This window comes from Capra hircus, chromosome 15, assembly GCF_001704415.2.
Source record: "Capra hircus breed San Clemente chromosome 15, ASM170441v1, whole genome shotgun sequence".
NCBI classification, from domain to species: domain Eukaryota; kingdom Metazoa; phylum Chordata; class Mammalia; order Artiodactyla; family Bovidae; genus Capra; species Capra hircus.
The window spans coordinates 75,570,250-75,714,428 of NC_030822.1; the positions used below are offsets into that span (position 1 = coordinate 75,570,250).

The window sequence follows — 144,179 nt, forward strand, 5'->3', positions numbered from 1 at the left end:
CTAAGTCAGGTAAAAATTTGCAAAGATAGATAATCCTCCTAGTGTACACAGTTAGCCTTTCTTTGCCAAGATTACATATTGTGTCCTCTTGGCATGGTCCTGAAGAGGGCTTACGTGCTTTGTGTTTTAAGTAAAAGCTCGATTTGTTGTGGCAGTTTTAATCAGAACACATTCCAGTTTGAATCATTGCATCCAACGTTGCAAAAACTCTGTTTTAAATAGCTTCAACTGGAAAAGTTTATTATTTTGAACTCTAAAAATGAGCAAATTGATTCACAAAGGCATAGGCATTTGAACGGTGGTGAGTGATTTTCATTTGGTTTATACATTCTGCTTCCAATATGGGAGGTTTTTCCACACAAAAAGAAAAAAAAAACCGCTGAAATATACTCAGAATTCACATGTGTTTTTACAATGAACTCCAAAAAAAAAGTTCAGCCTTTTTTCAAATTTTTTTACTTGCAAAACTTCTGAACTGATGGCTCAAAAATCCATTCGATTTTCCATACCTCCTGAAACAGTTTCAATATGATGATCTCTTTTGGCATGTCTTCCCAGGAGATTACTAAATTAAATCTGCACTACTTTCCTGGCCGCCGATGCTTTGATGGTCTATTTCCAGAATCTGGCAACAAGGCTGGCACCATTAAAAGTCTTTGAAATGCAGACCTTATAAGTAGGGAAATTGCAAGGAAGACGACTTGCAGACGGAATGGCAGAAGCATCAGGGAGGGAGAGATGGAATGCAGAGAAAGGAAATTTCCACTCCCAAAGCTTTTAAAAGAGATGGTGATTGGGAACAGTGATGCTCCAGAAAGACAGAACTTCAATCACACAACAGCACTCGGCAGTTAAACAACAAATTCTACCCTGAATTACCCCCCGAGGAAATCATTTCAGAATCCCCACGGTGGCTTTGCCAATATCTGTGGATTTTTGCATCTCACTGTCTTTCATCACTCTTAGTACCCCCACGAAAACAGCCTCATAAAAGCGAGGTGGAACGGAGTCAGGTTCCGAGGCACAAGTCAGCACGTCCTCCTGAGAGGACTTGTGTCCCCGAGGAGGCAAGCTTCCTGGCCGCCGCCTGCGGGCAACTCGGGAGTTGGGGGGCGGGAGGCGGGGCACAGGGGAGGGGTCCGCGCCTCCTATTGGCTGCCTCCAGGGCACCGCCCCCAAACCCTGGTCGCCGTCGCGAAGGACGCGGCGTCGGTTGCTTGTCAACATGGCGGCGGCGTCGCCACCACTGCCGTTTCCAGGCAAGGTCGCCGCTGCGGCAGCTGCCGTCGACACCACAGCCGAGAGCGCCGCTGTGCGGGAACCGGAGCTGCGGCGGCCAACTTTCCCGCCTCAGCGACGCGAGGCTTGAGAGACGGAGTACTGGGAGGGCCGAAGGAGGCAGCGGGAGCTGCCATGAGGGAGGCTCTGGGGGCTAGCCGGGAGGCGGCGCTGAGGTGAAGGATGCTGACCAGGAGGCCTGGAGCCCGGAGCGCGGTCCCAGGACTGGGCGCTGAATCCTCGGACACCCACGTCAAAGCCCCCCTCAGCCCTCGCTTGAGCGGCGGGCGTCACCGACCTGGCGCCTACCTGTATCCTTCCAGCCGTGGTTGCCTGGGTGGCGGTGTTGGAACTGGGGAGCCCCATCTTTTTTCTGTTCTGTTCCCATTATCACAGATGCTAGATGAGAGAAACCGGCCAGTCATCTTAATGCGGGTATTTGCTTCGGCAACTGTCGCTGCTCCCCTTAAACCTGAAATACCATCTTCTATTCTAGGACCACTTTCCCGGCCACCTTGTTATCTCCCCCGTTTTCAACTTTGCAGTAAAAAAAAAAAAAAATTTTTTTTAATGAGTTTTGAAATGGGTAAACGTGTTCTCTGGGGATTGTTTTCGTGTAGAGTTAGGCCATTATGTTCTTTACTTCATATTATCCATCTCCTGATAATTCATGCTGCTTGGGGAAAAGAATGCCGCCAGTAAATAAAATGTTTTGGTCTCCTGAAATAGTCCGTCTTAACAGTTAACCTAACACTTCATTTATTTTACAGAGCTGCTAAAGCCTAACATATTTGGTTAATTTGTTTTGTTTTCCATCTCTGCCCAGTCTGTTGTCAGAGAGACAACAGACAGAAAATGAGAAGCAAAGGACCTGGAGCCTTCGCACAGGTTTATCACTGACTTGTCCCTACCTAAGAATTGGTCTAGCCCACCTTTGACATTATTATTGGTTGCATTGTAGAAAATTGAAAGTGTTAAACAGTTCTGTTTTCCGAATATGTAAACCATGTTTATTCCTTCAGAGAGTGTTATGATAATTACAGTGTAACCTTTGTATTCTCAGAGGACTTGGTTGGTAGTGATGATGCTGTGTAATCATCTTCATTCTTGTCAGAGAGTCTCTGCTTTTCAAATTAATCCCCACTTTCTTATTGTCTCCCGGTTCTGGGAGTTGCACTTTTAAAAGCAAGTCAACAAGCAATTTTCATTTAGTGCCTCCTTTTTTGGCTAGGTGCTTGGGATACAACTCTAGTGAGGAAGACAGGTACATACAAAGCTTAAATAATGGTAAATATTCCTCTTCTGATCATGCTTCCTCAAGCTTTTATCCCATCTTTTCTTGCTTTAGTTGACTTTTCAGAATGCTAACCTGCAATGACAGCTTCTAATTCTTTTCATCTATTCATTATTAACTCCATTCACTTTGGCTTTTGGCCTTGCTGCTCCTCAAAACTATCCTGATTCAAGGTGTAATCTGAAATCAACGGGATTGTTTTCAGTATGGATTTGATTCTGCCCCATTGACATTGTGTTTGCTTGAACCCTGAACTCCTATTACACTGAACCTGGTTTACCTGTAAATCAGAAAATAGGGAAGCACTGTAAGTGGCTCATTGACAACGTGTATCTTTCCATCATTTTTATTAGTGAAATGATCATAGACTTAATATTTTTAAATTTTTAAGGTGTGAATGTTGATACAACAAAGGAAATAGTTGTAAAATAAATTTGGCGGTACCTCAAATGAACAAAACCAAATAGATATAATTCCAGAATTATAATGTTGGTTTCCTATAAAGAAATGTATTACTAAAAATTTACTTAAGCACTAAATAGTTAAAATTAAGAAAGTTGTAAATAATCATTTCAATTGATACCCTGAGCCTTTGGTAAAATCCAATAACTTTTGCTAGTGTATGTGTGTGTATGCATCTATATGTATTATATATAATATACATTTTTTCCTAGTTTATACATATATGAAAGTGAAAGTGAAGTTGCTCAGTGGTGTCTGACTCTTTGCGACCCCGGGGGCTGTAGCCTACCAGGCTTCTCAGTCCATGGGATTTTCCAGGCAAGAGTACTGGAGTGGGTTGCCATTTCCTTCTCCAGGGGATCTTCCCAACCCCGGGATCGAACCTGGATCTATATAGTTGCTAGTAAATCAAGAATATCATTGTTACTAGTTGGAGAAACACTTAAGCACTTGTGTCATATTGTATGTTTTCAGTGTCTGTAATGTTTCATATTGGATACCTGGTACAGAGTAGGTGTGCAAATTTATTAATAACTAAATTTTAAAAAAATGAACTGTAGACTTAAAATAAGAAGTGGCTTGGTAAAATTTCTACATGTGACTTCTGAATATGAATTCAGTACTCAGAGGCTGTATTTCTCTACTCGAATTGGAATTTCCTAACTCTAAAAGCTATGGAAGAACAAAACTTCATGAAGTTTATCTAATTAAAATTAGATGAAGTTCTATAACTTCAACTTCTTAAAACAATTCAAAAGAAAATAGAATAAAATTTATTTTCAAAAAAAGGAGGGAAGTTCTCTCATGTCCCCTTCACAGTATGCCTCCTTTTTTCTCACAAGTATCTCCAGTCTTTTCCCCTTCCATTTTATCGTAGCATCCACCTTGCCTCTCTTTATTCCCTACCCAGTTTAAACCTGTTTTTAATTATCTACACATATTCTCTCAACAACATCCTTGGTTTTTTGTACTCCTGTTCTTCTTTCTCAACCATCCAATAACTATTACCACCCTATATTTCTGCTCCTTCACTCAATAGTGAAAAATCTATCAGAGAAAAGTCACAAGATTGCTGTGGTTTGATTGTTCTCAGCTTCACCAGAACAAGAACGAAATTCTGTCTTGTTCCTTTTAAATTAATTTCTGTGCCAGATCTTGATCACCTCCCCTCATTCTTAATAGCCTCTTTTACTATTTTATAAGAGAATGGGTGCATAAACTCCCTCAGGTCCCTCCCAACAAACAACACAAACCATCCTACTCCCATCACCAACCTCGGTCCCCTACCCTATCTTTTTTTCCAGGCTCACTGATGGGATATCACTTTTACTGTAGAAGGTTAATCCATTCACTTATGCCCTGTTTTCATCACCTCTCTTCTCAGTAACCCTGGATTGTAAATTATCCTAACTCTCTATTACAATTTACTTCCAACTCTTCCCTAATAGCCTTCTTTCCCTAAAGCCTATAAACACCCTCTAGTCTTGACTATCCTTAAAACTAAAAATCACATCTTTTGATCATAAGAACTCTTATAACTGTTTTAGTATCTCCTGTCTCATTATTCAAACCACTAAAAAAGAGTAGTCTAAATTCACTGTCTCTACCTTGAGTTACACTTTATACTTCATTCCAAAATATACTTGAACTGATTAAAAAAAAAAAAAAAAGGCATGGACTGTAGTCTGTCTGGCTTCTCAGTCCATGGAATTCTCCAGGCAGGAATACTGGAGTGGGTTGCCATGCCCTTCTCCAGGGAATCTTCCCTACCCAGGGATTGAACCCAGGTCTCCTGCATTGCAGGAACATTCTTTACCATCTGAGCTACCGGGTGGTTCATAAAAAATAAATACAAAATTGTAAAGAAAAACTGACAGAAAATAAATTTTCACATTTTTCATAACTTGAAGATATAGTTACTTTACCTTTTGAAAAGCAAGAACCAATTTCAAATGAAAAATATTTCAAAGATAACTTGTTAATTTAAAACTTTAAGGGGAAATTATATAATTAAATAAAATGAATTATCTGGAGGAAATACTTGTAATTATGATAGAAGGTTAATATTTACACTATTCTATCTGTATTGAATTTACTGAAATTGATTTTTTAAATGAAGTTCTCAATAGATGAATGACCAGTGACTCTGAACTAACAATTCACCAAAGAGGAAAATAAAAAAATAGTATCAAATAAGACAAAGACAATTATTCTGTTTTGCTAATGCATACATACTAAAACCTGACTTCCCACATGGTCTTACTTTTTTTAAAAGTACTGCCTTATACTCTTGAGGTTTTAACTCATATACATATATTTCTAATGACATGTTAATTTATATAACCCTTTTGGAAATCAATTTGTCTGTGAGACACTGAAAGCTATGAAGATATGTATGCCTTTTGTCTTAGTTTATCTGCTGAGAATTTTCTCCAAGGAAATCATTCAGCAAGCTTTCATTACGCCATTACCATATTCTAAGTGCCATGCCAGGCATATTATATTTTATAGAAATGTAGAGGAGATACACATGATGTACCCATGAGAGTGTCATATCATCCAGCGAGGGTTAGAAAAAGCTTCATAGGGTAGGAACTGTTTGAGGTGTCCCTGAAAGGATGGATAGAGTTATCCAGCATGTACCAAAATATAATGGCATACTACATCATGGCTTGTTCTGTTAATAAGTATCTTAGTGTGATAGTGTGACCGGGCTAAGAGTCATGTAGGGAAGTGTTGAAAAATGAAGATGAAAAAACAGACCAAATTATAGGATGCCTTATATTCTAATGTTATCATGAAAGTAACAGAGAGATTTTGGAGAACAGCAAAGAATGAGAGACCTAGTGAGATTTGTGTTTAGCTGGTTTTGTGGACGTTCAAATGTAGGAATGACCAGTTTAGGAGTAATATGATGAGTTAAAAGACTACTGAAGTGGTCTGGGCAAGGGATTTAGAGCATCAGAGTCAAGGCTATTGAAGAAGGTACAGAGAAGAAAAAGAATCAGGATAGCTCTAATAATTTAACAAGAGTATTGGTTATATGATTCATAGTTATTAGTGGTGGTACAATATTTGAAACAACCTAAATGAGCTACAATTAGAAAAAGACTATATTGGGAGAGGATGAGGTGGGGTATATTAGGCTATGCTTATAAGTTACAATCAGTATGTATTACTTAGCCAGTACTACAACCTATAATTTTCTCGGTTTCGTTGTTGGTTGTTTTTGTTTTTTTTTTTTTTTAATATAAGTATATAACCTTTCTTTGAACAAGTATTTAACTATGGTTCTTATGGAAGTATCTTACCTTTACGGTACAGCTTGTATGAAAAATAAAAGTTTAACCAGCCATCTAATATTTTTTAAATTTGAATACCATACTTTGAAGAGATGCAAAGGCAAAGCATTTTTTATAACTCAGCAGGCAATATTATATATATTTATGTAGAGCGGAGAAGGCAACGGCAACCCACTCCAGTACTCTTGCCTGGAAAATCCCATGGATGGAGGAGCCTGGTAGGCTGCAGTCCATGGGGTCACGAAGTCAGACACGACTGAGCAACTTCACTTTCACTTTTCAGTTTCATCCATTGGAGAAGGAAATGGCAGCCCACTCCAGTGTTCTTGCCTGGAGAATCCCAGGAACGGGGGACCCTGGTGGGTTGCCGTCTATGGGGTCGCACAGAGTCAGGCACGACTGAAGCAGCTTAGCAGCAGCATATATGTAGAGAGAGATTTGATTAAATCTAACAATATATAGTTGTCAGAACATTATTACAAACTTTACATTTGTGATTTTCTTTATGTTATTGTGGTGAGACTGCAAGCATGTTAAAACCTTGAACGCAATTGTTAACACGTGCATCATATTCCTTCATATTTCTCGCCTGAACTGAAGCAACTTCTCCCTTTCCTCCCACCCAACAGTGTTGATCTTGGGTACCCTGAAAGGATGTTGGCTTTCCTGCACTGAGATGTTGTGACTTAGCAGTTAGCCATCTTGTTGAAGTCTGACTCTTTCTGGTAAATTACTCTGTTGGAAGAAGCTAAATCTTTAGCTTTTTCCATGCTAACAAAGAACCAGATTCCTTCCTTTTTTTTGGATCAAGTTTATGAATCCTTCAAAAGAAACATTAAGTAAAATTATCATGTATGCAAGTGCATGTATTTGTTTATGGTGAGGTACAAAATTTTATAATTAATTATGGCCAATGGCATAAAAATAGATAAATAGCAACATAGTTGAAAGCGCCCATTCACAAAGTTTCAAATGACTAAAACAGTCAAATAAATGTGATTGGTTTGAAGTATATAGTATTGGATAGGTTTTTTTTACTATGTTGCTGAAATACTGTAGGATCCTAAAATTAAGACATTTTGAATTAACAAATTAGGTACTGCTTAACTTATTATTTAATATGTTGTTTTACCACTAACATTTATATCTTATAAAAATTTTGATTAAATAGACCTCTTAAAGAGAATTTCAAATCTTTATTTGGGGGGAGAGGTGATTTAAACATAGTTTATTCTAAAAAGACAACTAGGCATGCTCACAATATATAACTTCAATACAATCTTATATACATCTACATCTAATGATGAGGTTCTGGAAATGGTAATTCAATGACCACTTCTTAAAACTTCAGAATCATTAAAAGCAGAAAAATACTATGATAAACTTGATAAAGGCATTCAGTAATGCCAGTTGAAATGTAGCTGAGTAAATGCAGACATCAGTTAACCACAGCAATTCAACTTATTTAAAGAAATAAATTTCAAATGAATGGATGATTTAGATAACTAAAATACTCTTTATCTGGCAAACTTCTTGTAAACACTGCTATGTATGGTTTTCCTGATTTTTTTTTTATAACCTATGAGTAAATCAGCAAATTTTCCCAGTTATATTGCTAGCTGATTTTTAATATTTTGATAACTTTCATAATGTGAATTAAAATATCGACCAAAACATTTAACTCATCTGCTTTATATTAGTGAAATATAACCTCCTTTCATTTTTCTACATACATTCCTAAGATGTGTGTGTGTGTGTTTAGTCACTTCAGTTGCGTCTGACTCTGTGCAACCCTATGGACTGCAACCTGCCAGGCTCTGTCCATGGGATTCTCCAGGCAAGAAAGTTGGAAGTGGACTGCCATTTCCTTCTCCAGGGGATCTTCCTGACCCAGAGATCAAACCCAGGTCTCTTAATATCTACCTGTATTAGCAGGCAGATTCTTTACCATCAGCACCACATGGGAAGCCCAACATTCCTAAGATAGCAACTTGTTAATAAGTACCCAAATATCTGTATAATAGAAGAAAAGACAGACATTCTCCTTATCTGGGCTCATGATGTATAAAAGTAATTAATTTTTCCTCAAAGAAAATGAGACGTATCTTCAGTTCTGTTATCAAGTCAAGAAAAAATAAAAACATCTGCCAGTTATACACTGACACTAATGTGTACACATACTGATTATTCCACAAAAAATCATTACATCATTAGTATGAGGCTGTAATTATATTTATCAGATAGCACTGACATTCATCCACTAAAGACGTAAACCACTGTCCTTAACTTTATGCTGTCATTAGAGATATGAAAATTCATTTTGAGAAAAATTTAGAGGAAGAGCGCCAAATATTACTGCAGCAACAAAAAATATGTCGAAATCGAGCACGTAAATATTTTGTGGAGTCAAACCGGAGAAAAAAGTGAGTAATTGTATTTTATTCAAAAGTATAGAAACTCAGTCTTTATAAATTAATAATTTCTCTACTTTGTAGCATTTTACGACAAATTTTATGACAGTGATTTCTGTATAAAATTGATCAAAATGTTTGTGACTTTTTAATTTTATTGTTTTTCTGCCATAGCACAGAATGATGTATCATCTAGTTTAGTAAATGTAACTGAGGCAGTCTTTTCTTGTCATAGAATTTATTAGTGTCATATCTACTTCTTAAAATGACTATAAAATATATTCTTCATTTTCTGTGTCATTTTATGATAAAAAGTGTGGAAAGGAAATGGCACCCCTCTCCAGTGTTCTTGCCTGGAGAATCCCAGGGATGGAGGAGCCTGGTGGGCTGCCTTCTGTGGGGTCACACAGAGTTGGACACAACTGAAGTGACTTAGCAGCAGCAGCAGCATGATAAAAAGTGACCAATTAGCATTTACTCTCTAATAGAATATATTTTATTTTAATTATTATTCACTTATATATAATTTTTATGTATGTACTTCCCTCATTCATCCAGTCAGAAAAATAGGGGAAATATGAATAATGGTGGAAATATTATAAAAAGAATTTTATAAATGATTGCCACTTTAAAAAAAGAGCTTTCTAGTATAAACTGGAAACTAAATAAAGTAAAAACACAAATGCAAACGATTCTATCTCTGCTTGACATTTCTCAAAATTCATTTGAATTACTGGTTTTTTTTTTAAATGCAGAATAGTTATGCCATTTTTATTGTTGTTTCTTTCTACCTTGTTTATATTTCTACATTAGCTGAATAGCAGAGAATCCCTAGAGTTTATTAACTACATCATTGGGCATATGTTGCAAATCTCATTTGGGGAATACAAAATTGTTTACCTGTAATTTTTTTTCTGGCACTGTATTTCTCTTTAGCTCTATACCGCCTGGTGTAGTTGATAATATTTAATGAAGCTTCATTTTGTTTCCATTTTTTATTTGTGTGTTTCTGTTTTTCTCCTACCTTTCAGCTCCTGAAGCTTATAAAAGGCACTGATAGGTGTTCAGTAAAGATGAATAATCTTATGTTGAAAGGGTCATTGGCTTTGGAGTCAGAGATCTAGGTTAAAATCCTAGCTCTATCAGTTAGAGCAAGTTATTTAAGCTCTTTGAGCTTTAGTTTCTCATTTATGGTTGGAATTAATACTATATGTTTCAAGGAACTGTTATGTAGAGAAAAAAAGTTTAATAATAGAAATAGTTGAGAACACATATACAAAATATTTGTCATGTAGTGCTTCAACATTAAAGCTTATTTTATTGATTAACAAATTAATATTTGTCAATTGTACATTTTTAAATAGTCTTGCTGTATGAAATGGCAGGCTTTATATGTGGAATTTGATTCATAAAATTCCAACCTATCTTGTCTCATCAAATACCATAAGAATTCTGATGTAGAAAATATAGAAGAAAATTTTGGGTTTAAAATTCTAAGAGGCAGTACATTTTCCAATATAATTTCATTATGTTTTCCTTTTCTGTTGCCCTACAGATGGCTAAAGAAAACCTGTTTTTATGTAAAGCTACATAATAGTGTTTCTTTTAAACACTAATTATTTATTTCTATATTCACCTTTTATAAAGGGAATGAAATTCTAAATACACTTCTGAACTTCAGAATATATCTATCATTGTGACTTTTTTGCCCCTGCCATTATCTATCCCTTTATGCTTTACATCATCTGAGTTTATGGTGTCTATTCATGTTATGGTCATAGAGTTTAGAAAAACTATTTTTCCTACAGGTAGAGATAGTCTCCTAACACTTAGGTTTTTTCCTACAAAATGAGATAAATTTGTACTTCTACATTGTCATTACTATTTCCCCAGTAGTACTCAAAAGATCTTCATAGCACCAAGTGCTCTTTTTTACTTATATTAATTGCCTAAAATCACACACACTTTATTTTCTTGTTACCATTTTTTGCATTTCTGTTGCCAGTATTTTTCTTGTATGTGTTTATCGCATTCTTAATTTTTCCATTCTGTCACTCAGTATTCATACAGTGAAGTCCCTTTTGTTTCTCTCCAAGACCTTCCTCCACCAGTAGTTACTGCTGCAATAGATATACCCATAGACCTAATCACAATAGGCATCCTGAGACTTCCCTTAGTTGCTTTTAGCAATTACAGACACAGTTGCTTGTCTTCCATAGCATCCCATTTTTTTTTTAATAATATTAGTTTGTGGGAACACAACCACAGATAACTTTCTAGTTAGGCTGCTTTGTGGACCAAGTAATTATAATATATATACATACTTAAAGAATATTAACTTATTTCCTACGTTGTTTTTAATTTTCAACTTAGAACTATCTTTTGATAAATTAGTAAAGAGGCATTTATTCATCAACAGCATAGCTAATTGAGTACCAATTATTAAATATTAGGAGAAAAAATAATTTTGGTTAATCTGCTTCATCATTATAAGTTAGAAATGTCAATAATCAGATCCAGTGTGGCTTCATGAGGAAACTAAATAGAAATGAATTTTAAGAAGTAAAAAACTCAAAAGAAATATTCAATTAGTTTTAAAACAATATAATGTAAGCATGTAGGCTTAAAAGTTTAGATGATCAGACAAAACTCCTATGTAACTATATAACCAACTGGCATAATAAGAAAGAAAAGGATTGAATGGGGAAAACTGCCCAAATAAAGCAAAGAGGAAACACTAGCAAGTGGTGAGGGTCAGGCACTTTGGAAGAATCTTTAAAACCTGTAATAAAGAAGATTCCTTAAATATCCTATAGGCAGAAAAAAAATTACCTAGAGAATCACAGGATGAATTATTTGGTGAACATGAAGTATGAGGTAGCTGCATTATCTATTTGTGAGAATGGTGGAGTATGGAGTTCCCCATGAAGCAGGAAAACCGTACCTTAGAATAAATAAGGACTTATACTTTAAGCAATTTAAGTCATATTAATCAAACCTACATATATAGATGTATGGAATAAGCTAAAAAATATAAACAGATTCAAACAAATTCAGTTATCAGTAGATTTAAATATCCCTGGATATATTATTCATGCATGCGTGCTCAGTGGCTTCAGTCATGTCCGACTCGTTGGTACCCTATGGACTGTAGCCCACAGGCTCCTCTGTCCGTGGGATTCTCCAGGCAAGAGTACTGGAGAGGGCTGCTATGGCCTCCTCCAGAGGATCTTCCCAACCCAGGGATCAGACCCACTTCTGCACTGCAGGCAGGTTCTTTACCACCAAGCCACCAGTGAAGCCCATATTATCCATAATATATTCATAATATATTAAAGAGAAATGAAAGGAATTCAGGACATTTTCAGCTACTGAAAATGTTATAAAGGATAACATTTATTCATTTAACTAACATTTGAAAGTGTAGTAAAAGTGTTAGTCTCTCAGTCTGAATCATGTCCTACTCTTTGCAACCCCATGGACCATAGCCCACCAGGATCCTCAGTGCCTGGAATTCTCCAGGCAAGAATACTGGAGTGGGTTGCCATTTCCTTCTCCAGGGCATCTTCCCAACCCAGAGATCAAACATGGGTCTCCCACAGTGAAGGCAGAGTCTTTACCATCTGAGCCACCTTTCATATACCAGAGGATAAAAAATAAAATGCATGATTCTTGCTCTCTATTTACTAATAATGAAGTAGTAAAAAAAAAAAAAAAAAAGGATGGTAGTGCTGTACAGTAAATACTACAATTGAGTCACCAACAAGGTGCTGTGGAAGTACATCTCACATAGTACATGACAAAGAATTCCTGGAAGAGTAAATTCATATTAGATAACCAGGAGTTAGCTCACTTGAGTGGCAAAGGAGAACAATATGTGACAAAACTTAAATGTTATGAAATAAAATACATTAAAAAAAAGTTTTATGTGATTTAGGCACTGGAAAATGTGGAAGGGTATCAGGAAAGGAAGCTATAGAGCTGACAGGAGACATTACTAAAATAACTTTTGTGCCAGTCTAAAGAAATTAAACCCTATCCTGAGATGCTGTTGAAAGAGTAAAAGAGAGATGGATGATCATGTTCATATTTTATCTCATTATTACGAAGGGTAGAGAATGAATTGAAAGTGTAGGCTGGAGGCAAAGAAGAGGGGTAGAAAACTGTTATGGGGATCTAAGCAAGAGAAGGTATGAAGCTGGCCTATGAAGGCAGAGTCGGAATTGAGTAGTAGGGTCAATAGGAGTCAAGGGTCAGTTATGGGTGGCGCATGAAGAGCATTGTGAGAAGTGGAATACTCATCAATTATGCAAACCTTATTTTGACATTTTTAATGCAAATCTAAATTACAATGCATATTTCTGTCATCTTTTACACAGATTATGATAAATGTGTTTGATCTTTTGTTCATGCCTTAGAATCATTATTATGGGCATCAAATATTTTACTCTGTTATGTTACTGTGTTGCCCTTGAGCTATTTATTTTAATTTAGTTTACAGTACTAGCCTCTACTGGTTAGCTTGGTAAATTCTTTGTTAAAGATTTTTTACCTTACTGCATAGCTGTAATTTCTTTTTTAAAGTTAAATTTAACTTTGTTGTTGTTACTGTTTAGTCGCTAAGTCATTTCTGACTCTTTGCGACCCCATAGACTGTAGCCCACCAGGCTCCCCTATCCTTGGGATTTCCCAGGCAAGAATACTGGAGTGGGTTGCCAGTCCCTTCTCCAGGGGATCTTCTGCACCCAGGGATCAAGCCCAGGTCTCCTGCATTGTCAGGCAGATTCTTTACCACTGAGCCTCCATTTTGAGGTAATTGTAGATTCTTGCAATTGTAAAAAATAATACAGAAAGATCCCATGCATGCATGCTGACTTGCTTCAGTCATTTCTGACTTTTTGCAGCCCTTTGGACTGTAGCCTGCCAGGCTCTTCTTGTCCATAGGATTCTCCAGGCAAGAATACTGGAGTGGGTTGCCATACCCTCCCCCAGGGGGTCTTCCCAACCCAGAGATTAACCTGCGTCTCCTGCAGCTCCTGCCTTGCAGGTGTATTCTTTACCGGTGAGCCACTGGGGAAGCCCAAGATCACATAATACTCTCTATTCAGTTTCCCCCAGTGGTAACATCTAGAAAAACTGTAGTGCAACCTCACAACCAGGATAATGACATATATATAGTCAAGACACAGAACAATTCTGTTATTTCACATTGCCCTTTTATACCCACACCCACTTCCCTCCCACACCCATTCCCTGGAAATCACTAATCTGTTCTCATTTCTATAATTTTTTCATTTCTAGAGTATTATATAAATACTATCATATATATGTATCAGTTCAGTTCAGTCTCTCAGTCGTGTCTGACTCTTTGCGACCCCATGAATCGCAGCACACCAGGCCTCCCTGTCCATCACCATCTCCCGGAGTTCACTCAGACACACGTCCATCGAGTCTGTGATGCCATCCAGCCATCTCATCCTCTGTCATCCCCTTCTCCTCCTGCCCCCAATCCCTCCCAGCATCAGAGTCTTTTCCAATGAGTCAACTCTTCGCATGAGGTGGCCAAAGTACTGGAGCTTCAGCTTTAGCATCATTCCTTCCAAAGAAATCCCAGGGCTGAGCTCCTTCAGAATGGACTGGTTGGATCTCCTTGCAGTCCAAGGGACTCTCAAGAGTCTTCTCCAACACCACAGTTCAAATCATCGATTCTTCGGCACTCAGCCTTCTTCACGGTCCAACTCTCACATCCATACTTGACCACTGGAAAAACCATAGCCTTGACTAGATGGACCTTAGTCAGCAAAGTAATGTCTCTGTTTTTGAATATGCTATCTAGGTTGGTCATAACTTTTCTTCCAAGGAGTAAGTGTCTTTTAATTTCATGGCTGCAGTCACCATCCACAGTGATATTGGAGCCCAAAAAAATGAAGTCTGATACTGTTTCTACTGTTTCCCCCTCTATTTCCTATGAAGTGATGGGACCGGATGCCATGATCTTTGTTTTCTGAATGTTGAGCTTTAAGTCAACTTTTTTGCTCTCCTCTTTCACTTTCATCAAGAGACTTTTTAGCTCCTCTTCACTTTCTGCCATAAGGCTGGGTCATCTGCATATCATGTATAGTGTATATATTATATATATATATATATGGTGATTTATGTTTGATTCAGGATTGCCTGTTTTCACTCAACCCATTTCTCTGGGATTCATCCAGGTTGCTGGATGAATAGCTTATTCCTTTTTGTTACTGAGTATTATTATATTGTATTATTACCATTCACCCATTAAGGATATTTGGATAGTTCCCAGTTTGGAGTTACTATGAATAAAGCTGCTATAAATATTCATGTATAGGTTTTTGTGTAAGCATTGAGGGCAGGAGGAGAAGGGGATGACAGAGAATGAGATGGTTGGATGGCATCACCGAATCAATGGACATGAGTTTGAGTAAACTCTGGGAGTTGGTGATGGACAGGGAGGCCTGGAGTGCTTCGGTCCATGGGGTCACAAAGAGTTGGACACAACTGAGTGACTGAACTGAACTGAACATCTTTATTTCTCTGGGATAAATGAAAGAGTACAATTGCTGGATCATATTTTGGTTTAGCCTTTTAAAAAACCGCTAAATTGGTCTTCAGAGTGACTATCCACCAGCAGTGTAAGAGTGATCCGGTTTTCCACATCCTCATTAGCATTGATGTTGTAACTATTTTGTATTTTAGCCATTCTTAAAGGTGTAGTGTGGAGAAGGAAATGGCAACCCACTCCAGTATACTTGCCTGGGAAATCCCATGGACAGAAGGAGCCTAGTGGGCTACAGTTCCATTGGGTTGCAAAGAACTGGGTACAACTTAGCAACTAAACAGCAACAACAACAAAGGTGTAATAATATCTTGGTGTGGTTTTAACTGATATTTTCTTAATGCCTATTGATGCAGAATATCTTTAATGTGCTTTTTTGCCATCTGCCTATCTATGAAATTTCTCATAATGTCTTTTATCCATTTTCAATTTTTTTGAAGTATAGTTAATTTACAATGTTATGTTAGTTTCATGTGCACAGCCAAGTGATTCAGTTATACGTATATACACGTTCTTGGATTCTTTTCCATTATAGGTTATTACAGAATATCGAGTACAGTCCCCTGTACTATACAGTAGGTCCTTGTTGTTTGTTCTTTATCTAGTCTATATATAGTAATCAGTATATTTTAATCCTAAACCCCTAATTTATCTTCCTGCCCCTCCCACTATCCCCTTTTGTAACCATAAGTTTGTTTTCTATGTCTGAGTCTATTTCTGTTTTGTAAATATATTCATTTGTATCATTTTTTAGAGTCCACATATAAGTGGTATCATATATTTGTCTTTCTCTAACTTCACTTAATATGGTAATCTCTAGGTCCATAAGCAAGTGGTTTTATTTCTTTCTATGGGCAAGTAATATTCCTTTGTATATGTATACTACTAATTTATCCATTCATCTGTTAGTGGACATTTTGGTTGCTTCTGTCAGGTTGGTTTATTTCTCTCCCTGTTTTTGTCTCATCCATAACAAAGATTTGGAATGATGGACTAATTACAGCTAAAGCAGGCAAGATATCTTGACTGTTGTCTCATAATAACAAGGATTCAAAACAACAGACTAGTTACAGATCAACCACAGCTCAAGCAGACAGAACTTTTATTAAACCAGAGAGTGGATAGTACACTCTGGAGACATGGGAGCAGCTGTGGCAACGTTCCTCTTGGTTTCCACTTTTATACTTCCCATCTCCTCCTCTTGGTTCTGCCCTGTGTACCCAACACCAATCAGGAAAGGGAATGCAAATTGCTGTATGCTCAAGGTCAATTAGGGAAGGGGGCGTGTCTGGGCACATGCAAAAGTAGCATTTTTACATATTCATCTAGGTGGGGGTGGGCTGGGAGCTTTAATTAATAGTTGCAGGTTACATAACAGGCTCTATTGCTCCTGCTTTCCCATATTTCAGTCTGTTGTAATCATATGTATGTATAGAATATTTATGAACCTTTAATGGGCTCCTGGCTGCCTAAGGATACTTGAGGACACAGCTGTGTACAAGAGAGAATGTGCCAGAGTTGGAGAAGCCCTGTGGTGAGTCTGTATCCACTGTGTGCCTAGGGCACATGGGCAAGAATTGGAAAAGTCTCTGTGGCTATTTTTGTAGCATATCTGTGAGCTCTCTTGGGAGTGTCTGAGGTTTAGAGATCAGCTTGCATCCCTTTCCCTTAAGCCACCCCTCATTGCTCATGCCTAACTTCCTACCTAACAGTTCCATATCTTGACTATTGTAAATAGTGCTGCTGTGAACATAGGGGTGCATGTATCTTTTCAAATCAGAGTTTTCTCCAGATATATGCCCAGAAGTGGGATTACAGAATCATATGTTTACTATTTTTAGCTTTTTAAGGAACCTCCATGCTGTTCTCCACAGTGGGTGCACCAATTTAAATTTCCATCAACAATTTAGAAGAGTTCCTTTTTCTCCAGACCCTCTCCAGCATTTATTATTTGTAGGCTTTTTAATAATGGCCATTCTGACTGATATGAGATGATACCTAACTGTAGTTGTGATTTTCTAATAATTAGTGATATTGAGCATCTTTTCATGTGTCTATTGGCCATCTCTACTTTTTCTGCCCATTTTTTTGATTGGGTTGTTTGTTTTTCTGATATTGAAGCTGTGTGAGCTGTTTTTATATTTTAGAAACTAATTCCTTGTCAGTAGGATCATTTGCAAATATTTTATCCCAGACTATAAATTGTCTTTTCATTTTGTTTATATGCAAAAGCTGTGCAAAAGCTTTTAAGTTTAATTAGGTCCTATTTGTTTATTTTTGTTTTTATTTCCATTAGTCCAAGAGATGGCTCCAAAAATATTGCTATGATTTGTGTCAGAGTGTTCTGCCTCTATTTTCCTCTAGGAATTTTACAGTATCTAGCCCTACATTTAGATATTTAATCTGTTTTGAGATTATTTTTACATGGTATTAGAGAATATTATAATTTCTTTGTTTTACAGGTAGCCATCTAATTTTCCCAGAATCACTTCTTGAAAAGACTGTCTTTTCTCCACGTATAGCCTTGCCTCCTTTGTCTTCAGTTCAGTTCAGTCACTCAGTCGTGTCCAACTCTTTGCAACCCCTTGGACTGCAGCACACCAGGCCTCCCTGTCCATCGCCAACTCCCAGAGTTTACTCAAACTCATGTCCTTTGAGTCAGTGATGTCATCCAGCCATCTCATCCTCTGTTGTCCCCTTCTCCTCCTTCCTTCAATCTTTCCTAACATCAGAGTCTTTCCCTTTGTCTTAGATTGACTTTTCATCCATTTTCTAATTAGATTATTTGCTTTTTTACTGTCGAGTTTTGAGAACCCTCTATATATTCTAGGTACAAATCCTATGTCAAATGTGTGGTTTGCAAATATTTTATTCTGCACTGGAGTTTATATTTTCACTTTTTTAATAATAGAGGCTTTCCTAGAGCAAGTTTCTCATTTTTATGAAGTCCACTTTATCACTTTTTCTTCTTATAGCTTGTGTTTTTGGAGAAGCCTTTGCTTGGTTCTAGATCCTGAATATTTTCTCCTAAAAGTTTATAGGCTTACAAACTGTAAAAAGTTTGTATTTTTACAGTCTAGGTGTGTAATCTATTTTAAGTTAATTTTTTTATAGTGTATGAGACATAGGTCATGGTTTTTTGGTTTTGTTTTGTTTAACCTATGGATATCCAATTAGTCCAGCATTCTTTGTTCAAAAACTATCTTTCCTCTATAAATTTTTTGCACCCTTGTCAGAAATCATTTGTGCACATTTGTGTGGGTCTATTTCTTGGTTCTCTAAATGGCAGTCCACTCCAACACTCTTGCCTGGAAAATCCCATGGACGGAGGAGCCTGATAGGCTACAGTCCATGGGGTCCAAAGAATCGGACACTGAGCGACTTCACTTTCACTTTCACTTTCATCCCTCCACCAAGGCTATTACACAGTTTTGATTACTGTGGCTATAAGTACTCAAATCACTTCCTTCCATTTTACTCCTTTTTTTTTTCAAAATTCTTTTATTCTAATTATTTTGCCTTTACATATAAAATTAAAATAATCATTTTGTATCTGTAAAGAAATGTCACTAGGATTTTTATAGGAATTGCTTTATACTTGTATATCTAAAGGATGTGGGAAGAATTGACATACTATGTTTCTATGTTGAATCTCCTAATAAATCCACTGAGTATTTTTCTTTCAATAGTATTTTTTAGTTCTAAAATTTCCATTTGATTTTTCTTTATATCTTCTGTTTAGTTTTGGAAACTTTGTGTTTTCATTTGCAAACCTGTCAACTTGATATTGGCCTATGGACTATCTTTTTTCATTTAGTTTGTGATCTTCCTGGTTCTTAGACTGACAAGTGATTTTTCTACTGGAAATCAGACATTTTCATATCTTGTTATGAGACTCTGAAACTTACTTACTTCAGCCTCAGCTGGCTTTCTCTGGCACTATGCCAGCAGAGGAAGGGAGTAGGAGAGGGAGACACTGCTTCATTGCTGACAGTTGGAGGTGGAAATCTAGGTTTACCCCTCTGTTGGCACGGTTGGGAAAGAGACTTCTTATCACTTCTGGGCAGTTGGAGTTACAGCTCCTCACGTGGTCCCCATTGGCACCACATTGGGAGTGCCCTCATTACTGTTAGTGAAAGTTGGTAAAAGTTTCGTCTTTCCACAGGCCTCCTGAAAAGAATCCACCCAGGGGAAGTAGGGGATAGCTCATCATTGCAAGGCAGGTGATAGTGCAGACTCTCCACTAAATTACTGCTAATACTGGGACTGGGGAGGACCTCATTACCACTAGATGGGGGTGAAAGCCTAGCAGTCTACTGAGCTGCTCTGACAGCATTCAACAGCATTCTGGCTACATTCTGACGAGGATGGAAATGAAATCTAGGCTCCCTACTCAGTCTTGGCTTAGATGGGAAAAGGACCACAGTTCTTTTTTTCTGTGATGTTTAGATGAAGTAGTAAGATTATTGTCAAAAAGTTTTCTGTCTTGCTACACTGGCCTTTTCCTCCTCGTGGAGCTAGAGATAGCAGACTTTTTTTTTTTTTTTTGGTGGTGGTGGTGAAGTGAGAGATGGTGCTTTTTTGTCCTGTTTACATTTCCATGTTGCCTATTTCTCCCACTCCAGGTATGGGACATATGAAGCCAAAAGAAAACTCAGGGAGCTTACGACCATGTTTTCCCTTGGATCCTGAGGTCCCTAGCCAGTTTGCCTCCTTTTCTCCATCTTTCAGACTCTTCTAAATTTTTTTTTAATGTAATGTCCAAGATTCTTATTTGTTCTTAGTGAAAGACATAGCAGAAAGTCTGTTTACCTCCTCTTCTCAGAAGCAAAATTTCTTTTTGATGTTAGTATTTCTTCTTCTGGACTTCCCTGTTGGCTCAGTGGTAAAGAATATCTCTGCTAATAGAGGAGCCACAGAAGTGGGTTCAATCCCTGGGTTGGGAAGATCCCCTGGAGGAGGCAATGGCAACCCACTCCAATATTCTTGCCTGGAGAGGATCCTGACGGGCTACATCCATGGGGTCAAAAAGAGTCAGACACTGAGCACAGACATACACACACACATTTCTCCCTCTAGACGCTTGTTCACCTTTCTTCTTTCATTTCTAATGCAGTATTACCTAAGTAAACAAAGGGTTTTATCGGAACTGAGTGTAATAAGAATGTATGTGAATAAGGACTTGAGACTCTTATGACTGAAATTTATGTGCTTTAATTGATATTGATATGTTTATTTTAGCCAATACCTCAGCCTTTAGAGAAATGAGGTGCTATTATATTTTCCCTTTGTAGTATGTACATTACTAATTATATTTGTTAAGTCTGAATATGAATCTTTGTTGTTTGGGTATTTTCCCCTCCAATAAGGGTAATTTTTCATTTTTTATTGTTTTCTTTTCCAGTCAAATGACAGACAATAAGTTGGAAATATGATATTCAACATAGATTTGGGGCATTCCAAATAAGTTTCACTCTTTTCAAGTATAAGATGTGTTTCTTTGCCATGCAGTGAAAATTGACAGTATATTCTTGAGCTGTTTTATTTCTAAATTCAATATATTCTTGAGTTGTTTTATAGGATATTGGCATTATTGTTTGTTTAAAATGTTATACTTTATTCTTAAAAACTATTTTTCTAATTGCATTAATTTAAAATATAATATTTTATTCTATTTTTAAATATCTTTAATTATCTCAAAATATAGTTGAGTTTTAAACTAATATGTGATCATATCTCTAGAAAGTTATATCTACCTAAATCTGAATTATGGTTCCAAATAGAAAAAAACATATCACAGAAGGCCAGCTCTCCAGTTCTGCCTGTGTTGTTCTGATCCAAGTTACTCTTAGTCACTATTGTTTGGGTTCTGCTGTTAAAGAAAGTAATTGTCATGGTGGTTATTTATATACTTCTTAAGGAAGTATATAAAGAAAAAAATTATACTCCATAATTGTAGATTCCCAAACTGTTTGTTTGTGGAAACCAAACAGTTTAGCAAATAGCCATCATTTTCTGAAGTGTATCGCTTTGAGCCAAGGTGGTCTACATCTTTCAGAATTGTACATTTTAAATAGACTTCAAAAGTTGCTAAGGCACATTATTCATAGTACCCAATCTAAAAGACTATTAACAGATGAATGAATAAAGAAAAAGTGGAATATAAATACCATGGATCCATGTCTTGGCTATTGTAAACAGCAATGAATATTGGGGTGCATGCATCCTTTCAGACCATGTTTTTTTCTGTATATATGCCCAGGAATGGGATTGCAGGGTCATGTGTTAGCTCTATTTTTAGTTTTTTTTTAAGGAATTTGTTCTCCATAGTAACTATACCAACTTACATTCCCACCCCCAGTGTAGAAAGGTTCCTGTCTCTCCACATCCTCTCCAGCATTTATTGTTTTTGGGTTTAGGGGGTTCTTTTGTGATGATAGTCATTCTGACTTGGTGTAAGATGGTATCTCATTGCAATATAGATTTGTATTTCTCTGATCATTAGCAATGTTGAGCATCTTTTCACATGCCTTTTGGCCATCTGTATGCCTTCTTTGGGGAGAAGGCAATGGCACCCCACTCCAGTACTCTTGCCTGGAAAATCCTATGGACGGAGGAGCCTGCTAGGCTGCAGTTCATGGGGTCGCTAAGAGTCGGACACGACTGAGTGACTTCACCTTCACCTTTCACTTTCATGCACTGGAGAAGGAATGGCAACCTACTCCAGTGTTCTTGCCTGGAGAATCCCAGGGACGGGGGACCCTGGTGGGCTGCCATCTATGGGGTCGCACAACATGACTAAAGTGACTTAGCAAAAGCATCCCTTCTTTGGAGGAATGTCTGTTTAGGTCTTCTGCCCATTTTTTTGATTGGGTTGTTTGTTTTGATGATGTTAAACCTCATGAGCTATTTGTAGAATTTGGAGACTAATCCTTTGTCTGTCACATCACTTGCAAATATTTTCTCCTAATCTCTCTTTCCCAGCATCAGGGTCTTTTCCAATGAGTCAGTTCTTCATATCAGGTGGCCAAAGTATTGGAGTTTAAGCTTCAGCTTCAGTCCTACCAATGAATATTCAGGACTGATTTCCTTAGGATGGACTGGTTGGATCTCCTTGCAATTCAAGGGACTCTCAAGGGTCTTCTCCAATACCACAGTTGAAAAGCATCAATCCTTCGACACTCAGCTTTCTTTATAGTCCAACTCTCACATCCATACATGACTACTGGAAAAAACCATAGCTTTGACTAGATGGACCTTTGTTGGCAAAGTAATGTCTCTGGTTTTTAATATGCTGTCTAGGTTGGTCATAACTTTTCTTCCAAGGAGCAAGCGTCTTTTAATTCATGGCTGCCGTTACCATCTGCAGTGATTTTGGAGCCCAAAAAAATAAAGCCTGTCACTGTTTCCACTGTTTCCCCATCTATTTGGCATGAAGTAATGGGACTAGATGCCATGATCTTAGTTTTCTGAATGTTGAGTTTTAAGCCAACTTTTTCACTCTACTCTTTCACTTTCATTAAGAGGCTCTTTAGTTCTTCTTCACTTTCTGCCGTAAGCATGGTGTCATCTGCATATCTGAGGTTATTGATATTTTTCCTGGCAATCTTGATTCCAGCTTGTACTTCATCCAGCCCAGCATTTCTCATAATGTACTCTGCATAAAAGTTAAATAAGCAAAAAAAAAAAAAAAAAGTTAAATAAGCAGGGTGACAATATACAGCTTTGATGTTCTACTTTCCCAATTTGAAACCAGTCTGTTCTTCCATGTCCCATTCTAACTGTTGCTTCTTGACCTGCATACAGATTTATCAAGAGGCAGGTCAAGTGGTCTGGTATTCCCATCTCTTTCAGAATTTTCCACAGTTTGTTGTGATCCACACAGTCAAAGGCTTTGGCATAGTCAATAAAGCAGATGTTTTTCTGGAACTCTCTTGCTTTTTCAATGATCCAGCAATGTTGTCAATTTGATCTCTAGTTCCTCTGCCTTTTCTAAATCCAACTTGAACATCTGGAAGTTCGTGGTTCACATATTGTTGAAGCCTGGCTTACAGAATTTTGAGCATTACTTTGCTAGTGTGTGAGATGAGTAATGCTAGCATTACTTTGTGCGGTAATTTGAGCATTCTTTGGCATTGCCTTTTTTGGGGATGAGAATGAAAACTGACCTTTTCCAGTCCTGTGGCCACTGCTGAGTTTTCCAAATTTGCTAGCATGTTGAGTGCAGCACTTTCACAGCATCATCTTTCAGGATTTGAAAGCGCTCAACTGGAATTCCATCACCTCCACTTACTTTGTTCATAGTGATGCTTCCTAAGGCCCACTTGACTTTGCATTCCAGGGTGTCTGGAATAATCACCATTGTGATTATCTTGGTCATGAAGATCTTTTCTGTATAGTTCCTCTGTGTATTCTTGCCACCTCATCTTAATATCTTCTGCTTCTGTTAGTCCGTACCAGTTCTGTCCTTAATTGTGCCCATCTTTGCATGAAATGTTCCCTTGGTGTCTGTGATTTTCTTGAAGAGATCTCTGTAGTCTTTCCCATTCTGTTGTTTCCTCTATTTCTTTGTAATGATCACTGAGGAAGGTTTTCTTATCTCTCCTTGCTATTCTTTGGAACTCTGCATTCAAATGGTATATATTTATAGACTTAGAGAATAAACTTATGGTTGCCAGGGGGAAGGATGGGAGGAAGGAATTGTTAGGGAGTTTGGGACATGTACACACTACTATATTTTAAATGGATAGCCAACAAGGTCCTACTGTATAGCACAAAGAACTCTGCTCAATGTCATGTGGCAGACTGGATGGAAGGGGAATTTGGGGGAGAATGAATACACGTATATGTATGGCTGAATCACATTGCCGTCCACTTGAAAATATCACAACACTGTTAATCAGCTATACTCAAATACAAAATAAAAAATTTTAAAGTAAAAAATAAGTAAATAAATAAACACCATGGAATGCTACTCAACCTTCAAAAAAGAAGGAAATCCTATCATTTCTGACAACATGAATGAACCTATAGGGCATTATACTAAGTGAAATAAGCTAGACACAGAAAGACAAATATTGCATGATCTTTCACTTACACTTATATGTAGACTCTAAAAACAAAGTTGAACTCATGGTAACAAAGTGGAATTATGGTTTCCAGAGGCTGGTGGAGAGGATGGGGGAATAAAAGGAGAGAGATTGATCAAAGAGTACAAACTTTCAGGTATAAGGTGAATAAGTTTGCAAACCAAATGTACAGCCTGGTGACTATAGTTAATAAAAATGTATTATAAAAATAATAATGTATTATATGCCAGAAATTTGCTAAGAGAATGGAGCCCAAGTTATCACACAAAGTAATCAGAGGTGATGGGTGTGTTAATTAGTTTGATTGTTGTATTCATTTCAGTGTGTACATGTATATCAAAACATCATGTTGTAAATCTTTAATACATACAATTTTTATTTATCCTAAAAAGTTATTTTTACATTGCCAAAGAAGACCATATTTCTTCTATGAAAAAGTGTAATTCCATGGTAAATGGGAGGCAGCGACATACCCTTCCAGTGCTGAATTCTGCAATGGCAGAGAAGCTGTCTCTCATTTTTATCCCCAGATCCTTTTATTCCCACAGTCCTTACCACAGTGCCTGACATATATTAACATAAAATAAAATCAGTAACTACTCATTAAGTGAATAAGGAAGGAACTACATTAATCATCACTTTTTTAATAAGCAAAGTTTTTTAGTAAGACTTTGTTTTATTGAGCCTGTTATTAAGTTTGGGAGTGGAAACGTCTGCTTTTTGATCACATTCCATCCCTTGTTAAATTTGATTTGGTCTATCACAGCCCATATTTCCTATGATACAAAAAAGTGCTGTGTGAAATTATTTTTTACTATCTTTATGCATTTTATCCCAGAGAACAGGGCCACTGTGGAGCATTATAAAATTATAGTGATAGTAGTTTGCTATCAAAATGAACTTCTGATTATAGCATGGAAAATAATCACCTCTTAGCTTTGGAAATCTATCATTCCTCATTGCCAAATTGTTGAACTGGTGTTACTTTCTCAATATTTTCTCAATCTGAAAAACTGCTAATTTTTTTCTTTTTCTCAGCTCAGAACCTTTGCATGCTGTTTCTTCAGCCTAAAGCATATCCTTACCCCTCATTCTTTTCATGACTGGCCTCCTTATTCTGAAAATTGTAGCTTAAATATCATGTCTCCAGAGAAATGTTCCCTGTTTATTTAAAGTGAGTTTCCTTGGTTCCCTATCGTGGACTAAAGTTTGTTTACTTCAGAGCACTACGACAATTAGGAACTCTTTGTTTACTTGAGTAGATTGCCTCAGTAGATTATAAATAACTACACAGACCATATCTGTTTTACTTATCCCCAGCAGATAAATTATTAAGTTAAAATAATAAATAACTGCTTTTAAATGTGCGCTGATCTATTGATGTTAACATGTGGTCAGATATTTGTTCAACAATTATTTATTGAACATCCACCAAGTGCAAGGCTTTGGTATTCTAGAAATACCAAAACTCCAGGAATTCTAGAAATTAAGTTTTCAGTCCCTGTACTTAGAGAACTGAATATGATGGGGGAGAGACAGTTCCTATGTGATTAATTCTTTGATTCAACAATGAATATTCCAAGCAGGATGCTGTGTGCTGACCCAACTGTCCTTCTTAAGATACTGAGAGCCTAACAAGTAATACAGAAAACTGAAGAGATGATTACAGGTTAGTGGACAAATACTATAAGAAAATCAAGCTTAGTGTTCTTTGGGAAGCCAGTTTTGTTACAAGTGATGTCAGAGACAGAAATGCTTTAGAAAATGAGAGAAAAATTACCCCAAAAAGGCTGTTACATAGTATATCGTATAATGATTAAAAACCAGCCAAAACCAGACTGCCTAGTTTAGACTACCAGTTCTTCCACTTAGTGATTAATGTGACCTTAGAAAAAAGTACTTAACCTTTCAAAGACTGAGTTTTTTCATGTATAAAATACTTAACTCAGAGAACTGTTGTGAGATGAAACAAGATAATGCGCATAAAATACCTATCATCTACAATGCCTGACTGTAGTAGCACCTGGAGTACATGATGATGATGATGATGATGTCATTTTCACAGGCTGCCTTATGTGTAGTAATGAACTTTTCTTTCCCAGCAGTCTTCACCCAAACTTCCTTTTAAATCAGTCCCTAGAATCCTGATTGTATCCCCTGTCCAGAATACAAAGATCAGCTATATAAACTCTTACCCATATGCAGAGTGCCTTTCACACTGCAAAGAACACGGTAAACGTGGAAAATGTTCATCCCCTTCAAAGCAAAATGAAGGCTTAAAACAGGTAAAGGTGTGATTGTATTACAAACTGTTCCTAGAACCTCAAATTTAGATTAATATGGATAAAAGTAAATTTTTAGGTGTGTAAAAAGTTCTCTGCTTAACAGCTTCTGTTTTCCTCAATGATAAAGTATGTGAGAGGAAAATAGAAGATGATATTGTAGAAAGTAAAGGAAACTAGAAGATATTTGATTGGAGAAGGCAATGGCACCCCACTCCAGTACTCTTGCCTGGAAAATCCCATGGACAGAGGAACCTGGTAGGCTGCAGTCCTTGAGGTCGCGAAAAAGCAGACACGACTGAGTGACTTCACTTTCACTTTTCACTTTCATGCATTGGAGAAGGAATTGGCAACCCACTCCAATGTCCTTGCCTGGAGAATCCCAGGGATGGCGGAGCCTGGTGAGTTGCCATCTGTGGGGTCTCACAGAGTCGAACACGACTGAAGCGACTTAGCAGCAGCAAAGGATGGAGTAGGAGAAGTCATTGTTGCCCCTCATTATCACTCCTAACCTGTCTGTTTTCTTTAAAATCCTCCAGCTCTTTTGAAGCATATCCAGTCAAACTATGTTGCTCACCACTCTGATTGTGGTTATCTATAGATCCTCTATGTCATCCCTTGAAAATTTTAACACCTGGCTCTTTTTGTCTCCCTACCACTGTTCTAGTGATTGTTCTTTGTAATTTCAATATTTGCCTAAACCACCCATCCAACCTGATGGCTTGTTATTTTATTGAACTTCACCCTGTCATTGACCTCAGCTGTTACCAATTGCTCCTCTACCTCCTAAACCTAAATTTCAAGTATTTCAATCTCTATACCTCCTATCTTTCCATAACACTTCCTCCTAGTACTCTGGATTCAGCAATTCTAAGACCCCACCCCAGTCCACTTGTCTTAGCACCATTTTTTTGTTCATTGTGTGCTCAGTCATGTCCGACTCTTGGCGACACCATAGACTATAACCCACAGGCTCCTCTGTCCATGGAATTTCCCAGGCAAGAAACCTGGAGTGGGTTTCCTGTTTCTTCTCCAGGGGATCTTCCCCACCCAGGGATTGAACCCACGTCTTTGTGTTGCTTCAGCCATGTACAACTCGTGACCCCAAGGACTGTAGCCCGCCAGGCTCTTGTGTCCATGGGATTCTCCAGGCAAGAATACTGGAATGGGTTGTCTTGCCCTCCTCTAGGGGATCTCCCCAACCCAAGGATGGAACCATGTCTCTCATATTTCCTGAACTGGCAGGCGGGTTCTTTACCAGTAGCACTACCTGGGAAGCAGACAGTGTCTTTACCACTGAGCCACATGAGAAGCCCCTGTTCATTCCATCCCTTATATCCTTGCTTTTATTCAAACTGAATAAAGTGATCTATCATTATCATTCCCTTGCATGTATTAATACCTCCAAATCCCTTGTTAATTTCTACCCTTATAACAACCATTGTTCTGATTTCTATAATCAGAATTCATTTTGCCTGTTTTTGTACTTTTGTTTCTGGCTTCTTTTTCTTAATGTTGAAAGTCATCCTCATCATTATATATATGTGTATATATCAGTAGGTCATTCTTTTTTATTGTTGAGTGGCATTACATTGTAAATATATCATTATTTGTTTATCCATTTTCCCTTTGATGGACATGAAGTTGTTCTAATTTAGGACTATTAATAAAGCTACTGGCTGTGATAATTCAAGCTGAAGTGGTAAAGAAATTTTTTTGTGGATGTGTGTTTCATTTCTCCCAAGTAAATACCTAAAAGTAGAATTGCTGGGTCTTAGGGTATATGTGTGTTTATTGGTGTATGAAGCTGTCAAACAATTTTCCAAAAGGGCTAACCATTTTACATACCCAGTAACAATGTACATGAGCTCCAGTAGCTTTTTAACTTCCATTCAACCTTTTCACCTTTAGCCATATAATAGACTACAAATGGTTTTATTTTGCAGTTCCCTGATTAGTCATTCCTATATAGTTTTTGTGAAGTCCCTGGGAAGGGGACTTCATTTTTTAATTGGATTTTCATCTTCTTGTCATTGTAAGATTTTTTTATGTATTCTGGATACAGTTTCTTTGTCAGAGATATGTAAGTATTTTCTTCCAATTGGTGGCTTGCCTTTTTATTTACTTAATGAAATCTTTCAAAAAGCAGTTGTAAGTTTTAATAAAGAATAGTTTATCAATTTTTTGTTCTATGGATAGTTCTTTCTGTGTCCTCTGTAAGACATTTTTGTCTACTACAGGGTTATGAACATAGCCTTCTTGTTTTATCCTAAAACATTTATAGTTTTAGCTTTTTAGTTTAGGTTTATCATTCATCTCAATTTGTGTATGGTGTGATATGAAGGTTGAGGTAGGTTTTTCCTGTAAGTGTATCTGGTTGCTCTGGCACCATTTGTTGGAATTGTTTCCTTTTTTCATTTAGTGGCCCTGGCCTCTTTTTTCAAAAATCAATGAACCATGTGTGGGAAGGTCTGCTTCTGTATTGCACATTCTGTTCTATCCTGCTGTATGCTGCTGCTGCTAAGTCGCTTCAGTCGTGTCTGACTCTGTGCGACCCCATAGACGGCAGCCCACCAGCCTCCCCCATCCCTGGGATTCTCCAGGCAAGAACACTGGAATGGGTTGCCACTTCCTTCTCCAGTGCATGAAAGTGATATGTGAAAGGGAAGTCGCTCAGTTGTGTCTGACTCTTGGCGACCCCCTGGACTGCAGCCCACCAGGCTCCTCCGTCCATGGGATTTTCCAGGCAAGAGTACTGGAGTGGGGTGCCATTACCTTCTCCGACTGGTCTATATATTCCATACCAATACCACACTGCCTTGATTATTGTAGCATTATAGGAGGAGAATTTTTCACATTTTGTTTTTCTTCTATAGCAGTTTTGCTAACATTTCTTTTAAGAAGTTAGTCCATTTTCTCTAAGTTGTTCAATTTACTAGCATAAAGTTGTTCATAATATTTTCCTATTTTTTAAATGCCTGGGGTATTTGTAGTGATCTTTCATTCATGATATTGATCATTTTTGTTTGCTTTTTTTTTATCACTTTTGATATGAGTTTATCAATTTTATTTAAAGTTTCATAAGCAAATTTAGTCCATGTGGTCTCTATTTTTTGTTTAGTATTTCATTGGTTTCTTTTCTGATTTTTGTTTATTCCCTTCTTTAGAATAAATTAGTTCTACTTCTAACACCTCAAAATAGAAATTAAATTATTGATTTTAAACCATTCTGTTTTTCTAATAGGCTTTTAAAGCTATTTCCCTCTTAACAATCTTATAACTACATTTAACAGGTTTGATATGCTGTATTTACATTTTCAGGTAGTTTAAAAAGTTCTCTTTACTTTTGATTTCTTCTTTGACCTGCGGCTTATCTAGGAGTATATTGCAGTGGTGGTTTTTAATTTCCAGTTATTTGGAGCTTTCTTAGATATCATAATTGATTTCTAATTTTTTGGTCAGAGAACGTGTTCTGTAGGATTTAAATTTTATGAGATTCATTGGCATATATGTTATGGCCCTACCTAAGATTTCTTATGGTGTACTTGAAAAGAATGTATATGTTGTATCTAAAACAGTTGTTGGTTATTAACAGTTCTATAAATAACAAGGTCAAAGTAGTTGATAGTGTTCTTCAAATCTTCTGTATTCTTACTGATATTATTTATCTGATTGTTCTATCAGTTATTAAGAGTGAGATGTTACAGTATGCAACTATGATTGTGGATTTATCAGTTCCTCTCTTTAGTTCTGTTTGTGTGATGTATCTTGATGATCTGTTATTTAAGTGCATACATATTATTTTGTTATGTTTTCTTGATAAACTGACCCTTCTCTCAGTATGAAATGTTGTTTTTCATCTTGTAATACTCCTGTCTTAAGGCCTGCTTCATCTGGTATTAATATATATTTTATATATATATATATGTTTTTTTTTTTTCCTGCTTTTTGGTCCTTTGGCTTTCATCCTATCTGTATTTGTAGTGGTCCTCTTGGGTTTTGCTTTAAGTGTTTCAGTTATAAACTGTGAATAACTATGAAAGGTCTAAGATTTTTAACCAGCTTGCAGGCTAATGATTTAGCTTACACAATTTCATATATGTTGTGGTAGGCTAAAAGAAAAACATAACCCCCCTAATTCGAAGATAGACTTTCCATAGGAAAAGCAATAGCCAAAGAATATCTTGTGTCAGTTCCCAACCTCCAGGCCCCTAAGGGCAATGTAGTGGAGGCCGCAGCAGTTATATATGCAGTAAAGTTCATTACAGAGTAGGAAGCACAGAATTGGGCAACTCTAATCTTATACATTGCTGCTGCCCATCCTCCTCTCCAGAGAGGGAGACATCTTATCTTTACTCTGGAATGTAAACAAGTAGAGATCTCTATCTTTACTATCCCAGATTGTCTCCAGGAAGAAAGACCTTTCTAAGCTTTACTATCCTGGAATGTCTCCTTATACAAACATTTTTAACTAGGCTGTAAATGCCTTCAAAGAGGACCTGAACTGTGTAGAAACATGAAATATTCATAGAGAATTATCTCCCAAAACCAAGACTCTGCTTTTTAAATGGAGTGTTTAGTTTATTTACATTTAATAATTATTGAAATGGTTTGATTTAGGTCTATAATTTAACTTTGTTTTCTATTAATTCTTTATTTTTTTCTATTGTTTGTGTTTTCCTCCTTCCTGTCTTCTTTGACTTAGTTAAAAAGAAAGTTTTTTTTTCAGTTTTCCTATTTTCAGTGGCTCCTCTTGGAATTGCAATATTTATTAACTGTTTCTGGTTAATATTAGATCATTTCACATAAAATATAAGGATCTTTCAACATTTTAATTATGTTTAACCACCTCCCTAGCATCCTTTGTGCTATTTTGTCATTTCTTTTATACCTATACATGTTATAAACCCATAATACAATATTGTATTTTTTGTATTAAACCTCCAGTTGTCTTTTTAACAGTTGAGGAAGAGAGAATTAATATACTCTTTTCCATTTACCTGCATATTTATTGTTTTCAGTGTTCTTCATTCCTTTGCGTAGATCCCTGTTTCCATCTGGTGTAATTTCCCTTTAGCCTGAAGAACTTCCTTTGGCATTTCTTATAGTACAGGACATCTGGCAATACTCTCAGCTTTTGTTTATCTGAAGATAACTTGATTTTACTTTCAGTTTAAAAGACAGTTGCACTGAATCCACAGTTGTGAGTTAACAGCTATTTTCTTTAGCTCTATAAAAAGGCCACTGTCTTGTCTTGTGACCTCCTTGTTTCTCATGGAGAAGCTAGCTGTCATTCTCATGAAATGTTAGCTGTCTTTCCTACTTTATTCTGGTATATGTAGTATACCTTTTATTCTGTAACTACTTTTAATATTTTATGTTTGGTTTTCATTAGTTTGACTTAAATTACCTAGGTCTGTGGTTTGGTATTTATCTTTATAGGAGTTCACTGAGCTGCTCTTATCTGTAATTTAATGTTCTTCACCATATTTGGAAATTATCAGGCCATAGTTCTTCAGACATTTTCTGCCTTATTCTCTTTCCCTTCTATTTCTGGGACTCCAATTTCCATATATTGTACTGCTGCTGCTATTGCTAAGTGGATTCAGTCGTGTCCGACTCTGTGCGACCCCATAGACGGCAGCCCACCAGGCTCCACCGTCCCTGGGATTCTCCAGGCAAGAACACTGGAGTGGGTTGCCATTTCCTTCTACAGACACATAATAATGACCACTTACGATTTGGTGACCCACAGGTAACTATGGTTGTTACTCATTCTTTTGCCCTCTCATCTGTGCTGTTGTTCAGACTTCAGTTCAGTTCATTCACTCAGTCATGTCCGACTCTTTCCGACTTCATGAATCACAGCACGCCAGGCCTCCCTGTCCATCAACAACTCCCGGAGTTCACTCAGATTCACGTTCATCGAGTTAGTGATGCCATCCAGCCATCTCATCCTCTGTCATCCCCTTCTCCTACTGCCCCCAATCCCTCCCGGCATCAGAGTCTTTTCCAATGAGTCAACTCTTTGCATGAGGTGGCCAGAGTACCAGAGTTTCAGCTTCAGCATCATAACTTCCAAAGAAATCCCAGGGCTGATCTCCTTCAGAATGCACTTGTTGGATCTCTTTGCAGTCCAAGGGACTCTCAAGAGTCTTCTCCAACACCACAGTTCAAAAGCATCAATTCTTCAGCGCTCAGCCTTCTTCACAGACCAACTCTCACATCCATACATGACCACTGGAAAAACCATAGCCTTGACTAGATGGACCTTTGTTGGCAAAGTAATGTCTCTGTTTTTCAATATGCTGTCTAGGTTGGTCATAATTTTTTTTCCAAGGAGCAAGTGTCTTTTAATTTCATGGCTGCAGTCACCATCTGCAGTGATTTTGGAGCCCAAAAAAATAAACTGACACTGTTTCCACTGTTTCCCCATCTATTTTCCATGAAGTGATGGGACCAGATGCCATGATCTTCATTTTCTCAATGTTGAGCTTTAGGCCAACTTTTTCACTCTCCTCTTTCACTTTCATCAAGAGGCTTTTTAGTTCCTCTTCACTTTCTGCCATAAGAGTGGTGTCATCTGCATATCTGAGGTTATTGATATTTCTCCCGGCAATCTTGATTCCAGTTTGTGCTTCTTCCAGCCCAGCGTTTCTCATGATGTACTCTGCATATAAGTTAAATAAGAAGGGTGACAATATACAGCCTTGACATACTCCTTTTCCTATTTGGAACCAGTCTGTTGTTCCATATCCAGTTCTAACTGTTGCTTCCTGACCTGAATACAGATTTCTCAAGAGGCAGATCAGGTGGTCTGATATTCCCATCTCTTTCAGAATTTTCCACAGTTTATTGTAATCCACACAATCAAAGGCTTCGGCATAGTCAAAAGCAGAAATAGATGTTTTTCTGGAATTCTCTTGCTTTTTCCATCATCCAGCAGATGTTGGCAATTTGATCTCTAGTTCCTCTGCCTTTTCTAAAACCAGCTTGAACATCAGGGAGTTCACTGTTCATGTATTGCTGAAGCCTGGCTTGGAGGATTTTGAGCATTACTTTACTAGCATGTGAGATGAGTGCAATTGTGTGGTAGTTTGAGCATTCTTTGGCATTGCCTTTCTTTGGGATTGGAATGAAAACTGACATTTTCCAGTCCTGTGGCCACTGCTGAGTTTTCCAAATTTGTTGGCATATTCAGTGCAACACTTGCACAGCATTATCTTTCAGGATTTGAAACAGCTCAACTGGAATGCCGTCACCTCCACTAGCTTTGTTCGTAGTGATGCTTTCTAAGGTCCACTTGACTTCACATTCCAGCATGTCTGGCTCTAGATGAGTGATCACACCATTGTGATTATCCATGTCGTGATGATCTTTTTTGTACAGTTCTTCTGTGTATTCTTGCCACCTCTTCTTAATATCTTCTGCTTCTGTTAGGTCCATACCATTTCTGTCCTTTATCGAGCCCATCTTTGCATGAAATGTTCCCTTGGTATCTCTGATTTTCTTGAAGAGATCTCTAGTCTTTCCCATTCTGTTCTTTTTCTCTATTTCTTTGCATCAATCACTGAGGAAGGCTTTCTTATCTCTCCTTGCTATTCTTTGGAACTCTGCATTCAGATGCTTATATCTTTCCTTTTCTCCTTTGCTTTTCTCTTCTCTTCTTTTCACAGCTATTTGTAAGCCCTCCTCGGACAGCCATTTTGCTTTTTTGCATTTCTTTTCCATGGAGATGGTCTTGATCCCTGTCTCCTGTACAATGTCACGAACCTCATTCTATAGTTCATCAGACACTCTGTCTATCAGATCTAGGCCCTTAAATCTATTTCTCACTTCCACTGTATAATCATAAGGGATTTGATTGAGGTCATACCTGAATGGTCTAGCGGTTTTCCCTGCTTTCTTCAATTTAAGTCTGAATTTGGCAATAAGGAGTTCATGATCTGAGCCACAGTCAGCTCCTGGTCTTGTTTTTGTTGACTGTATAGAGCTTCTCCATCTTTGGCTGAAAAGAATATAATCAATCTGATTTTGGTGTTGACCATCTGGTGATGTCCATGTGTAGAGTCTTCTCTTGTGTTGTTGGAAGAGGGTGTTTGCTATGACCAGTGCATTTTCTTGGCAAAACTCTATTAGTCTTTGCCCTGCTTCATTCCGCATTCCAAGGCCAAATTTGCCTGGTACTCCAGGTGTTTTGTATTCCAGTCCCCTATAATGAAAAGGACATCTTTTTTGGGTGTTAGTTCTAAAAGGTCGTGTAGATCGTCATAGAAACGTTCAACTTCAGCTTCTTCAACGTTTCTGGTTGGGGCATAGACATGGACTGGAATGGGTGAATTTAACTCAGATTGTTCAGACTAAATGATACCTACTTAGTCCTCAAGTTTACTGACTCTTGTGCTATCAGTAATCTGCTACTGTTGCAGGAAGGCGGACCCCTTCCAGGGCCCAAAACTGGGCTCTTGTCTAACACTCGGAAATGAATTGTCTGAGAAGACACATGTGCTGACAAAGCAAGAGATTTTATTGGGAAAGGGCATCCGGGTGGATAGCAGTAGGGTAAGGGAATCCAGGAGACCTGCTCTGGCTCGAGTCTCAGGTTTTATGGTGATGGGATTAGTTTCTGGGTGTTGTTTGGCCAATCATTCTAATTCAGAGTCTTTCCTGGTGGCATACGCATTGCTCAGCCAAGATGAATGCTAGCGAGAGGGATCCTGGGAAGTGGATGGACACGTGGTGTCTCCTTTAGACCTTTCCCGAACTCTTCCGGTTGGTGGTGGCTTATTAGTTCCATATTCCTTATCAGGATCTCCTGTCATAAAACAACTCATGCAAATGGTTACTATGGTGCCTGGCCAGGGTGGGCGGTTTCAATCAGTGTGCTTCCCCTAACACTACTAAGCCTACTAGTGGAAATTTTTCTTTCAGATATTGTACTTTTCAGCCCCCAAATTTCCACTTTTTTCTTTTTTATAATAACTTTCATTTCTCTCCTCAGTATGTTTTTATATCCCTTTACGTATTCAAGCTATAAAAAGTTCTCATGCATTTGCTAATCTGTATCTCCTAATACAAGGGCTTCCTTGGTGACTCAGTAATAAAGAATCCTCTTGCCTATGCAGGAGACATAGGTTCAATCCCTGGGTCAGGAAGATCCCCAGAAAAGGAAATGGCAGCCCAGTCTAGTATTCTTGCTTTGGAAATCCCATGGACAGAGGAGCCTGGGTGGGAGTCAGACATAACTTAGTGACTAAACAGTAACAATCTGCTAATATAAAGCCAATGTAAACATCAATTATATTTTCACTCTCTTACAAGGGTAATAATGGATCAGTTCAGTTCAGTCGCTCAGTCATGTCTGACTCTTTGTGACCCCATGGACTACAGCACACCAGGCTTCCCTGTTCATCACCAACTCCCAGAGCTTGCTCAAACTCATGTGCATCAAGTTGGTGATGCCATCCTACAATCTCGTCCTCCGTCATCCTCTTCTCCTCCTGCCTTCAATCTTTCCCAGCATCAGGGTCTTCTCAAATGGGTTCTTCCCATCAGGTGGCCAGAGTATTGGCATTTCAGCTTCAGCATCTGTCCTTCCAAGGAATATTCAGGACTGATTTCCTTTCGGAAGGACAGGTTTGATCTTTTTGCAGTCCAAGGGCCTCTCAAGAGTCTTCTCCAACACCAAAGTTCATAAGCATCAACTCTTCAGCACTCAGCTTTCTTTATGGTCCAACTCTCACATCCATAGCTTTGACTAGACAGACCTCTGTTGGTAAAGTAATGTCTCTGCTTTTTAATGTGCTATCTAGATTGGTCATAGCTTTTCTTCCAAGGAGCAAGTGTCTTAATTTCATGGCTGCAGTCACCATCTGCAGTGATTTTGAAGCCCAAGAAAATAAAGTCTGTCACTGTTTCCACTGTTTCCCCATTTATTTGCCATGAAATAATATATAACAAATTTGCAATTATTATTCCTTGCTTACTAGAATCTTTTCAGAATCTTCTGTCTTTTCAGTAATAGTAAAGTGGTTATAATTCATTTTTCCTGTTTTAAGATTCTAAACAACAAATAACTTGTTTCCCTATTTTTGTATCTGCTGTGCCAAGTAAATGTTTAGTGTCTTACCTGATGACTCAGATATAAGCTATTGATGAACCACTTTACATATTTGAATTACAGAAAAAAAAATTTTTTTATTTGACAAATTCCCTTAAGCATCTGGACAGCCATGGATTTCTCAAGCCACCTCTCAAATATATAGTTTTGTCTAGAATAAGCTTCACATTGGCCAGATTAAAGGACAGATAGTGCATTCGCCCACCCAAATTTTTGTGACAATCAAAACTCCTTCACAAATTTGTAAGTACCCAAGGAAGGGGAAATATCCCAGGGTTGAGAACCACTGTATTAGAATAATTAAAGGAAATTCTGTTTTAAAACAAAAGTTTTATAAAAATTAAATGACAGCTATGTATTTTCCTATGGATTAGGAGAAAATTATTTAAGAAGTTGTATTAATCCTTTTATAGGCCTTCTTAGTTTCTAACCTAGCTTCCTTATTATTAAGTCTTTGTCTGCTGTGAAAACTCTTCCTTCTTCAAAAACCAAACCACCTACCAGAAAAGTTTATTAAAATAGCTGCTAGTCTGATATGTCCATTGAGCACTTAAGATGTAACTAGTCCAAATTTAAATATAAAGCAACACTTAGTACAAAAAAGGATATAAAATATTTCAATAATTTTACATTGATGCATGTGTTGAAATGAAAATATTTGAGACATACTGATTTAAATAAATACTGAAATTCTCCTCGTTTTCAATGTGGCTACTAGAAAATGTAAAACTATATATACAGCTTACATTTTATTTCTCATGGACAGTGCTGATAAATTATATCTCAGTGTGGAGATGCTTAAGTGTTCATCTGGTTGCACAGTTGCACAAAGGACCTTATAGCTATACTTGCTTTGTACATTACATAAGGTTGAGAAAACATCCTTCATATCAAATACCTGAGGGGATTCTTATTTTTTATTGTGATAAAATATGTATAACATAGAATTTACTAGTTTAAGCATTTTTAAGTGTATAGTGAAAATGAAAGTCACTCAGTCATGTCTGACTCTTTGCGACCCCATGGACTGTACAGTCCATAAGATTCTCCAGGCCAGAATCTTGGAATGGGTAGCCTTTCCCTTCTCCAGGGGATCTTTCCAACCCAGGTCTCCTGCATTGAAGGTGGTTCTTTACCAGCTGAGCCACAAGGGAAGCCCTTTAAGTGTATAGTTGTGACATTAGGTACATTCACAGTGCTGTGTAACCACCACCATCATCCATCTCCAGACCTTTTTCACCTTCTTAACTGAAACTCTGTGCCTATTAAATACTAACTTCTCATATCCTCACTCCCTCCAGCCCCTGGCCACCAGTATTGCACTTTCTGCCTCTATGAATTTGACTACTACTAGGTACCTCATATGTATGCATGCATGCTAAGTCGTTTCAGTTGTGTCTGACTCTGCAACCCCATGGACTGTAGCCCACTAGGCTCCTCTGTCCGTGAGATTCTCTAGGCAAGAATACTCAAGTGGGTTACCATGCCCTCCTTCAAGGGATCTTCCTAACCCAGGAATCAAACCCACATCTCTTACATCTGCCTGCATTAGGCAGGCAGGTTCTTTAGCACTAGCACCACCTGGGAAGCCCAGGTACTTCATATAAGCGAAATTATATAAGATTTCTCCTTTTGTGATTGACTTATTTAACTTAGCAGAATATCTTCAAGGTTCATCCGTGTTATAGTATGTGTCAGAATTTCCTTATTTTTAATACTGTATCATATTCCATTGTACGTGAATGTTACATTTTGATTATCCATTCATCTGTCAGTGGATGCTTGAGTTACTTCCACCTTTTGCCTACTGTGAATAATGCAACTATGAACATAAGTATACAAACATGTATTTGAGTCCCTGATTTTACTTCTTTGGTATATTCCCAGAAGTGTAATCATATGGTAATTAAATGTAATTTTATGAGGGCTCACTATACCATTTTCTACAGCAGTTGCTTGTTTTACAATCCCACCAGCAATGCATAAAAGTTTCAATTTCTCCATATCCTTGTTAACAGTTGTAATTTTCTGGGTCTTTTTATAAATATAATAGTCATTCAGATAGTTCCAGCCAATGGAGATCTTTGGAAGGCTGGTTAATAGTGACCTATGGCATTAAAAAATTTAAAGAGTTCTTGCCAACCACCTCCCAACCCCATGTACTCCCAAGAGATACTTGACAGTTTGAGTCATACCAGTGCTCCTTTTTTCATTACCTAGGAGATATTATTGACACACTCAATCACACACATTTTTATGAACAAAATTAATTTTTTATATTAGTTCTTTGAATATAAAATCAAGTGCCTAGGGACAGTCAGAAATAAATGAAATAGGAAAGATAAGAAAAATAGGGAATGGGAGGCTTCCAGTTCAAGGTGGTAGAATAGAAGGACATTCATTCATTTCCTCCTGCAAGAACACCAAACTCACAACTAGCTCTTGAATAACCTTTGACAGGAGGACACTGGAACCAACCAAAAAAAAAAGAGATGTCCCACATCCAGAGACAAAGAAGTGACAGCAAGATGGTAGAAGGGGCACAAACACGATAAAATCAAATTCCATGTCTGTTGTGTGGGTGACCCACATTCTAGAGAATAATACCAAAGAAGTTCTGTCACTGTTGTGAAGGTTTGGAGCCTCATGTCAGGCTTCCCAGCCTCGGGATTCAGCAAAGGGACTGGGAATCCACAAGGAATCTAAAGACCAGTGGGATTTGATTATAGAACTTCCACACAACTGGGGAAAACAGCGACTCCACTCTTGGAGGGCAAAACAAAACCTTGCATGCATCAAGACCCACCAAGACTGCTTCCCCCCTCTGTGGGGAAATAAGAAGTGACCCCAAAGGAGACTGACCAGTCCTACCTGCTAGTGCTAGAGAGTCTTCTGTGGAGGCATGTATCTGCAGTGGCTCACCATGGAGACAGGAGTAATGGTAGCAGCAGCAGCAGTCCTGGAAGATGCTTCACAGTGTAAGTCCTCTTGGAGGTTGCCAGTAACCCTACCGTAGAGCCGATAGACCCCAGGACTGGGTCACCTCAGGCCAAACAACTAACCCCACCCATCAGCAAATAATTGGATTAAAGTTTTACTGAACATGGGCCTGTCCACCAGAGCAAGACCCAGTTTTTCTGCACCCCATGTCTCTCCCATTAGATGCTTACACAAGCTTCTTAGTCTTATCCACCAGGGGGCAGACAGAAGAAGCAAGAAGAACCACAATCCCATAGCAGCTAGAACAAAAGCCACATTACAGAAAGTTAATCAGAATGAAAAAGCAGAGGGTTATGTCCCAGATGAAGAGACAAGATAAAATCCCAGAAAAACAACCAAATGAAGTGGAGATAGGCAACTTTCCAGAAAAAGATTTCAGAATAATGATAGTGAAGATGATCCAGGATCTTGGGAAAACAATGGAGAAGATGCAAGAAATGTTTACCAAAGACCTAGAAAAACTAAAGAACAAACAGAGATACACTAGAAGAAATCAACAGATTTCCTCCAGTGACCTGGAGGACAGAATGGTGGAAATCACTACAGCACAACTGAATATAGAAAAAAGAATTTGAAAAAAGTGAAGATAGCCTAAGAGACCTCTGGGACAACATGAAACACAACATGAATAGGGGTTCCTATTTAAACAGCATTCACATTATAGGGGGTCCTAGAAGGAGAAGAGAGAGAGAAAAGACCTGAGAAAATATTTGAAGAGATAATAACTTAAAGCTTACCTGACATGGAAAGAGTCAGTCAGGTTCAGGAAGTGCGGAGTCCCAGGTAAGATAAACCCAAGGAGGAACACACCAAGACATATAGTAATCAAAATGATGAAAATCAAAGATAAAGATAAAACATTAAAAGAAACAAGGGAAAGATGATAAAGGTTATCAACTGGTTGCTCAACAGAAAATCTACAAGCCAGAAGGGAATGGCATGATGTATTTAAACCAATGCAACGGAAGAACCTACAACCAAGAATATGCTACCCAGCAAGACTTTGATTTAGATTTGAGAGAAATCAAAAACTTTGCAGAAATCAAAAGCAAAAGTTAATAGAATTCAGCACCACCAAACCAGTTTTACAACAAATGCTAAAGGAACTTCTCTAGGCCAGAGACACAAAAGCAGGAAAAGACCTATATGAAATAAACCTGACAACTAAGAAAATAGTAATAAGATCGATCATACCTATCAATAATTACCTTAAATGTAATTGGATTAAATCCACCAACCAAAAGACATAAACTGGATGGGCAAATGAAAACATGTGCATGTATGAACTTTCACTTACCACATCAGTCTACTTAACCCACCAAATTATATATAACTATTTATATTGTTAAGTTAATCATGTTTCCATTATGGCTTTCCATTCTAGTTATCTTTTTTGTCTGGCTATTGATTGTGAAAACTGATAAACATCTTTTACTATTGTGATTATGTAACTGTTATTCACCTAATACCATTGGATCATGATTGGTCAATAGAAAGTAATAATTCTATATCACTAAAACTACCATTTAATACAAAAACTTGGAATTACTTTTTAAAATCCAGATGTATATCAGAATTCTCTTGGAAGTTTTTGAAAAATAAAAATGTCCAGGTATTGCTTTTTTTCTCCAAAGCTCCAGTTGTGCTTCTAATGAGAACGCATGTTTAAAAACAACTGGACTATATGATGACCTTTTACTTTTATCTAGTTTGTTTCACTTTTTCTGTTTCATATTTAGTGCTCCCATTTCATTTAGTTTATGTTTTCTAATTTCTCCATCTCTTTTTTTGTTGTTATTGTTCTTTCTCAAGCCTTTATCGAGGGTAGTAGAAAAGCTTTTATATATATATATATATAGTATATGATATATATGTTTTTAGAAAATTTATGAATTTTTGCTGAGCTAAAAGATTTATGGCATTTTGATTCCACTTGTTTGATTTAGTATGGATAGAATACTAGATTTCTAATTTATATTCCCTCAAAACTTTGAATATAGTTCCCGTGTATTTTGGCATCTAGTATTACTGTAAATAGTCTAGAAAAGTTATTATCTTAGTAATTAAAAAAAAAATTGAATGAGGCTCGAAACTTCTAATCCAGTTCTGAGGATATAAAGAATACTATGTTGTTAACAACAACAGCAAAAGAAAAAAAAAAAAAAAGAAACTAACATGTGATACAGTATTATTAACTAAAGTACAGATTGTGTTCAGATTTCACAAAATTTTATGGTAGTGTCCATTATTTGTTTTCATACCTTATTCAAGACTCCACATTGTATTTAGTTGCAATGAGCAGCTTCAGCTGCATGCAACAAATTCTAGTAAATTCTCTTTTCATTTTTATTCTATTACAAATATTTTCTAATTTTCCTTGTTATGGCTTCTTAGATACACCCATCATTTAAAAGTGGACATTTAATTTCCAAATCCATGGGATTTTTAAAAAATGTCTGATATTAATTTTTCATTTTGATACTAATTTCTCATTTAAATATGTCTTCTATGCAATCACCCTCTGTTTTTTTTTTTCAGTCCTCTAACTTTATTGAGGTTTTCAGTAGCTAAGTCAAAGATCTCTCTTGGTAAATGTCACATTGCACTTGAAAATATATTTGTTATTTTCAAATATAATTACTAATATAATTCTATAATGATAAGGGAAAAAACTCCATATGATTTCAATACCTTTAGACCATGAAATTTTTGCACCTTGTTTAATGTCTCTTTATATGTTCCAGTGTCTCCTAGTTTATAGTTTATGAGAACTTGAATGGAATTTGTACAAAAATTGTATAAATCTTAATTATACTGAATTGATTCATCGTGCTTTGCAAATCTACTGTATCCTTCTGCTTCTCTGTATAGTCATTCTAGTAATTTTTAAGAGTTTGATATTGAAACTCCAACTAAAAATCTTAATTTATCTACTTAAAAATACAGTTGTAATATATAGAGGAATTATATGTAACCTTGTTCTGTACTTCCTAACTCTCCTGTAAATCTATTATACCTCCATAGTTTAAAAAATTAAAAAATTATTTAAAAATAAAGAAAAATAGAGGATAGTAAGAATTATGGGAAGATGTTTCTAACCATAAGTGAATAAAAAGAGTCCAAGGTTGTCAAGTCTTTCTTGTTTTCAAAAGAAGTTGAGAATCACAATTTTTATGTAAATTGTCTGAATTTTTAGCACAACCCAGACTTAACATGACTGACAATTTTAAACTTTTGGCTAAAAGAGAAATATACATTATCTTCCTGGCTACTACATAATTTGCAAGGCTTATTCTTTTACCAATCAGTTATTTTCTTCACAGTACAGAAAATAATGTAGCTTTTTAGAAGAGACTTTTTCCACAGCAGGGTTTGGAAACTGAAAATGGGAAGTGTATGCAGGCCTGTCCCATGTTAGAAAGAGGTTCATTGCATGCCTTCTTTAGTTGCAAAAGGCCCAGGTAAGATTCTGAAATTACTACTTGCAAAGATATTTAAACTGTTAACAAATGGACTTTTTTTACTTAAAAGTTGTTTTTCCTAAGTAATTAAACATTTTTTTAATTTTCAATGTTTATACTACATAATTCTGTTGTCTACATTGTTTTAAATATAGAGCATTTGAAGAAAAACGAAAAGAACAAGAAGAAAGAGAACATCAAATCAGAGAACAGATACTTCAACAACGAAAACAGAAGGTTGAAGAAGTTACTGAAAAATTCCAGCGTGCCCATATTCCTTTTTCACAGCGGAAGAGAACAGGTGCCTTAATTTCTAGAGCAATATAAAGATAAAAACGAAAGTTGTAATCACATTCAACTTGAGTAGACAATAAAATAAATTAAGAAAAAAAAGTGGAAATTCAGCCTATATGTTTTGAATAATAGGACTTTTGCCAAATGGAAAATTGCAATTTGATATAGGTTTAATTTGAAGAATTAATATTTTGTTGGATCTGTTGGGAAATTTGAAAAACATACAAGTTTGATTATACTTCATACTGGCTTCCAATGTGTTGTCTTTTTAAAACTGATTTAGTAAATAGCTTAACATCAAAAGACAATTTAACATTTAGATTTAATAAGTTAATATCAGATTCATTTTGGCATTTTATCTACATTTTTGTTCAAATTCACATTTGAGAGACCAGCAAAATAAAGAGATGCATAAAGAGGGTGCTGCTGCTGCTGCTAAGTCACTTCAGTCGTGTCCGACTCTGTGTGACCCCGTAGATGGCAGCCCATCAGGCTCCCTCATCCCTGGGATTCTCCAGGCAAGAACACTGGAGTGGGTTGCCATTTCCTTCTCCAATGCATGAAAGTGAAAGGTGAAAAAGTGAAGTCGCTCAGTCGTATCCAACTCTTAGCGACCCCATGGACTGCAGCCTACCAGGCTCCTCCGTCCATGGGATTTTCCAGGCAAGATTACTGGAGTGGAGTGCCATTCCCTTCATAATCCAACAATCAAAGACTGGAGTCAATTAAAAATTTTTAAATGATTATATTTGATTCTTCAGTACCACATCTACATTTTTATGCCTTAAATAGTAACACAGAATTAGCAACAAAATGTCAAAGCTTCAGAAAGAAAAGGGACAAGCAGAACCTTTGAGTATTTAGCAAACACATGTTGTACTGCTATATTGTACACCAGTCTAGGATAAGTTAAGATGCCAAGATACAGAAAAATCGAATTGTACTCTGCTGTTAAAGACTTCACAGTTTATTTTGGAGATGAGAGTAATGTAAACAAGTAATATCAATAAATCTAACTTTTGTGGTAGTATAATGTGTAAAGTACTATGAAGCACAAAGAACACTGGACATATATAGGAACTTGCAGGATATCATCCCTGAAAAAATGACTTAATTTGAATCTTAAACAATAAGCATTTTGCCAAGCAAAGAGGCAATTTTTAAAATCCCAGACATAAGGAACAACTTTTGCAAGTAAATTATGAATTGCAAATCCAAAGTGTATCCAAAGCATAGGATGGGGAAAAAAGGAAAAGAAAAATGGATACAAGACTAGAAAAATGAATTGGGACAATTCTGTAAGAAATTTGAATGCCGTGCTAGGAATTCCATCTTTATCCAGTATGCTGTCCACTTCAAGTGTTTTAACTGGAAAGTGAGCCATTACTATGTCAATAAGAGAGCTTACTGAAAGTAAGAGCAACTAGTAATACTGCTAAAATTAATATAGCTTAAACATGATAGAGGTTTTTCTCTTGTATAATGTGAAATACTCAGGTAGGCAGTCAGGAGCTGGTCTGAAGATCATGCAGTGCCACAGGGAACCCGGACTCCTCTCTCACAGGAGAGTTCAGCTACCCTTAGTATATGATTTATAGCTTCACCTTCATTGGTCACATGGTAACAGCTATAGCTCCAGCATCATGTCACTATTGTCAGCGTTGTAGACGGGAAGGAAGAAATATATAAAGGAGAGAAGGGTGTACCTCTGAACTCCTGTTAAATTGTTTTCCTAAAAGCCCCCATCTATCTGCTTCTATTAATATCTAATTGGCAACTCCATCTGCAAGACGGACTGGAAAATATAGGGGTTTTTAATTGAAGTATTGATTTACTTTTTTTCAATATTCTAGAACTTTATTTTCAACAGTAAATAATTTCTTTAAACACATACATAACACACACAGAATATGAAAATTAAACTTAATATTCAGAGTAGCAAAATCCTTGTTTACCATTTTAGTATCTTTATTGTGGCTATATTGCCACCCCTAACAATATAGAGTGTGCTACCCAGGAATAAGGGCTTCCCAGGTAGCACAGTGGTAAAGAATCTGTCTGCCAATGCAGGAGTAGTTATCAGGAAAACAGGATGGGAAATAAAAGCAAATAAAGAAAATTGTATAAGAGGCAAAAGAAAAGGTAGTTTTTCTTAAGAAAGAGGATGTACTTAGCTGTGATAAATGCCTCAGAATACTCACCCCTCCTGGGTATCCTTCTCCCAGAAAGAGTGCTAATTACCCAAGGGCCTAGGTACGCAGAGTTAGAAGTGTTAGTAAAAACAAATGGCATGTACATTCACTCAATGGAATATTATGCAGCTATTGAAAGAAGAGGAAACAGTTTACAGACTGATATGAAATGATGTCCAACAGACGTAGATTTACCATGCAGTCAATAAGGTTCAAGTTTCAGGAGCTCTCTCTGTCATGGTCCCTACATATAATTTTGTATTATTTCTCTTAATTGGGCCCTCAAATTTTATAAGCCTTATCCTTTCATAAAACCCAGATCTATCCCTGATTTCCAGGATTTGTTGTTCAGTCATTGTGTCCAACTCTTTGCAACCCCATGGACTGCCATGCTTCCTGTCCTCCACTATCTCCCTGAGTTTGCTCAAACTCATGTCTGTTGAGTCAGTGATGCCATCCAACCATCTCATCCTCTGTTTCCCCCTTCTTCTGTTGCCCTCAATCTTTCCAAGCATCAGGGTCTTTTCCAATGAGTCGGCTCTTCACATCAGGTGGCCACACTATTGGGGCTTCAGCATCAGTCCTTCCAATGAATATTCAGGGTTTATTTCCTTTAGGATTGACTGGTTTGATCTCCTTGCAGTCTAAGGGACTTTCAAGAGTCTTCTCCAGCACCACAGTTCAAAAGCATCAATTCTTTAGCACTCAGCCTTCTTTATGGTCCAGCTCTCTTATCTATATGTGACCATTGGAAAACCATGGTTTTGACTAGATAGACCTTTATTGGCAAAATATGTCTCTGCTTTTTAATATAATTTTCAGGATATATTTATTATTAAGTATAAAAATAAGGTTCAGATGAGTATACTTAGTATTCTGACTTCTTTGTAAGAAAAGGAAGAAATTAGAATGTATGTTAAGAGAGGAGATTAAGATGGTGGCATAGGAGGATATGGAACTCACCTCCCCCAACAAACACATAAAAAAAGATATCTACATATGGAAAAATTCTTGCTGAAAACTAACTGGAAACTGACAGAAAGACTTCTGAAAAAAAAGGCTGAAAAAAAAAGATCCTCATAGAATAAGATAAGAAAGAAAGAGAAGCAGTCAGTTGGGGACCTGTGTCCAGAGGGATACCCAAAGGAAAAGGGAGATTACACAGGCAAAAATCCTCTCGGGGGAGTGAACGGTTGAAGCTACAAATTAGACCCCCCGTCCTGGTATCCAGCACAAGGGAGATGAGCCCCTCGGCTGATTGGAGGGTTGGTGGGACTAACAGGAGGACTGCAAGAAGCCTGGACTCCACCTGGGAGGAATGCGCACACACTTCTTCTCAAAAGAGGGCAGAGAAGGCAGATTGAAACTGTGCAGTTGACTGGCTGGTCTCCTGAAACTGCTCTAGGGTATGCCCCAGCTTGAGCTCCACACTGGAGTGAGGCTTGCCCCAGCCAAGAAAGAACTCAGCCAGGAGACACAGAGGTAGCTCAGAACCAAAGTGGCATCCTTTGGGTGAGGACAGCCATTATGGGCGCTTGCACAGGCAGCACATCAGAAGCAGCCTAAACTCTCTGCGGCCAAACTGTTGCAACCTGCACCTGGTCACATACTAGGAGCTCATACTGGCCCCTCTTGCTCCAGCACTGCTCACCTCAGGGGTCAGAGTGCTGATGTTGGGAGAGAGAAAAGCTCACACCTGAGCTAGCTCAGACCTGCTCCTCAGGGCTTCTATTTCAGGAACTCGGGACCCAACCCTGGACCTGATAGGGTGGTGGTAGTCCCTGACAACAGAGGAAGCCCGAGCTCACTCTTGGCTCTGGCCCTAGCCTCTCCTCCCCAGCCCCAATCCTTCCAAAGTGGTATGGAAGCATGCCCTGTGTAATATGGAGGCACAGCTTGAGAAAAGATGTGACCTGTCTTCATGTCAAATCCAGCTCTCCCACCAAAATCATTGGACACACAGGCTGTATAGTGTTGCTCCTACAAAAGAACACCCCTTCAAGACAGCAATTGGTAACTGTTTCACCTATTTCATAGAGATGGAGACTGTTAAGCAAATTGAGAAAACAGAGAAATGGATCTCAATGGAAAGAGCAAGAGAAAAAAAAAAAAAAGAAACAGAAATAGTTTACCAGAGGATTCAAAGCAATAGTGATAAGAATACTAACTGAATTAAGGAAAATATATATAATGGAATATTCAGTTCAGTTCAATCACTCAGTCCTGTCCGAATTCTTTGTGACCCCATGGACTGCAGCACGCCAGGCCTCCCTGTCCATCACCAAATCCCAGAGCTTACTCAAACTCTGTCCATTGAGTCGGTGATGCCATCCAATAATCTCATTTTCTGTTGTCCCCTTCTCCCACCTTCAATCTTTCCCAGGATCAGGGTCTTTTCAAATTAGTCATTTCTTTGCATCAGGTAGCCAAAGTATTGGAGTTTAAGCTTCAACATCAGTCCTTCCAATGAACACTAGGATGGACTGGTTGGATCTCCTTGCTGTCCAAGGGACTCTCAAGAGTCTTCCCCAACACCACCATTCAAAGCATCAATTCTTTGGTGCTTAGCCTTCTTTGTGGTCCATCTCTCACATCCATACATGAATACCGGAAAAACCATAGTTTGACTAGATGGACCTTTTGTTGGCAAAGTAATGTCTCTGCTTTTTAATATGCTGTCTAGGTTGGTCATAACTTTTCTTCCACGGACCAAACGTCTTTTAATTTCATGGCTGCAGTCACCATCTGCAGTGATTTTGGAGTAAAAAAAAATAATAATAAAGTCTCTCACTGTTTCTATTGTTTCCCCATCTATTTGCCATGAAGTGATGGGACCAAATGCCACGATCTTAGTTTTCTGAATGTTGAGCTTTAAGCCAACTTTTTCACTCTCCTCTTTCACTTTCATCAAGAGGCGTTTTAGTTCCTCTTCACTTTCTGCCATAAGGGTGGTGTCATCTGCATATCTGAGATTATTGATATTTCTCTCTACAATCTTGATTCCAGCTTGTGTTTCATCCAGCCCATTGTTTCTCATAATGTTCTCTGCATATAAAATAAATAAGCAGGGTGACAATATACAGCCTTGATGTACTCCTTTCCTGATTTGGAACCAGTCTGTTGTTCCATGTCCAGTTCTAACCATTGCTTCTTGACCTGCATACAGATTTCTCAAGAGGCAGATCAGGTGTTCTGATATTCCGATCTCTTGAAAAATTTTCCACAGTTTGTTCTTATCCACACAGTCAAAGGCTTTGCCATAGTCAGTAAATCAGAAGTAGATGTTTTTCTGGAACTCTCTTGCTTTTTCGATGATCCAACAGATGTTGCCAATTTGATGTCTGGTTCTTCTGCCTTTTCTAGATCCAGCTTGAACATCTGGAAGTTCATGGTTCATATACTGTTAAAGCCTTGCTTGGAGAATTTTGAGCATTACTTTAGTAGCGTATGAGGTGAATGCAATTGTGCAGTAGTTTGAGCATTCTTTGGCATTGTCGATCTTTGGGATTGGAATGAAAACACCTTTTCCAGTCCTGTGGCCACTGCTGAATTTTCCAAATTTGCTGGGATATTGATTGCAGCACTTTCATAGTGTCATCTTTAGGATTTGAAATAGCTCAACTCGAATTCCATCACCTCCACTAGTTTTGTTCATGGTGATGCTTCCTAAGGCCCACTTGACTTTGCATTCCAGTATGTCTCGCTCTAGGTGAGTCATTACACCACCATGATTATCTGGGTTGTGAAGATCTTTTTTGTACAGTTCTTCTGTGTATTTTTGCCACCTCTTCTTAATATCTTCTGCTTCTGTTAGGTCCATACCATTTCTGTCCTTTATTGAGGTCATCTTTTCATGAAATGTTCCCTTGGTATCTCTAATTTTCTTGAAGAGATCTCTAGTCTTTCCCATTCTATTGTTTTCCTCTATTTCTTTGCCCTGATCACTGAGGAAGGCTTTCTTATCTCTCCTTGCTATTCTTTGGAACTCTGCATTCAAATGCAATATTCAAATGGGTATATCTTCCCTTTTCTCCTTTGCCTTTCACGTTTCTTCTTTTCTTAGCTATTTGTAAGGCCTCCTCAGACAACCATTTTGCCTTTTTACATTTCTTTTTCTTGGGGATGGTCTTGATCCCCTGCCTCCTATACAATGTCATGAACCTCTGTCCATAGTTCTTCAGGAACTCTGTTTATCAGATCTAATCTCTGGAATCTATTTGTCACTTCCACTGTATAATTGTGTTTGCTATGACCAGTGCGTTCTTTTGGCAAAACTGTGTTAGCCTTTGCCCTGCTTCATTGTGTACTCTGAGGCCAGATTTGCCTGTTACTCCAGGTATTTCTTGACTTCCTACTTTTGCATTCCAGTCCCCTGTAATAAAAAGGACATCTTTTTGGATGTTAGTTCTAGAAGGTCTTGTAGGTCTTCATAGACCTATTCAACTTCAGCTTCTTCACCATTACTGTTGAGGGCATAGACTTGGATTACTGTAATATTGAATGGTTTGCCTTTGAAATGAACAGAGATCATTCTGTCATTTTTGAGACCGCATTCAAGTACTGTATTTCGGACTCTTTTGTTGCCTATGATGGCTACTTCGTTTCTTCTAAGGAATTCTTGCCCAGTAGTAGATATAATGGTCATCTGCATTAAATTCACCCATTGCAGTCCATTTTAGTTTGCTGATTCCTAAAATGTCAGTGTTCAGTATTCCAATTTGCCTTGATTCATGGACCTAACATTCCAGGTTCCTATGCAATATTGCTCTTTACAGCATCGGAATTTTACTTCCATCACCAGTCACATCCACAACTGTGTGTTGTTTTTGCTTTGGCTCCGTCTCTTCATTCTTTCTGTAGTTATTTCTCCACTGATCTCCAGTAGCATGTTCGGCACCCTCCAACCTGGGAAGTTCATCTTTCAGTGTCCTATCTTTTTGCCTTTTCATACCGTTCATGGGATATTAAACAGTAATGGAATATTACTCAGCCATAGAAAGAATGAAATTCCACCATTTGCAGCAATGTGAATGGACTTAGTGTTATGCTTATTAAAATGTCATAGACAAACTTACATTTAAAAATAAATATGTTATCACTGATATGAAAATCTTAAAAAAATAAATGAATGTATATTTTTAAAAAACAAACAGGACTTCCCTGGTGGTGCAGCATTTAGCAATCTGTCTGTCAGTGCAGGGGACGTGGGTTCAGTCTCTAGTCCAGGAAAATTCCACATGCCCCAGAGCAAGTAGGCCCACATGCCATGACTACTGAGCCCGCACTCTGGAGCCTGTGCTCTGCAACAGGAGAAGCCACTGCCGTAAGCCTGCACACTGCAGCCAGGAGTAGCTTCCACTCAGCACTGCTAGAGAAAGCCTGCACAAAGCAACGAAGATCCAGCAGCAGCCCAAATAAATGAATAAAATTAAAACAAAAACAACCTTAGAGATATAGAGAACAAACTAGTGATTACCAGTGGAGAGAGTGAAAAAGGAGGGACACATCGGGGTATGGGTTAAAAGACACAAGCTACTATTAATATGAATAAAGAAGTTAAGCAACAGGGATATATTATACTAACAGGGAAACATAACCATTATTTTTAACAACTTTAAATATAATCTATAAAAATAGAGAATATCTGATTGTATACCTGAAACTAAGATAGTATTGTGAATTAACTATACTTCAACTTTTAAAAATAGAATATATATTTATGTATGTTTATATCTGCATAAACAGTGAAAGAATATACAAATACCAGTTAGAGCAAAACTTCCAAATTTGTATTATATTTTTTGATTTCTAAATATGAATATGTTACCTGTACAAAATATTAAATTAAAATTTTAAGAAAGTTTACTGTCATGAATGAAGAACAACAAAGTTGTGATAAACAATTGTTTACTTGTCTATTCATTTAGTTTATTCTCAAATATTAGAGTTACACCAAAGTTCACCCAATATGCATGATAGCTAATGCTTCCCCTTACTATAAAAAAGGGATGGATTGGGGTTTTTAATGAGGTCAGAAAATTGTCGGAGTCAGAGAATTGTTGGAGTTAGACTGTCAGGGCAAAAGAACTAGAAGGAGGAGCCTGATAATTTAAATGGAATAATAAAGCCCTGCTACTGCTAAGTCACTTCAGTCGTGTTCGACTCTGTGCGACCCCATAGACTGTAGCCTACCAGGCTCCCCCGTCCCTGGGATTCTCCAGGCAAGAACACTGGAGTCGGTTGCCATTTTCTTCTCCAATGCATGAAAGTGAAAGTGAAAGGGAAGTCGCTCATGTCTGACTCTTAGTGACCCCATGGACTGCAGCCTACCAGGCTCCTCCATCCATGGGATTTTCCAGGCAAGAGTACTGGAGTGCGGTGCCATAAAGCCCTAATACACAATAAATATTCAAAAAATGTAGACTTGAGTATTCCTCAGTGAGTATGAGGTACTGAGTAGGAGATCATTAGATAATAGCAACAATAAACAGCAATGTAAATGACCCAAGTTAGTTTTAAAGTAGTTGTTAAATTCTCTTTGACAGTTAGTGGTGAGTGTTAATTAAAGCAAATCTCAAGCTATAATCTAGTTCAACTCAACATTTTTTTTAACAAATCACGCACAAAACAATTGGTGTAACTTGTTCACTAAGTTCAATAAAGTCCCAGCTCTATGTTATGTGCTCTGACTACACTTTATGTGAAAGATCCATTTAGACTTACACAGTCATATTCTAGAGACAAAATTATATGCCTTCTGGCACTGCACAATCAGAAATGTTCCTATTTAACAGCTGGAGCCAAGACTAATTAGAAGTCAAACCTCAATGCTATCTGTAAAGGTAAAGGGTATAGACTCCCTAGATTCTTATTCTCTGTTCATGCAAGGGTAGGGAGTGATTAAAATACTTTAGGGAAGTCCATCTGTCTTGAATATCTTTAATTTCAACAAGGAAAGTTCATTTTTAATATTCATCAGGCTATGCAGCTAGCCATTAATTTTACCAATAAACAATCATTTGGAACAGTGATTATGCTCATTAGAAAATCAAAATCTAAAGCTTGATAGTTTTTGCCTCAAGAGGATTGGTCCTTCATGGTTAGAATATCCAGCAAACCATCTCATAACTGACATTTTTCACTCGTATTTTATGCAATCACCCCCTGACTCTAGAGTTCAAGTTTGAACTAACCCATTCATAATAATATACTGATTTTGCTTAAAAATTTTAAGGTGAATAACAAGCATCAATCATGATGATATGGGTTTTTGAAGGAGAAAGGAGGAAAAAGCAATTTGGTAGCATCATTGGAGAGCTAGAAAGTCAGCTATCCTATTTCCAGGCCTTCAGTTATTTGTAGTTACTTGTATCTTCCCCTAAGAGGGCTGCAGGAAAGCAATATCCTTTAAATAGAAGGTACGTTTCAACTTGAACAAGAAGGTGTGTACCAAAGTGCACAGTGGCAATTCTTGGGAAAGTGGATACTTATGGGAGCTAGGGTTGGATTAGAGGTTGTGCAGAATGATATGTGAATGAGTATTCATTTAATGTGTGACCCTGAACAAGTTGCTTAGCTATGTTTCGGTTTCCTCAGTTGCAAATGGAGATTGGGGCTTTTCTGGTGGCTCAAACAATAAAGAATCTGCCTGAAGTGCAGGAGATCCAAGTTCGATCTCTGAGTTGGGCAGAACTCCTAGAGAAGAGTGTGTCAACCCACTCCAGTATTCTTGCCTGGAGAATCCCATGGACAGAGGAGCGTGGCATGCTTCAGTCCATGGGGTTCCGAAGAGCTGGACACAACTTAGTGATTAACGCTTTCTTTCTTTCAAAGGCCTTAGTGAGAATAAAGTAGTTAATACTTATACAGTGCTCAAAAATAATGTCTTTCACAGTAAATACTCAGTAAATGTTAACTGCTATTTTTATATTTTCCCCTTTTCTTAATAAGGATGTTTGTAAATTCTGTCATAAATTTATGGATTTATGAGGCTAGAAGATCAAAGAACCTGGACATTTCTCAGATTTCATTTTTCCAAATAAGTATTCTTAAAATTGGTGATGAGAATTTTGATATAACTATTTCTTATTGGGAAGTGGATGTTTAAACTTAAAATATCCTGTTCAAAATAAATTTGTCACACAAGTTTTAAGATAGTGTTTTATCATTGACCAATTAAATTATGTATAAAGAGATTGTTGAAGTGATTCTGTACTATATGATTTTATTATTTCCTTAGTTCTTCAAAGACCAGTTCTTCCATTAGAAGATGCCCTCAAACAAATTCAGGAATCCAACCTAAAATCAGAAGTAAACCTTCCCTCTTCCCACAGACCAATAATAAACTGGAGGTAAGTAACTTATGATTATCATGTATAGTTACTAATATACAGTAATTAAATACCTCTCTAGTTGCTAAGTTTACAGGCCTTTTCATCAGTTACTCCTCACCTCTATTTTATAGTATACTATTTTATTTTCACACACTGGATTGAAGTAGAGTGTAATATGAATTTCTTCAAGAGTAAGTAAAAATTTTAGTTTCTTGTCTTTAGTTTTAGTGTTGCCTATGTTGAGTAATTTTCTATGGGAGCTATTATAAAAACCATTTAAAAATAGTGATACTGGTTTTACTGAGGAAAAAAAGCTGAATAACAGTGATATAAATTTAGATAAAAAGAGTAACTTTATGGTAGGAATGGGATTTTCCTCACTGAAAATCTTTCCTAGATGGAGATCTTTAAAAAAGCTACTGCAATGCCTCCTGGTTCCTCTCTAGGTTAGTTTAAATGAATCATCTTGATTCAGTAGGATGGACCAACCAACTAGGGAGTACCCTCTGACATCCTGTATTTTCCATTTATTTACTATAAATGTTTCTTGAACCTACTATGTATACAGCAGTAGATCAGCCATTGTGAAAAGGATATGGAGAAATATGATATTCAAAAATATAATCCCAAGACTATAATCTAGGAGAAAGTGAAATAATGCTTTAAAAATTATAGAACAGTACCAAATGGGTAGTAATAATAATAATAATATTTAATGTTTACATATATAAAGATATATATACATAATTCATGTGCAAAGTATGTTAATATTTTAACTGTTTATAATGTATGTACTAAAGTATTTCCATTTTTAGAATACCTGTGGCAAACTGTTCCCTTAATCAGATATAAGAACGATTAAATTCATCCTCTCAAGTCTTTATTATAGTTCAAGAAAGACCTCATGGAATAGAAGAATCTTCAGCAAAGCTTTGAAGAAGATAGGAGTTAATCATGAAACAAGTGGGCAGATGGTATTCCAGACGGAGGGATGAGAGTGTGGAAAGGCCAAGAGTAGTAGAAGGAATGATGTGTTCCAGGAATAAGAGTATGGCTGAATAACAGGGTGCAGAATAGCAATAGCTTCACTAGATATGAGATTGGAAAAGTAAATACACCTGTATGCTAGGGAATATAAGCTTTATCCTGAGAGTTTTAAGAGGAGTCAGTGAAGGATTTAAGCAGATAGGTAATAAGATCAATTTTTCCTGTTTAGACTTCCCTGGTGGCTCAGACGGTAAAGCGTCTGCCTACAATGCAGGAGACCCAGGTTCAATCCCTGGGTCAGGAAGATCCCCTGGAGAAGGCAATGACAACCCACTCCAGTACTCTTGCCTGGAAAATCCCGTGGACAGAGGAGCCTGGTAGGCTACAGTCCACGGGGTTGCAAAGAGTCGGACACGACTGAGTGACTTCCCTTTCCCTTTTCTTTCCTGTTTAATATATCATTCTAATCTATTGCGAACAAGTGTGGATAACTGATTGAAAGAGGACAAAACAGACTATTTCAGTATCTGTAACTGAAAATACATAGGTCTGGAGCTTAAGAGAAAGATCTAGACTTAAGATATTAGAAGCCAAGACAATGGATGAAGTCAGCAGTGGAGATTATGTTCTGTGACAGCAGAACTAGGATAAAGCACTACAGAAGAGCAATATGTAAGGAAGTGAAAAAAGAGAAGCCTGCAGATAGGAACAGAATAGTTGGTAGAGACTATATATAGGGAGAAGATGGAGCTAAGCAGGTATAGACTTTCATGGGGAATGAAACCTTATGGAAATCAAATGGCTTCTAGGTAATCATTAATATAAAAAGTTTTACCAGTTGAGATACTGGCAGAAAACATGTAGCGTTTAAAAGGGGTAACTGAAAAGAGGTTAGTAAAGAGACTGTGATGCCAACAAAGGAGGATGAAGCAACCCCAAAACTGACAGCAAACTTAGTATTATCACAACAAACCTAAACTGAAAAGAGCTGTAACTGTACGAGAGGGCTACTAGGCAGAGGAGCATTGCCACTGCTAAACCAAGCCAAGCAGAGAGGAAGCCTGAGGAGTGGTTATCAAAAACCGCTTTGTTCTGTCACATTCCCATATCTTGCTAGTACATTTCATTGGTCAAAACAGCCATAAATCAAAAGGCAGGGTATCATTCAGTCTCTGCCTAGCAGAGATAAGTGTGGAAAATGAACCTGGAGTGGCAAAGAGAAAATATCCAGCTTAGAGGGACTATGTCCCATATATTTCAAAACAGAGAAGTCACTTTGGCAGTTTTTGTCAAAGAAATTTCATTGGAGGGATGGAGACAGAAAAGAGATTGCTGCATTGGAAGGAAACTACAGTGTGAGAAAGAAAAAATACCAACTGTAGCTTGGCTGTGAAAGGAAAAGAGTGCTAGAACAGTAGCCAAAGGGGATGTAGGGCCAAAATATGGCTTTTTCCCTTATGATAGAAGAAATATTATCCTGTTAAATATGGTTGTTAAACTAATGAGTAACAGAAATGCACTAAAAATGTGAAGTCTTAAGTCCTATTATGTGCTGTACATTGATTAGCAATAGTTATAATATGAATGAAATATGGTCCTCTGCCCAATAAGTGTTTGCAGTTACATTATAATACTGTGTAATGGTAATTATACTGTAAGACTCAAACAATACTGTATAATGTGGGCAGTTACAGAAATATTAGCAAAGTGATAAAGGGCTTTCCTGGTGGCTCAGTCAGTAAAGACTCCACCTTCAATGCAGGAGGCCCGAGTTTGATTGTTGGGTCAGAAAGATCCCCAGGAGAATGGAATGGCAACCCACTCTAATATTCTTTCCTGGAGGATCCCATGGACAGAGGAGCTTTGCAAGCTACAGTCCATGGGGTCACAAAGAGTTGGATACAACTGAGTGACTAAGCATACACACACAAGTGATAAAGTACAAAATTAAAAGTTGGAGAGGAGACTTAAAGGATGAGTACATATTGTCTACTAAAGAAGCACGGATTGATTTCTGGCATGTTTAGGCCTACAGTGTTGTAAAAGGCAAAGACACCTGAGGACATAGAATTTGTTCAGAGTAACAAGACTATTATATGTTGCTGGTAGGACGAGAGATTATCTAGAAATGTAGATTGAGGTCAGATGTGAATGCTTGTATTTCTAGCTAGGAAGTTTTTATTTCATCCTATAACTAGTAGAGAGCCAATGGTGGTTTTAAACAGATCGACATAGTCTTCTTTATATGGAAAGATAATTGGTATGAATGTTGGAGAATGAAAAGAATGGAAAGAAACTGGAAACAAGGAGACTAGAAAAATTTAATGGGCTAATCCAAGTGGCAGATCATTACTACCTAAACTAAAATAGTACTGTTTTGTATAGTGAGAAAAGGAGGGCCCTCCCTGGTCATCCAGTGGTTAAGACTTTGCCTTCCAAAGGGTGCAGTTTTGATCCCTGGTTGGGGGCTTCCCTGGTGGCTCAGAGGTTAAAGCGTCTGCCTCTAATGTAGGAGACCTGGGTTCGATCCCTGGGTCAGGAAGATCCCCTGGAGAAGGAAATGGCAACCCACTCCAGTGTTCTTGCCTGGAGAATCCCATGGATGGAGGAGCCTGGTGGGCTACAGTCCACAGGGTCACAAAGAGTCGGACACGACTGAGAGACTTAACTAACTAACTTAATATGGCCCAAAAAAGCAAAACAGAAGCAGTACTGTAACAAATTCAATAAAGACTTCTAAAAAAAGGAAAAGACAGATCTAATAAAGAATAAAATTATTTTGAGAGATTAGAAGGAAAAGATGAGAGAATAAGAAAAAATGAAAATGCCCTTTATGGCATAGAAGAGACATAAACGTTTAAGAATGTTGATGAATCAGAAGTGTAAGAGGTAGAGTATAAAAAATGGGAGCTGAAGAGGACCTGAGCTTATCTCCCATAACAAACAATGCAAAAATACATCCACATGTAGAACAATTCATGGAAAGCTAACTGGAAACTTGCAGAAGGACCCTTATATAACCAAGTTTGTAAGAAAGATACACATGTAATCAGGCAGGATAGGAAGAAAAGCATCAGGTAATGGGTCTGTGCCTCTGGGAGAGGACTGAAAGGAAAAGGGAGATCATGCAGGCAGACACTCACCCTGAGAAGTAAGTGAGTCCAACCATAGCCTGGGCATCCCTATCCTGGAGTCCTGCATGTAGGAGACAAACCCCTTTGGCTGCTTGGAGAACCACTGAGAAGGCTAGAGAAGCCTAGACTCCACTCATGAGGAGAGTGCAAGTGTTAGCTTGCCACCAGACAGGGCAGAGAGAGGTGTACCCTAGTAGCTGCTGCCATGCCACACCCCCCCAGTCTAAGCCAAGTGAATGTTACCCTGCTCACTCCAAGCCACAGCTTGGCCCTGGATCTCAGGCATTCAGGACCTGGGAAAGAGTCAATCAAAAGATCCAAAGGTGTCCTGGGGGCCAGGGATGTCGTCTAGATAGAGCAGTGTCCATTGCTGGTGCTTACTCAAATAGCACCCAAGAAATAGCCCAGACTTGAATTCCCACAACTACCATGCCATGTTCAAGCCTAGTGCAGGGAGAAGGAAAAATACATACTTAAAGGTAGCAGAACCAGCTTGAGCCCAAATATGAGGGCTTTTGCTCCTACAACTTAGGAGCAGATCTCACCCCTGACAGGATAGTGATGGCCACTGAGCATAGAAGTACTGTCCCATACCCTGCACGGGCTCTAACTCCTCCATTACCAGCCATACCCCCTTTCCAATGTGGTAGAGGCCAATATACCATGAGGAAAGACATGACTTGCATCCACATCTAATCCAGCCCTCCCTCCAAATACACTGGGCACACACAGTCTGCATGGGGACACACCCACATAAGAACACCCCTTCAAGACTGTAATAGGTAACTGTTTCACCTAAAGTCAGAAACACAGAAAGGTAAGTAAAATAAAAGGGCAGAGAAACCTGCAACCTAAGATAGTCTACCCAGTGAGATTATCATTTAGAATAGAAGATGAGATAAAGAACTCCTCAGACAAGCAAAAACTAAAAGAATTCAGCAATAATACACCTACCCTAAAAGAAATGTTGAAGGGTCTTCTCAAAATGAAAAAGAAGAATCTATAGGAAAGGGAAAACTCCAATAGGAAAGCCATATATAGTGGGGATTGAAGATCACTTAAATAAGCTAGCACATAGATTAAAAGACGAAAGTTGTAAAGCAACTCTAACTACAATAAATAGTTATGGGATAAACATGAAGATGTAAAAAATTACATCAGAAACACAAAATGTGGGGGAGAGTAGTAAAAAATGTAGATCCCTTAGAATGTGTTTGAACTTAAATGACTATGAGTTTAAAGCAAGTACACATAATTAAGGTTTAACATATATGAACACCATGGTAACCACAAATAGATACACAACAAGCAAAAAGCAAAGAACTCAAACATACTACAAAAGAAAATCATCAAACTAGGAAAAGAGAGAGACCAACTGGAAAACAAGTAATAAATTAGTAATAAGTATATAGCTATTAATAAATTACTTTACATATCAATGGATTAATGCTTCAATCAAAAGACACAGCTAGCTAATTGGATATTTTAAAAGACCCTTCGATATGCTGCCTGCAAGAGAGTCATTTAAGGCAAAAGATACAAACTGAAAGTGAGGAGACAGAAAAGGATATTTTATGCAAATGGAGATGACAACAAAACAAAGGCTTAATGAAAGACAAGAAAGGGTACCATATAATGATAAAAAGAGATCAGTACAAGAAGAGGATATATACTGTTTAACATATACATCCCCGATACAGTAGCACCTAGCTGTATAAACACTAACAAACATAAAAGGAGAAATTGACAATAGGGCAATAATTACAGCAGACTTTAACACCCCACTGATATCAATGAACAGATCATCCAGAAAGAATATCAATAAGGCAACTGTGGTAAAGTAATTCTTTGCCACCCCATGAACTGCAGCATGCCAGGCTTTCCTGTCCTTCACTATCTCCTGCTGCTGCTGCTGCTGCTGCTGCTAAGTCGCTTCCGTCGTGTCCGACTCTGTGCGACCCCATAGATGGCAGCCCACCAGGCTCCCCCGTCCCTAGGATTCTCTAGGCAAGAATACTGGAATGGGTTGCCATTTCCTTCTCCAGTGCATGAAAGTGAAAAGTGAAAGTGAAGTTGCTCAGTCGTGTCCAACTCTTAGTAATCCCATGGACTGTAGCCCACCAGGCTCCTCCATCCATGGGATTTTCCAGGCAAGAGTACTGGAGTGGGGTGCCATTGCCTTCTCCACTATCTCCTGGATTTTGCTCAAATTCATGTCTATTGAGTCAGTGATACTATCTAACCGTCTCATCCTCTGCCACCCTCTTCTTCTATTGCCTTCTCCTTTCCCAGCATCAGGGTCTTTTCCAATGAGTTGGCTCTTTGCATCATGTGGTCAAAGTATTGGAGCTTCAGCATCAGTCCTTCCAATGAATATTCCAGGTTGATTTCCTTCAGGATTGACTGGTTTGGTCTCTTTGCAGTCTAAGGGGCTTCTCTAATGGCTTAGACTGTCCAGAATCCACCTGCAATGCAGGAGATCTGGGTTTGATCCCTGGGTAAGGAAGATCTCCTGGTTAAGGGAATGACTACCATCTGGTCACAAAGAGTCAGACACGACTGAATAACTAACATATATCACATACTAGGTCTCAAAACAAGACTCAACAAATTTAAAAGGATAGAAATTTTATCAAGCTTTTTCTTTGCCAACCTCAAGGGTATGAAACTAGAAATCAACTACAGAAAGAAAAACAGAAAAGAATAAATATGTGGAGACTACACAACATGCTACTGAAAGAAAAGGGGGGGTAACGAATAAATCAAAGAGTAAATCAAAAAATACCTCAAAACAAATGAAATGGGAAGCAAAACTTTCCAATGTGATACAGCAAAAGCAGTTCTAAGAGGAAGTTCCTAGAAATACAGTCCTTCCTCAAGAAATAAGAAAAATCTCAAAACAACCTAACCTATCACCTAAAAGAATTAGAAAAAGAACAAACAAAACCCAAAGTTAGCAGAAGGAAGGAAATAATGATATCACATACATGTGGAATCTGAAAAATAATAGGAATGAATCTATTGATATGTGCAAAACAGAAACCAACTCATAGGCATTGGTTATGGTTAAACAAACTTAAGGTTATCAAAGGGGAAAGGAGGGATAAATTAGGAATATGGGATTAACAAATGCAAACCACTTATATATAAAATAAGCAAAAATGATTTATTGCATAGCATAAGGAACTATAGTTAATATCTGTAATAATTTATAATACATATAATCTGAAATATATATATAACAATCACTTTTGGTTCAGTTCAGTTCAGTCGCTCAGTCGTGTCTGACTCTTTGCGACCCCATGAATCGCAGCACACCAGGCCTCCCTATCCATCACCGACTCCCGGAGTTCACTCAGACTCATGTCCATCGAGTCAGTGATGCCATCCAGCCATCTCATCCTCTGCCGTCCCCTTCTCCTCCTGCCCCCAATCCCTCCCAGCATCAGAGTCTTTTCCAATGAGTCAACTCTTCGCATGAGGTGGCCAAAGTACTGGAGTTTCAGCTTCAGCATCATTCCCTCCAAGAAATTCCAGGGCTGATCTCCTTCACAATGGACTGGTTGGATCTCCCTGCAGTCCAAGGGACTCTCAAGAGTCTTCTCCAACACCACAGTTCAAAAGCGTCAATTCTTTGGTGCTCAGCTTTCTTCACAGTCCAACTCTCACATCCATACATGACCACTGGAAAAACCATAGCCTTGACTAGATGGACCTTTGTTGGCAAAGTAATGTCTCTGTTTTTCAATATGCTATCTAGGTTGGTCATAACTTTTCTTCCAAGGAGTAAGCATCTTTTAATTTCATGGCTGCAGTCAGCATCTGCAGTGATTTTGAAGCCCAAAAAAGTAAAGTCACCCACTGTTTCCCCATCTATTTCCCATGAAGTGATGGGACCAGATGCCATGATCTACATTTTCTGAATGTTGAGCTTCAAGCCAACTTTTTCACTTTACTGTACATATAATACAATATTGTAAATCAACTGTGCTTCAATTTTTTAAGAAGTCATTTCCTAGGAGAGAAAAAAACAGTAGGAAAAAATTAATGAAACCAAGAGCTAGTTTTTTGAAAAATAAACAATCTCACCAAGAAGAAAAGAGAGAGGATCCAAATAAAATAAGAAAATAAAGAGGATAAATAACAACCTATACCACAGAGATACAAAAAAAATCATAAGAGAATACTATGAACAGTTTATATGCCAACAGATTGGACAGCCTACAAGAAGTGGACAGATTTCTTGAAACATCCAGCTGCCAAGACCTTTGAGAAGAAATAGACAATTTGGACAGAAGACCATTCACTAGAAGTGAAGTTGAATTTTAAAAGAAAGAAAAATGCCCAGCAAACAAAACTCCAGAACAGGACAGCTTCGTGAGGCAATTCTACTAAATGTGTAAAGAAGAATTAAAACCTATCCTAATCAAACTATTCCATAAACTTGAAGAGTTTATTAGCACACTCTCAAATTCATCCTACAAGACAGTCCTTACCCTGATACCAAAACAAGGCAAAGACAATACAAAAAAAGAAGAAAAAATTATAGGCCAATATTTTTGATGAATACAGATACAAAAATCATCAACAAAATATTAGCAAACCAAATCCAACAATACATAAAAAGAATCATACATCATGATCAAGTTGAATTTATTCCAAGGTCACAAGGATGGTTTGAGATATATAAATCAATCAATTTGATACACCATATTAACAAAAGGAAAGATAAAAATTATGTGATTGTCTCAATCGATAACAGAGAAAACACTTGACAGAAATCAGTGTCTATTTATGATAAAAAAAAACCCCTCATCAAAGTGTGTATAGAATGAACATATCTCAGCATAATGAAGGCCATTTATGACAAATCCAATAGCCCACATCATATTCAATTGTGAAAAATTTTAAATTTTTCCTTTAAAATCAAGGACAAGACAAGAATGTCCACTTTCACTGCTTCTATTTAACATAGTGTTGGAATTCCTAACCACAGAAACAGTAATAAAAGGAATCCAAATTAGAAGATGAAGAGGTAAAACTCGCTCTGCAGATGACGTAACACTCTATATAGAGAACTCCTATCATCTCCACCCAAGAACTATTAATATTAGAAACTAATGAATTTAGCAAGGTTGTGGGATATAAGAATAATATGCAGAAATCTGTTGTTTTTTATACACTAATAATGAAATATCAGAAATAGAAAGTAAACAATCCTGTTTAAAATCACATCAAACAATAAAATACCTAGGAGTAAACTTAGCCAAGAAAGTGAAAGGCCTGTACTCTGAAAACTGTAAAACCTGATGAAGGAAATTGAAGATGATTCAAAGAAATGGAAAGATATTCCATGCTATTGAATTGGAGGGAGTAATATCATTAAAATGGACATACTACCCAAAGCAATCTACAGATTTAATTCAATCTATCAAAATACCTATGACATTTTTTCACAGATCTAAAACAAATAATACTAGAATTTATATGGAATCACAAAACATCCAGAAATTACAAAAAAAAATCCTGAGAATAAAGAACAAAGCTGGAGATATAAACCTCTCAGACTTCTGACTGTACTACAAAGCCGCAGTAATCAAGACAGTAGTGTTATTGGCACAACAGACATATTGACTAATGAAGCTGTATAGAGAACCCAGTAATAAACCCACACACTTACAGTCAATTAACCTATGACAAAGGTGACAAGAATACACAATAGAGAAAAGACAAGTAGTTCAAGGAAAACTGGACAGCTACATGTAACAGAATGAAGTTAGAACATTCTCTAATGCAGTGTACAAAAGTAAAAACTCAAATGGATTAAGGATATAAACATAATACCAGAAACTGCTACTCCTAGAAGAAAACATAAGCATAACATGCTTTGACATAAATCATAGCAATTTTTGTTTTTTGGATCTGTCTTTTGAATCAATGGAAATAAGAGCAAAAATAAACCAATATTATCTAATTAAATGCAAAAGCTTTTGCACAATAAAGGGAACCATCAACAAAAAGATAACTTTTTTAAAACTGGATAAAATATTTGCAAATGATATAACTGCAAAGGGGCTAATAGCCAAAATACATAAACAGCTCAGTTTAATGTTTAGAAATTGCATCCCAGTTTTCCAGATGGTTGGATTAAGATGTGTTATGTATATGATGGAATATTACTCAGCCATAAAGAAGAATAAAATTCTACCATTTGCAGCAACATGGATGGACCTAGAGAATACAGTGCTTAGTGAAATAAGTCAAACAAAAGCAGGTATTGTATGATATCACTTATATGTGGAATCTAAAAATACATATAAATGTACGTGCAAAACAGACATACTATATATAGAAAGAAACTTGTGGTTGCCAGAGACAGGGGGAAGAACAAATTAGAAATTTGATATTAACAGATACAAACTACTATATTTAAAATAGATAAATGGAACTTCCCTGGTATTCCAGTGGTTCAGTTCAGTTCAGTCGCTCAGTCGTGTCCGACTCTTTGCAACCCCATGAATCACAGCACACCAGGCCTCCCTATCCATCATCAACTCCCAGAGTTCACTCAGACTCACGTCCATCGAGTCAGTGATGCCATCCAGCCATCTCATCCTCTGTCGTCCCCTTCTCCTCCTGCCCCCAATCCCTCCCAGCATCAGAGTCTTTTCCAGTGAGTCAACTCTTCGCATGAGGTGACCAAAGTACTGGAGTTTCATCTTTAGCATCATTCCTTCCAAAGAAATCCCAGGGCTGATCTCCTTCAGAATGGACTGGTTGGATCTCCTTACAGTCCAAGGGATTCTCAAGAGTCTTCTCCAACACCACAGTTCAAAAGCATCAATTCTTCGGTGCTCAGCTCTCTTCACAGTCCAACTCTCACATCCATACATGACCACAGGAAAAACCATAGCCTTGACTAGATGGACCTTAGTCAGCAAAGTAATGTCTCTGCTTTTGAATATGCTGTCTAGGTTGGTCACAACTTTTCTTCCAAGGAGTAAGCATCTTTTAATTTCATGGCTGCAGTCACCATCTGCAGTGATTTTGGAGCCCAGAAAAATAAAGTCACCCACTGTTTCCACTGTTTCCCCATCTATTTCCCATGAAGTGATGGGACCAGATGCCATGATCTTTGTTTTCTGAATGTTAAGCTTTAAGCCAACTTTTTCACTCTCCTCTTTCACTTTCATCAAGAGGCTTTTTAGTTCCTCTTCACTTTCTGCCATAAGAATGGTGTCATCTGCATATCTGAGGTTATTGATATTTCTCCCAGCAATCTTGATTCCAGCTTGTGTTTCTTCCAGTCCAGTGTTTCTCATGATGTACTCTGCATATGTTAAATAAGCAGGATTAGGACTCCCTTAAACTGCAGGGGGCACAGGTTCCATCCCTGGTGAGGGAACTGAGAACCTGCATCCTGTGTAATCAAAAAAATAATAACAAAATAAAACAGATAGCAACAAGAAGATACTGTATAGTATCGAAAACTATGCCCATTATCTTACAGTAACCTATAATTGAGTATAACCTGCAAAAATACTGAATCAGGTGCTGTATACATGAATTTAACATAAAAATGTAAATCATCAAAGAATAAATTAAAGAATAAGAATAATGTGTTAAGTTTCATATAGAATAAAGTATCTCGATATAAAAATAATTGGAGTATGGATAGGATAGTGCAGGAAAATCAACAGACATTCAAGCAATGAGTTTAAAAGGACTTATGTTAAAAGAGTGGTAGTGAAATACAAAAGAAAGAAGAAAAATATTTTGTGGAAAGACTATATTATAGCTTTGGTGTATGGTGGGATAAAGAAAATGAAAAAGTATAGAAATCAAAAGAGGGTGAAATTTTGAATCTTGATCATTGAGGGAATTTCCTGACTTTAAAAATTATAAAGAATGTAATAAAAGTGTATAGGTTTAACAAGATATTATTAAACTTCATTTGAGCTTTCTGAATTTAGAGAGTAAATGTCCAAGTAGAAATGTATAAAAATAGTTGAACCTAAGATGAAACAAGAGCTCAAGGCTATAAAAATAAATTTTAAAGTCATGATCGTATATGTTATTGCTCAATTTTTATGTGTAGTTATGCCTGCCCCACCAAACTGTAATATTGTAGAGAACAATAGCTTAATCTCACTCATGCAGATATTCCCTATGATGCTCAGTTCAGTGCTGTACATGTTGGAAGTATTCAACAAATACTTTAAACAGAGAAACATCACTGGCATTATGAAAACTCAAAGGATATAAACATGACCTGAAGCTGAATAAATAAGGAAGATATTTATCAGAGACATTGAGAGGGAACTCTGGAAAGAGGGAACAAATAGGAAAAGGAACGAAGGTATAAGAGGACACGCTGTATTAAGAGAACTGAAAGAGGTGGTTCGTTTTGTTCATTTTAATTTTTATTTTATATTGGAGCATAGTTGATTAACAGTGTTGTGTTAGTTTCAGGTATATTGCAAAGTGATTCAGTTAGTATATATACATGTATCTATTTTTCAAATTCTTTCCCCATTTAGGTTATTACAGAGTATTAAGCAGTGTTCTGTGTGCTATACAGTAGATTTTTGTTGGTTATCTATTTTAAATACAGCAGTGTGTACATGTCAATCCCAAACTCCCAATCTATCTCTTCCCTTCTGGTAACTATAAGTCTGTAGGTAATTTATTTTGACTAGTGTGTACACTGAGAAATTGTATGCAGATTGTTTAGAAAGGAAGCCGTGAATTAAGTCATGAAGAGCTTTGTTAAGGAATTTGTCCTAAAAGCAGTTACTGAGAGATTTTAAGCAAGCATGTAACATTTATATTTTAGGAATATTGTCAGGATGAGGAAGAATATAGTAAGACTAAAGGCTGAAAAATCAGACAAAATGGTAGCTTAGTTAATGAAAACAATGACTTATGAAGACCTACTTAGTAGGTAGAATCAACATGATTTGGTAACTTTTTAAGAACTGAAAGGTGAATGGGAGGAATCAAGAATGACTGTGGAGAATGGATTTGGTTAGTTAATGGATAGTGAAACGATTTATCAAAATGACTGTTCAGGACAAAGAGGTTTAAGGGAGAGAGTGACTGGAAGGATGATGATAAACTGTGAGTTTGAGACACTTATGAGCTATTCTGGAGTCAGTGTCTCACTGGTAAGATGTCTGGGCCATGAATATAGGTATGATAGTTGTCAGTGAATGGATAAGTTAAAGCCATAGTTCAGTCCCTGGTGGCTCAGACGGTAAAGAATCTGCCTGCAATGCAAGATACCCAGGTTCGATCCATGGGTTGGGAAAGTCCCCTGGAGAAGGGAATGGCAACCCACTCCGGTATTCTTGCCTAGAGAATTCCATGGACAGATGGGCCTGGTGGGCTATAGTGCATGGGGTCACAAAGAGTCAGACACAACTGAGTGACTAACACTTTAGTACCCACCAGTGGTGGTCTTGGTTCAGCTGAACACTCAGACTCATGACTGCAGTAGACCAGGTTTGACCTCAATTAGAAGACATAAAACACTGCATGCCAACACGCAACATTCTTCAGTAGGCAGAATCCTCATGGCATGCCACGAAATAGTTAAAGGGCTCATCTTTGCTATGCCGCTCTTCCCACAAGTGACATCACAATGCACAGACAACCACCCTGGGTTAGAAATCCTCTGTTCTAAACAAGAGCCAACATTTCTTGTAATGACTATATGAATAGCTTCCATGCAAGCGATATGTTCAGTTATAAGAATTACCACATTTGGGGAAACCCAAAACTATAGCTTCCTACCAGTCCTTCCTATAAGTCCTTCCTATGACTTATTCACAGTCCTGTCAGTACAGACAGTTTATCCATGAAAGGTCATTTTTTACATCTGTGTCCCTGAAACACAGTCCTAGTTCTACTAATAATCCAGGGAACCGAGTTAGAGAGTTAACCCAGAGTTGAATTGGTCCACAGAGGATGGATTAAGCCTTCACTTACATACAGATACAGATAAGGTCACACAGATGATATGAATAAGATTACACAGAAAATATGGATAGACAAGCAGAGGATTGCATGACTCTTAAAAATTCTAGCATATCTAAGCAAAGAAAGAAGAGCTCAAGAAAGAGCCTGAGGAGGAACAACCAGAGAAGTTGTAAAATATCCAGGAACATATGATAATAAGAAATCCAAGGGAATTACAGTCAAGAAAGATAGTGGTCAAGAAGTGTCTCTTTTTGCAGTTAGGTCAATTAGTTAATCACTAGCAAAAGCAAGAGACAGAAGCCAGACAGCAATAGATTAAGGAACAAATGGAAGCTGAGGCAGTGAACACAGTGTAATTTTAGAGTACTCACTGGAAATTTTGTCTCAAAAAGGAAGATGACAGACAATTAGAGGGGGTTTAAGGTCCAGGGAAATTTAGAGGAGTAAAAACTTTCAAGTAATTTAGTATAGAAGTAATGTGCATTTTTATATACAGGTTTTCTGCTCTATTAGATTTATTTTTCTGTGTATTATTATCCTGATAACATCAACTATTTTCAATTAAAAAACTCTTTTGCACAATGAATAAAAGGATAGACATTTTTGTTCAACAGTGTACACTTTCTTAAAGTCTTAGAAGAGATAACACATCAAACAACTTTGATTTCACTGTAGCAAACAAACATGTAGTTATTGTTATACCAAATCTGTGCTAGGACCATTGTACCAATTTTCCTTTATAAAAAATTATTTCCATTCTAAACTAGAATACATAGTTTTCAGTTATTGTTGTAATATACTATTATTACTATGACTTCATGATGTCTATATCTCTATATACACATACATAAATTTTATGTATTTGGAATACAAATGTATACAATTTATAGAGAGAACACCTTTGTTTACTTATTATAAAGTTAAGCTGCTCTCCACAGATAACTGATAGTATTAAAATAATGTATGTGAAAATGCTTTATAAGCTGTAAAAATGTTGTACTACAAATGTGAAAGCTTGGAATATTAAAGATCAGGTGTTAAGTTCATAGAAATATTTCTATGTACTATGATTAAAATTGTAATTAGGCTACAAATACTTATATGTGGTTATCACATTAAAAATACATTTTCTGTACAATATAAACCTAAAATGTGTTAAAGAATAAAGTAATACCAAGAAACAGGGGCCTTCCAAAGAAGGGGAGATATATCTGTACTCACAAATGATTGTTCTAATGTAGAAAATATTAGTGGTAGATAAAAATAATTTAAGATGCTGTAATGTGATAATCTAAAGGAGAGAAGAATTGTATTAAAAATGGAAGGCATTCAGTGCTTAAGCCTCAGGAAAAATGAGAGTTATGTCCATATGAAAATAAAAACTACTTCAAGAAATAATGAGATATAAGAAATGACTAATAAAAATAAAAGCCTTCCATCACAACCAAATCCTTATCACAAAGATAATATACTTGACCCTTTAGGTAGATGTACACATAGAACAAAAGAAACTACATTTTCCCCATATTTTTATACTTTAAAATAATGTTGTTAAGTATCTATCTCCAATATCCATATATTTGTGGTGAGACAGTTGATCCTGAACCACAGGCTACCTACCCTGAGAAATCTGACCAAAGCTGAGCATTGATCTGTTTGACCTCTATTTGCCCTTTGTATCATCACTTTCAACCAGATTTTCTAGCCCATATTCATTATCTGTATGACTATCAGACTTCTGAGAGGTGAAAGTACTGTTAAAGGGCAAGGAATGAGAAAAGGGGAACCTGAATAAGTAACCTATGTACATTTCTCAACTCATGAGAGGACACTGGTTGATCAGAAGGACATAATGCATGGAACCTCAGAAGAAAGCATAGTATGAATTGAAAACATAGAGGAAGCCCAATAAAGCGAAAAACCATCTTAATAAGGCTGTCTCTCTACTTCCTGTTCAAATGCTTTTCCACCTGTGCAGATCCATTCCTGCCTGTCCAGCTACCTCCACACTTGATCCCCACTTACCTAATAAGCTATCTCCTTTCAGAGCCCCATTGCTATCCCACCATTCCCAAATTCTTCCTAGCTATCCAACCGTTTCTCCCACCCGCCAGCCTATCCATCCATCTGTCCCCTCTGCTCTTCCAAAGAACTTACCAGCCCTGTTACCATCCTACCCAATCAAGTATCTTCCTCGGCCACCAGCCTCAGTTACTTCCAGCTTTCCTGGAAGTTTCCCTCATCTACCAACCCCAATTCCTTCTGGCCCACCTGACCATCTACCCCACCAACCCCGAGGTTCACCAGTAGTTCCTGATTCAGACTCACAGAGCAAGTTGTTTTACAACACTTTCAGACCCGAACATTCTCTTCCAGCACAGCATTCAACCCCAACTACTCTAATGCCTGCCCTTGTCCGTCATTCCCTTCCAGCTCGACTGACTGTTCCTCCAACCCCTTGGGAAGGTTTTCCTGTTTTGAAGCCTTCCTGTTTAGCCAGTCATCCCCCTCATCAGCCAGTCCCCGCTCTTTCTGCTGTCACTCCTTTGCCTGAACATCCTACTCAGTTAGATCCTTTTCCATCAGTCCAGCCATCTGTCCCACAAACCACAGCATTGTCAAATCTTCCCCAGGCCTTTGTAGGTCATGCACCTGTGTCAGTTCTGTCCAATCCGCCTCCCTGTAATTCTCCATCCTCCTCTTTGTCTTCACCTTCTAATTCCATATCCTCTTCTTCATCCTCTCTACAGCTTTCTTCCTCTTCATCTGCTCTTTCCTCCTCTCCTTCACCTTCCCCTACTACCTCTCCATTCTTACCTCTTTTACCTGTCCCTCTTTTTTCCTCTCCTTTGTATTCATCTCCCTCTCTATATTTGCCTTCAGCAAATTTAGATTTCCCCTCTCCTATTCCTTCTGTTTCTTCTTTTATGATTTCTTCTTCCTTTCCCCCCATGCTTCACTCTTCCTGTCTTTCTGCCTCCCCATCTCCTTTTATTCCTATACATTCCTTCAGTCCTCCTCACTGGGGGAAGAAAGTAGAGAAGAGAAGAGAAGCAAGTGGAGTAGAGAAGAAAGAAATAGAGAAGAAAAAGTTGAGAGACGACAACTTAAAAGGTAAATAAATTTAGTTTATTAGATATTTTTGTAGATCTAGCAATACTTCATTTGGGAAGTGTGACTGAAAGGGAAGGAATATGTAAGAGTAAGAAACCTAAAAGGATAAGAGAAACATAATCTCAGTGTTCAGGAACTTAGATACCTTTTTGCTCTCCTTGATCTCTCTGTGGTTGCAAAAGGATAGTCAGGAATCTAGTAATCATTGACTTTGACTATTCCAATCTGTCCAAATAAAGATATATATGGGTATTGGAGATAGATATGTGTCACATGTGGCCACAAGTCACTTTTCAAAGTATTTTAATCCTCATTGAACTGAGGATAATTCAAGTGAATTGGGGATAAATACCCTTGGGATTCATACTGCCAGCCCTAATGCAATAGCAGTCAGCCTTTGATATACTTTCATCTCTCATGCACCCCCAAAATATCTTCCTTTGATTTTTTTTATTTTCACTTTGTTCATATACTTAAGTGTAACATGCTGTATGTTTCCAGAAGATGCAAAATTCTGAAAGAGGATGATATCATCTACTGATAATTTGGAGGTGGCACTTTAACACACTAAAAATAGACTCTTTATTAAAGGTGCCCCCTCTGTGCCATGAAAACCATGCTTATATTTGTGGTACAACTGAGAACAATATGTTAATATCTTCCAAACCTAGTAAAGTTAGATGGAATCCAAGCTTCCAAACGTTTTAAAGTTAGATGGAAATTCCAGTCTACCCTGACAAGAATTCTTCATATTTTCTAACTGCTTGAATCTTCAACCAACTTTATTAGGGTTATAGGGATACCACCATCTATGATATCAGCTCAGAACTAAGGGTAGTGCAGCATATTATTATCCAGATAGGGATCTCTTAAAGAACTGAGGACTGACTCTGTACATCTATAGTAATTACTTCAATATCTATCCCAAACAGTAGAGAAATAGGATTTAATAAACAAAGCCATGAAAAATTGGGCATTCCTACATGAAGATGGAATGCTTTATTGACACTATAATCCCATATCCATTTTTATTCTACTATTGATTCCTTTAAATTCCCATTCTAATATATCTATATATTTCTCCAATATCCTTATATATGATTATCTGGACACACACAAACACATATTACATGAATATGTCATTTGTATGTTAACTTTTTTTAAGTATACTAAACATTTTTTATGTGTGGTTCACAGAGCTATAGATAATGACTTGCCTTCATCACTGTCAAAAAATGATCATAAGCATCAGAAATATCTCATATCCAAAATCAATTGTGGTCAAGAAATGGAAAACAGCAAGGCAAACTTGACTACTAACAAAGATGCATTCCAGCTTAAACTGGAGGAAACGCAGAAACTCCTAGAAGATCAGCATCTAAGCAGTTTGCAAGTATGAAACTCTAAATACATTATTAATATTTTAATATCTAGCAATAATTCTGTCCCATTTTTGCATTGTTATCCACTAAAGAAATAAATATATAACACTAGCCAAGGGTATGTTTGGATGAATCAGCACAGATTCATTACAGATACTAATGAGAGAAGGTTTTAGCATTTTTAGCTTTTTGCTCCAGTTTTCTCTCTGCTGCTAGTCTTCTTTTTCCATGTGTCATACATAGGAAAATATGCTTTATGAACATTATTTTTTGAAAAATATGAAAGTTATTTGAAAGTACAATGTATCTTATGTATCATTATAGATTGGATTATAAAAAACAAATTGAAAATTATAATACATGTGGATATTAAGTTCTTATAAACAAATGGCATAATTAGCTAGAAATGGTGTTTCTCTTCTCTCTAGTATGGTGTTTACTTTGGTTTTTCCTACAAATGAGTATGGATTTCATGCTAAACTTCCTGAAATGTTCATGCACTTTATTTTTTATAAGTACTTGCACACATTTATAAGATTCTTAATATGCTAATGTCAAGATTAAATTTGTAACCTTGGCCTAGTTTATCCAGTAACTGAGCAATTGTGGCAAGGCTAGAAAAGCAAAGCAGGAGACTTTGTCTGGCTATAAAGAAGTGCCATCCTGCCACACACAACTATAATTCTGAATAAAATATATGAAACAGTTGTTTTTAAACTGTGCAGAACAGGTAGTATAAGAGATGGTCTTGAATAAAGGGAAACAAATGAGGTAAGCTCTATGATCACATAGGCTTTTTACCTGGACATATCCTCCTGACAGGCCTCGGAAAAAATCCATAGGTATTTTAACTACCTGTCAAAAAAAGAAACACTCTTTTAAACAAGACTGAAATTTAGACATACAGCATAATGTTCATAATGTACAACACTCAGAACTCACTAGGTATGAAAAAGCAGAAAGCTATATGACCCATAACCAGGAAAAAAAATAATCAATATAATCATAAATGATAGAGATAATAGGCAAGAGTTTAAAGTAACTTTTACAAATATTTTCAAAGAATTAAAGAAAAGTGAACATAATGAGAATGAAATTTTGGGAGGAACCAAATAGAACTTCTAGATCTGAAAAACATATTACCTGAAATTAAAATTATATTAATTGGACTTATCAATGAAGGCACTATAGACAAAAGAATCAGTGGACAGAAATCATCCAGTTTGAAGCATTGGGAGAAAAAAGTCAGAAAAAATATATTTAACAGAAATTAGTGACATGAGGGACAATATCTAAATCTAACATACATTTAATTAATCTCACAAATAGGAGAGGGAACATTTAAAGAAACAGTGGCTGGGAATGTTTCAAGTCTGATGAAACTGCAAATCCACAAATTAAAGAAGCTCAACAAACTGCAAGATAAATAAGTATACACTCATATGTATGTGCCCACAACCCATCACAAAAGAACCTTATCAAAATTAAATTAAGCTAAAGGGAGTAAAAGATGTATTACATGCAAGTCAACAAAGGTAAGATGAACCACACTAATTTCAGGCCAGAAGACAGTGAAACATTTTCAAAGTTCTAACAAGGAAGAAAAAAACTACCAACCTATAATCTATATTTAACTAAAATGTCCTTCTAAAATGAAAGCCAAATAGGCATTTTCAAATGAGCAACAGCTGAACACAACTGTACTACACCAGTATCTGCAATAAGAGACCCTCTGGAAAGTCTTTCAGGCAGAATGAAAATGATAACAAATGAAAACTCAGATCTATATAGTAACAAAAAACAGATTAGTAGTTGTCAGTGGTGGGTAGGTATTTACTGAAAAGAAGCATGAGAGAACTTTCAACAGATGGAAAGTTCTTAAATATTTCAGTGTGATGGTTATGGGTAAATAATTTGTTAAAACCTATCAAACTATACATTTAAAATATGATAATTTAGGGATTCCCTGGTGGTCCAGTGGTAGAGACTTCACCTTCCTATGAAGGAGTATAGGTTCAATCCCTAATGAGGAAGCTAAGATACCACATGCCTCATGGCCAAAAAACTAAAATATAAAACAATACTGTAAAATTCAGTAAAGAGATTTTTTTAAATAGTCCACATCAAAAGAATATGACACGCAAATATGTAAATATATTAGGTAACACTATTATTTATTTCTCTTAACATAATTTAAGTTGTAGCTATGTCATTGGAAATATTTTTGAAAGAATCTATATTCATATTGCTTGTTTTGTTTTTTAAAGTTTGTATACATCATGTGTGTATTTTTGGTTTGAAATAAGGTACTATTGTAATTTTTCTTGGCATTTTGTACATAAATTTTTTGAAGAAATGGTAACTTCTCAAAGGTGTGAATAAATGCATTTTATATTTAAAAATAATAAATTATTTGATTGTTACTAGTTTCACTCCATTCAGTTCAGTTCAATCGCTCAGTCGTGTCCAACTCTTTGCGACCCCATGGACCGCAGCATGCCAGGCCTCCCTGTCCATTACCGACTCCCAAAGTTTACCCAAACTCATGTCCATTGAGTCAGTGATGCCATCTAACCATCTCATCCTCTGTCGTCCCCTTCTCCTCCCACCCTCAAATCTTTCCATGCATCAGGGTCTTTTCAAATGAGTCAGCTCTTCGCATCAGGTAGCCAATGTATTGGAGTTTCAGCTTCAACATCAGTCCTTCCAATGAACACCCAGGACTGATCTCCTTTAGGATGGACTGGTTGGATCTCCGTGCAGTCCAAGGGACTCTCAAGAATCGTCTCCAACACCACAGTTCAAACACATCAATTCTTCTGTGCGCAGCTTTCTTTATAGTCCAACTCTCACATCCATACATAACTACTGGAAAAACCATAGCCTTGCCTAGACGGACTTTTGTTGGCAAAGTAATGTCTCTGCTTTTTAATATCCTGTCTAGGTTGGTCAAAACTTTCCTTCCAAGGAGTAAGCATCTTTTAATATTACAGCTGCAGTCACCATCTGCAGTGATTTTGGAGCCCCCCCAAAAAAAGTCAGCTGTTGTTTCCACTGTTTCCCCATCTATTTCCCATGAGGTGATGGGACTGGATGCCATGATCTTAGTTTTCTGAATGTTAAGCTTTAAGCCAACTTTTATGTTACAGAGTTTTACTCCATAAACATACAATAACAACCAAAAAATGAGTACATTTTACTGTAGATAAGTATATCACAATAGAGTTGATTTAAAAATTAAGAAACAAAGCATGTTAAGTCTAGTACAATTTATATCAGTAACTTGCAAGCAAAGCTTGAAGCTGATCACAATGTTTCATTTTTTAGTGATAAGAAAAATTCTGAGAAAAAAAGTTGATTTAGTGAAAAATTCTGAGTAAAAAACAGTTTGCTAAACTTTTTAGGTGTTTTGGGAAATGAAGCAACCACAGACCTAGGCAAAGAGAGATGTTAAAGCCACAGACATCATACTTATGTCTAAAAGGACCTTCTAATCCAGATTTCTATATCTCATTAGATGCAATCTCAAAGAAATTCCTTAGAGTCATAGAGCTTTTAGGAGCCTCATTATCAATTAAAATCACTCTGTTCCAAAAGTAGACATTGAAGGAGCTGTGCTTTGCTTTGTTCGAGTTAGGTTGAAGGAAGTGACAGGCAGGGAATAAATGCTAGTAATATCAAACTCTTATGAACCATTTGCAAAACACTTACAATAGTATATCAATAAGTATTAACTATACAAACTAAGATACTTTTAATCTGTAACTGATTTCATTGGTTTCTCAGTTTATTTTCAGGGCTAAAAAAATACTAAATTTTTGTTTAACATCAGAATATTTAAATTTTCTAAAATTTGTGTAAAATTTTAAGGCAACTAATTTTCTTTGAGTTCATTTAACTTTTTCACTAGATTAACAAATTAAAGTCTTCTTGAATTTATTTCTACATATGTTATGCAGATTAATGCTTTTTAAATATCTGTGTTATATGTGTGAAATTAGAAATAGTTTTAAACATTGACTATACCATCACTGCTGATGGTGACTGCAGCCGCAAATTTAAAAGATGCTTCTCCTTGGAAGCCAGCCTTCAACAATACATGAACCAAGAACTTCCAGATATTCAAGCTGGATTTAGAAAAGGCAGAGAAACCAGGGATCAAATTGCCATCATCTGTTCGATCATAGAAAAAGCAAGAGAATTCCAGAAAAACATCTACTTCTGCTTCATTGACTATACTAAAGCCTTTGACTGTGTAGATCACAACAAACTGTGAAAAATTCTTAAAGAGATGGGAATACCAGACCACCTTACCTGCTTCCTGAGAAGCCTGTTTGCAGGTCAAGAAGTAACAGTTAGAACCAGACGTGGAACAAGGACTGGTTCCAAATTGGGAAAGGAGTATGTCAAGTCTGTATATTGTCACCCTGCTTATTTAACTTCTGTGCAGAGTACATCATTGGAAATGCCAGGCTGGAGGAAGCTGAAATCAAGATTGCTGAGAGAAATATCAATAAAATCAGTTATGCAGATGACACCACCCTTATGGCAGAAAGCAAAGAGGAACTAAAGAGCCTCATGATGAAGGTGAAAGAGGAGAGTGAAAAAGCTGGCTTAAAATGCAACATTGAAAAAATGAAGATCACGGCATCCAGTCCCATCACTTCATGGCAAGTAGATGGGGAAACAATGGAAACAGTGACAGACTTTATTTTCTTGGGCTCCAAAATCACTACAGATGGTGACTGCAGCCACGAAATTGAAAGATGCTTTCTCTTTGGAAGGAAACCTATGACAAACCTAGGGAGCATATTAAAAAGCAGAGACATTATTTTGGCAACTAATGTTCATCTGGTCAAAGCTACAGTTTTGCCATTAGTCACATATGCTTGTGAAAGTTGAACCATAAAGAAGGCTGAACGATGAAGAATTGATGCTTTTAAACTGTGGTGCTGAAGAAGACTCTTGAGAGTTCCTTGGACTGCAAGGAGATCAAACCAGGAAATCCTAAAGGAAATCGATTGTAAATGTTCATTAGAAGGACTGATACTAAAACTAAAGCTCCAATACTTTGGCCTCCTGATGCAAAGAGCTGACTCCTTAGAAAAGACCCTGATGCTGGGAAAGATTAAAAGTAGGAGGAGAAGGGGACAACAGAGGACAAGATGGTTGGATGGCATCACTGACTCAATGAACATGAGTTTGAGCAAGCGCCAGGAGATGGCGAAGGACAGAGCAGCCTGGCATGGTGCAGTCCATGGAGTTACAGAGTTGGAACAACTGAGCAACTGAACAACAACAACAACCTTGGAATAGCTATGACAAAGCTACATAATGTATTAAAAAGCAAAGGCATCACTTTGCTGACAAAGGTCCATATAATCAAACCTGTGGTTTCTCCAGTAGTCATGTATGATGTGAGATTTGGATTACAAAGAAGGCTGAGCCCCGAAGAAGTGATGCTTTCAAACTGTGGTGCTGGAGAAGATTCTTGGTCCCTTGGACTGCAAGGAGATCAAACCAGTCAATCCTTAAGGAAATCAACCCAGTATGTTCTTTGGAAGGACTGGTGCTGAAGCTGAAGCTCCAATACTTTGGGCACCTGATGCGAAGAACTGACTCATAAGAAAAGAACCAGATGCTGGGAAAGATTAAAGGCAGAAGGAGAAGGGGACAACAGAGAACAAGATGGTTGGATGGCATTACTGACTCAATGGACATGAGTTTGAGCAAACTCCGGGAGTTGGTGGTGGACAGGGAGACCTGGCATGCTGCGGTTCATGGGGTGGCAAAGAGTTGGACACGACTTAGTGACTGAACAACAACAATACTTTGAAGTGATCATGAAATTTTATTAAAAACTGATAATTTCCATTAGATTCCATTGAAGTAATGATGAGACTCTTACTGTAAAGAATTCATGGAAATTATTACTGTGCTAAATCTCCAAAAATGAGCCGTTAAAATCAATAGTTCTCAGTTCTAAATCCACATTAGAATTCCCTGGGGAATTTAAAAATAATAATACCACCACCAGTGCATACACTCCATCTAAGTATTAAATCAGCAGGATCCAGGCATGTTTTCATAAACATCTTACATTAACTTTTATAAGAAGGTATAGCCTTACCAACAGGAAAGTCATATTAGAGTCATAGGGCTTTTAAGAGCCTCATTCAAGTCCAGTCCAAGCCTCATGAAAAAAAAATACCCGTTGTAAATAACTACTTTGCAGAATTTCACATGCTATTATGAAACTTTCAGGAAACTCTATTCTCTGAATGGAACAGCAATAGCAAAAATTATTTTCTAAGCTATAACTAATGGCTAGGATAATTGAGTAGTTACTTTAAGGTGAAGAAGCTAAGGCAAATACGTTTGTCTTTGTTGGCTCCCTCTTTTTCACTGTGAGGACTTCTCCAGGGATATGGATTATTTATATACCTATACTGTCTGTAGTCATATTACTCTCTTTTATGTGCCAAGTAATGGTGGTACATTGAATCATTTTTGTTGACACTTAAAATTTCTAAACTATAAAACAATGTTCTTTTTTTTTCTTTCAGAAATTTCATGATGAAGTTAATCAGATAATAAATTCTGAAACCCTCTCAAGTGTAGACAGTCTTGAGGCTGGGGAATGTGAAGAAATATATTTAACACTTAATAAGGAGCCTTCCACATCAGTCCAGCAGCAGAATTCTGTTTCCCTCAAATCAGCAAATCTGCAATCAACTAACCTAAGCTGCTTTGATGAAGATAAAATGTCATTCTCTAAAACTCAACACATAAATAATTGGCTTATAAATATAGATGATCCAAATATTTTCTCAGATATTTTTAGCAAACCTGATGTTCTCCCTGATTCAAGTAAATGTTTTGATAGTAAAGAACAAAATCCATCTGCTCTGAGTAGAACCATGGAAAGAGCCATAAATACTGCTAATAATTCAGTAGCCATTCTACATAGTCCATCCATATTTGTACAAGATAAAAAAAGCAAAAACACATCTGAAACTAGTGTTATAAGGACAACTGACTCCTCTTCTGGAACATTCAAACGGGAGAAACCATTAGTTACTGAGAGCCCAAAATTTAAATTCAGCAAAGCCTGGGCCACTCCAGATTCTCTAACCCAGGAAATCACAATAATTTCAGACCAAGAGAAATATTCTGAAATGACTCAAGAAAATAGAACTACTTCAGTTCCTACTTCATTTGTACCTTTGGCAACACCTTTAGTTTTGCCATCGAATACGCAATCAGCTAGGCCTTTACCAAAGAGCAGTATACACATAAAGGAAATTGACCCAGTGCAGTGTTCTGATAAGTTAGGGGAAATAAAAGACATTAAAGATGAAAAGACAAAATATTTTAATTGTAATGAGGAAGAGTTGTCTTTATTTTCAGATAATTTTCAAGTCGCCTGTATACTTCATAACTCTGATTCGAAAGATAAAAAACAGAAAATAACTGAAGCATCAAAATCATTATCTAATATAATTTCTAATTGTGACTTAGTCAGTCAGCACAAGAAAATAAAATACAATATTTGTGAGAAGAATAGTGTGAGATTTCTTAAAAGTATCTTAAAGAAAGAATCTAAATACGAGCATGATTATTTTAAGGCACTGGTTACAAGCCAAGGCTTTAAGTTAGGAAATCAAAAAGCAGCAGATATCAGAGATAGTATTGAATTAACAAAAGAAAAAGGGAAAAGTGCAGAAACTCCAAAAACTATTAAAAAACTGAGATGGTTTGATGAAACTGGCAATACATGGAAAAATGCTGAAGATAGTCATTTGCTGAAGAGTAGAAAAAGAATATCTCAACAGTGGTCTCAACCATTCCACATTCAAGCTAAAAGTGGTGCTGCCAGCAACATGCCTAGTATTCCTGCTTCTGCTGTGGATTCTGCTAATGAAAAAGAGCCCAAGGATGATTTTATCTCTGAAAATGTCACTGCTTTAGGAGGATCTGGAATAGACCATGTGCCTTTGAACTGTTTTATATCTTCAGGTTATAACACTGCTAAACAAGCCTGGCCAGACTCCACAGAGGAGGAAAGTATATCCCCTGTAAAGAGTGGTGGTTCCAAAACTCAGAAAAGTAGTCCACAAAGGAGTGAAGCGAAAGTCATTAGAAGAACAAGATCCGCTAAAGTCCAGTCAGGCTTTGTATGTATGAACAGAAAAGGCACTGTTACTCGACCACAGTCTGCGAGCAAAGCCAACACATTTGCACAAGCTCAGGGTAAATTAATTGTACCTCATCCTCCTCCTACATCTCAATTAAATATTAGAAGTTGTAAAAATATACAGGCATCTCAGTGTCAGCCTGTAATGCCTGAAAATTCTCAAAACATCAGTACATGTAAATACTTTAATTCAAAACATATGCTTCCAACAGAATACAAGTTGAATCAGTGGAATCAAGAAAGTAGTCTTCCACTCCCTCATGTCTGTTCTGACTTAGTCACTGTGATGCCAACTCTACCATATTGTTCTTCAGAGTGCCAAACATTAACAAAAATAAATCATTCACATGGCAGGCAAACTGTTGCCCCGCAAGATGGGACATTATATTGCCCCCAAAGATGTCCAACATATGAAGAAACTCATCCCTCTGTGACTCTTACAACTACTAGAGAAGAACTGGTTCCCTTGTGGAAAAGACAGCATAATATTCTGGGTCAAAATGAAAAGGCTGCTGGTAAGAATAAATTTATATATTTTTATAGGTAAAATGTGAACTTTTTCTTATTGTGGTTTGATAATGTACCTTACAAGATATTAAAATTGAACAATAACAGCCTTATAGAAATAACATCACCCATAATATTGTACCTGTCTGTCTAGTAGCTAACACTTTTAAGCAAATAACCCAACTTTTGCATAACTAAAATTAGAAACTTTTGCTAACTTCTGTTTTTCCCCATGACTTGTTAGTTTAAAAGAGGGAAGACAAGAAATGTGGTTTGATTCTTATCCCGTATCATTCTGTTATTACTGCAGTGTTACAGTCAAAATTTCTGTCAAAGTAAGCACAGTGGAAAATATTTGTTTAAATTATTCTAAACAGGTGAATAAATGTGATTATAATACTTTTCTTTATTCTTCTTTAAAATATTTGTTAAATTTAATTGTTATTAGCTAACAATAGGTGTGCCTAACCCTCTCATTATCTTTCCAAAAGAGGGGCAGCTCTGTTTTAATTGGCTATGTATGGAAGGTTTCATATGAAGGAAAAAAATATAGAATTCCTTTAAACATTTTTGAAAATTAGTTCTCTGTGTTATGCCATTGCCCTTAGTAGGCCTGGTTGACTCTTCATGAAGCTACTTTCCTCTTAAAGGAATGGACTATAGGCCCATACATTTTTCTACTAGTAGAAATCAGATGACTAGTCAGAAATACATAAGATTTGAGCAAAAAATCAGAAAAGCAACTCTTTCTTTTCCCAAAGGTATGAATAAATATTAAGATATAAAGTGAGAGTTAGTTTAATATTTACACCTTTCTTCAATTAGACCATGAGATTTTAAGAACAAGGGAATTTTTTTGACTTCTTTACCTTATCCCCAGATTTTAACAGTGCCTGGCACTTATTAAGCACCCAAACTTTTCTTAAACTGAATGGATACAGGCCATGTTAGCAGATGGGAAACTAAATGCAAAGACTCTAGTTTTAAATTAGATTTTTAAATATTATTTCTCTCACTAAAGGTTTTGCTTTCTTTTTATCCAGCCACTTCACAGTGTAACTTTAGTTTTCACACTGCTTCCAAAAAACGAAAGCATCATGTAGATTTGATATTTTAAAGGAAATTTTGATAAATAAATTATGATAGTTAACTGTTGTGAATTTCTACTCTTTGCCAATTATAGTAATAAGCGCTTTATACATATTATCTCATTTAAACCTCACAGCAATCCTAACAAATACATATTTTTTAAAACCTCATTTTGTAAAGAAGGAAATAGAATTGCCAAAAGTCAAGAGCTATTATCAATAAATAGCAAAAGTAGTATTTTCATCCAAATATCTATGACTCCTAGTCCCATACTAAAGCTATGGGACTAAAGCTATGTAATAAATATAATTATTAAGAAAGCATATGTCTGAGATGATCAGAAAAAGCACTAAGAAATATAGTTTCCCAATAGCATAAATATAAAAATATATGAAAATTATATTCTCATTCTCTGATAAAAGAAAAAATATATATTGTATATATAATCTGAGAAACAAATATTTTTCTAACATATAATCAAAGTAGGGGCCTTTGTATAAGAAATACTGGAAAATTTTAATATTTTTAGCCATGTTTTTAAAGAGAAATATTGAAATTATATATATCCATACTTTTTTGTTCATTGCTTTGTTTTTATTGAAGTATAGTTGATTTACAATATCATATTAGTTTCCAGTATACCTCACAGTGATTTAATATTTTTATAGATTATACTTCATTTAAAGTTATTAAAAGCTAATGGCTATATTTTCCTTTACTATACAATATATGCTTGTTGCTTGTCTGTATTTTACGTAGTAGGTTGTATAATTCCGTACCTCTATCTTGCCTGTTCCCCCTTCCCACTTCTCACTGGTAACCACTGGCTTGTTTTCTATACTGTGAGTCCATTTCTGTTTTGTTATATACTTTCTTCCCTGGTGGCTCAGAGGTTAAAGCGTCTGCCTCCAATGCGGGATACCTGGGTTCAATCCCTGGGTCGGGAAGATCCCCTGGACAAGGAAATGGCAACCCACTCCAGTATTCTTGCCTGGAGAATCCCATGGACGGAGGAGCTTGGTAGGCTACAGTCCACGGGGTCACAGAGTCGGACACAACTGAGCGACTTCACCTCTTCATATGTCTTATTTTTTTAGATTCTGCAAGAAAGTGATAACAATAGTGTTTTTCTTCTCTGTCTACCTCATTCACTAAGCATAATATTCTCTAAGTTTGTCCAGGTTATTGCAAATGGCAGAATCTCATTCTTTTTTATGACTGAATAATATTCCTCTGTGTGTGTGTGTGTGTGTGTGTGTGTGTGTACCACATCTTTATCCATTCATCTGTTGATGAGCTCTTGCATTTCTTCCATAACCTGGCTATTGTACATAATGCTACTATGAACATTGAGGTGCACATAGCTTTTTAAATTAGTGTTTTCATTTTCATTATATATATGTCAAGGAGTGGAATTGTTGGATCATACAGTAGTCTTATTTTTAGTTCATTGAGGAAGCTTCATGCCCTTTTCCATAGTGACTGCACCAATTTACATTCCTACAGTATAGGAGAGTTCCTTTTCTCCACACCCTCTCCGGAATTTATTATTTGTAGACTTTGTAATGATAACACTTTTGACTGGTATGATACCTCACTGTGGTTTTGATATGCATTTCTCTAAAATTAGTGATATTGAGCATCTTTTCGTGTGCCTGTTAGTCATCTGTATGTCTTCTTTGGAGAAATGTCTATTTAGGTCTTTTGCCTGTTTTTTTTTTTTAATAGGATTATTATTTTTTTTTTGCTATTGAGTTATCTGAGCTGTTTACATATTTTAGATATTAACCCCTTATCACAAAGAGTCAGACATAACTGTGCAACTGAACAAGAACAACAATTGGTCATATAATTTACAAGTATTTTCTCCTATTCATGAGGTTGTCTTTTTGTTTTGTTGATGGTTTCCTTTGCTGTACAAAAGCTTTTAAGTTTAACTGGATTTTATTTATTTTTTATCTTATTTCCTTTGCTTTAGGAGACAAATCTAAAAAAATATATTGCTATTATTTCTGTCAAAGAGTGTTACACTTATGTTTTCTTCTAGGAGTTTATGATTTCCAGTCATATTTAGATCTTTAATCCATTTTGAGTTTATTTTTGTACACTGTGTTAGAGACTATTCTGATTTTTTCTTTTACACTTAGCAGTCCAGTTGTCCCAGCACCAATATTGAGGAGACTGTCTTTTCTCCATTGAAAAGGAGAAAAGGTTAATTGTCATAGGTTAATTAACCATAGTGGGTTGGTTTATTTCTCGGCTCTCTGTTCTGTTCAGTTGATCTGTCTGTTTCTGTGCCAGTACCATGCTGTTTTGTTGTTTATTTCTATACTTCTTATTATTGTAGTTATACTTAGAAAATCTAATACTAACAAAACTTTGTATGTTCAGTCATTCAAACATTTTTTAAAACTGTTTTAAATATTAAACATTTCAAGTGAACCCCTTGTTAATACTGAATTATAGTTCTCAGGGCTAAGTCACTTCGTATCTGAATCTGCAACCCCGTAGGCTGTAGCCTGCCAGGATCCTCTATCCACAGGATCTCTATCCACAGAGATTCTCCAAGCAAAAATACTGGAGTGGGTTGTCATTTCCTATTCCAGGGGATATTCCCAACCCAGGGATCGATCCCGCATCTCTATGTCTTCTGTGTTGGCAGGCTGGTTGTTTACCACTAGTGCCACCTGGAAAGCCCATGAATTATAGTTCAGTGAGCATCTATTCATTTTTTCCTACTCTGCTGTTTGCTAGGGCATTTTTAATCTCATAGTCAGTGTACCCAGAGTTGACAATTATGGATGGTGTCTTGCTCTCTGTTAGCATATCCAAAACTCTCCAGCAAAACTTTCAGTAAAAACTCTTCCATGAGACCCAAGCCATTCAAAGGTACCAACTCCTGACCTTTCAAGTCATTCTCCCCTGAAGATGACTTTGATATCTAGTTCACTGCTGCTGCTGCTAAGTCACGTCAGTCGTGTCTGACTCTGTGTGATCCCATAGACAGCACTCAACAGGCTCCTCTGTCCCCAGGATTCTCCAGGCAAGAACACTGGAGTGGGTTGCCATTTCCTTCTCCAATGCATGAAAGTGAAAAGTGAAAGTGAAGTCTCTCAGTCGTGTCCGACTCTTAGCAACCCCATGGACTGCAGCCCACCAGGCTCCTCTGTCCGAGGGATTCTCCAGGCAAGAGTACTGGAGTGGGGTGCCATTGCCTTCTCCAATTGTCTTCCTTTATTGGAAAAGTCTTTGCTTTGGTGACTCAGCATTCATGTGAGTGAACAATCCAAAGCCCTGATCTCTCTCAATCCTTTCTCACCTCTAGTGATTTTCTGTACTATTTCTGCCTCAAGTACCCATTCCCTTTGTCATACTTTGGACTGGGTTAACATCAATAACTTCCTTAATTCTAAAATTAGTAATTTAATTTGCATTCTTCTTTCTGATTGCAATATGCTTTTTGCACCAGATGTTTTACATCAGTGGAATAAAATACAGTCTAAAAACAGACTCATATTTGAACGCTTGATTTTTGGCAAAGATGGTACTGCATAGCAGGGAAAAAGTACTTGTCTTTTTATTAAATGGTACTGAGTCAATTGAATGATTTTATGGAATTAGTAAAATGACTCTTAGCTCACACCATACACAAAAATCAATTCCAAGTGAACTGTATATATGAATATGGAAAGTGAAAAAGAAATGCTTCTAGAAGATAATACAGGGAATGGGCTTATGACTTTGGGATGGGAAGAGATTTTTTTACATAGACATAAAAAGCACTAACTATTAAGGATAAGACTGAAACTTTTTCATCCAAAACACCATTAAAATACTGAAAAGGCAAACTATAAGATATTTATAATGCGTAATACCAACAAAGAGTTCATATCCAAAATATATAAAGAACTCCTACAATCAATAAGAAAAAGACATCATAGTTATATGAGTCATGTTTGAACCAACAAAACAAAACCAGTAAGATATATTGTTTATTACAACAGATTGGCTTACATAAATATGAGGAACAGGAAATCTAAGCAAGTACGAAATTTTTAAGGCAGGCCAGGAAGAAGGGCAGAAACTCACAGTAATATATGAAATTTGCCATTCACAGGCAGAATTTTGTATTCTTTCAAAAAAGACTTACCTTTGAGGCCTTTGACTTAATTGACTCAAGTTCACATGGGTTATCTAGGATAATCTCCATTACTTAAAGCAAACTGATAATAGACTTTAATAATATCTACAAAATACCTTCACAGCAATACATTAGTGCCTAATTGAACAACTGGGGACTGTAGACAGGTGACATATCAAAAAAACCATCACACCAATTTATTTTAAAGGCAGTATATTTGAATTAGCTTTTCATAAAGGAGGCTTATCAAATGGTCAATTAACATATGTAAAACTTCAGCCTCAGTCCTCAGGAGAATTCACATTAAAATAATTAGATAAAATTACATCTGAAGGGCTAAAATTTTTAAACTACAATGCTGTTAAGAAGGATGTGTGATACCTGGAAGGTCACATCTACTAAATTTGAATATATGCATATCCTATGACTCAGCAATTCCAGACAAGCAGATGTGTGTGTGTGTGTGTGTGTGTGTGTGTGTGTGAATTTCATTCAAGTGTAAAACAGAAGATATGTACCAGAACTTTCATAGCAGTTTTATAGCCATAATCTAGAATGATCTCAAATGTTATTCAGTGCTATAATATGTAAAGTAAAAGTTATTCAATGAGTGTAATACCACAATAAAAAATGAATCAGCCACTACTAAGAAACAGTAGCATGACTAAATCTCACACCAGGATATCGTGCAAAAGAAGCCAGTCATAAAAATGCATATTATATTCCATTTCTATCAGGTTGAAGAATAGGTAAAACCATGGATGGGGTTATATGGAAACAGGTAAGAAGGAAAGCTTTTTCAGTGGTGGTAATGTTCTATTTCTTGACTTGGGTGTCTGTGCCATTTGGGTATGTCTACGTGAATACTTAAAATTTGCACATGTTTCTATAGGCAGCTGTGCTTCAGTTTTTTAAAAATCCAAATGATGTTGACATACTAAATACTTTGAAATCTGATTTCAAAAAGAATGCTTTGTTTTCTTCTCCAGGGAGTGTTAAAAATACCTTCGAGGAATCAAAATTTTGATTAGAAAAGATCAAAGATACAATTGAGCTTAGCTCCCATATTTTATGGATGAGGAAACTGATACACATAATGAGATTATATAGCCCAAGAAGACACAGGTAGTTCAAAGCAGAGCCAGAATGTTGTATTGCAGCTGAATTTATTCTTACCTTAGAATAAATCTAGTTTTCATGAGATCAGAAATGTAATTAGAGATACTGAAGCAAATTATTCTAGATATAAATTAGGTAGCATTTACTATGTGCCAGTCACTATTGTAACCACTTTACATGTGGAAACAAGTTTTATTCTCTCAATAACTGTGAGTAAATAATAATACTCCCATCTTATAAACGAGAATGAAGCAGTGAGAGAGCTAATAACGTGTGTAAGTCACATGACTAGGACTAATGGCACAGCCAGGGTTAAAATTCAGCATTCTGTCTCTATTATCTCTGCTCTTAATTATTATGCTTGTAATTAAAAAACAAAAACAACAAAAATACCTCTCTGTGTAAGAAGATGGAGATAATCTTATCGTGGCAATTATTTTGAAATACATATGTTACCTACTAATCACATTGTATACCTTAAACTTAAATATGTTACATTGTCAATATTTCACTAAAGCTGAAGAGTATAAATTAATTTTTAAAACTCTGAATAACCACAAATTTTTCAGTGATACACATTTTTAAAATAGTACATTCATCTAACACAATTTGTCAAAAGTACAGAGTAACAAAAAAGTCATTAATCAAATGAATAATGGCATGAAGATTTAAAATCATCTTTACCAGTTGAAGTGATAAACCAAAACTAGAAAAACTATGGTTTAGTAGAGATAACTATAGTCATGTATATGCATTCAATACAATTTTTAAATTTTTTTTATTGGAGTATGGTTGATTTACACTGTTGTTTTAGTTTCAGGTATACAGCAAAATGAATCTGTTATACATATATTCACTTTTAAAAAAAATTATTTTCCCACATAGGCCGTTACAAAGTATTGAGCAGAGTTCTCTGTGCTATACAATAGGTCCTTTTCAGTTATCTATTTTATATATAGTTATGTGTATTTATCAATCCCAATCTCCCAATTTATCCTTCCCTCTCTACATTCAATATACTTTTTTAAGTCTCTCAATTGTGAAATGTATCTTACATACAAAATAATGTACATAATATACAAGAACAAGTTAAAGACTAATAATAAAAGAAACCAATGCCCAGTTTCAAAAATAGAAAATCACTGGTACTGTTGAAATCTCACATACGTCACCTTAGTTACATCCCTTTTCTCTCTTACAAAATGACACTGTATAGAATTGTGTAAATGATTCCATGCTTTTCTGTATAATTTTACCATATATAAATATATCTCAAACAATATATTATTTAGTTTTGCTTTAGTTTTGTAACTCATATAAATAGAACCATTTCATCTATATACCTCTATGATTTGCTTTTTTTCAATTTGTGTTTTGGATTCATTATTATTGATTAGTTTAGCTACACTTCATTTGTGCTTGTTTTGTATTGCATTTCATTAAAATTGCTGTATTACAGTCTATGGAAATTTTTCATTTTCCTACTCCTGGCCGTGTGGGTTCTTTCAGTTTCTCGCCTTTATGAATAGTGCTTCTAGGAACAGTTTTGTACATCTCCTGATACACATGTTGCTGGGTATGTGTATTTCAGCCAGGTTAAGTATACTGCTACAGGTAATGCCAAATTATTTTCCAAAGCAATAAATGAGAGTGCCTTTACTACATGCTCACTAAACCTCCAGTAGTAAAACTTTTTAACATTTTCAAAGGTATGGATGAGAAATGGTGTCTAATTATAACAGTTTGCATTGCCCTAGTTACTAATGAATATGTTTATGCACAATTTGCATTTCCTTTTTTGTGAAATGTCTGCTCTTGGGTACTGAGTTTTTCTTCCTTATTGATAAAAGTTCCTTATATGAATATATTCTAGGATTCAACATCAGTTATATGTATTGCATATATTTTCTGCCACTTTGTGATTTGTGTGGTCTTTTTTTTTTTTTTTTTTTTGCTTCTATCTATTTAGTTTGGCTTTTTTTTTTTTTACAGAAGCAAGATATCTATATTGACAATTTTTCCTTAAGAAAAGAAAAAATCAAGACAAAACTAAACAAACAAAAAAGAAAACTTTACTATATCTGTTAGAAACTTAATATAATTTTAGGCAATAATAACCAGATCTTTGGAAGTACTTCGATAGTCTACATTATTTTAAGCTATATATTTTAAGAGCTGTATATAAACAAACTAGAGTGAGCCAGAACTCTGGAAGGAGGGGTTGTTTCTGAAGACCAATTAAAGGAGCTCAAGCCAGAGAGATATGTACAGGCTCTGTACAAATGTTTGAAGGTTTATTATGTAAAAAAAGGAGGAAACAGAACTAAGTGAAGGGGTAAAATGTGCAAAGATGTTTTCAGCTCAGCATAAGGAAGAATTTAAGCTAATACCACCAACAACTGAGGAAGGTACCCCATGGGGAAGTGGCTCCTCATCACTTAAGCATTCAAGCACAGGTTGATTGTCCACCTCTGAGTACTTTAGATTTATGAGTAAGAGGTTGAACTAATTAACATCTAAGATCTCTTCCAAACTTATAATTTCATGAATGTCTCCAGAATTTCCCCTTGTTTTAATTAACAACACTATAAATTTTAAAATATGTAATACTTTCCTAAAGATTAGTAGCTTTATTTTGAGTTTTGGTAGTAATTCTATCACATTTAGAATTTTCATATGAGACATGAAATTTGGCTAGAGATGCCAGTACAAACTATGTTACTTTTGCAAAAGTACCTATATTCTCAGCTATTATATTAATTAGTAAATATAATAGTATTTAAGTTCATGTATGTGAATGGAACAAAACATGAACAGTTTTAAGCATAAATTTTCATCTGTTCTTTGGATCAATCTATAATCCACAAAACTGAATATCTACACAAAGAACAATCAAAGGCAAATAATTATGGTACAGATCAAGAAAGTACAAAAATATTGGTAGATCTTGCCTCCAGAAGATTTATTAACAGGCTGAAGGAAGAGAAAAATTATTGATACAGCAGTCATGTAACCAAGTTAATTTTCATTTAAGATATTTTTCAGTTCAGTTCAGTTGAGTTGCTCAGTCATGCCCTACTCTTTGTGACCACATGAATCACAGCACCCCAGGCCTCCCTGTCCATCACCAACTCCCGAAGTTCACCCAAACTCATGTCCATTGAGTCAGTGATGCCATCCAGCCATCTCATCCTCTGTCATCCCCCAATCCCTGTCCCCAATCCCTCCCAGCATCAGAGTCTTTTCCAATGAGTCAACTCTTTGCATGAGGTGGCCAAAGTATTGGAGTTTCAGCTTTAACATCAGTCCTTCCAAAGAACACCCAGGACTGACCTCCTTTGGAATGGACTGGTTGGATCTCCTTGCAGTCCAAGGGATTCTCAAGAGTCTTCTCCAAAACCACAGTTCAAAAGCATCAATTCATCGGTGCTCAGCCTTCTTCACAGTCCAACTTTCACATGACCACAGAAATAACCATAGCCTTGACTTGACGGCCTTTGTTGACAAAGTAATGTCTCTGCTTTTCAATATGCTGTCTAAGTTGCTCGCAACTTTCCTTCCAAGGAGTAAGTGTCTTTTCATTTCATGGCTGCAGTCACCATCTGCAGTGATTTTGGAGCCGAAAAAAAAAAAGTCTGACACTCTTTCCACCGTTTCCCCATCTATTTCCCATGAAGTAATGGGACCAGATGCCATGATCTCTGTTTTCTGAATGTTGAGCTTTAAGCCACTTTTTCACTCTCCACTTTCACTTTCACCAAGAGGCTTTTTAGTTCCTCTTCTGCCATAAGAGTGGTGTCATCTGCATATCTGAGGTTATTGATATTTCCCGGCAATCTTGATTCCAGATTGTGTTTCTTCCAGTCCAGCGTTTCTCATGATGTACTCTGCATATAAGTTAAATAAGCAGGGTGACAAAATGCGGCCTTGAAGTACTCCTTTTCCTATTTGGAACCAGTCTGTTGTTCCATGTCCAGTTCGAACTGTTGCTTCATGACCTGCATATAGGTTTCTCAAGAGGCAGGTCAGGTGGTCTGGTATTCCCATCTCTTTCAGAATTTTCACAGTTTCTTGTGATCCACACAGTCAAAGGCTTTGGGATAGTCCATAAAGCAGAAGTAGATGGTTTTCTGGAACTCTCTTGCTTTTTCCATGATCCAGCAGATGTTGGCAATTTGATCTCTGGTTCCTCTGCCTTTTCTAAAACCAGCTTGAACATCTGGAAGTTCACGTTTCATGTATTGCTGAAGCCTGGCTTGGAGAATTTTGAACATTACTTTACTAGCGTGTGAGACGAGTGCAATTGTGTGGTAGTTTGAGCATTCTTTGGCATTGTCGATCTTTGGGATTGGAATGAAAACTGACCTTTTCCAGTCCTGTGGCCACTGCTGAGTTTTCCAAATTTGGTGGCATATTGAGTGCAGCACTTTCACAGCATCATCTTTCAGGATTTGAAATAACTCAACTGGAATTCCATCACCTCCACTAGCTTTGTTCATGATGCTTTCTAAGGCCCACTTGACTTCACATTCCAGGATGTCTGGCTCTAGGTGAGTGATCACACCATCATGATTATGAAGATCTTTTTTGTACAGTTCTTCTGTGTATGTATTCTTGCCACCTCTTCTTAATATCTTCTGCTTCTGTTAGGTCCATACCATTTCTGTCCTTTATCGAGCCCATCTTTGCATGAAATGTTCCCTTGGTATCTCTAGTTTTCTTGAAGAGATCTCTAATCTTTCCCATTTTATTGTTTTCCCCTATTTCTTTGCATTGATCGCTGAGGAAGGCTTTCTTATCTCTCTTTGCTATTCTTTGGAAGTCTGCATTCAGATGCATATATCTTTCCTTTTCTCCTTTGCTTTTTGCTTCTCTTCTTTTCACAGCTATTTGTAAGCCCTCCCCAGAGAGCCACTTTGCTTTCTTGCATTTCTTTTTCTTGGGGATGGTTTTGATCCCTGTCTCCTGTGCAATGTCACGAACTTCTGTCCATAGTTCATCAGGCACTCTATCTATCAGATCTAGGCCCTTAAATCTATTTCTCACTTCCACCGTATTCCTAAATCACAAGGGATTTGATTTAGGTCATACCTGAATGGTCTAGCGGTTTTCCCTACTTTCTTCAATTTAAGTCTGAATTTGGCAACGAGGAGTTCATGATCTGAGCCATAGTCAGCTCCTGGTCTTGTTTTTGCTGACTCTATAGAGCTTCTCCATCTTTGGCTGCAAAGAATATAATCAGTCTGATTTTGGTGTTGACCATTTGATGATGTCCATGTGTAGTCTTCTCTTTTGTTGTTGGAAGAGGGTGTTTTCTATGACTAGTGTGTTCTCTTGGCAAAACTCTATTAGCCTTTGTCCTGCTTCATTCCGTATTCCAAGGCCAGATTTGCCTGTTACCCCAGGTGTTTCTTGACTTCCTACTTTTGCATTCCAGTCCCCTATAATGAAAAGGACATCTTTTTTGGGTGTTAGTTCTAAAAGGTCTTGGAGGTCTTTATAGAACCATTCAATTTCTGCTTCTTCAGCTGAAGATATTTTTAGAGCTGTTCAAAAATAGGAAAATGGGGACTTTGCAAGATTTTGAAGACAATCCAAGCTTAATAAACAATATTAAAACTTTATTGGTACCCAAATTATCTCACTATAAGCTATTAACATGTAACATATCTAGCATTTAACATATTTAGCATCCCCATATTAGAATAAATATAATACAGTGTATTTTAAACTATAGGTCATGACTCATTAGCAGGTTATAAATCAGTTAATGAGTAGTAACCAGAAATTTTTAATGAAATATAATTGTAGAATGTTCTAGAATAAAAACTACCCGAGGGCACTGTATATTGTAAGAGTAAATATGGTTCACAAAGCTATATGTGCATCACAGGTTACAATGGAAGATATCTTTCTATGAGACACAGTCAAATCAAAATTACTAGCATAGAGAGTAAGAGCTATATATCTAAATTTTAGAGATTGTTTGAGCTAAATCTCATCTTTGTCCTTTACTGGCTCTGTGACCTTGAGCAAGTTACTAACCCTTGCCTGTGCCTCAGTTTTTTTCTATAAAAATAGTGATGATAATAGTGCCTATAGTATAGAACAAGGCCTGGGCAACTATAAATGTTCAACACATTAGCTAAAATTATGTTAGTATTTCTTACTCTAAAAAGTCAGATGTTCAGTTACTAGCCAGCTTTCTTGAAATTTGAAAGCTTTTATGTCTTTGTTGTTATATAGGTATAGATATTTACTTATAGTGTATGTATAGCAGCAAATATATAATTATATATATATGTTATATAGAGAAAATATACAGATAATTAGCTATGGTAGCATAAATATGTGTTCTTTCAGTAACACAATTTCAGCTAAAAATATTTGTATATTTTTTCCTACCTAAACCTGTATGACAGAAGCACACATATACACTCCCAAGATATTTGTGTGCTTATACACACTCATTGAATTTTCCACCTTTCAGTCCAAGAATCTTATTAACTATGTATCTTTGTTACTTTGTACTTTAGAACATAATGTTCCTTTTGATTCAAAGATCCTTATACTTGGAGGCTTACTACTCCTTTAAGACCAAGCTTAAACATAACCTCTATGAAAGCTTTCTTGATTCTCATAAAGGCTCTGTGTTTTCACTTAATTCTGTTACAATTTCACATACAGTTTATTCACTTTACTGTAATAATCCATTTAAATTTACATCCGTTCTTCTGGAATACTGCAAGAGTTTTTATTGTACCACCACTAACAAAAATGTTGAGCAAATATCACATACATATATACCATACACACGTATTCCTCTACTAATATATACATTAAGCACCTTAGCCAGAAATAGAAAAAATTTTTAACTGAGACAAGGATGAAATACAGACTTTTAAAATAATTGTTATATTTTGTATCTTATAAATCATACATTTTTAAATATTTATAAAAATAATTTTACATATTAACATGCAAAATTCTCATATAGTATTAATAATTTTTTGAATGGTTAGTTTCAAATGTCTTATCAATTATGATGACTTCATTCTAAATACCATCCTTAGATATCTCAAGGCATAATACACAGAGTGAGGTTTATTGTTATTTTTTACAATTTTTAGATTTGTGATCCTTTGTTATAATATAACTATACTGTAATTGTTATTATGTGGCAAAGAGTTTGCAATGAGAATAAGATGTGTATCAGCTCTGTCTTTCTTATTCGCCTGTTCTTGCGTTATTAGTATTGTCTTTATGATTTTGCAAGACTATGTTTTTAATTAGTCATAGGAAAAATAATAAGTAAAGTAATAATAAAACATTACATATACAATAAAAGCCCTACAAAAGTCATTTTAGCCTCTTTTCCACTTTGTAAAGATTCATTCATATACTATGAAATATCCATAAATCCAGGGCACACATAAAATTCAGTGCATTGAAGGACACAAAAGAACACTAATGAAGATAACACTGCCAACCTCACACACTTAGAACCTGTGCACTTCCTCCAAGATAACTGTTTACTGTAAGCAATGTGCATACCTTGTATGCATACTATATGCATCTACCTTGCAAACTCACAAGGGTGCCAGTATCAATCATGTTATACCACAGTAAATTTTAAATTTCTAATTTTTAGATAATAGAAAATGAAATTTTAACATGTTCTTCCTGTGCAACAGTGATTTATTTTGCATATCCTCCTGGTGTTCTGCCACAACACTTTAGAGGTCACTGCTCTAAACTATAGACCCCTCAAAAGCAGAGATGTTGTTTAAATCTTTATGGTACCTGTGTCATGCATAGTACATGTAAGAGAGGTTCAATAAAAGCTTGCCAACTGAATGAATGAAACTTAGGGTTTTCTGTGATGTTTGAAGGTAACTTGGAAGTTTACAGTGGATATATACTGTCTACTCATGTAAATTTTGACTTTGTCGTGGTATTTGTTTAAGATTCTAGTGTTACAAGAAGAAAACGAAGTGTCAAAAATAAGCACAAAAGTCTTTTAGAGCAAAAAAGACAAAACCCTGGATCTGTAGGACAGAAGTACAGTGAGCAGATGAATGTAAGTACAGCATTAGTAGACATTTCTATTCAGTAGTGAAAAATTGCTTGGAAAACAGAATGTTCTTAAAGGTCTGTGCTCTGCCTGCAAACTGTTCCACAACATAAATGATATAGCCAAAGCCATTGTGAAGCACTGGAACTCTCTATGCTAGGAGCTTATTGTACTATACGTAAATGCTATATTCTAGTTTGCCTAAATGATCAGTTACTAATGAATATTTTAAAGCAAGCTTAAGAAATCACATTATTTTATTTGTTATTATTTATAGTCAGCTCTGGGGAAAAGCTGAATTTATTCACAACAATATTAATATTTAGCTATACATTAAAAAAGGGAAAAAAAGAAAAGTAAACCAGAGCTGTGGAAAATAAAGCAATGTGCTTATCATAAAGACTAATATAGTTCCAGTGTGTTTAAATGTCCTCCTTGAATCTGAACTTCATGGAAGACATGCCAAGAAGGAAAATAGAGTGTTGCATTGTTCTCAGGGATCGATAATGACTTTGTTTATATCACTGAGGCTCATACAGGACCTTGAAGTTCATAATAGATATATTCCTATTAAAAGTCAACAACAAATAAATAAGAAGTTTCCTGTGCTGTTTGAAATAGAGGCCTTCAGTAAAGGTCAGAAGCATAATAATGTGGATTTAAAAGTTAGTAGAGGTGATTCTGTGAGAGCTAAGTAAATGTGACCTAAATATAACATTTTCTAGAGGTCTAATTTGATCCAAGGATTGTATTTAAAATATTTTTTAAACCTATGAGTGAATAGCATTAAATACCACCTCTGATTTTTAATAGAATTGAAAAATAGAATGTTTTATGAAAAATTTGTATTTCAAGTTAAAGGTAGAATGTCTTATTGTTTGAATATTGTAGGAACTATTAATTTTTATATGGCTAGTTATTAGTATGGAGAACAATCAATCATGATTTAGCAAAACGAATCATTACTTTTTTTATTTATGTAAATAATCCTGTCACATTACCAGTACATTTTTACTGTGTAATAACAAACATAGTACTTAATTATAAATATAACTTCCTGATTACAAATAGAATAATACCTAATAAGTCCTTCCTTTTTAACTTCCATATCAAACATCTCAAAATCTCTAAAGTGAACAAATTTTTTATCTTTATTTTTTCTTTATTTTTATCAATCTATATTAAATTTATAAGTAATGTATAGTTATTATAACAAAAAAATGAACAAACTGAATTTTAAATGCCATTCCTATTGTCCTCTCTAAATTCATCTCTGTTTTCCTGTGTCTTTTTCCGTTCTTCTGTGTGTTGCTCCTTTGCATTCTATCCTGCTGCCTTTAGAGACCGTTTCTATTCTTCTCAGAAGTTCCACTTCCGCTTTCACATACACGTCTTTCACTCCACTTACACATCTACAAAAGTCTCGTTAGCTTTAAAACAGGTCAGTGTTTTCTGACTCAAAACAAAGTTTTGAAGTTTAATTTTTTTCATCCCTATTGTTTTGTTTTGATTTTTGGTTTGGGGTTTGAGTTTGGTTTTGTTTTCACTCAAGAGGGTAAACAAGAATTCAGTTACTATAGCACTGGCTCTTATCACCTTGTTATTAGGAAATGTATTTTATCACACTGGATTTTTCCCAACCACTACTTCTGTGTGCAGAGAATCTAAAAGAGGTCAGTTCAGTTCAGTCACTCAGTCGTGTCCAACTCTCTGTGACCCCATAAACCACAGCGCGCCAGGCCTCCCTGTCCATCAGCAACTCCCGGAGTTTACTCAGACTCATGTCCATTGAGTCGGTGATGCCATCCAACCATCTCATCCACTGTTGTCCCCTTCTCCTCCTACCCTCAATCTTTCCCAGCATCAGGGTCTTTTCAGATGAGTCAGCCCTTCACATCAGGTGGCCAAAATATTGGAGTTTCAGCTTTAGCATCAGTCCTTCCAATGAACACCCAGGACTGCTCTCCTTTAGGATGAGACTGGTTGGATCTCCTTGCAGTCCAAGGGACTCTCAAGAGTCTTCTCCAACACAATGAAACATTTTAAAAAGCACAATTGCCACTTTGTTTCATGGTCTCAGTCCAGGTTGTCTCAAGTCTATAATGGAGATCAGGCAAGGCTATGAGAGCTATTGAAGCAGGGTTTTTGCAGAAACCTGCCTCAGTTACTCTTACAGTTAGACTGAACAAAGGCTAGGTATAGTAATAGCCAGGCAACTTTATCTAAGAATCATTTCTTAAAGTGGAACAGAACGAGAGTAAAGAATCAAAGCAGACCATATCCAGGAAAAGAGAGTTGGTATCACTCAAGAGTGTTGAATGGAAATGCTAGTTGCCAGAGCTCTGATATTTCTTATTTCCCAGTTCTGCGCAGCATTGAGGCAGCTGTTTCTTTTTTAAGTATTGTCATCTAAGATGCTTGCTTATCTTTGGCATAAAGCCACAATCAGAGACTTCTGGTTAGTAATTGTCACCTACCCTTACAATGATAAACTAGCCTTAGGGTAATTTTTTACCTTTCCTTTAGTTAATACTTTTGATTAACACCCAACTTACCTCCCTCTTACAAATGTCCGAGATGATATTGCAATCTGAAAATGTACCAAAATTGACATAAAACATTTTTCTAATCTTTAGTTACCATGAAAGTGGAAGTTACTCAGTTGTGTCCGACTCTTTGGGACCCCATGGACTATACGGTTCATGGAATTCTCCAGGCGAGAATACTAGAGTGGGTAGCCTTTCCCTTCTCCAGGGCATCTTCCCAACCCAGGGATCAAACCTAGGTATCCCGCATTGCAGGTGGATTCTTTACCAGCTGAGTCTCAAGGGAAGCCCAAGAATACTGGAGTGGGTAGTGTATCCCTTTACCAGGAAATCTTCCTGACCCAGGAATCAAACAGGGGTGTCCTGCACTGCAGGTGAATTCTTTACCTACTGAGCTATCAGGTAAGCCATTTAGTTAGAAAGGGCTTATTCCAGTAATTCTTAATTTCTGCTCCCCAAAAAAAGGAAATATGTATTATATGAATAGTGATAATAGAAAATAAAAACAGCAAATAAAATTTTTAAGCCAATATATATCACTAATTTTAAATATGGAATTATATTCTGATTTAATACTCTATTTTTATAGAATTTTGGACAAAATATCCAGCTAAGTTCAAGTGAGCCAAAACAAACTACAAGGGGTACTTCTAATATTAAAGAAGGTATGTTTTAGTTTAAACATTTTCCTCTTAGCTTTGTTCCCAATGATTTCTTTTTTGTTGTTCTTATGCATATTTTCCAAAGTTCTTACATATCACATGACTGTTACACCACCAATTAGGACCTGAATTCATCTTAACCTGCACATTTAGGCTGTTGCCAGTTGTTATTTGTTCTAAATAATAATATATTGAACATCTTTCTATATCCGATTTTTTCCTATTTGATGATTTCCATATTTATATACCCAGAATTAACATTAGAGTACCTGGCTTAATTGGCACCCAACTAATATTTATTGAATGAGACTCTGTGTACTAAGTGAGTACTGCTGCTGCTAATGCTGCTAAGTCTCTTCAGTTGTGTCCGACTCTGTGCGACCCCATAGACGGCAGCCCACCAGGCTCCGCTGTCCCTGGGATTCTCCAGGCAAGAACACTGGAGTGGGTACTAGGTCAAAGGAAATAAATTTTGTTGCAGCTTTTTTTATATATTCCTGTAGCATTTTCATGAAAAGTATTATTCAAAATTCTTCTGGGGTGTATGTGAACTTGAGGTAAATATCACATCTATTATTTGCATATATGACAGAGAAATGGTGTGTTATTACTTTTTATTTGAGTACCTTTTACTAATAATAAGCTTAATTGTTTCTGTATGTATATTTACTTAGTGAATTATTTCTTCATATTCTTTTTTCCTATAAATATTGGAGTTTTAGTATTTTCTCACTCATTTCTGCAAACTCTTTAAATATCAAGGATTCTGATCCTTATGCTAGTTACAAATGTTTTTACTACTTTATTATGTGCTTTTTATTCCACTTATGTTTTATTTTCACATATGGAAGTCTTACTTTACATTTTTTCATTTAATAAATAATTATTGAGAGCTAATTTCCTGCCTGCAACTGAATATTTTGGATACATAATAATTAACCGAACATATAAAAGTCTTGGCCTTCAGAATTTAAAATCTATTAGGGAAGACCAACCTTTAAAAATTTGTTTTTGGTTTTGTCTTAGTGATTTGTGCATTACCAAAGAAACTTTCCAATGAAGAAAGTTAGAAATGTTTCTTTTCCCTCTAGATTACTTTAATGATTTGATTCATTAAACCTAACTCTTTAATTCCTTTGAAACTTGTTTAAATAGATGATGTGAAGTGAAACTCCAAAGTGCTTATTTTATAAGCAACGTGCTAAGTTATTAGACTCATCTTCTTTGAAGTATTTGATCCTTCTTTAGTCATATGGTCTTTTATTTGGTCAATTTCTAAGCTTTCAGTTCTGTCCAGCTGATCATCTAATTTTCCACAATTTCTGTAAGTTCCTTTTCTCTTATCATCATAATTGCTATTATAAGACAATCTACTTCATCTCTTTATTCTACCAATGAATAATAAAAACAACACAGAAATAATCTACATATACATAATGTATTTTTTCCTTAGTTAATATACATAATGTATTTTTTCCTTAGTTAAACACTCTATGAACTTTTATTACCTCACTGCCATCATTTTGAGTATCTGTTTTTTAATTAGGGATGGGAAAATGCTAGATATAGAAGATCTTGATAAATAAAATGCAAAGTAACAAAAGACTTACTGGGTTTCTGTTTGTAAAATTAATACATACAGGCGTGTCAGTTATGTATAAGGAGAGATCCCAAAGACAAAAAGGGATCAAAGAATAGTTAATATAAAATTTCTGTAGTTTCAGGCAGTACTTCTGAATTTTTGATGGCTGAAAATCTAGTGAAAGCTTCAGTGCCTGAGGATGAGATTCTAACTGTCATGAATAGCAAGCAGCTACAGCAAACAAATCTGGATTTAAATAAAATGCAGCAATTTAACATCTGTGCACTATCAGCTGAAGAACAAAAGATCCTGCAGTCCCTTAATCATCTCAATGAAAGATTATACTGTAAGTATGGAAGAACACTTTTTGTATACAGGAAATTTTGTATTTTATTCTTAGACAATTTTTATTTAAAATTTAATTTAAAAATTGAAAATGAAAATGCAAAATGTATCCAGATTATCACCTATTTGAACCAAGTATATAACAATTTAAAATTTATCTGAATGTATATACTATTTCAAATATACTGTATTCATATCATTTACAATGATAACAGTTTCACTGGCAGGCTTAATTGTCTTTTGGCAATGTGTGAATATACTTCCACTTCAGCAATGTGACAAGCTAGTTACCTGTACTTACCATCCATCTAAAACAACCATAAATTCAGGATTGTTGTTGTCATTCAGTCAGTAAGTCGTGTCCAACTCTTTGTCAGCCCATGAACTGCAGCATGCCAGGCCTCCCCATCCTTCACTGTCTTCCTGAGTTTGCTCAAACTCATGTCCATTGAGTCAGTGACCCCATCCAATCATCTCATCTTCTGTATTTACCATCCATCAAAAACAACCATAAATTCAGGATTATGTACTTTAAAATCTTAAATATAGCAATAAGATGGTAAGAATATAGAAATTCATAGGACCAGGAACTAAATATAAATAAGAGCCTAAAGTGATAAGGAGAGTACTGCTGCTAGCTTTTGTCTTGAGAACATTTAACCACAGAGTGAAATTGAGCTTTGCTTTTCATGGCCTCACGGAAAAATGGGAACAGAAGACAAAATCCATGGCCTACTTAATATGAGTAGTCTCATGGAAGACCCTCCCATCCTAAAGTTGGGCCTACCAAGGAGCTACATCCTATGCAGTCTCAGACTCCCAGAGAGACAAAGAGAGAGGTTAAAAAAAAAAAGCTTGCCTAACAAGTTTCAAAATTAAACAGATGAGGGGAGAAGACATGCAAGCTTTTTTCACCCCTCTGTACGCAACAGCAGTCTCTTACTAAAGGAAATTCTAAAGAATGTACTTTAGCAAACTGAAAGTGATCTCAGATGGACAGTCTGAGAGGGTAAATCTGAACAAACATTGTATAAAAAAAATAATAAATGTAATTAAAAAGTAGTATGTGATTCAAAGAAAAAACAGAATTTAAATACCTATCAAAAATATTACATAAATTGGAGAACATAAATGGTGTTAAAGTGTACTAGAATTCTTGTATAGTTATGGAATTGAATAAAGATAGAGATTAACTTTGTGCATGCTTGCTAAGTCACTTCAGTCATGTCCTACTCTTAGCAATCCTATGGACTGCAGCCTGCCAGGCTCCTCTGTCCATGAGAGACAGAAATTAACCTTAAATGTTGATGAAAAAAGTATGTCTGTGCTAATTACTAAGGTCACAGAGGAAAACTAGTTTAGATGAATTATTATCAGACGAAATTGACTATAAAGCAGAAAACATTACTGGATATAAAAAAAGATGACTTCATGATGATCAAAGTTTTAATACAGGAAAAATCTATAAAATATTTTCAGTGTATAAACATTTAAAAACATAGCCTCAAAATGTATAAAGTATTTTTTAGCCATGGTTAGGGGATATTTCAACATTAATTATAATTAATTACAATCAGTAATTGATAGAACAAATAGACTGAAAAAATTGATATATAAGAATCAAACATGATTAACATTCTTGATCAAAGGGACACATTCTTTGTAGGCACACATAGAACATTAATTAAAATGAACCAGTATTATACTATAAAACACATTGACACACTTCAAAGGATTGGAGTAATGCACATCCTCTGACCACATGCAATTGAACTAAACATGAGTAACAAAAAATAACCGTTAAGAAAAACATTTCTAAACAAACCAATGTTCTGGAAAATTAACCATAATCGAAATTACAAGCTATTTAGATGTGAACAATAATAAAAATATTTTCTGTATGTATGTATTTATCAAGGCCTCTCAACCTTGTCACTACAGACATTTTTGGTCGATAATCATTTGTTGTGGGGGGCTGTTCACGCCTTGTACCATGCTTAGCAGTATCTCTGGCTTTGAAAATCATAGAATGTCCCCGTCATGATAAGTGTCTTCAGACATAGCCAGATGTTCTCTGGATGGCAAAAAGAAAATTACCTATGGTTGAGAACTACTGAATATTCTTTTATATGTAATATATATATAAATATATATGTATTTACTGTGTGCATGTATATATTCCACTTTTGCATAAAATGTAGGAAACTGGACTATATCAATCAATCACACACTAAGAATGAGAAAAAACAGATAAACAACAAAAACGTAGGTTTTCTTGAACCCATTAGAGAGCTGAGATCCCATCACAACGAAGTAGCCTGACATCCAAGGAAAGACAGGAACTTTCGAGGAGAGACAACATGAGCATTGGCTCCCCTGTGGCAGAATATGGTGAAATGCCAGATTCCATACAAGCTGATGTTAGAAATTATGTTTAAATTGCTAACAGATAAATGTGGGCTATTACTGGAATATAAAACCCCTGGGAGCCACAGACGCAAGAGGAGTTCACACAGCTCACAGATTCTTCTTTATAAACTTACACTGTGTGTTCATAAGAAAAAGAGCAGAACAGGAGACTAGAGGAATCCTTTCTCAGTGATGCAGTCTTGGAGAAAGGGAGCAGCCATCACTGTAGGAAAGGTATCGAGCTCCATGCAGAACCTTCTTTTCTGCAGAATGAAGGTCTGGGCTTCCCAGATGGCACTAGGGGTGAAGAATCCACCTGCCAAAGCAGGAGACAAAAGAGATGTGCGTTTGATACCTGGGTCAGGAAGGGTCAGGAAGATCCCCTGGAGTGGGAAATGCTACCCAGTCCAGTATTCTTGCCTGAAAAATTCCATGGGCAGAGGAACCTGGTGGGCTACAGTCCATTGGGGTGCAAAGATTTGGACACGACTGAGCAACTGAGCGCACACACACAGGTATTGGGATAGAGGCAGCAAACTTTGCTGATTGCCCTCAAGGCACAAGTGAAGACTTACTGGGTGTAGCATAAAAGTAAGAGAAGTAGGCTTCTACTCTTGGGGCAAAAAGGAGGCAGAGACCCAGATTATTAGAGATATCATGCTATTGGAGAAGGGGCACAAAACTGTCTTGCACAAAACCTTCCAAAGATATAGTGGACAAAGTGGACTGCCCTGGAAAGGAGGAGGAGAATGACTGAGGAGGCATAGAGGACCTGCCTAAGACTAAGCCTGGAGCAGGGCAGCAGGAAAACTCCACCACTCCCCCACTGCAAGGCCAGCGAGCGCCAAAAAACAAGCAATGGAAATCAGCTGGAGAAAAGCAAGAGCATAGAGAGTCTTGTGGTACTGTGCAGACACACAGGGAGGCAAAAACTGAAAGTAGAGGGGGAAATTTAAGGGAAAAACCTCTGACACCTGCAAAAGCACAAAATAACACTAGAGAATTTTGAAACCATTGATGTACTGAAGGTAACCATAGCAACAATAAAACTCAAACTGAGTTGATTAATGACACACACACATACATACACACCAACTGTCTAACAGAAAAGACATGCCCATTTTCTGGCACAAACATATTTACCTCAAACAAGAAATTCAGCATTCAGTCAAAACTTATAAAGCAAGGAAAAAAACTCATAGTCAGGGGACAAAGCAATTAACACAGTGAGACACAGAATGCCCAGAAGTTGAAACTGTTAATAGATAATTTTAAATAACTATGACTAATATGACTAATATGTTAAAGGTTAGGGAAAGGTGGGCCACATGGGAGATTACAAGCCTGAACAGATAAGAATTTCAGCAGAGAGATGGAAACCATACAAAAGGGTCAAATGGAAATGTGAGAAATAGGAACACTGTTAACAGAAATGAGTAATGTATTCTATGTACTTGTCAGTAGATTCAACAAAGCTGAGGAAAGATTTATGAATTTGAAGATAGGTGAGAGAAAATTTCCAAACTGAAACACCAGGAGAAAAAACAACAAGTTTGAAGGAAAACACCAGAACAGAGGATCTAAGAGCCATGGAACAATATAAACCAGTCTAACAAACATCTGATTGGGATCCCAGTGTGAGAAGTTGCAGCCTTTTTCACTGGAATGAGCTACTGATTAGATTTAGGTAAAGCCCATAGGATGAGAACCCGTTCTTGGGTCCCAAGTAGCTATGAAGAACTTCTGGGGTCATTTTGAGACAAGTTGTTTGTCATTTCATGTTACAATAATTGAGCACCAAATAGAAAGAAATTAAATTGAGCTCCTACTACATAATATACGTAAAAATCAGTTACAAGGTGATTAAAGATTACATGTGAAAAATATATATATAAAGCTTATAGGAGGTAGTATAGAAAATATTTGTAATCTCAGGATTTCAAGGAAGGATTTCTTAAGTAGAGCACAAGGATCATAATCCATAGAGGAAAAAGATAATAAATTTGGCTGTATTAAAGTTATAAACTTTTCTTCGTTTCAGAACATTAAAAGAATGAAAAGGCAGGCCACAAAACAAAATTTAATACATCATTCAAATATATAAAGAACTTCTATATATCAATAAGAAAAGTCAATTTAGTAGAAAAATAGGTGTGGGAAGATGAACAGGAACTTCAAAACAAAGAAAATGCAAATGACAATAAATACTAATAGATTATTCAACATTATTAGTAATGCAAAATAAAACAATGAGATACAGTTATATACTCATCAGAAAGACATGAGTTTAAAAGCGTGGCAATGCTAAGTGTTGGCAAAGACATACAGCAGTTAGCTCTCTGATAATGCTGATGGGAATGTAAACTGAGGCAATCTTTTAGAAAATATTTTGCTACCCATGTAATAAATTGAACATGAACATACCCTACAACCTAGCAATTTTACTTCTAGGTGCATATCTAGAGAAAACTGCACATGTGTATCAAGAAACATGTATAAGTATGTGTAGTGTGTGTGTGTTAGTTGCTTAGTCATGTCTGACTCTTTCCAACCCAGATGTAGCCCGTTAAGTTCCTCTGTCCATGGGATTCCATAGACAACAATACTGGAGTGGGTTGCCATTCCCTTCTCCAGGGGATAGAGATCATCATAACAACAAAAGCCAAGAATTTTAAAACATATGTATATGCACATATATATATGGTATATTCAGGTTCTGGATTACTATTCAACAAGGAAATGAACAGCTACACACATGGAAAACTAGAGCTACACACGTCATCATGGATGAATCCAAATAATATATAATTTTGAGCAAAATAAGACAAACCACAGAAATACTTTTTATGTAAATCTCTGCTGCTGCTGCTGCTGCTGCTAAGTCGCTTCAGCCGTGTCTTACTCTGTGCGACCCCATAGACGGCAGCCCACAAGATTCCCCCATCCCTGGGATTCTCCAGGCAAGAACACTGTTGTGGGTTGCCATTTCCTTCTCCAATGCAGGAAAGTGAAAAGTGAAAGGTAAGTCGCTCAGTCGTGTCCAACTCTTTGTGACCTCATGGACTGCAGCCTACCAGGCTCCTCTGTCCATGGGATTTTTCAGGCAAGAGTACTGGAGTGGGGTGCCAGTGCCTTCTCCATGTAAAGCTCAGAAACATGCAAAACTAGACAATTATTTGGGGGATACGCACACACGTATTAAACCTATAAAGAAGCAAAGCCAGTTTAGTGCATTACCTCTGTGAGCAAGGGAAGAGAGTGCAATCCCCAGAGCAGCTGAGGTATTCCAGGATTTCTCCAAAGTGATGATAATGTTCAAATATCTTAGTCTAGGTAGTTACACAAGACATTAGCTTTATTATTACTAACTAAAATATGCACATATGTTTTACATACTCTGTGTTAATTTCAAAATTAAATACTTAATACATTAATAAAAGACAGGGTGCTGAATCTACAAAAGCAATACATAACTAAAGCTGTAGGTTTACGATGTAAAATTATGCGGCTGTGCTGTGCTCAGTAGCGTCCACCTCTTTGCGACCCCGTGGACCATAGCTCACCAGGCTCCTCTGTCCATAGGATTTTCCAGGCAAGAATACTGGAGTGGGTTGCCATTTCCTTCTCCAAAAATTAAGCAGATAAAGAATAAAAGCATCAAGTCAGTTTTTTTTGGAGGGTTCTTTTTTTCCTTTAGATATTTTCACACATATTAAATACTTCATGTAAAAGATTCTGTCTTAATTTTTTTCTTTTGTCCAGATCCTTGCTATTATATGGACGAAAGCAAAAACATTGAAAAGGCAAGAGCTGACCAAATTGCTAAACTTTTTTCACCTCAATACCTAAACATCTCCTCCTTTTTCCTGAGATCCTCCAAAAATGAAATTTGTTTTTTGTTTAAAAAGAAGATATAAAAATAAAAAAAAGAAGATAGAAAAATTTTAATGAAAAAATAACCATGCAAATGATTCAAATAATCATTTGAATAAAGATTGGTATGGAACAGTCAAAGTACTAGGAATGTCTTTTTAGGAACATAAATTTTGTTTTTATGTTCCTAAAACATAAATAATTGTTTTCAATCAAATTAACTCTTGACTGTTTCTGAGGACAATATGGAAAAAAGTTTCTTATTCAGTTTTGAATATTTTGACACATCAGAATTTGATATTTGATTCTTTAGCCAGTCCTTTCAATATAGATAACTAAATTATTTATATATCATGGTATAATTGTTTCAGATATACAAGAAACCATTTGCAAAAATCCATCCATCAAAAGTACTTTACAAATAATACCACTTCTGGTAAGTATTTTCAGAGTATTTTTTGTTTTCTTATTTTAGGAAACATCATGTTTTTATATGTAAGAATCCTTTATTGATAATAATTTTTCCTGAGATTGACTTTTAGGAAGCTTTTCTCCCCAATCAACTTTTTAATTATAAGATGTTTTATTAGAATCAAGGAAATATCCTCTCATTTAAAAAATCATAATATAAAGATTTTTACATTGAGAGCATTTCATCAATTGATGGATGGTAACCATTAACTTTCTCTCCAAACACGTTACTCTTCCTTATTTTAACAGTAACATCAGTCAGCAACCTTCCTTTTTCAGGGAAAATGGTATAAATTCACAGAATTATGACATCAAAATTACTCCATTCCCCTCCTCCATCAATACCATTTCATTTGCCATATTCTGCCTGGAGATTTGAACATTTTATTTTTGTTTGCCCGTCTGTCTGCTGTTTTTATTTTATTTTATTTTACTCTTCATTTAGATCCACCAGCTGTTGACATTTTGCTGTCCTTGGTTTATCTGATGTATGGATGGATGGGCAGATGAAAGAGGAGAGTAGAATAGGTGGGCTCGGATAGGACAGGGTAGATGGGACAGAAGATGCATAGTTACACACACACAAAAATATACTTTAATGAACTGCTTTAAAGTGTAGACATGGTGATACTTCCCCTCTAATACCCCAGCACACAGAAATTCACCTACATCATCAAAATCATCACACCCAAGAAATTTAATATCACATATTATTTGATACACATTCCACATTCAAAGTTCTTCAGCTGTCTAAAAAAGAACTCTCTGTGGCTATTTTATTTCTCTGATCCAGGATCTAACCCAGGATTATAGTGTTTCATTTGGTTGTCATATCTTTTAACCTAGAAAAGTCTCTTTTTTAATCTTTCATCTACATTGACACTTGCAAAGCATCCAGACTGATTATATTGAATACCCTGTAATCTGGATTTGTCTGATTGTTTTCTCATGATTAGATTCAGGTTATTTTTTAATTTTTTTATTCAGGTTATTATGAATGCAGAGTTCTCAGTTTATGTTTTCATAGCCTGTTTTTCTTCTAATCACTTGGGCTTATTTCTACCTGTATCTTGACTTCGCATCTTCTGTTTAACTGTTTTTTATCTATAGTCCCGAAAACAGATGTCCACACTTTTAGATGTCCAAGCTTAGTTCTTCTCTTTGGAATAAAGTGCATGGGCTTTCGATGTACTTTGGTCTTTTAAAAGATTTCAAAATTTGTTCTTGGGTCTTCACTGTATTTTATGTATGTAAAATTATTTAATATGAAAGTTCTAAAAAGGCAGTATATAACCATATTCTTACACTTTCTGTATGTACTGCTGCTGCTGCTAAGTTGCTGCAGTCGTGTCCGATTCTGTGCGACCCCATAGACAGCAGCCCACCAGGCTCCCCCATCCCTGGGATTCTCCAGGCAAGAACACTGGAGTGGGTTGCCATTTCCTTCTCCAATGCATGAAAGTGAAAAGTGAAAGTGCAAGAGACCATTAAAATTGTATTTTCCAGGACACCTGTAGTATAGCCTATTTCTAGTCAATAGAGATTTTTCCAAAAAATATTTCTATCTCTTTAAATGGCAAAAATGTCTGTTCAAAAGTATTTGTTATTTTGGAGATATTGCAGATAAGCTTTTTATCAGTGTTTTTTTCTTTTTCATTCATCTCCAATGTTTTCCTATCTATATGAACAAGAATTTTGTTTTTAAATTATAATGCTATATTATAGCTTTACAATGTACAAGTATTACGTAGTTAATTCAGAAACTGAATTTCTCCACCTAGCAATATATAATATCTATCAGGTACCCCAATACTAAAAACCCACATGTCATTGGTTTAACATTGGAGAATTGATGTTTCATTCCCAGAAGTTGTATATCTCTCTGGAAAATTCGCAACCTGAGTGAAGTTTATATATTAATCCACCCCCCACCCCACATATATGGCTTTATTGTTGTTGCTGTTTGCATATTTACCCCATTCAATTGCCCTTTGGGATGTTCCCCCCATACCAGTGCTTGATAGTGTTGATCTGGGTTTCTCATCTCAAGCATAGAAGTAAACTGATGTATTTTTTCTTCCTAATGTGTTCAGTATAAATTTTAAAAGATACTTTATCATTTTAAAAAATCATTCTGAAAGGTGTAAAACCATTTAAATCATTTGAAACCATTATCTAGAAAGAACAATAATGGATTTCTAATAGTGGGATTTCAGGCACTTTAATACTTGGGTTAGAGGAATAATTTTGAGCAGGAGAGCCACCTCAGTATCTTTCATAGCACAGTCAACTGCTATTGCTTATAGCAAGTGCTGTTCTGAGATTTTCCAGAAGAAAAGTATTCGACCCACTCTTTCCTGTATTCCTTCATTGAACACTCATAATCACTTTAATAGTATCCACCCCCATAGAGTACTGATTAGCATTATGTGAGATAATCACCCATGTAAAGCACTTAGAATAGAACCTATAACATAGCCTGTGCTAAATACATGTTAAGTTGCACTATTATTATTATTGCCACCTCGGCTTCCCAGGTGGCTCAGACGGTAAAGAATCCGCCTGCAATGTGGGAGACCTGGGTTCGATCCCTGGGTCAGGAAGATCCCCTAGAGAAGGAAATGGCAACCCACTCCAGTATTCCTGCCTGGAGAATCCCATGGACAGAGGAGCCTGGTGGGCTACAGTCGATGGGATCACAAAGAGTCAGACACGACTGAGCAACTAACACACATGGTCATCTTACTAGCTTCAATTATCTCCAAAAAAAGTGACATTCCAAAAAGTATTTACATGAAATTTACATGCAAAGTGTAACTTCTCTTCTAAAAAATAGGAATTATTCTAACAACAATTTTTAATCCCACAGTGTACAATGTCGATCTTCCATTCTAGCCAAACATGTTTAATGTATTTAATGGGAATTAAGTTTGCAGTCCTCTGCTCTGCTTTCATGTTTTTCTCATGCTTTACTTACATTCTTGCCCAATTCCTATCTGCACTATATTTTTGCTCTACTCTTCAGACACAACCCTCTAAGCTGCAGTTTAATGTTACTTCTCCCATGAAGCATCCTGCGACCAATACTCTATGGTACTGTTGTCTATGATACTCTAAGCCTCCTCTGAACTTATTACTGCAGTATATCTGGTTTTATACATATATACTCCATATGCACTTTGTTATTTGTCTTTCTAAGTGAATAATCTTTTTTGGATCTTAGAGGCTTTTTTTCACTTATCTGTCCACTTCATAGAAATTTGCAAAATATTGGTGGAGATTATATGGTTTTTTTATACATGGTCTGTGAATATATAAATTATCCACATTTTTCAGGCTTCATTAAAACGCAGTGAACCTGAAACTTTTTTTAATGTTCTAAGGATTCTATGCTCCATAAGAGTACCACTGTTTCTAGCATTCTTCCAAAGGCCTCTACTGAGTGTTGTTTATCTGTTTGTTTGCTTTGGCTGCGCAGGCTTTCTCCAATTGTGGGCGCACAGGCTCCTCTGGTTGCAGAGTGCCGGCTCCAGAGCACACTGGCTCAGCTGTCCTGTCAGCTGAGGTCTTGGTTTCCTGACCACGACCACACCCACAGCCCTGTGGGCTCCCAGCCACTGGGCCACCTGGGAAGTCCCTGAGTGTTAATGTTGTTGTGTACTCACTCAGTCGTGTCCAACTCCAAACCCATGGACTGCAGCCCGCCAGGCTCCTCTGTCCATGGAATTCTCCACGCAAGAATACTAGAGTGGGTTGCGATTTCCTTCTCCAGGGGATCTTCCCAACCTAGGGATCGAACCTGTATCTCCTACATTGGCAGTTGGATTCTTTACCAGTGCACCACCTGGGAAGCCCCTGAGTGTTAACATTTAATCAATAATAGTCTTTGTGGCAACTGAACATTTTTGAGACATAATTAGAAGAAAGGAAATTCACACTTACTAGGCTCCTACCATTGAAAAGCCCTGTACCAAATGGTCTCATAGATATATTCTTCTGTTTAATCTTCTAAGTTGGCGACATTAAGTGATTTTCTCAACTCTCAGAACTGTGATGAGTTCTGGTGATGAGTTCTCAGTGATGAGTCAGGGTTTACACTTTCCCATCTTCCCCCCAAAATCTGTTCTACCTTTTATAACCCTTATTTCAATCAATGACGCCATTATCCACCAAATTTCCCAGAGAGAAATTTATATCTTATCCAGGCTTCTCATTCTCCCTTAACCCCTAGTCAATAAATCCTCCCAATAATAAAGTGCATCTCAAATCCGCTGACTCCTCTCTATTTCTACTATTATCTTAGTTTAATAATTCATCGTGTCTCATCTAGACCATTTCAACAGCCTCCCTTTTTGTTCTCACCACTGCGTCTTTCACACCATCGCCATCAGAGTAATCTTTTTAAAGCGCAAGTATGAACATAACACTCTCTTTCTTAAAACCCAATCTCAGTAGTTACCCATCACCTGAAAGATAAAATTAAGACTTCCCTGGTGGTACCTTGAATAAGAATCCATCTGCCAGTGCAGGGGACAGGGTTCAATCCCCGGCCCAGGAAGATTCCACATGCCACAGAGCAGCTAAGCCCATATACCACAACTACTGAGCCCGCGCTCTAGGGCCTTTGAGCCGCAGGTGCAGAGCCCACGGGCCGCAACTGCTGAAGCCCCTTCACCTAGAGCCTGTGTTCTGCAACAAGAGAAGTCACCCCAATGCAGCAAAGAGCAACCACTGTTTGCCACAGCTAGAAAAAGCCAGTGCAGCAACAAAGACCCAGTGCACCCAAAAATAAATAAATAGATAATGAAAAGTAATTTTTAAAAACTCCAGAGAACTACACTCAAGAGCTTTTCACTCTCATCTCCAGTTGCTCCACAGGTCATAATTTACATACTCTTTGAGTAAGAAGCAGGTCTCCCTGGAACTTCTTGCAGCATCCCGGGCCCACGCTGCTCCCACTGCTTCACAGGAGTGCTCCTAAATTCCTCTCTCCTCTATTCTTTAAGACTTGACTTCAGTGTCATCCCCCTGATAGGCTTACCCAGCTCAGACTTTGTTTTACCCAAAATTTAGAAGTTCTTCTTTTTGGCAACCGTAGAAGTCTGATATTTTCTTTTTGTAAAAATTATTATATTTGTCTATTTTTATTCACTGAACAAATATAGACTTAGTTCTTACCCTGTGTCAGGCTGGGACTCGAAAGCAGAAAACACTTTCCTTTCCTCAAGTAAGGAAGTAAGTCTGTGCATTACAATATAGGATAAAAGGGTTACTGCAGGGCCGCCTCCAGGCCCTCCCATGATTTTTCAATATAAAACCGAGGAATCTTAGAAGCAGAATTTTCAGTTTGGAATATTTTACCTGCTTTTTTAATAAAACAAATTTAATGAATTTTTAACAATCACCTTCCCAAGAACTTCTTTAGCCTAACATTATTAAACTATTCCTAGGGTATTATATGGGCTCCAAGTGATTCCTGTAGAAAATAAAATTATTAAATTTTGACCATTTATACAGCAGGTTATGATTTTTAAAAAGCACCTCTAAGTACATCTTACCAATAGCAAAGAGTAAAGATTATGAACCATTATAATTAGTATGATGCCTTATATAAAGTGATAGTCATCATGTTGAGATTGATGTTTATGTAGCATTTGAGGAACTGAATTACGAGTTCAGTCTTATTAAAATCTGTAATGTGTAAGGAGATCCACCTAACAGATTTTACCTTAAAGAATATGAATACTACAGTAAAAGAATATATTCTGAAATTATGTTACAGAACAGCCAGCCAAGGACCAGTCCATCTCCTGATGTTGGATCCAGATCACAGAGAAAATACTGATGAGTATCAACAGTAGCTATTAAATGGGATCATTATTTTTGAGAATCTCCTATAAATATATATTTATGTGTTTGTTAATTATTAAAATAAAATACCATCAAATAACATGAACAATGGAGATAAATTGATTGATTTACATTTATGCTTATAATACTTTATTATGTACTTTATTGATAAATACATTTTTAATAAATGAAAATACTGCACTGTTTTTAATGAGAATGCTACTGGAAATAAATTCATTGTATTTGAAAAGTAAGATATTTTATTATTCAAATTAGTTCAGGAGCTTGTTTTGCTGAAATTCCTAATAAATCCTAAATTTCTGTAGAATGGTGTAAAAAGTTTATGATTAATAATACCTCTCATAAATAGTAATTTTATTTGTTTAGGACTTTGAAGGATCTCTGTACTTTGGAGATGTTACTATAGGGTCTTATTCTCAATTCTACATGTTCAGAAATTAAAGTTATCGCTTTTTAAAGGGGTGATTGGTCTCTAAAGAATTGGCTTTACTAGTAAAGCTCATGAGGCAAATGATAAATATCAAAAGTAAACTGCAATCCCAACTGGATTACTTAAATTGTCTGATCAGTATGTTCTTTTCCCAATGAGAATGTCTATTTTCTTTAAGTATAGAAACAAAACCAAAAGTTGTATGATCATTAAAAAAATTGTTTTCATAAAATGAAGATAGTCTCATACCTCCTTTTGAAGAAGGAAATGGCTACCCACTCCAGGATTCTTGCCTGGAAAATTCCATGGACAGAGGAACCTGGCGGGCCACAGTCCATGGGATCACAGAGTTGGCCATGACTGAGTACATCAGCAGCATACATCCTTTTATCAAGAATTTCTACTTCATGCTCTCATCACTTCTCATCTGGACTATTTCGAGATGAATCTCTTACCTCTGGCACCAATAAGGCTTCTAGAGTGGCATTTCTAAAGTGTGAGTGAAGTGACCAGAATGAAAATTATATCAATCCCAACTTAAATGTCTTTAGAGCTTCCTCTCTGGCTGCTAGAGAAAATTTACACACCTGAGCATGGCATGTAAGGCTCTTCATATCCTGAGTCCTCCCTGTTTACCTACATCATCTTTACCAACTCTCTCACCACACCACTTATTTCAGCGTACTGAACTCTTTACAGACCCCCAAATACAACCTGCTATTTCATGCCTCTCTGCCTGTACATATACCCTTGATACTATCTTGGAATACCTTCCTTTTCACTCTACTTACATCTGCTGATAAACTTTAATTCATTCTTTTAAATTCTGTTTAGGTTAAATTTCCTCCCAATTTTTTCTAGTAATCATCTCCACTACCTATAAATCTCCACTACATATAAATTTTTACCCTACATTATAATTATTTGTGTGCATAAATGTCTGTTCTTCTAGATCAAGAGAATTCTAGAAGATAGAAATTGTCCTTAATTTGTGCCCTTTGAAATTAAAATAAGGTGCATACTGGCAGATCAAAATAACAAAGGAAAAAATATTCAATTGTTCAATTTGTTGAGCCCCTTACTGCGTGCTAGGTACTGCTTCGTGTGCTAGGGATACAATAAAAAATAAAACTTAACTGTCTGCCACTATGGAATTTAAATTTTAGTGAGAATTACAGATTTTAAAACAAAAGACTATAATATTAGATAGTTATAACATACTATAATATCAGATAACACTGAATGGAAACCAGAGCATGGTAAGGGACAGAGAATGATGGGAGTATTATTTTAGACAGAGGTAAAGTGTTCAGAGAAGGGCTCTGAGAAACTGACATTTGGGTACATATGTGAGTGAGGTACAGTGGCCTCAGGATGGAAAAGGTCAGTTTTCATTCCAATCCCAAAAAGGGCAATGTCAAAGATGTTCAAACTACCACACAATTGCACTCATCTCACACACTAGCAAAGTAATGCTCAAAATTCTCCAAGCCAGGCTTCAACAGTACGTGAACTGTGAACTTCCAGATGTTCAAGCTGGATTTAGAAAAGGCAGAGGAACCAGAGATCAGATTGCCAACATCTGTTGGATCATCGAGAAAGCAAGAGAGTTCCAGAAAAACATCTACTTCTGCTTTCTTGACTTTGCCAAAGCCTTGACTGTGTGGATCACAACAAACTGTGGAAAATTCTGAAAGAGATGGGAATACCAGACCACCTGACCCACCTGTTCAGAAATTTGCATGCAGGTCAAGAAGCAACAGTTAGAACTGGACATGGAACAACTGACTGGTTCCAAATAGGAAAAGGAGTACATCAAGGCTGTATATTGTCACCCTGCTTATTTAACTTATATGCAGACTACATCATGAGAAATGCTGGGCTGGATGAAGCACAAGCTGGAATCAAGATTGCCGGTAGAAATATTAATAATCTCATATATGCAGATGACACCACCCTTATGGCAGAAAGTGAAGAATTAAAGAGCTTCTTGATGAAAGTGAAAGAGGGGAGTTAAAAAGTTACCTTTAAACAACTAATCTCAAAATATACAAGCAACTTATGCAGCTCAATTCCAGAAAAATAAACGACCCAATCAAAAAATGGGCCAAAGAACTAAATAGACATTTCTCCAAAGAAGACATATGGATGGCTAACAAACGCATGAAAAGATGCTCAACATCACTCATTATCAGAGAAATGCAAGTCAAGACCAAAATGAGGTACCATTTCACACCAGTCAGAATGGCTGCAATCCAAAAGTCTACAAGCAATAAATGCTGGAGAGGGTGTGGAGAAAAGGGAACCCTCTTACACTGTTGATGGGAATGCAAACTAGTACAGCCACTATGGAGAACAGTGTGGAGATTCCTTTAAAAACTGGAAATAGAACTGCCTTATGACCCAGCAATCCCACTGCTGGGCATACACACCAAGGAAACCAGAATTGAAAGAGACATGTGTACCCCAGTGTTCATTGCAGCACTGTTTATAATAGCCAGGACATGGAAGCAACCTAGATGTCCATCAGCAGATGAATGGATAAGAAAGCTGTGGTACATATACACAGTGAAATGTTACTCAGCCATTAAAAAGAATACATTTGAATCAGTTCTAATGAGGTGGATGAAACTGGAGCTGATTATACAGAGTGAAGTAAGCCAGAAAGAAAAACACCAATAAAGTATACTAACGCATATATATGGAATCTAGAAAGATGGTAATGATAACCCTGTATGTGAGACAGCAAAAGAAACACAGATGTAGAGAACAGTCTTTTGGACTCTGTGGGAGAGGGCGAGGGTGGGATGATTTGGGAGAATGGCATTGAAACATGTATACTATCATGTAAGAAATGAATCACCAGTCTAGGTTCGATACAGGATACAGGATGATTGGGGCTGGTGCACTGGGATGATCCAGAGAGATGATATCGGGAGGGTGGTGGGAGAGGGGTTCAGGATTGGGAACTCATGTACACCCGTGGCGGATTCATGTCAATGTATGGCAAAACCAATACAGTATTGTAAAGTAAAAAATAAATAAATAAATAATAAAGAGCAAAAAATAATAATAATAAAAATAAAATTTAAATTTAAAAAAAAAAAAAACAAAAATAATGAGAACAAGAGTTGTAAAACTAACTGCTCACATTCAATGGTCCTTATTTATACATTATGGCTAGTTTAAAAATTATCTTAGAATTTCTTTTTTTTACTCCATGGGTAAAATCCATAATTTATGGTGACAATGATTTTGAAATACAAAAATAGATTTTCTTTTTTTTTTTTTACTTTTTTTAATTAAAGTATAGTTGATTTACAGAGTTGTGTTAGTTTTAGGTATACAGCAAAGTGATTTAGTTATATATCTTTTCTCAGATTCTTTTCCTTTGTGGGTTATTATAAAATGTTAAGTATAGTTCCCTGTCCTATACAGTAGGTCCTTGTTGGTTATTTTTTTCTACATAGTAGCGTGTATATATTAATCCCAAACTCCTAATTTCTGACTCCCCACAGCTTTCTCCTTTGGTAATCATAAGCTTGTTTTCTCTATCTGTAAATCTATTTCTGTTTTGTATATAAGTCCATTCTTATGTGAGACAGCAAAAGAGACACAGATTTATAGAACAGTCTTTTGGACTCTGTAGGAGAGGGAGAGGGTGGGATGATTTGGGAGAATGGCATTGAAACATGTATATCATATAAGAAACGAATCACCAGTCTAGGTTTGATGCAGGGTGTAGGATGCTTGGGGCTGGTGCACTGGGATGACCCAGAGGGATGGTTTGGGGAGGGAGGTGGGAGGGGGGTTTGGGATTGGGAACACGTGTACACCCGTGGCAGATTCATGTTGATGTGTGTGGCAAAACCAATACAATATTATAAAGTAAAAAATAATAACAATAATAATAATAAATAAATATAAAAAAGAAAAAAAATTCAACATTCAGAAAACTAAGATCATGGCATCCAGTCCCATCACTTCATGGCAAATAGATGGGGAAACAATGGAAACAGTGACAGACTTTATATTTTGGGGGCTCCAAAATCACTTCAGATGGTGACTACAGCCATGAAATTAAAAGATGCTTTCTCCTTGGAAGAACAGCTATGACCAACCTAGACAGCATATTGAAAAGCAGAGACATTACTTTGCCAACAAAGGTCCATCTAGTCAAAGCAATGGTTTTTCCAGTAGTCGTGTATGGATGTGAGAGGTGGGCTATAAAGAAAGCTGAGCACCAAAGAATTGATGCTTTTGAACTGTGGTATTGGAGAAGACTCTTGAGAGTCCCTTGGACTGCAAGGAGATCCAACCAGTCCATCCTAAAGTAAATCAGTCCTGAATATTCATTGGAAGGACTGATTCTGAAGCTGCAACTCCAATACTTTGGCCACCTGATGTGAAGAGCTGACTCATTTGAAAAGACCCTGATGCTGGGAAAGATCGAAGGCAGAAGGAGAAGGGGACGGCAGGGGATGAGATGGTTGGATGGCATCACTGACTCAATGGACATGGGTTTGAGTGGACTCCGAGAGTTGGTGATGGACAGGGAGGCCTGGCGTGCTGCAGAGTCACAAAGAGTCGGACACGACTGAGTGACTGAACTGAACTGAACTGATTCGGTTACCATAGTCCAGAGACAGCTTAAACCCACCCAAGGTCATGACCAACTGAAAGAAAAAGTATTTGTACATTCTTATTTGGAGTGTATAAGAGTAGAATTTGATAAGGCAATAGAAAATTTAGAGCTCAGATTTTAAAAAATAGAAAGTTGCTTGCCTCTACCAGTAAACATTTTGGACTGTTTTTTTATGCCATCAATACACCTCTGTGAATCAGGATGACATTAAACAACTTTGCCTTCAGTCCTGGTCATGTGCAGAGGTGCAGAAAGGGCTGTGGCCCTCTCTGTGTCATGCCTTTGTTACCAGTGGCTTCCAGTCCATGAGTACTAACCTCGAGCACCCAGACATCAGGCTCCAGAGCAGTAGGATTCAGCAGGCTCCTCCCCGAGGTACTGACTCATTCTCCTTTGATATCAGGTCTGGAGAGCCACGCTGGGAGCCTGAGCTGTGCTCACCTCTCCTCTCCCACTTCACATTTCAAACAATGAAGGCTGTTCTACAGGAAAATAAATAAAACCAAATTATATTCCCATGGGGTAATCAGGCAAGATGGGTGTGCCATGATGTTTGTGAAGCATTTCAAACATCTTAAATGAAAACGTGTTTTTTTTTTTAAGACAAGAATTCATATTTATGTGTTGCTGTGAATGTATTCATCAGCCTCCTACATGCTAAAGCAACTCCACAGTTAATATTCCTTAACTTTAATCCCTTTCATTTGTACATCAAAGAATATCTCTAAACAAGGGATAGTTAAAAAATAATTAAAAATCCAAAGTCAGGCTAGACCAGGATAACCTCACTAGTAAACTGGTAAAGCAGGACAAGATTTGTATTTTACTATGGCATCTGGTCCCATCACTTCATGGGAAATAGATGGGGAAACAGTGGAAACAGTGTCAGACTTCATTTTGGGGGGCTCCAAAATCACTGCAGATGGTGATTGCAGCCATGAAATTAAAAGACGCTTACTCCTTGGAAGAAAAGTTATGACCAACCTAGATAGCATATTCAAAAGCAGAGACATTACTTTGCCAACAAAGGTCCGTCTAGTCAAGGCTATGGTTTTTCCAGTGGTCATGTATGGATGTGAGAGTTGGACTGTGAAGAAAGCTGAGCACCAAAGAATTGATGCTTTCGAACTGTGGTGTTGGAGAAGACTCTTGAGAGTCCCTTGGACTGCAAGGAGATCCAACCAGTCCATTGTGGAAGGAGATCAGCCCTGGGATTTCTTTGAAGGGAATGATGCTGAAGCTGAAACTCCAGTACTTTGGCCACCTCATGCGAAGAGTTGACTCATTGGAAAAGGCTCTGATGCTGAGAGGGATTGGGGGCAGGAGGAGAAGGGGACGACAGAGGATGAGATGGCTGGATGGCATCACTGACTCGATGGACATGAGTCTGAGTGAACTCGGGGAGTTGGTGATGGACAGGGAGGCCTGGGGTGCTGCGATTCATGGGGTCGCAAAGAGTCGGACACGACTGAGCGACTGAACTGAACTGAACTGAATACATTATGACATTGTCCTTTTATGAAACTGAAATATGACCAGAATCCCCATGCAGTATTGGCCCTGTGTGTATGTGTATGTGTGGCAGTCACTCAATCATGTCCAGCTCTTTGTGACCCCATGGACTATAGCCTGCCAGGCTCCTCTGCCCATGAATTCTCCAGGCAAGAATTGATAACCATTCTTGCCTGAAGGAATGGCTGGAGTGGGTAGCCATTCCTTCTCCAGAGGATCTTCCTGACCCAGGTATTGAACCTGGTCTCACGCATTCCAGGCAGATTCTTTACTGTCTGAGCCACCAGGGAAGCCCATTATTGGCCCTAACTCCTCCGAAAAGAGATGTTATAATTTTAGACCAGAGTGGCTTCATTAAATAAGAATAATAGAAGGACAAAGAATATACATTCCTTGCAAATTAAAGTGAAAATGAATAGTGTTTTGCATGCAACCAAAGTGAACACTAAGTAAGAATGTGAAATATATACATTTCAAATAATGTAAGAAAAGTGCCTTATAACACTGAGTTTTAACTTTTAGGGGGAAAAAAGAATTCTCTTTCAAATTGAGAAGGTAAACTTAGAAGAAACCAAAGAAAATATCACTTTCCTCAATGAATAAACTTATAAAACTCACTACAAGGTAAAATAATCTCTTAGGCAAAGAATATAAAAACAATTTTTTTAATTAGACACATCTGTGAGACACAGAGCTTCTAGTAACTCATAAGAAATTTAGACAGGTTCATCTTTATAACCGGTGTCAGAGAGGATACTTGCTTCCAAGAGCATGGAAAAATATTTGGATATTTGAACTAAGGATGAGTCTGGAAATTTTTTAAACAGATGTTTTAATTATAAAATTATAAAGGGAGGACAAATTATAGATAGATACATCCTATGTCTTGATAAAATTTTATGAAGTGGACACACCTATGTAACCACAACCTACATGAAGATATAGAGCATTACTAGGACCCCAAAGTATTATACATTACCCCCCAAAGATAATTGCCATTCTGATTTCTATCACCAGAGATTTAATTTGTCCATTTTGGGCCTTTATATAAATAAAATCATACTGGGAAATACATATATATACATGTATATAATATTAAAATAAGCATCAGAGAGGATTACCAATGACCTCATTTTAAATCCATGTTGGCAAAGCATGTGAAAAGATGCTCAACCTCACTAAATTAGAGAAATATAAATCAAAACTACAATGAGCTATCACCTCACATCAATCAGAATTCACCAAAAAGTACGCAAACAATAAATGCTAGAGAGGGTGTGGAGAAAAAGGAACCCTCCTACACTCTTGGTGGGAATGTAAATTGGTACAACCGCTATGAGGTTCCTTAAAAAACTGAAAATAAGTTGTCATATAATCCAGCAATCCCACTCCTGGCACATATGCAGAGAAAACCATAATTATAAAAAATGCATGCACTCCACTGTTAATTACAGTGCTGTTTACCACAGCCAAGACATAGAAGCAGCCTAAATGTCCATCTACAGAGGGATGGATAAAGAATATATATATAGTGGGATGTATATATATATAGTGGAATATTACTCAGCCTTAAAGAACGAAATAATGCTATTTGCAGCAACATGATGAACATAGAGCTTGTCATACTGAGTGATGTAAGTCAGACAGATAAAGACAAATATCATATGATACTGCTTATATGTGGAATCTAAAAAAATGACACAAATGAATTTATTTATAAAACAGAAATAGAGTCACAGATGTAGGAAGCAATCTTGTGGTTACTAGGGGGGAAGGCGTGAGAAGGATAAATTGGGAAATTGAGATTGACATATACATGTTATTAAATATAAGACAGATAACTAATAAAGACCTGAAGGCAGGAGGAGAAGGGGATGACAGAGGATGAGATGGTTGGATGACACCACCGACTCAGTGAACATGAGTTTGAGCAAACTCTGGGAGATGGTGAAGGACAGGGAAGCCTGGAGTGCTGCAGTCCATAGGGTCGCAAAGAGTTGGACATGACTGAGCAATTGAACAACAGCAAATAATGACCTACTGTGTATCACAGAGAGCCTTACTCAATACTCTGTAATGACCTACATGGGAAAAGAATCTTTGAAAGAGTGGGTATATGTATACATATAACTGATTCACTCTGCTGTACAGCAGAAATGAAGTAGTTGGTCTACTACTATGTAGACCAACTATACTCCAATAAAATTTTTTAAAATAAATAAATCCATGTTGGAAGTAAAATGCACTAACACCAGTCAACACAAGAAATATATAGATTTGGATAGAGGATACTCTTGCTTTCCAAACCCTTCTCTGACTCTCATCTCCCTTCCTTTATGTCACCTCAAGGTCAGTGTCCCTCTGTGAAGTCCTGCTGTCCAGTGCAGTTTCTGGATCAAGGCACTGACTACAAAACTGAGGTGTAATTGCACCTGAGGGCTTTCTTCTCACTCCTATCCAGAAATTCCTCAAAATTGAAACTCTTCCACAAAGATTCACAGCCTCATCACCTCTAGAAATAAGTCTACCTTTCATCTTCTCAAGGACAGAAGGATCAAGCCCTGAGCCTTCGGAATGGGAGCACTAACTCCAAGACCTGAGATTACTAGAGAACTAACCCTAGGGTGTATCAAATAGTGAGAACCCACACAAAGGAAACCACTTGAATACAAGACCCGACATCACCCAACCCACCAGTAGCACACTGTGCAGGACGCCTCAGAAAGGATACCACCTCACTCAGCCTTGCCCATCAGAGGAAAATCAAACAAACAAACAAAAACTCAGCAAAAATCTCACCCTATACGAAGCTTACACAAACCACTGGACCAATCTTAGGAGAGAAGAAACCAAAAGGAAGAAAGAATCCAAACTTGAAGCCTGGGAAAAGGAGACCTCAAACACAATAAATTTAAAAAAATAATAATAATGAAAGAAAAAGAGAAATACTACACAAATGAAGGAACAAACTGGAAACACAGAAGTCCAAATAAATGAAGAGAAAATAGGCAAACTCCCTGAAAAAGAATTCAGAATAGTGGCAGTAAAGATGATCAAAAACCTTGAAAACAAAATGAAGAAAATGCAAAAATCAATTAACAAAAACCTAGAAGAATTAAAGAATAAACATACGAACAACACAATTACTGAAATTAAAAATACTCTAGAAGGAATTGATAGCAGAATATCTGAAACAGAAGAATTAGTCAGTGAGCTAGAAGATAAAAAGGTGGAAAAAACTTCTTAAGAGCAGAATAAAGTAAAAAGAATGAAAAGAACTGAGGACAGTCTCAGAGACCTCTGGGATAATATCAAATGCACCAACATTAGAATTATAGGGGTCTCAGAAGAAGAGCAAAAGAAAGGGTATGAGAAAATTTTTAAAGAGATTATAGTTGAAAATTTCCCCAACATGGAAAAGGAAATAGTCAATCAAGTTCAAGAGGCACAAAGAATTCCATACAGGATAAACCCAAGGAGAAACATGCCAAGACACATACTAATCAAACTAACAAAGACTAGACACAAAGAAAGAATATTAAAAGCAGCAAAGGAAAAGCAACAAGGACCATACAAGGGAAACCCCATACGTTTAACAGCTGATCTTTCAGCAGAAACTCTGCAGGCCAGAAGGAAATGGCAGAATATATTTAAAGTACTGAAAGGGGAAAATCTACAGCCTAAGATTACTGTACCCAGCAAGGATCTCATTCAAAATTGATGGAGAAATAAAAAGCTTTTCAGACAAGCTAAAGTTAAGAGTATTCAGTACCACCAAACCAGCTTTACAACAAATGTTAAAGGGACTTATATAGTCAAGAAATACAAGAGAAGAAAAAGATCTACAAAATCAACCCCAAACAATTAAGAAAATGGCAATAGGAACATATCTATCAATGATTAATTTAAACATAAATGGATTAAATGCTCCAACCAAAAGGTGCAGACTGGCTGAATGGATACAAAAACAAGATCCATATATGTGCTGTCTACAAGAGACCCACTTCAGATCTAAAGACACATATAGACTGAAAGTGAGAAGATGGACAAATATATTCCATGCAAATGGGAAGCAAAAGAAAGGTGGAGCAGCAATCCTCATATCATACAAAATAGACCTTAAAATAAATAAGATTACAAGAGATAAGGAAGGACACTACATGATGATCTAGGGATCGATCCAAAAGGAAGACATAACAATTGTATGTATCTATGCCCTCAACATAGGAACACTTCAATACATAAGGCAAACATGAACAGAAATAAAAGGAGAAATTGACAGTAACACAATAATAGTAGGAGACTTTAACACCCCACTCACACCAATGGACAGATCATCAAAACAGAAAATTAATAAGGAAACACAAGTCTTAAATGATACATTAGATGAGATGGATCTCATTGATATCTTCAGGACTTACCTCCAAATGCAGAAGAGTACATCTCTTCTCAAGTGCATATTCTCCAGGATAGAACACATCTTAGGTCACAAGTCAAGCCTCAGTAAATTTAATAAAATTGAAATCATATCAAGCATCTTCTTTGACCACAACTCTGCTGCTGCTGCTGCTAAGTCACTTCAGTCGTGTCCGACTCTGTGCAACCCCATAGATGGCAGTCCACCAGGTTCCCCCGTCCCTGGGATTCTGGCCAGAACACTGGAGTGGGTTGCCATTTCCTTCTCCAATGCATGAAAGTGAAAGGTGAAAGTGAACTCGCTTAGTCATGTCCTACCCTCAGTGACCCCTTAGACTGCAGCTTTCCAGGCTCCTCTGTCCATAGGATTTTCCAGGCAAGAGTACTGGAGTGGGGTGCCATTGCCTTCTCTGACCACAACGGTAGGAGTCTAGATATCAATTACAAGAAAAAAACTAAAAATCACAAACAAATGGAGATTAAACAATACATTTCTAAATAACCAACAGGTTACTGAAGAAACCAAAAGGGAAATCAAAAAATTTCTAGAAACAAATGACAATGAAAACATGACAACTCAAAACCTATGTGACGCAGCAAAAGCAGTTCTAAGAGGGAAGTTTATTGCAACACAATCCTACCTCAAGAAACAAGAGAAGCACTGAACAGACAACCTACCTTTACACCTGAAACAACTGGAAAAAGAAGAACAAAAAAAAAATTATCAGAAGGAAAGAAATCATAAAGATCCAAGCAGAAATAAATGAAAAAGAAACCATAGTAAAAATTAATAAAACTAAATGGTGGTTCTTTGAGAAGATAAAATTTACAAAGTCTAGTTAGACTCATCAAGAAAAAAAGAATCAAATCAACAAAATTAGAAATGAAAAAGGAGAGGTTACAACAGACAGTGCAGAAATACAAAGGATTATAAGAGAATATTATGAACAACTATATGGCAATAAAATGGATAACCTGGAAGACATGGGCAGATTCTTAGAAAAGTTCAATCTTCCAAGAATTAACCAGGAAGAAATAGAAATACGAACAACCCAAATATTGAAATTGACACTGTGATAAAAAATCTAAAGCCCAGGAGCAGATGTCTTCACAGGAGAATTTTATCAAACATTTAGAGAAGAGCTAATGCCTATTCTTCTAAAACTCTTTCAAAAAAATTGCAGAGGAACGAACACTTCCAAACTCATTCTGCAAGGCCACCATCACTCTGATACCAAAGCCAAAGGCAACACAAAAAAGAAAGCTACAGGCCAATATCACTGATGAACATAAATGCAAAAATCCTCAACAAAATTTTAGCAAACAGAATTCAGCGACTCATCAAAAAGCTCATACACCATGATCAAGTTGTGTTTATTCCAGAGATGCAAAGATTCTTCAATATATGGAAATCAGTCAATGTGATTACACCATATTAACAAGTTGAAATATAAAAACCATATGATAATCACAATAGATGCAGAAAAAGCCTTTGACAAAATTCAGCACCCATTTATGATTAAAGCTCTTCAACAAATGAGCATAGAAGGAACCTACCTCAACATAGTAAAGGCTGTACATGAAAAGTTTACAGCAAACATTATTCTCAATGGTGAAAAACTGAAAGCATTCCCCCTAAGATCAGGAACAAGACAAGGGTGTCCACTTTCACCACTATTATTCAAAATATTTCTGGAAGTCCTAGCTACAGCAGAGAAGAAAAAGAAATAAAAGGAACCCAGATCGGAAAAGAAGTGAAGCTCTCACTGTTTGTAGATGACATGATACTGTACATAGAAAACCCTAAAGATAGTATCAAAAAATTACTAGAGCTAATCAGTTAATTTAGCAAAGTTGCAAGATACAAAATCAATACACAGATATCACTTGCATTTCTGTATACTAACAATGAAAATCAGAAAGAGAAATTAAGGAATCAACCCCATTCACCATTACAACAAAAACAATTAAATATCTAGGAATAAACTTACCTAAGGAGATAAAAGAACTGTACACAGAAAATTATAAGACACTAATGAAAGAAATCAAAAATGACATAAACAGATGGAGAGAGATTCCATGTTCCTGAGTAGGAAGAATCAATATTGTGAAAATGACTATACTACCAAACACAATCTACAGATTCAATGCAAACCCTATCAAATTAACAATGGCATTTTTCACAGAACTAGAACAAAAAATTTCACAATTCATATGGAAACACAAAAGATCCCCAGTAGCCAAAGCAGTCTTAAGAAAAAAGAATCAGCCTTCCTAACTTCAGATCATACTACAAAGCTACAGTCATCAAGACAGTGTGGTACTGGCACAAAAACACAAATATAGACCAATGGAACAAGATAGAAAGGCCAGAAATAAACCCATGCACCTATGGGTACCTTATTTTTGACAAAGGAGGCAAGAATATACAACAGGGCAAAGACAGCCTCTTCAATAAATGGTGCTGGGAAAACTGGGTGAAATTAGAACACTTCCTAACACCATACACAAAGACAAACTCAAAATGTATTAAATACCTAAATTTAAGAAACTATAAAACTCTTAGAGGAAAACATAGGTAGAACACTCGATAACATAAATCAAAGCAAGATGCTCTGTGACCCACTTCCTAGAGTAACAGAAATAAAAACAAAAGTAAACAAGTGGGACCTGATTAAACTTAAGAGTTTTTGCACAGCAAAGGAAACTGTAAGCAAGGTGAAAAGCCCTCAGAATGGGATAAAATAATAGCAAGTGAAACACCTGACAAAGGATTAATTTCCAAAGTATACAAGCAGCTCATACAACTCAATATCAGAAAAACAAACAACCCAATCAAAAAGTGGGAAAAAGACCTAAACAGACATTTCTCTGAAGAAGACATACAGATGGCTAACAAACACACGAAAAGATGCTCAACACTGCTAATTATTAGAGAACTGCAAATCAAAACTACAATGAGATATCACCTCACACCAGTTAGAATGGCCATCATCAAAAAGTCTACAAACAATAAATGCTGGAGAGGGTGTGGAGAAAGGGGAACACTCTTGCACTGTTGGTGGGAATGTAAACTGATACAGCCACTATGGAAGACAGTATGGAGATTCCTTAAAAAACTAAGAATAAAACCACCATATGACCCAGTAATTCCACTCCTAGGCATATACCCTGTGGAAACCAAAATTGAAAAAGACACATGTACCCCATTGTTCATTGCAGCAGCACTATTTACAATAACTAGAACGTGGAAGCAACCTAGATGTCCATTGACAGATGAATGGATAAAGAAGTGGTACATATACACAACAGAATATTACTCAGCCATAAAAAGGAACACATTTGAGCCAGTTCTGATGAGGTGGATGAACCTAGAGCTTATTATACAGAGTGAAGTAAGTCAGAAAGTAAAAGATAAATATTGTATTCTAATGCATAAAATCACTGCAGATGGTGACTACAGCCATGAAATTAAAAGACGCTTACTCCGTGGAAGAAAAGTTATGACCAACCTAGATAGCATATTCAAAAACAGAGACATTACTTTGCCGACTAAGGTCCACCTAGTCAAGGCTATGGTTTTTCCAGTAGTCATGTGTGGATGTGAGAGTTGGACTGTGAAGAAGGCTGAGCACCGAAGAAATGATGCTTTTGAACTGTTGTGTTAGAGAAGACTCTTGAGAGTCCCTTGGACTGCAAGGAGATCCAACCAATCCATTCTGAAGATCAACCCTGGGATTTTTTTGGAAGGAATGATGCTAAAGCTGAAACTCCAGTACTTTGGCCACTTCATGCGAAGTGTTGACTCATTGGAAAAGACTCTGATGCTGGGAGGGATTGGGGGCAGGAGGAGAAGGGGACGACAGAGGATGAGATGGCTGGATGGCATCACTGACTCAATGGACGCAAGTCTGAGTGAACTCTGGGAGTTGGTGATGGACAGGGAGGCCTGGGGTGCTGCGATTCATAGGGTCGCAAAGAGTCGGACACGACTGAGCAACTGAACTGAACTGCACTGAATGCATATATTCAGAATCTAGAAAAATGGCCCTGAAGAATTTATATTCAGGGCAGCAATGGAGAAAGAGACATAGAGAATAGACTTATGGACACGGGGAGAGGGGAGGAGAGGGTGAGATGTATGAAAAGAGTGACATGGAAGCTTACACTACCACATGTGAAATAGATAGCAAATGGGAATTTGCTGTATGGCTCAGGAAACTCAAACAGGCGCTCTGTATCAACCTAGAGGGGTGGGATGGGGAGGGAGATGGGAGGGAGGTTCAAAAGGGAGGGGATATATGTATACCTATGGCTGATTTATGTTGAGGTTTGAGAGAAAACAACAAAATTCTATAAAGCAATTACCCTTCAATTAAAAATAGTTTTTGAAAAAAGAAATATGTAGGTAACTTTTTATTTCTAAGAACAAAACCTTGTTAGTTTAAGTCACAATTGCAATGTCTGTGTTCCTACAAATGCCGATGCTTCTAGAGAAAACTATATGGTGTGTGTGTGTATAAATATATAGATAGATAAATTTTTACATGTATCAGATTTTCTCAATTTCATATATTTTTTCTTTTTCAATTAAAAGAAATCTTTCAGTGAATAACTAAATATGACTAGTAAGAAAACATGGCAGTATCATGTTGTACTGCCTTATCTAATGCACTGAGAAGGGTATGTCATTTCTGTGGCACTCTCCCCAAAACTATAAACTCAATAATCTGAAGAAAAACATCACACAAACTCAGACAAATTAAGGACATTCTGCAAAACGCTTGATCAGTACTTTCCAAAAGTGCCAAGATTGTGAAAGGAAAGGAAAGGCTGAGGAACTGTCCCAGGTTAGAAGAGACTAAAGGACAGAACGAATGTAGCATGAAGTCTTGTGTTGGACTCAGAAAGAGAACAAGGACATTACTCGGGGTGGGGAAATGGTGAAATCCTAATGAAATCTGTAGTCTAGTTAGTTCAGTTCAGTTCAGTTCAGTCGCTCAGTCATGTCCGACTCTTTGTGACCCCATGAATCGCAGCACCCCAGGCCTCCCTGTCCATCACCAACTCCCGGAGTTCACTCAGACTCACGTCCATCGAGTCTGTGATGCCATCCAGCCATCTCATCCTCTGTCGTCCCCTTCTCCTCCTGCCCCCAATCCCTCCCAGCATCAGAGTCTTTTCCAATGAGTCAACTCTTCGCATGAGGTGGCCAAAGGACTGGAGTTTCAGCTTTAGCATCACTCCTTCCAAAGAAATTCCAGGGCTGATCTTCTTCAGAATGGATTGGTTGGATCTCCTTGCAGTCCAAGGGACTCTCAAGAGTGTTCTCTAACACCACAGTTCAAAAGCATCAATTCTTCAGTGCTCTGCCTTCTTCACAGTCCAAATCTCACATCCATACATGACTACTGGAAAAACGATAGCCTTGACTGGATGGACCTTAGTCAGCAAAGTAATGTCTCTGCTTTTGAATATGCTATCTAGGTTGGTCATAACTTTTTTTCCAAGGAGTAAGCGTCTTTTAATTTCATGCTGTAATCACCATCTGCAGTGATTTTGGAGCCCAGAAAAATAAAGTCTGACACTTTTTCCACTGTTTCCCCATCTATTTCCCATGAAGTGATGGGACCGAATGCCATGATCTTCGTTTTCTGAATGTTGAGCTTTAAGTCAACTTTTTCACTCTTCTCTTTCACTTTCATCAAGAGGCTTTTTAGTTCCTCTTCACTTTCTGCCATAAGGGTGCTGTCATCCGCATATCTGAGGTTATTGATATTTCTCCCAGCTATCTTGATTCCAGCTTGTGTTTCTTCCAGCCCAGCGTTTCTCATGATGTACTCTGCATGTAAGTTAAATAAGCAGGGTGACAATATACAGCCTTGAGGTACTTCTTTTCCTATTTGAAGCCAGTCTGTTGTTCTATGTCCAGTTCTAACTGTTTAATAGTACTGTACAAATGTTTTTTCCTAAGTTTTGATAATGCCACTATGGTTACATGAGATGTTAACATTAGCGAAAGCTGAGTAATGGGTATTTAGAAACTCTCTGTACTGTCATGGCCACTCTTTTGTCAGTCTAAAATTATCTCAAAATTAAAAGGCTAAAATGTTTTAAAATTTTTGTTGTACCATATGAAAGTGAAAGTTGCTCACTGGTGTCTGATTCTTTGCGACCCCATGGACTGCATAGGCCAGAATACTGGAGTGGGTAGCCTACCCTTCTACAGCAAATCTTCCCAACCCAGGAATCGAACTGGGGTCTCCTGCATTGCAGGCAGATTCTTTACCAACTGAGCTATCATTTTTGGCTCAGAACAAATGTCACTATAGTTATATAAAATATTAAAATATATAATTAATAGTTAGCTCAAAAGTATATTAACTACTTATGTATGTAACTTTCCCAGTGGCTCAGGGATAAAGAATCTTCATGCAGTGCAGCAGACCCAGACAGGTTCAGTCCCTGGGTCGGGAAATGGCAACCACTCCAGTATTCTCGTCTGGGAAATCCCATGCAGAGAGGAGCCCGGTGGGCTGCAGTCCATAAAGTGGCGAAGACTTGGACATGACTGAGCACACAGAACACGCACTCACACACTTGTGTATTAATATATATGTCATTTTGATATGTATTATACAGAGCAACGTTCCTACCCACAGGAGTTGATAATTTAGACAATCTGTTTGAAAACCATATTCCAAGCCAACATCAGTGATGCTGAAGAAGAGAAAGCTCACTCTTGCCAAAGTAGTAGAAGAGCCTCAAGAATGCGTAATAGCAAGGCTGTATGCCCCACTGCATTCGCAGGGGCAGCAAAGGTAAGAGCTCTCTGGATGGGAAAATACTGGAAGAGACTTTCTGAGGCTCACAAAGTCCGACCCCCGACTAGCCCAGGCTATAGCACCCACAGCAGGGCCTTCACTTCATCTCCACCAAGGTTCTCGTGCTTGCAAGCCCCCATTAGCTTATGCCATATGTTTTATCAAAATGGGGGAATAAACTTCTTACTGCCATAGTAGCGGAGTTTGGGGGGTGGGGGTGGGAATCCATTAAGCACTGGTTATTTGAAAATGAAGAAAGAAAAACTCACAAAGAAAAAATGATTTTATCTTGCACTGAAGATCTTCATCTTATAAGAGCTAATGTCTACTGAAAGTTCACAATTTGCCAAATCTTGTGTAAAGCTCTTTACATGCAGGCCTTTGTCTAATCCTCCTAGCAACTCCACTGAGGGAAGAACTGCTGTGTCCATATTTCAGATGAAGGAACTGAGGTGAAGTGAGGTTGAGGAACATGCCCAAGTTCACAAAGCTAGAAAAAAAGACATATCCAGGACTCACACAGAAGTGCATTTGACTTTAGACTTCATTTATCCCTTGTAATATACAACCAGGTCTCTCTACAGAATTTCCCAGATGATATGAGTACAGGCAGAGGAGCCTGGAGGGCTCCATGGGGTCGCAAAGGGTCAGACACAACTGAGCAGCTAACACGCACTAACATAACATTAACACACTTGAGTATGGGCATACCTACAAGATTGTAAGCAAGCTAAAAATATGTTTTAATCTTTTTGCAAACATCTAAAGTGAACATATAACAAAAACTTTTATAAACAGGTATATATACCACTTGGATGGAGAACTGTTTAATTTGTCATATGAGGACTTGGAACATGTTGAAACTTGACTCTGATTCCTTCAGCTTTTGTAGATCACAATGCAATGTACTAGACACCCTGTCTTAATGCTGAAGTGTCAGGGTTGTTAACTGCTAGCCAAATGACAAACGTAACCACTTTGCCTACTTGGCTAGTCTAAGAAAGGGATGGCAGAACAAAGATTATTCAGTCTCAGCTGTGTGTTGCTAAAGTGAAGATCATCCCCCAGGGTGTCATGGGGAAATATTAGGGAAATCTAAATTTTCCTCCAAAATTATTTTCCCTTCCCTTCCCTTGTTTCACAAAGCCTAACTCTCCCTCACCATTGGCAAATCAAAAAAACCTCTCTGGTTTGCTATGGAGATTGGATAGGTGCTTTTTAGTGGCATGGTTAGAAGGAGAGGGTGGAAGAACTAACGGAGAGATTATGAGGAAATTATCTCCTCACAGCATCTGTTCATAGCACTTTTCTTTGCTCGTTTATTAAATGTGCATTTTAAGCACTATGTCACAGACACAACTAGAGAAATAAAAATGAACAACACATCTTTTGCCCTCCAGTAGTTCAGTTTCCTAGGGAAAAGAGGTCACCAGCTCTAAGAATATTAAAGTTGGTTCCATGTGAGTGAAATGGAGGAAACACATGCTTGCACTTAACTTTGCCTGGAAAAGTCAAGATATTGGAGGTTGAGGTATAAGTTAGGGTTCAACAGGCAGAGAAAAGCACAATGTTTCAGGAAGAGAGAACAGCATGTGCAAGACGATTAGGAGGAGTTGAGCATGACCACAGGTCAGGTTGCAAGCTGGGGAGTGGCAGTGTATGAGGCTAGAAAGGCAGGCAGGAGCCAAACCAAAGTGGGTAACTGTCTCGTCCTCTTACTAAATTATAGAACGTGTCTTATTCACCAGTTTATCCATATCTCAGTGTATGCCATGTGGTAGGTTCTCACATAACATTAATAGTCCAACACAAAATTACGTGTTATTTTTTAACTAATGTAGTATACTGCCCTCTAGTGGTTAGGAAACAATAGGCTTTCTATCACAATGAATGCCAGTAGTTTCACCAGGATTTGCTCTCAGTAAGTTCAGTTCAGTCGCTCATTGCGACCCCATGAACCGCAGCACCCCAGGCCTCCCTGTCCATCAGGCCTCCCTGTCCATCACCAACTCCCGGAGTTCACTCAGACTCACGTCCATCAAGTCTGTGATGCCATCCAGCCATCTCATCCTCTGTCGTCCCCTTCTCCTCCTGCCCCCAATCCCTCCCAGCATCAGAGTCTTTTCCAATGAGTCAACTCTTCGCATGAGGTGATACTGGAGTTTCAGCTTTAGCATCATTCCTTCCAAAGATATCCCAGGGCTGATCTCATTCAGAATGGACTGGTTGGATCTCCTTGCAGTCCAAGGGACTCTCAAGAGTCTTCTCCAACACCACAGTTCAAAAGCATCAATTCTTCGGCGCTCAGCTTTCTTCACAGTCCAACTCTCACATCCGTACATGACCACTGGAAAAACCATAGCCTTGACTAGACGGACCTTTGTTGGCAAAGTAACGTCTCTGCTTTTCAATATGCTATGTAGATTGGTCACAACTTTTCTACCAAGGAGTAAGCGTCTTTTGATTTCATGGCTGCAATCACCATCTGCAGTGATTTTGGAGCCCCCCAAAATAAAGTCTGACACTGTTTCCCCATCTATTTCCCATGAAGTGATGGGACCAGATGCCATGATCTTCATTTTCTGAATGTTGAGCTTTAAGCCAACTTTTCACTCTCCTCTTTCACTTTCATCAAGAGGCTTTTTAGTTCCTCTTCACTTTCTGCCATAAGGATGCTGTCATCTGCATATCTGAGGTTATTTATATTTCTCCCAGCTATCTTGATTCCTGCTTGTGCTTCTTCCAGCCCAGCGTTTCTCATGATGTACTCTGCATGTAAGTTAAATAAGCAGGGTGACAATATACAGCCTTGATGTACTCCTTTTCCTATTTGGAACCAGTCTATTGTTCCTACCCCACTACAAAAAAAGATTGAAGGCAAGAGGAGAAGGGGATGAAGAGGATGGGATGGTTGGATGGCATCAACCATGGTTGGATGGACATGAGTTTGAGTAAGCTCTGGGAGCTGGTAATGGACAGGGAGGCCTGGCATGCTGCAGTCCATGTGGTCAAAAAAAGTCGGACATGACTGAGTGACTGAACTGACTACAAAATAAGTTTAAAAAAGAGCATGCAGTTGTTTTCATGCCTTAGCTATTGAAATAATGCTGCAATGAACATAGGGGTTTGGACATCTTTTTGAGATAGTAATTTCATTTCCTTCAGATAAATACCCAGAAATAGAATCGCCTGATTATGTGGTAGTACTGCTTTTTATTTTTTGAGGAATTTGGAAGTTGCTTGAAAGTTAACTAAATTTATTTTGGTAATCACTTTGCAATGAATATATTATTGTGTACACATGAAAGTAATACAATGTAACACATCAATTGTTTTGTTGCTCATCTGTGGCCAACTCTATGCAACACCATGGACTGTAGCCACCAGGCTCCTCTCTCCAAAGGATTTCCCAGGCAAGAATACTGGAGTGGGTTGCCATTTCCTTCTCCAGGGGATCTTCCCGACCCAGGGATCAAAGCCATGTCTCCTGCATTGCAAGCAGATTCTTTACCACTGAGCCATCAAAGGAAGACCCATCAATCATATCTCACTTTAAAAACAAACCTATGCTAGTTACAACCAATAAGATACATTCACTGACTGATATCTTGCTGCCCAGTTTGAAAATCAGTGCAAACGAAGCAACTGACAAAGGATAATCTCCTAATTCGATAAACAGCTCATAAGCTCAATATCAGGAAAACAATCAAAAAATGGGCAGAAGACATAAGCAGACATTTCCTCAAAGAAGACAGACAAATGGCAAATGAACACATGAAAAATGGAAAGATATTCAACATTGCTCATTATTAGAGAAATGTGAATCAAACTACAATGAGGTATCACCTCACCCCAGTCAGAATGGCCATCATCAAAAAGTCTCCAAATAATCAATGCCGAGCAGACGTGGAGCAAAGAGAACCCTCCTACACTGTTGGTGGGAATTTAAATTGGCGCAGCCACTGTGGAGGACAGTACAGAGATTGTTTTAAAAGCTAGGAATAGAACTACCATATGACCCAGCAACCCCACTACTGGGCATATACCCTGAGTAAACCACAATTCAAAAAACACATACCCCAATGTTCATTGCAGCACTATTTACAATAGCCAGGACATGGAAGCAACCTAAATGTCCATTGACAGATGAATGGATAAAGAAGATATGGTATATATATACAATGGAATATTACCCAGCCATAAAAAATAATGAATTTGAGTCAGTTCTAGTGAGATAGTTAAACCTCGAGCCTGTTTTACAGAGTGAAATAAATCAGAAAAAAAATATTGTATATTAATGCACATACATGGAATCTAGAAAAATAGTACTAATGAACCTATTTCAGGGAAGGAATGGAGATGCAAATGTAAAGAATGGACTTGTGGACACAGGAGGGGAAAGAGAAGGTAGGAGAATTGACATATAAACACTACCACGTGTAAAATAGATGGCTAGTGGGAAGCTGCTGTATAACACAGGGAGCCCAGCCCTCACGTCTGTAACATCCTCGAAGGAAGGGATGAGGGGAGGGGAGACTCAAGAGGGAGGGGGCATATAATCATTATTGCTGATTAGCGCTGGTGTACAGGCAAAAACCAACACACTATTGTGAAGCAATTATCCTCCACTTAAATCAAATAAACTTTAAAAAAGAAAATCAGTGGTCTCTGACAATACTTGTTTCATTTTAATGTATTGTTTTATGTATTTGATGTTCCCTGGTGGCTCAGACAGCAAAGGATCTACCCACAACGTGGGAGACCCAGGTTCAGTCCCTGCATGGGGAAGATCCCCTGGAGAAGGGAATGGTTACCCACTCCAGTACCCTGCCTGGAGAATCCCATGGGCAGAGGAGCCTGGTGGGCTACAATTGGTGGGATCTCAAAGAGTCAGAAATGACTGAGCAACTAACACTTTATTTTCACTTTACATATTTATATATATATATATCATAGACTATGATTAATGATATAATTCACTCTGAATGTAGATATGATCTACCTTCTTCTCCAAATAGTAAGTTGGTTAAGCTCAATAATACAAATAATATAAATAAAATTCTCCAAGCATGCTAAATCATGTCAGTTATGTCCAACTCTTTGCAATCCTATGGACTGTAGCCTTCCAGACTCCTCTGTCCATGGGATTCTCCAGGCAAGAATACTGGAGTGGGTTGCCATTTCTTCCTCCATACACTAATACTAATAGGAAGCTAAACCAGGTAAATATATTACGTTTTTTTAATTTATATACATTTCACATGCATTATCACAAAGTGTCTATGAAAAGCCTCTCCACTTTTACTCTTCAGAGTTAAAGACTAAATTTCCTCAAGAATAGCATTTCAAATATATGTAACAAAGTTTATTGTTACCAAAAAAATGTAATAAAACACCCTAGATGACAATAGGAAAATTGTTAAATTACATGCATTCTTCTGATGACCATTACACAACCATAAAGATCATGTTTGTAAAGAATACCTAATGAAACGGAGATAAAACAATGATTCATTGCTACGTGAGAAAAGAGGGAGCTACACTTAACAGTGTCTTAACTATGAGAGGAAACCAACATGGAGAAGGAAACCAGGAAATGTATGCAACAAAGCATTAGCAGTAGTGGTTTCTCAGCAGTATATTTTTAACACGATCTACCTTGTGCATTTATCGCTTTTTTTTAATCAGGTAAGTCAAGAAATTAACAGCAAATGAGAATGTCTTCTTTGACAAAAATGTACACATGAAAAACTAAAGAATGCCCCTGAAAGCCTGCCTTTCCAAATTTCCTATGACACTGGATTACAGCTCCTGTGACAGTTTTCCCATATTGGAGGTTGAGTTTGCTTGTCACAGAAGCACCTTCCAGGTTAAACAGGAAGTCTCCTGTACCTTCAGAATCAGAAGATGAGTAACCATAAATTTGCTTTTATTTCTCCCTATATATGAATATTGATGAAAATACATTCTCCAAGAAATTCCTTGGAAAGGTTACATCAGAATGACTTTTATTCTGTGGTTTGCACTTTTGAAAACAAAGTATGTAAAAAGTGAAAGCGTTAGTCATTCAGTCATGTTCAACTCTATGCAGCCTGCCAGGTTCCTCTGTCCATGAAATTCTCCAGGCAAGAATACTGGATAGTCATTCCCTTTTCCAGGGGGTCTTCCTGACCCAGAAATCGAATATGGATCTCCTGCATTGCAGGCAGATTCTTTACCGCCAGGGAAGCCTCAAACAAAGTATAGTAAAACACTATTAGTATTGCACTGCAGAGTGCAAACTAGGTAGGCAAAAACATGATATTACCATTCATATTTGGAGGAAACAAGAGTGAGTTTACACTGCGACACAGAGAAGCAGTATATAACCCAGACTTGGGCTGAGGAGATACGTGTCCTGGAGAATGTGAGACCTGAAGGGTGGGTTAGACAAGCAAAGATTGAGAAGAAAGAAGGGGTAATTTCAAACTTCAGAAACAGCCTATGTCAAACTCTGCCCACTTTTTTTTTTTGGTTGCCACAGCCATGTGGGATCTTAGTTCTCTAACTAGGGATCAAACGCACACCCCCAGCACTGGAAGTGTGGAGTCTTAACCACTGGACCACCAGGGAATTCTCTGCCCAATTTACCTTTGTTTCATAATTCTCTGAATCAGAACACTGAGAGAGCTTCTTAGCAAGAACAACTGAACATATGAATTACGTATGCTCCTTCTTGAACCCAACTTAAATGACAATTAAGGAATAAAAAAGAGAGACCAGAGGAGACAGCATCAGACCTTTGATGGCCAGAAAACAGAGGTCAAGTGGGAACTGACTAGGATGACGGAGGAAAGCTAAACCCTGTGCTGCCGTCAAAGAGGCCTGAGAGCCAGCCGTCTCTCCCTCAAACCACAGAAGAGGCTCAGGCTAGCCGAGGCTAGGGGAGGCTGACGGAGGAGGAGTGGAAAGCCTGTTTAAAAAACGGCTGGACCCCACATCCAACTCCACACACCATACAGGTAGGCACGGCTTCTTCTTTTACCAACCCAGGAAAACGTAACAAACCTAAGAATAAAAGAGAACTCTTCAATCTGCTGAAGGACCTTGAACATCTCTGTGACTCTTAAATGCTGAGAAGCCCCCTTCGGGCCTAGGTGGTATTTGCCCAGCTGGTGGGAATGTCTGCAGCTCAGTTGAGTCATTCTTCAGGCACTGACCTCAGGCCAAGAGGCTCCCCGAACAGGGTCACACCCAGTCCCTGAGGGCAGTCTTCAGCCAGTAATTGGTAGATAAGGGGTATCCGGGCCCCCTTGCCTGAAGGTAGGACAATTCTGAAAGGCATGACTATACACAAGCAAGAAACAGAAAATATAACCGTTTTTGAAGAAAAGATACCATTTACATCAGGGACAAAAATTTAAATTATCAATGCTGAATCTTTAAAAAGATAAGCAAGACTTTTCTGGGGAAAATTTATACATATAATATCAAAAGACATTTTAAAAGAAATAAATGAAAGTATATACCATATCATTGGATTTGAGGATGCACCATCACACAGAGTTCTTCCCATTGAAATTAACTATTGAATGCAATCCCAGCTAAAACATTAAAACTTAACAAACTAATCTGAAAATTTATGTGAGCGAGGAAATGAATGAGAATAGCCCAGATACGATATGGAGGAAAAAAACGGATGTATTTGCTTTACAAATAACAAGACTTAATAGAAGTCCTTACAAAATAAAATCATGTGGTAGTAGCACAGATATACTTACAAAGTCAATCAATGGAACAGATTAGAAAACCGCAAAATAAACACATACAAACAAAGAAACTTGATTTATGACAGAGCAGTGGGGGAGGATGGAAGTGACCCTCAGGGGTGTGCACTGCTCAGATCTCCCTTTGCAAATAAAAGGAACGAAGCCTATTGTCCACGATCATACAAATGGGTTAAGATGAAACACAACAACAGTGCACCCGAAGGGGAATTCAGGATTGGAAAAGCAAAACGAAAGTTCTGTGTTTTTGGATATTTGGGCCCCTAGATAGTTAAGATACATACCTAAGAGAGAATTTCAATGACCCCAGATTCTTGAATCTTCTTACAATAGAAAAGCTCTAGTCATTAAATTGAGACATCTGTTATTTTTTGGAGCTTCCCAGGTGGCTCAGTGGTAAAGAATTCTCCTGTCAATGCAGGAGACACAGGAAACATGGACTCAATCCCTGGGTTGGGAAGATCCTTTGAAGAGGGGAATGGCAGCCTACTCCAGTATTCTTGCCTGGGAAATCACATCGACAGAGGAGCCTGGTGGGCTACAGTCCATAGGGTCAGAAAGAGTCAAACACGACTTAGCAACACACACACACATGTGACTACAATATTTCCCAGCCAGAAAATTCATATATATACTAACTAGCTCCTCCCCTGCCTCTTAGAGCAGTCTCTCCTGAAAAGGTGTTTTCCAAGCTGTAGTCCTCAGTAAGGTTCCTGAATAAAACTTGACTCACAGCTTTTACTTCATTTGTTTTTCTTTAGATAGACATCTTTGACCCCAGGAGGATATTGGCTGACAGCCTCCACGTGTTGTACCTGCAGGATCCAGCACCACGTTCACAGCCTAGGCTGCTCACCATGACTGATAGTGAGTGGACTTGAAGAGGACCATCTGGCCAGTGTTGACTCCTCACAGCTGACTCACCAGCCTGGTCAAGACTCTCTGAACTGCTGCTTCCTTCCCGCTCTCCTTTTTCAGTTGTCAGATCCACATCATAATGTCAAAACTTTCCTAGCTAACACCTGCTCTTGTTCACTTTATCCTTCACAGGGGTTTCCTCCTAATAAACCTTGTACATCTCCACTCCATCATGGTATCTGCTTTTCAGAGGAACTGAACTGAACAGTTGGTACTAGCAAATGGTCTGAGAAGGCAGCCTCTAGGGCAGAGAATGGATTGCTCACTGGCCGGCCAGGAAAACTCCAACCTCAGAGGGATGTGGGCCACAGATCATCCCTGGCACAAGGCAGTATCTCAACTGCTGAGTATTTCACAGATGACGCCCTGAAGAAACATACCCAGTGGAGAAAATAATGCTTACCCATGCAATGAATGAGGCCTTTAAAAGACACAACAGGCCCAAGACCTGCAAAGACAGGGGCTAGTCTTTACAAGTGAATGGAAGCCCTTCAGAGGGATAACGAGAAACTGAAGGCAGTTAATGAGCAGTTCAAGGCTAAGTATAAGAGCCAGTGTGTGCTTGTGGTGGTACTTCTTACAAAGCCATCCTTATCTCCCTGCAGTGGCAGAGAACATAGCTCAGGAGCAATCACAGGACTTTGCAGCTTTACAATGGGGAGCCTCAGAGATGATTAAACACTCTGTTACACTAGGGTCCGAGCCCTGAAACATGGGATGGGGACATCTAGGTGGATGTCCCCCAGTATTGAGGCTCAACACACCCCCAATCCTGTGGCCACTGTTCTACCACCAGCCCCAAACTACAGAGAGGAGCCAGCACTGAAGTTCTTGGTGATGCTTCTTTGCAGACCCTCAGGTCCAGCACTCCCAGCTGTATTGTGTTGGGATGTAATAACAGTTATCTCCCTCGCAGCCAGGAGAGGAAGTGGGGACAACTCTGAGGGGTACTCATTAGACTGTGGTGGAGAAGCCTCAGTAGGGGCTTACTGTCATAGGAGAAATGGGGCAAAAAAGGATGATCGTGTCCCAAGTCTTAGGTGAGCCCCTGTGTCAGGCCGCCAAGTCAGGGTCCTTGGCTTTGAACAGGAAAGAACTCAAGAGTGAGCCTTAAGGAAGTGAAAGCAGTTTTATTGAGGGAGATACGCATCCAAAGACAGAGCATGGGCCATCTCGAAAGCCAGACTTGCATTCTGGACACACAGTCAGGGTCTTGGAAAGTGAGAGTGGCCCCGAGGTGTGGGAGTGATTTGTTTTTGTGGTTTTTTTTTTTAATGTTATTTTATGGTGGTGAAAGTCATCTAATATAAAACATTATTTTAACCATATTTATCTATACATTTCAGTGGCACTAAAGTACATTCTGAGAATGGTTAGTTTTTATGGGCTGAATAATTTCATAGACTAATGATTGGGAGGATTACTCTTAATCTAACTATTTTGGGGAAGGGGTGGAGATTTCCAGGAATTGGGCCATTACCCACTTTTTGGCCTGTTATGGTTGACCTCAGAACTGTCATGGTGCCTGTGGGTGAGTCAGCACGCTGATGTATTACAGTGAGCATATAATGAGGCTCCAGGTCTCCTGTGGTCCAGTCTCCTGCCATCTTGGGCCTGCGTGCTGAGTCATTTCAGTCGTGTCCAACTCTGTGCGACTCTATGACCTGCAGCCCACCAGGCTCCTCTGTCCATGGGATTCTCCAGGCAGGAATACTGGAATGGGTTGCCATGACCCCCTCCAGGGGATCTTCCCCAACCAGGGATGGAACCTGTGACTTTTACGCCTCCTACATTGGCAGGTGGGTTCTTCACCACTAGTGCTGCCGGGGAAGCCCATCTTGGGCCTAGTACATTCTAGCTGGTTTTTGTTGTATCCTGATCTTCTCAATAGTTGTGCTATCCTTTTAATGCTTGTGCTCTGACCCCTTTCTTCCTGTCTCATTACAAGGGGTAAGTGCTGCTTCTTACGGAAGACAGTGCTGTCACTAAGAACTTTAGTACCAGTTATCTGTAATCCATGCCTAAATGTAGGAAGAGACGGCTCAGAGCCAGGCTCACTAATAGTGACAGACACGATGAGTCCCTGGAATAAGCTCAGAGCCAGGCTCACTAAAAGTGACAGACACGATGAGTCCCTGGAATAAGAGAAACCAGGTAGCAGCACTTCATTGCAGAAATCAAGGGACCACAGTTACCATAACCACTAGCAAGGTTAAAGTGGCAGCTGAGAGAACTTGGCTGGCAGAGAGAGAATTAATAGAAATTTAGGTTTCTAGGGACAAAATGCCCAGGCACCCTTCAAAGGTACGACTTAACATCTGCAATCAGAGGTAGGAATGGAGGAGCAGCTGGCTGAGGACAGTGATCCCAGCAAAGAGTCACAGTGCCTTGCTCAGTCCCCAGACCTGAGCCCATTTTCAGATATGGAACCACCAAATGAAGAGATAGCCAGGTTCCCAGGAAGAAGAACCCTGCAATACATCCAGCAAATATATAGTATAAAGATTCCCTCATTCCTTGCCCAGAGGGACAGTTTCAGTGGATAAACACTGAGAAAAGGGGAATAAACCAAATATTAAGGAATATTGCACAGGATATTAGTGCACCATGATCTTAAGCAACTAGAGGATATGATCTACCAAAACAAGGGACTAAACTAAGGGGAAAAAAATATATGAAATCTAAGAAATAAGGTGGCCTTAGTGGCCACGAGAATGCATTTGGCAACCCTCCAAACTATAGGAGACTATTGACCAAGTGTCTTAACTGCTATGCTCAGAAACCCAGCCCAGCCTGGGCTTTCCATGCACTGGTCCCAGCAAATTATTCCATTACTAAGAAAGGCTTATTCCTGGAAGGCCCAGGACTCTTCTCATGGGCCACACAAAGGCTTGTTTAACCTTCCTTCCATCGAACCCTCCATCCCTGAGGGTCAGGCTTGTCTTCTGATCTGATAGATTCCCTCAGCCTCTCCAATATCCTTGTTTCTATTCACAGGCATTTCATTAATAAATTATTTGCTCATTTATCCCCATCTTGGCATTTAGTTCTTAGAAGACCCAAAGCCAACACAGGAAAAGGATTTTTTTCTTAAACTCCCACGATAATGATAAAGGAAGATTCCAGCTGAGCACCAAGCCTAGAAAGCAATAGCTTAGACAGATGCAGAAGAGATGACTGTAAGAGCATAAAAAGAAGGGAATTCCCTAAAGGTCCAATGGTTAGGACTCCATGTTTTCATAGCCAGCGAACTAAGACCCCACAAGCAGTGCAGCTGGGGAAAAAAATCAACAACAAAAAGCATTAAAAGGATAGAAAGTCTACTCGGTTTGATGTTATTTATTATTCTGCAATCTGGAAGGGCATGAAATGCAATTAAAAGCTAAACAGAAAATCGTGATTTCTTAATAAAAACCAAAACAAAAGGTTGAACAAGAAATAAATATGTTCATAGGACACTATATGACAAGAGCAAAAAATTATTATTTATATGAAAGTGAAAGTGAAAGTTGCTCAGTCATGTCCGACTGTTTGCAACCCCATGGACTGTACAGTCCATGGAATTCTCCAGGCCAGAATACAGGAGTGGGTTGTCTTTTCCTTCTCCAGGGGATCTTCCCAACCCAGGGATTGAACCCAGGTCTCCCACATTGCAGGTGGATTCTTCACCAACTGAGCCACAAGGGAAGCCCATTATTTGTATAAGGGAAACCCATTACTTATATAGTCAATTATTAAATATTAATTTAATATATTAGTAAATATTCTACAGGTTGAAAGGAAATGTGGTATGGGGAAAAGAGTAGAGAATGCTATAAGAACTACAATGAAGTGAAAAAGTTTAAGTGTTAGTCACTCAGTTGTATCCAACTCTGTGACACCATGGAATGTAACCCACCAGCCTCCTCTGTCCATGGAAATTTCCAGGCAAGAGTACTGGAGTGGGTAACCTTTCTCTTCTCTAGGGGCTCTTCCCAACCCAGGGATCAAACTCACATCTCCCACATTGCAGGCAGATTCTTTACTGTCTGAGGTACAAGGAAGCCCAAGAACTACAGTAGGAGGTGAATGTATCACATACACAAT

General features: G+C 37.3%; 1 protein-coding gene across 3 annotated transcripts; it reads left to right on the forward strand.

The window, feature by feature from the left end:
- Positions 1,441 to 114,191, forward strand: CEP126 (centrosomal protein 126). Of its 3 annotated transcripts, XM_005689378.3 has the most exons (11): positions 1,441 to 1,589; positions 8,640 to 8,759; positions 43,435 to 43,580; positions 54,005 to 54,116; positions 72,512 to 72,707; positions 79,263 to 81,408; positions 95,717 to 95,829; positions 98,959 to 99,034; positions 100,750 to 100,959; positions 107,612 to 107,676; positions 113,494 to 114,191. In XM_005689378.3, exons 1-11 carry the CDS (start codon positions 1,462 to 1,464, stop codon positions 113,554 to 113,556), a joined length of 3,375 nt encoding a protein of 1,124 aa, XP_005689435.2. In that variant the 5' UTR covers positions 1,441 to 1,461; the 3' UTR covers positions 113,557 to 114,191. The 3 variants fall into 3 exon arrangements, with proteins under 3 accessions (XP_005689435.2, XP_013824862.2, XP_013824863.2); XM_013969408.2 differs by lacking the exon at positions 107,612 to 107,676 and having other exon boundaries at positions 113,494 to 113,581; XM_013969409.2 differs by lacking the exons at positions 1,441 to 1,589; positions 8,640 to 8,759; positions 43,435 to 43,580 and adding an exon at positions 70,634 to 71,314 and having other exon boundaries at positions 54,032 to 54,116.

Coding starts and splice junctions, on each gene's coding strand:
- CEP126 (XM_005689378.3), top strand. CDS start 1,462: ATGCTGACCAGGAGGCCTGGAGCCCGGAGCGCGGTCCCAGGACTGGGC. Junction 54,117..72,511: donor AGACCAATAATAAACTGGAG/GTAAGTAACTTA, acceptor TGTGGTTCACAG/AGCTATAGATAATGACTTGC. Junction 107,677..113,493: donor TACAAATAATACCACTTCTG/GTAAGTATTTTC, acceptor ATTATGTTACAG/AACAGCCAGCCAAGGACCAG.